General features: G+C 32.0%; 1 protein-coding gene across 1 annotated transcript; it reads right to left on the reverse strand.

The window, feature by feature from the left end:
• Positions 1-8,028: 8,028 nt before the first annotated feature.
• LOC118201194 (uncharacterized) lies at positions 8,029-87,903 on the reverse strand. The gene is made up of 3 exons (XM_035373244.2): positions 85,403-87,903; positions 26,051-26,285; positions 8,029-10,944 (listed from the first exon to the last, which is right to left on the reverse strand). The coding sequence occupies exons 1-3, from the start codon at positions 85,902-85,904 to the stop codon at positions 10,779-10,781; spliced, it is 903 nt and encodes a 300-aa protein (XP_035229135.1). The 5' UTR covers positions 85,905-87,903; the 3' UTR covers positions 8,029-10,778.
• Positions 87,904-144,179: the final 56,276 nt, after the last annotated feature.

Genomic DNA, 144,179 nt, shown 5'->3' on the forward strand with positions numbered 1-144,179 from the left:
ATGGTGTTGCCAAACAACGATGTACAAGATATTTCATTTATTTTTAGTTTCATATAAGAACATTCTTCAGTAGGTATTAATAATTTGAAGAGGCCTTTTTACCCTGACTTCTTCATATATTACAACAAAGGCTACTTTATACCATGAATATCATACATCCTTATGTTAGTGGATTACAAAACTTCTAACGGCATTTTTAGTACGTTTCCATCTGCATCCAGAGTAAAACTTAATGATTATGATCATCATCATCTAGAAGTATATAAACATCTAGTAGGTCTTTCATGGGAGCATGGAACTGCAAAAGTATAGGCTCAGTAAATATGCTGAAATATCTTCTAGTAGTGAACACCGCCGTCCATAATTTTGTTGTATTTTGAGATGTAAGATTTCTGTGTTCACAATGTGTTGCATGGCATCCCAGACGTGGCTGATAACTTATATAATAGATTAAATGGCCATGACGAGTATTAGATCAAATTTCTCTAGCCATCATTTGGAATCTCTGATTATAATTATCTTCACATGATTTCTTTGGAAGAGACCAAATCCATCATAATGAATGTTGGGCGTGAATTTGTGTAGCTCATAAGATATCCAGCAGATTTCACCTGTCAAAAAGCTTTGTAGACTGTATGGAAGTCTCACTGAATGCTAACTAGATAAGCTTAATACCGTTATGAAACCGTCAAATCATATGCAATCCATTTCCACCACGCACAAATCCTTCCATTTGACCAAAATAGTTCGAAACGCGAATGGTCAGAGCAGGGTGCCCATTTCCGGTTATGAAGTGTTCAATTACTGATCTCACCGGTGGATGTCGGCTCCTGTAGGAATGTAATTATAATGGAAGGAACATCCCACAATCATATGACGTTTACTGCGGCTCTTTCACTGAATTCGAATGCTACTTGAAAGGGTATTACATCTCTATTGCATAAACTGATTTTTACTAGTTAATACTGGCCATGTGCATCCAGAGTCATTTTATAGCCACATATAAACCATAAGTTCATATTCTAACATTAATTTTGTAGTCATGGTATACTCTTTAAATGCTTATACGTGAAAATTTACATTTCGCTTCTGCTTTTGGAATACTGCGACTCATCTAATGAGTTTGAGCTATTGGACGATCCCAAATATAGTGTAAATTGTCACATTTTTTTTCGAATGGTGAAAAGAAACTCTAGAAATTTCCACAGAAATATAGACCCTGTGTATATTCATCAATGAACTCAGAAATAGCATGTTTAAGTAGCAATGCCATGGGCTCACATGCACCACTTTTTTCCTTCGACATTTTCAATGCAAATTGCAATCTTCTACATGTGCAAATACTTCTGATTCTAATTTTGTTCAAACGGAGTAATATCCCTTTTGATGTTTTTCTGTTTATGCTATTTTATACTATTCTACATCCAAACAGAAAAGTAGGGAAAAAATACAACTTTTAAATCTAAAGTAGCTTTGAGTAATTTTTAATAATATTTCCCAGTCAATATTTAAATTCAGCAGGTCAGATAATTAAATATTGCGTTTGTTTAAGAAAGGAAGCATAATAATTGCATGGTTTTTCAGTATTTTTAAATTTTTTCATTTATTTTTAATAGCTTCTTTTCTAGACTTTTCTTTCAAGCTATTTTATACTCCCAAGAAGATAAAAATTGGAAATGACCAGTATTGTATTTTTTTCTAAACTGTTATTTTATTTATCCAGCACTAATATTTCACTTTTTAATGACAAGCCCCTCTTTAAGGCTATTTCATAGTAATTTTTTCCTCACTTTTTAATACTTAACAATTCGTAAAAAATAGGTTTTTAACAGTTCGCAAAAAAATAGGAAATGTTCACATTTCTTTTTCTTTTAAATTGATTTCTGGAAAAATAAAATTCATGTCTTTTTTTTTTTTTTTCCTGTAAAATTTTTATTAATAACTGATCATATTATTTTCTTTTCGACTACTTTCTTTTCTCCCCAAATGAAACACTCACAATGCAGCAAGAAGTTATTTTTAATTAACTATTTAATTTATTTTAATTAAATATTCTTTTTCTCTAAGTTTCTAGGAAAATAGGGCTAAAAAAATAAAACTGTAAAATTGGCAAATAATGGGAAAGAATAATTTTAAAGCTTTAAATCTAAACAATAAAGCAGGATTTAATTAAAATTTTCACTAACAAAATTTCTTTTGATAGACAATATTACAACAAATTGCTAATTAAACAAAAAGAGAAAATATTTTTAATTAATTTCAAGTAATGTCTATAGATAAGGTGGGGATGAAGGTGTACGAAGCTTAAAACTAATCATAAGTCAGAAATTTTAGAGAATAAAATAAAGTAGTTGCAATATAATTGATGCCTTATTTTAATAATCAGTTTGAAATGAAAAGAAATGTAAAATAACACTAAAATAAAATTTTAATTTAATTTCGTAAGCATCATATCATTTGCTTATAGATTTTAAATATAGTAAATACGTTTTTATATTTCAGCTTTCTGTTTATCTTTCTTTCTTTCTTTTTTTTTTTTTTTTTTTACTTATTACGTGCTTCGCCCTTAGGCACTACACGGAGAAGGAGGGACTCCCCGTGGAGGTCTTTTTAAGGAAAACTGGCTCGTATGCACGTTACACATGGAGAAAACCACGAAAACGCCTAAGCAGCCAGCCCGTATGCCGGGATTCGAATGCCGGACCGAGGTACCAGTGTTCAGCGGCTTTTACCGCTCGGCCGCTGGTGGGCCTCTGTTCATCCTTTATCTTTCTGTTTTATCTGTTTTATGCTGAAAATCTTTCCTTTTTATTGATTGTGGAAATTTTTATTTGGGGGGGGCAAGGGTGATTCCCGTTTAACCTCTCTTCTTTCTAGCCAAGAATTTTTAATTTTATTGAAATTGTAAAAGATAAAATGTGTGCTAGATATAATAATTTTATAATTGTACAGTATTTACTTAAAAACCTCTGTTGTATTAATTTGTTCAAAAAGAAAGAAAAAAACATGATGGTTTTTTTTTTCTCCCTAATAGCGGGTCCATAGCTGACTTCGGCTTGTCCGCTACTAAGGTTAGAAGTGGTGGTCACTTTATTATGAAAGGTGTTCTACCTTTGCCTCCTATGAAGGAACGGGCATTTATAACCATGCCTTCTGCGGGGGCGACACAATCATGATGTCTTATTTTGAATGTTTCTGGAGTAGAAGCATCAGATTGCAACAGGGGGATCAAATACGTGGTCTTCATTTTACAACATGATCAGTGTTAAACCAGAACTTAAATTTATCCTTAGTATTATAGGAACTCAGCTTTAGTAGTACAACTTCAATTTTTGAGTGAAATCGTAAATCCAAGCAGGCCACACCGAGCCACCACAGCCACATATAAAATCAGGTCCGATGCTTTGCTGTACTGAATCGTAGCATTAGTAGAAAATTATATTATCAATACAGCATTTTATTTCAATTAGTAAAACAGAAGTGTGCCTCGCTTGCCTTGGGAAGAGAAAAGTAAACAGTGAGTAGATGAGGAAGAAAACAACTTCGAAATACTACCTGTGTAGGAATAAAAAATGTTCATGTAGGAATGGGAATTTTTCCGAGTAGTAGCTGTACTCATCTGTTCAAGAAAAGAACGGTGAATATTCATATCGAAGTTTCTTTAAGTTTCCGTACACGAGTCCGTAGAAGGTGAATACATTAACTGCTAAAATCTCAAACTCATCAGAATTCAGAACAATGTTCTAATATTTGAAAACATTTAATAAAGAATTAAGTTACAAGCCCAGTTTAGAGCGTTTTATAAACAATATTAGGCATTCAAACGCCACGTGGCTACAATCTGAAGTCAAAACGTAGAATCCGTTAAAGATACAGTGACAGTTAACGAGGTAGGAGACTGTTCGCGATACATATGTAATGTGAATACGCACTAGTTTCTTTTTAAAAGGTATACCATGAAAACATCTCTGCCCCTAGACAGAGAGTTCCCACATGCTTTGCCTAACTCATTCAAATACTTGACCATTTACTTGTATCATTAAGGCGTTTTCGTGGTTTTGCCCATGTGTAACGTGTATACGAGCCAGTTTGCTTAGAAAGTCCTCCACGAATGCATTCCTCCCCTTAGGCAGAGAGCCTTCGAGGATTTGCCACAATCACACACACACTTGTATCATTAAGAAATGGTTAAACAATTACCAAACATTTTATTTAAGCGAAACCAACAAAAACTTAAAATTAATCACTAGAAAAAGGACTCCTTCCAAGGAGAAGTTGAGAATCACACTCTTGTTAGAAGGACATCATAGTCCTGCTCAGTCACTTTTTATTTTACAAAGATTAAAATATTTTTGCGTTAAAAATTTAGCAGAAAAGGTTTGTAGAGGAATTATATATAAAAATTATTGCCTATTTATAAACTTTGAAATAACATAAAATTAGTACGCCCATAATTGCTTCAGTGCTCTTACCATTTCTAAAAGCATCGAAATAATGCCTCTTGGTATCTGTTATATATTTGTCGTCGCGTCGTGTTAGATATAGCTTAAAAATTGACCTGTTGAACGTCTTGACAAGTGTAAAAGAAAGAATGAAGAGTGAGAAATCTGACAAATAAACTATTTGTAGCATGTCGGGGAAATTTTTAATAAAAAGGAAAAGAAGCTTCTGAAAATGTGCTGAAATTGTGAAATTCTGTTGAATAATTGAAAAATATTTTAATTGTACTTTTATTACAACATGAATAACCCTTTGCCAAATAATACGAATGCATACATTCCTTCTATATATAGTAGATTTTTGGTCTGTAGGAGTCAATTTCAATTATTTCAGGTTTCATATAATTGGTGTAAAATTTCCTCGAGCATTTTTTTGAACAAAAATTTCGAACGTTACCAGTTTTTAGTCCAAAGGGATTTGAATCCCGAAGGACTATTAGTTTCGTTTTGGCATTTTGCGTCGGACTCATAAATGTCGGTTCACTTTTCAAACAGTTGCCACAAAATGTTAGAGTCCTGCATTATATTTGAAGAAATTAAATAATGAAAAATCTGCATAAATGTATGTATATTTCTCGTATTGTGATAAAACAACGGTACATAGAGTCATCGAATTTTGAATAACGTAATCCTCCAACGAATATGAGCATGTGGAAGACCAAATTTGAAATTTGAAATTTGTTTTATGATCGATTTCCTATTTTTTAAAACTTTGACGAATTTTTGATTAACAAACTCAAGGATTTCAAAGCGAGCAATGGCAACGTTGTGCAGAAAAAATATTTTTATCTCCAGCGCGTGGGTCTCTGTATCGGAAATTCTAAAGATATGATCGTTTTAAAACTATTTTGCGATATTGCTGTTGCACTGGATCTTATGGTTTAAGTGCGAGGAACATGATATTTAATAAAGAAAGGTAACACACAAAATGTTAAAAAACGCCCCTTTGGACGTAATTTAAAATCTGAAACATTTCAGATTTTTTTTTTTTTTTTTTTTTTTTTTTTTTTAATTTATTATCAGTTCCGATTAGGAAAGTCTCATTGTTGCTGTTAATGAAAAATTACTGAAAAGCGAACTTGATGTTATGAAATATATTATAGAAAAGTGTTTTAAATGTCATAATTTGCTTCTATATATATATACTTTTTCTGTTTATTATTAACTATATGCAACAGAAATTGATTACGAAACGTTTGTAAAACTGAATTTTAGTATTTGTTGTGAATTACTGAATGAATATAGTCATTTAAAACAGATTCTAATTTAGATTTTAATTTAAATATAATTGCTTAAATTGGAACTGTTGTTAGGTTATAGAAACGAGTGTCGATTGGCTCCTTTAAACACCTGCCACTGTCCCTTAAGCCGAGAGGAGAAAATGGTGTTCATAGAGGGAGGAAGAGGAATAAAAAGAAGAAAATCCGCCTCGCCCCAATCCGCACGAAACAGCCACTTTAGTACGTAATCCACATTAAACACGAAAGGCAAGAAAAGGCGGGCAGGATGAATGGTTCCAAGCAAAAAACTCGACTTTTCTGTCAAAAAAAGATGAAAAACCTCCCTGATATTTGTGGAGAGAAAACATTGTCGTATTTAAATTTTATCGGTCGTTCTATGTGTAAGAATGTCGAGATAGATATTGGTAAATTTTGAAGCTTTTGATGAATCATTCTTTGGCTCCATCACCTAAATAAGAATATTAATCAAGCTAATCAGATGCATCACATATCAGGGAGAAATGACATTTTAAAAATATTTGTAAATTTTATTCCGTTCTGAGACACGATAAATCTTCATATGTTCAGAGAGTGTAATCACTGTTAAAGAACCTGACATACATTTAGGAAATAAAGAAAAAAAAGTTTTAAATTTAGAGAAACAAAAAGAACTGTTAAAGCATTTATTAGAGACTAATATGCTATCACTTACACATACTAAAAATATTCGCAAACTGAAATTTCATTTACGGATTTAGGTATTTATGTAAAAATGTGAGAAATAATCCTTATTTTGGTAAGATAAATTAATTCTAACAATATAATCTATTTACCTAATTTAAGTAAGATGTCGTTTATTTGAAATTCCAGAAATTGTCTTGCTAAGCCCAAACCTGGACAACAAAAATTGTGACAAATTAAGATTTTAGACTCTGAATAAATTAAACACAATAAAACTTTAATACCAACTATCCGGGCTCCGGAAATCCGTAAACGCAATGAATCATATCTCTTAATTTTCTGTCTTGGTGCAAAACTTCAGCAATACCTTTTGAAAACATGTATTCTAACAACATAATCATGTTTTCAAATTTAATAAATGATGCATAATTTTAAACATACTTTTGTACAGAATTTATTTTTTTTTACTGGTTTAAAATAACAGACTTATTAGCAAAGTTGTTTTAGAAAAAATATTTCATAAAAGCATAATTAAACAATAAGTAAATAAAACTACTTTTTTACTTGAATCTTTTCAAAGCTTTCTCTGAATTCTTCCTGCAAAAAAATATTATTCAGTTCTTAAAGTTTTTGATGTTAAGAACTATGATATGTTATAATTTTAAATTTTCACATATATATTTACATATACTATTTTTTGTACGCATCAGAGAAACATTTAATAAATAAAAGAAAGATAATAGATTGTCATTATTTATTCTAAAGTTTATTGCTACTTGGAAAATTTATGTAACTTATTTATTATTAATTTAAAGTAAGATATTTAATGGTTAAATCAAAATATTAGAATCATTTGAAATGAATGTTTAAGTTTGCAAATTTTAATACTTTGCTATTAATATGTCTGAATTACTTATTCTGACTAACAGAAATTTCATGCAGATACCAAGGTTTAGATTTCAGATAGAAAATAAATATAAATTTGCATCATCTTTATTACTGTTTATATATTTTGATAAATGTTTAGCAAATAAAATTTAACATTTAGTTAAAGAAAATTTGTTTTGTTAGAAAACATAAACTTCGTATTTGGGTTGAAAAAAATTTAGCCTGTCTCCAGTTTTGAGTTAGCGCATTCGGTCAACATGTGAATTCGAGACCACTCACCTAAGATATAAAGATTTTAAAGCATTTAAGATTGCAGAGATAGATGGCCCTATTTATTAATAAGGCGTAAAGGGCAAATTTATATCTTCAGAAGCTAGGCAATTGTCAGCTTATGATAGACTGCTACATTATTAAAAAATAACTATAATTTACTCACAAATCGCAAAGGAATAAATGCTGCATAATCACAATATTTGTTATTTTATTTTTATATTGTGATGCAAACAATGCCTCTCATCATTGAAGGTTAGATACAAAATGTACCGTGTGCATGCTTTAAAAAAATATGTCCCTGTAATAAATCTTCAAGTTTAAACCACATTGTCTGAATTGTCTATTTTCTGATTTTTTGTAGGTTTTTAAATGTTTATGAAACACACCATGTATTAAACTTTTTGTCCTTGCAAATACGAAATGCTGATACCAATAATGGACTTGGAATATTATAAATAAAACACTAGTAATATTTTGGATATCATTTATTTATTTATTCTATAGTTACGTATCAGATGCATTTACAAATCATTCATTCATTTCATATAAGTTAGCACTATTTGTTCTTACACAATAAAACAAAAAATGAAACAGTACAGTTTATGCCTTTATTCCCATTATCGCATTGCTTTATCTAAGAATTTACTTTTCAAAGCGTAAATTTAAAATGCATTATTATGCCTACCAGCGGTCGAGCGGTAAAAGCCACTGAACACTGGTAGATCGGTCCGGGGCTCGAATCCCTGCGAACGGCTGGCTGCTTGGGGGTTTCCGTGGTTTTCTTCTTGTATAACGTGGATACGAGCTAGTTTCCCTTAAAACGTTCTCCACGGGACGTCCCTCCCTTTCCGTATAGTGCCGAAGGGAGAAGCACGTAATAAATAAGTAAAAAATACATTATTAGTAATTCTCTAGGAGCAAATAGTACTGCTTGCAAATTATGCTACCGGTACTTAAATGTAAAATTTTTTATTATTAAAAATTACTCATCGAATTATAAGTATTTAAGGATTTTTTTAAATTTTATTTTAAATAAATAAAGTTTAAAATTCACTTTCAGATTAAAATGTGTACTAGGAGATTTATGTGTACTTCAGCTCGGTAAAAGAGTAGAATTTCAATTAAATTCGGAATTAGTTTGAATTAAATTAAAGAATTAAATGAAAGGATATCATGCTTCAGCTGCATGTGCAAGTAACAAAAGACATAGCTTTGTAATATTAGATAAAAAATAAATAAGTATCATAAAATTTATATGAAGTACTTGTAGCAAATAGTTTAAACGTAGGTATAATTATCATGCATGTGGGAAGAAAATGTTGGTTATAAATAAATGTTTTAAATACTTACAATTTAATAGCAGTTTTTGTGCTCTTTATATATATTTTTATAATTTATCTACTTGAGGTTCTATTGCATTTTTCTGTATTATATTATCATATTATGAACTGAAAATTATATTTTGCAATAGGCATCGTATTTTAAATTTGAGTTTAAAGAGTATGCTTATTTGACACAAAAGAAGTTCGAGATACACATGCAGCAGTTCAAATTACATCACACATTTAGCCAAACAATTCAAAATTCAATAAAATTTTAATTTTTCGAGTAAAAATTCCGGATCCAATATATGTTATTCAAAGTAATTGTTTCGTTACTACATTTTGAAATTAAGATTAATTAAACTAATACACTATTAAAATTATATAAAAAATCAGATTTTGCAAAAATATTAGTAATTATGAACTTAAAGGACTTTCAATTGAGGATTTCGAATATGAATTTGGCTTTAAATATCAGTAGTAGTAATCATTATGTGTTTACTTACGACAGTACGTAAAGCAATGAATTTGTGAAAATCTAATGAATCTGGTGTACATTAAAAATTTTTAATAAATAGCATTATTAGCACAAAAACTGTGTAATAAAATTGCAATTTATTTTTTTAAAAGATACTGCAATGCGATAATGTAAAAATAACTGTGCGCTTTAAAGAAATTCAATAAGACTGTAAGGTATAATATACGCGTATCTATTATATTTAGTTAATATATTTCTCAGAATTACTTGCAACTGTTTTCAGGTGCATATGAAATGCAATAAAGATTTCAGAAATTATATATATATACATATATATATCAGAAAAATCATTAGTTTTTCAGAATCGTAATTTTTAATTTCACTTGTGATTAGAGCATTTTTCAGTTCTGTTTCGAAGAAGAAAGGCAAATAACAGTACAAATCTTCTATTTAGATTTGTTAATAGAGATGTTAGTTCTGTTCTTTAGTAACATAATCTTTAAAAAGTAAATAGAAAGAAATCCCCTTCTTTCTGAAATAATTCTTAAAAAAAAAATCTCTATAAAATGAGTGTCTAATTTTACATCAGATCTGAATTATTTATTTACAAAAATCTTTACTGCAAATTAACATTTGTACTTTGAATAATTTTTAAAGATAATAAATTATTACTTCATTTCCTGCAACTCAATATTCACTCTAATAGGGTCTACTAAGGAAAGTGATGATACGATGATTATAATTAAAAGTGACAAATATTAGTTTTGTATTTAGAAATGAAATAAGCATTCATTAGTAGCAATAGCTTCTCAGTACTACGCCCTGTTCCAGTAGAAGACTAGACTGAAATTTCAGTATCTTTTCAAAATAAGTGTAGGATTGTTATTAATTTCTATAATAATTTTTTAAGAAATCAATTCAAATACTTCAACTTATAAAGCAGAAGTCAGAAATAATTCAAACATTTTTGCATACATCATAATTAATTCACAGTGCATTCAATGTCAAGTAATTTAAATTACTCATACTGCAATGATAACTAAATCTAAATACGATTTGAAATCATCAAATTCATAATGTTCCATTTCTATGAGATTTGTATACACTTTTCAGGGGAACAGAAAGAAAGTGACAAAATTATTAAAGTTATATGCACATGTATATACAATTTTCAACAATCTCGTTTTATGTCTTTCCGTTGTAGGAATGCAGGGAAGAGAATGAAGAATACATCTTCCCAAATGTTTAAGTCTATGGAATACCTACGTAGGTATACATAGGATATGTTTCTTTGTCTTTTTAGTTACTGCGACCTAGCGTTTTCCTTAAACTACTCTACGCTAGGATTTTGTTCGCACCATCCACATTTTTAACAATTCTGTAGAGAGCAGGTAATGAAATGTTTTGATTGCCTGACTTAAAACCTCGAAGCCAACATAGACGATTGTGTTGCAGAGCTCGAACTGAGTAGAGGTGATGTTCCAGGCTTGTAGTAGCATGTCCCACAGAACGAGGGACACACACCGGAATTAGAAGTGGGCGGAGCATACAAGGAGCCCAAAGAATTAGCCAACGCCATGCACCTGCGAATAGAAAATTTCAGCATTACATGATAATTCACTTGAATAAAATTTATAATATCCATGTGTAAAGGAGCATATTAATGATTTATAGAAATCTGAAAACAGTAAAACAGAAACTAAAAAAGAAATAAACAAACAAATAAAATTTTATATAATAATAATTTTACCCTAAATTTTGCCTGAAATCTATGCATTTATACAAAAAAAGACCAACAATATACTTACCAGTTAGTAATTTCAAAAACCAAACTACACTGCTGGCCATTAAAATTGCAACACCAGGAAGGAATGATCTGACGAACGTTAAAAATCACATGAAAGGAAGAAGAGATTAGGATATGCGAATGATTAGTATTTCAGCGCATTTAGACGACGCAGGAGGGAGAAACGACGTCTGAAGCACTGCGTAAAAGAAAAGTTGTGTAGTGGATTTCTCATTCGGAAAGCGCTTTGTAAGGTCGCAGTTTTCTCAGAATATCGTGCTATGCCTCGAATAATAAGAAGAAATGCTTACCAGCAAATGTCGGAATTCGATAGAGGTTTGGATCGTCGCCTATCGAGAGTTTGGATTATCGTTCCGTGATATCGTCCGTCGAGCTGGTCGACATCTAACCACTGTCATGCGAATATGGAATCAATGGATTGCTCAGGGTCATACTGAACGGCATGAAGGGCCTCTACGCCCTCCCATGACTTACACTCGAGGGGGCAGACATATTGGGAGGTCAGACAAAACCATACAACCGTATCATGAACCATTAGTCAGGAAATCGGGTATGTGTGCAGCACGCCCAGTATCTGCTCGTACGGTGCGTTGATGTTTACAGCAGCGTTGACTATTAGCACGGCGACCATTACTTCGGCTTCATTTGACAATGTAGCACAGAGAGAGACGGCAACTCTGGTGCGTCCAAAGACAAAGCTTAATACAGGAGTGACACAACGTCGTCTTTTCATACGCGTCGCGGTTCTGCGTGCAGTATTCTGCTTGTCTTATACGTGTCTAGAGGTTCCGAGGAGACTGCATGTCGCCTGCTTGCATTCTATATTGGCATAGGGACCCTGCACCTGGTGTGATCGTTTGGGCAGCATGACACGTACATCTCTTGTTTGGATCGACGGCAATTTGAACGCAGATCGGTATATTTCTGACATCTTACGCCCAGTATAGTTGTGCCCTATCTTCGAGACCTGCTTAAGACCGTCTTCCAACAAGAAAATGCAATACCACATGTTGCACTTCGTGTTCTGACCTTCCTCGATACACAGGATATTCAACTGCTGCCCTGGCCCGCACGATCTCCAGATCTGTCACCCATTGAAAATATCTGTTCATGGGTTGGGGAGAGACTGGCCCGCTAAACCTCTCCAGCAACTATGTTTGATGAAGTGTGGCATAAACTTGATGGGAGTGAGCATGGAATGATCGAGTTGCCTGTTTCTGTCTTCGAAGTCCAGTTCGACTCCATGCCCTACCGGGTAAGGACCGTTTTAGCTGCCAGCGGCGGTATTTGTTTCTATTGATTTCGCACCCCTGTAAACCCCAAAACTGCTTACAAATTTAATCATTTTGTTTTCATGCTATACTGTTTGTGCACAATAAATACATTTTCTGTATTAGCTTTCCTTCATGGTGTTGCAATTTTAATGGACAGCAGTGTAATAGCTAAAATATTAAACCAATTAATTTGGTCAACTTGATTTGCTTGACTTAGGATTGTGGATTTCTTTTCTAAACCAAATGTCATAAAGTAAATTTATAAGCTATTTCTCCCGCCTTCAAGCATGCCTTCGTGGTGTGGTGGTCTGCACCCTGGGCGCGTATTACAGAGGTCCTTGGTTCGATTCCCTGCGAAGGCGTTGCTAATTTTCAATCTCTCTTGCTTCCAAAAAATCCTAATAGCTCTACAGTGGCGCCCGAACTAAAAGAGGTGGTGGATGATGATTTTGCACACCCAGGATTTGGCAGTTGTGTCCCCTAAAAACACCAGTCGCCCTTGAAACGGGGGAGTATATAAGGTATTTCTCCCGCCTTCTCGGCATGATTTCGTGATGTCGTGGTCTGCACGCTGGGCGCGTATTCCAAAGGTCCGCGGTTGGATTCCCGGCGAAGGCGTTGCTAAATTTTCATCTTTCCTGTTTCCAAAAATACCTAGTATCTCTACAAATTAACTTTTTATTACTATAAACTATTTATCGAAACTTTTTGACAAGGACATACTCATAGACCGAGAACAGTATTGATCATGTGTCTAAATGTAGGTAAAAAATTCTTAATCTAAGGTTAAACAGTCAAAGTTAATGAATTTAATAATTAAAAAACACGCATAAATACTCTGAGTTGTCATTTTCGAAATAAACGTGACCGAATATTATGACTTCCAAAGATGAAATTAAATATTTTCATGCTGTTTATACATTTATATATTATATATACTACCAGCTGTCCACCAGCGTCTGAATGATGAAATCGCTCAACAGCGATAGTTCGGCCCGGGTTGAAATCCCAGTAAACAGTTTGGCTGCATGGTAGTTTCGTGGTTTTCGCAAAATGGAAGGTGGAGTTTCCCTCCAGCCACCTACGAGGCAGTTTCCCTTAGAAATTCCTCTCTGAAAGCATCCATCGCTTTAGGTAGATAGGCCTCGCGTGCATAACCGTAACTAAAATATTCTAATTTTTGTCAGCTGGGCAGGCAAGAAGAAAATATGGGGAATGAGGCTATTCATCACCGCCGTTTCGCCGTCGCCGCTTCATCATCATGCATTTCCCTTTTGGACCAGTTTCCCGTCGGGCCAATTCGCCGTCGAGACTTACTTTTCTTTACATGTCTATATTATACCTATTTTTTTACCTCTTAGCATCTTAATTAAAAAACTTTTGTTATATAACACATCTTTTAGAATTACTAAAATATACCAAAGTTCATTAATCATCTGCGATATTTAGTTAAATTCAAACCAGTAACTAAAAGCACTCATAGTTAAGATGAAATATAATATTATGAAAATATTTTATAGTTATAAAATAAAGCATGATATTAAAAATGTCACATAAATATAACGCAACATTCATAATAAAAAGGAAATTATTTTGAGATTTCAAAATAAATTGACCAATTTAACGTAAATATTTGAAGACACTTGTCTTAATATACTTTAAAAATATTCGCATTTTATTTTTGATTTTGTATTAAAACTCGATTTTTTTCAAACTTTTAAAAACAAATCGCATGCAGAAATTTGCTCTACCACGAAAGTTATGGTAAAACATCTTTCTAAACTTTTGTCATTTAAAGAACTAGATGGTTTATTAGCATATACATTCAGCAAATTCCTCGTATAAAACGCTCTGAATAATATATAAAATTGTAAACAATTTTATACAAATATATTGCTAAGCCTAACATAAAAGTTAACTTACTAGCATATATATCTATACACTATTTATTAATTTTAAGAGAGAAATATGCTAACAAGATTCCAAAGTAATGACATTTTCATTTGAGATTTCATAAAAATGTAGATTCTTGCTTGAGTCATTTACCTGAACTAGCCGATTAAAACTTAAAAAAATTTGACCAATTGTGTAAACATTACATCTGCATACTTTTAGAAATGCTAATATTACGGAATATCTCAGATGTTTATTCCATAATTATGAAATGTGATAATTTTGTTATATTTGATACTGACATAATTTTCCAGCTAAATCTGTGTAATTTCTTTATATCCTGTATTTGTAAATAAGTAAGTATGTATATTATAAGCAACCTTTATTACGTATTTTATTTCGTACTGTGAAATAGCCTATGGCGAATTGGCTGCCGGCGAACTGACCTGTCAAGAAAGGACGAAGTCCTAGACTAGAAAATACGATACAGATAATTTAGAAATGATATAAATCAATTAAAGAGTTATGTATCAGAACAGCCGAATCAAGCGTTTATTGTAATTACGACACATTTAAAAGTTCTGTAATGAATAATTAAAAAAATCTTTATTTTTTAACTGAAATATCTGTTACTTATTTTTTTCCAATAAAAATGTTGCTGTTGCATATAATACCTGTACCTTTAGCGAGCAAAATTTTACTGTTACAGTAAGAAAGGGAGATCCTTTTCAAACGTTGTCGTCTACAAAAAAAAAAAAAAAAAAAAAAAAAAAAAAAAAATTTTTTTTAGTCCAAAAGGGATATTAGTCTCGAAATGGCATTCTGCGTTGAATCACTATAAATGGCGTATCATTTTTAAATTGCTGCAACCGATTATTATCACCCTGTATTATATTTAAACAAATTAAATAAAGAACAGCCCGCATGAATGTATGCACGTTTCTCGTGTTGCGAAAAAGCAAGCGGTACCTAGAGCCATGAAATTTTGAATAACGCAGTCCTCCCCTGAACATGGGCAACTAGACGCCCAAATTTTGAATTTCGATTTTTTCTTATTTATCTCTTTCGTATTTTGTAAAACTTCAACGAAATTTTGATTAACAAATTCAAAGATTTCAAAGCGAGCAATGGCAACATTGTATGGGGGAAAAAAAAGGTGAAAAAAAATTGTATGGCAACAATTAACTCTGCATCGAGAATTCTAAACGTATACTGTTATTCTTTTCTTAAAATTTTTGTACTTTTGAATTGTATAAGGCATAAGTGCAACGAAAATGGTGCTTAATAATAAAGCTAAAAAGAAAAAAAAATAGGAGGTTAAGAGTGAATGTAACAGAAGACTGGTAAACTACGAGCTCAACTAGAGAGTAAAAGACCTTAACAAACCCCTTTGGGCGACCATTAAAAATCTGAAACATTTAGGTTTTTTTTTTCTTCCCTGAGGTGGTCACTAGCTATTATAGGCGTTGGTCACAAGCAAGGGCGGAAGCGCGCTAGCCACTTTATTATGAGCCACCGTTTAGTCTTATGAGGTGGCAGACAATTTACATCCATGCCTTCTCTGGTATTCGAACTCCCTTCTATACAACAGTCCGTCCTTCTATACAACTTTCCCGTGAGGGCGCCTACAAAAAATAGTTATTATTAAAATATTCGATGTCTATTCAGGGCTTTGGCCATCTCAAAATTTTTTATGCAGGGTGATTCTAAATTGTTTTTACAAATTAAGAGGGGTGATAGCACTCATTCAGATGAGCAATAATTACCATAGGACATAGGATCGCATTCCACTCTGAGAGGCAGAAAAGATGAATATTAGAATTCCAACCTGACCTTACAACAGTGTTGGGAGAACGAATGAACGAAACCAAAAGTTTCACAATCAGTTTAGTTAAAAAACTCTCAGAGAGTGCACAAAACGGATAAAACCGAAAACTTGGCTTTCGAGTGTTAATTCGAGCTCAGACTTGAATGGCAAACACTCAGATGCACATTTTTGGTTGGCAAGGTGTCAACCTCGCAAACGATTGCAACAAGTCAATTATCTAATCAAGGGCTGAATATTATCAACTAAATCCAACTTCCGCTGTATGCCGAGATTAGCATGAAAAGTTCATTCTGTGTTCCCGCTGTCAGAACTTCGTATCCAATAGTAGGACGCTTCAAGTAGAATGAACGCAGCACAGTAAGTCTAGGGGGTAGCAGTCCCCCCTATCCTAATATCCCCTATCCCCTATCCTGGTAGTATAACCTGTCCCTGTCCTATGTATCCCTATCCTATATATCAAATATCAAGGTCAGTTTTCCCCCTAATACTCGTAATTTAGATAACTAACGTGTTGCAATCGTTTGCGATGTTGAGACTTTGGCATCCAAAGGTGTGCATTTTATTTGCCAGCCAAAGATGTGATTACGCATACTACAATCAATTATACGCTTGACATTAAACACTCGACTGGGGACATTTAAACCTGTATCCATTATATAATATATAAAATACAATTTTTCGACCGAGACCTTATTTACCTATGCAGTTACAATTTCTTATTTCAGCTGTCTCAAAGATTGTTTCTCATTTCAATTGTTTTAAAGAATATATTTAAGGTAGAATACTATCAGTATGAATGTTTCTACTACTTCAAATCAAATCACAAATTGGATGCAGTTTATAAATTGAAGTGTTAATGTAGCCTTAAAGTTATGCAAATATTCATTCTTTGTATAAAACTTTCCTGCATTCTTTGAATAAATCACTATGAGTAATTAAAATTATACTTTAACTCTCAATACAACGAAATCAGTGTTTGAAAACGTAGTTTTACGTTCAAGTTATGTTCCAGGCTAAATAAAGTTCTTTTCTCGATTTAAAAAAAGGATGAAACGTATATGAATTAATCATTTTATTCTTCTCTTACGTACAGGATGCTAATTTTGTGTGCGTAAATGTTCTACAAGAAATACATCATAATGATCTTAATATTTTATATAAGTATATTAATATAAAACTTAGTATATTGTAATTTTAAAGTAGTAATAACTGCCACTGTTGGATGAAATTTTGACATGCTTTTAAAATGCAAGGACATCTGCTGCAGACCGTTATCTCTTACAGTGGTTATTGAAATAGGAAAATTAATTGAGAGACATCTGCTTCCACTAGTACAGCGGGGGTGGAACGATGAAAGCTACTACATCATTATTTTATGACAGGTGTGAAATTCTATTAAAACATGTAGCATTTAAAACCGGCAAGACGCATCACTGCAGTTTCCTACATTTTAATTCTTTTGTGATGTACATTAAATGCAATAAAAAATAATTTTACTTCGTAATTTATTCTGATACTAAATGTGAAGTTTTGTTTATCTTATTAGGATACTATCGTGCTTAAAAATTATATTCTGTACTTTGATTTTAATTTTAATTTACATTATTCCTATGCAAGTTTTAAATTGGATTTTAGGCATTTTCAATACATGTCAAAAAAAGGTTTCATCTTGCTGTTTCTAAACGTTTTAAGTTAGAAGTACAACATTTCCTTGATTTTGCGAAAACTTAGTTTGTTTAATCTCAACTTTTTAATGTTAAATATCTGTAACCTAGTTCAAAGGCCGAGAACCTTTTCACGTTCGAAATCTTTAATAGATTAGACGTAACTTAACATAATTATAATATGCGTATACCACTTGCACCATAAACAAGGCCGAACTAAACGGACTTATATCCATTTCACAATGTACATGAGTTTGTAAAAATTTTACTGTGGAACAGTATTGAAATTTGTTTCTTAAAAACGTCAAACGTTCATGGAAAAACGTTCGTGGAATTAGGCTGTAGAAATCACTTGATTATTTAGGTAACAAAAATAAAAATTGAAAAATCTTAGAACTACTCTTCTTTTCATATGAGGGAGAGAAGAAAGACGACTAAAAGCGAGACATCACCGTACAGGTATGAAGGTGTGTGAGGGGAGACATATTACCAAATGAGTGGATGAAAATAAAAATTAAAAGCAAAGGTAAAAAACTCAAAAACTCAATCCAGGTTATGTTTAAATATCGCAGCTGAAGTTGGGATAAATGAAAGCCTGAAAGATCTATTACAAAGAGCGAAAACAGATTATGTTAAAGTATAATATATATATACATATAGAAAACTGTCTAGCACTGCATTAACTTTGTAACATTTTTTTGCATACTGCAGTTTTATTTATTTATTTTTATTTATTTATTTATTTATTTATTTATTTATTTATTTTTTAATTACTAAGCGAAACCCATTCTTGTTTGGAAATCTTTTCTGTCTGCTATTCGACATTTTCTGCTCATCAGGTCATGCCGTTGGTAAATTATAATCCTTCACCAGTATATAGAGCTATCAGATTTTACATTCCGATTAACTGTTGTTTCAGTTTTTCTTTCAATACTTAGACTGGTTTGATGGAAAAGTGATGTCGGGTTCTTGCAGTAAATAGCAATATTTTGATTTTCAATAAAGGATGCGCTTCGAGATCTGTAAAATTTAGAAATGTAGGCTGTCTCAAAACGCTTATATATACTCTGAATGATAAAAAAAATCAGTATTTTTTATCATATGGTTTATTTCCCAAATTTAAAAGAATCAGCATCAATGAATAACATTATATCCTCATTACTGCAAATAGTCTTTCATGCTAATTCTGTATCCTCTGCATATTTTGACAAACAACACCTTTAAAACTGCAGTCATAATGTGAATAATTTTCACTGAAAACATGGGTTATTCTTGAAACGTAACTTTCCGACTATTAGTACTTCAAATTTCGACAGGAATACGATTTTGAAATTTCTATCTCGAGATCCGCTTTTCTCGCCGATTTTCTTCAATTCTGAAGATATATTTGCTTCAATTTTTCTTATCTCGTCGAACAGATCAAATTATTTTGTGAACACTGAACAATTCCGTCTGCTTCAAACATCTCCAAATAAGTGATGGAAAATTGGCGGAGATATATCGGTTTGAAGCATACCTCACAGTTCTCTGTACATTTTGAGCATATTTCCAAACTTGCAAAATCTTCGATCAGATCAACATTATTTGTTCACATCTCAGTGTAACTTAGTCAGTTATTTCAAGTTGGTTAAATATGAAAAAAGGAAAAGTTAGCAACTAGAAAATTGTTAAAAATTATATAGAACATTTTTAATCCCCTTGTGAGGAATTATTACAATTTCCGTGGTGCTCTGCTGATGTAACTGATTCCAACTCTAGCTAGCAATAAGAAAATGTATGTTTAGAATCACTTTTCTTGGTGATTTATCCCAGGAAAGCTGATTTACACATCCACATCTAGCTAGCAAAAATGGAACATCCGTGGTTTGAATCCTGTCAACGGCAGAACTCATTTCCTTATTTCCGGCACCAGAGGAAATAAACTAATGCTTCTACAACCTTGTAAATGCTGTAAACCCATAATAAAAAGAGCCCTATTCGAAGAATTTCAGTGAACAGCCTTAAGTATATAGAAATTGGAATTCTAAATGTATCGTTTTGTTGTGATACGTTATTTCAAATGAACTTATTAACTGAAAATAAATTGCATTTCGGCACAATTATTGTGATTTATTTCCTGAAAGTGAGAATACGGCTTCACTTATCAGTGATTTATGATATGCACGAAAATGATACAAATATCTACTAGACGTTTAAGATTATTTTCAAAAATTCCAATTCAGGTATTTTAATCTTGCAATTACTAATGTATTTTAAAGACAGACGTCTGAACATTCGTTATGTTTAAAATAGTATTCGCTTTTCACAGTAACATATATATCTCTAAGTGTATATTATTAATATGTACTGATAAGTATATTCTAATGATATCTCTATATACTGAGATTCATAACTGGCAAATACTTACAGAAACTGGAAATAATTATAGAGAAAAATGTAGATTTCTGATACATTTATAACAGCAAAACCCATTTGTACCAATCGGAAAGTTACACATGCATTGCATTCGCTAATTTTCATCTAAAACATTTTCTCCTCTTATTAAGCTTTTATTTCTGTGATTAAATAAATATGCTTGAAATATCTCTAATATCTTTCACATAACATTCGAAGATTTTTAAGAATTTTTTTAGTATCTCCTGATTTTTATTAAGCCAATAATTTAGCGTAAAACCTGACACAGTAAGAACTACTTGTGCGAAAAACCGAGTACTTATATGACTATTACTTGCTCTTCATCTTTCTAATCTGCTTTTCACATTCTTCATCACAGCAATTTGACATCATCCAATCTCTATCGCATGCGGCTGGCTGTCTGGATTTAAAATGAACCGGGAGATCGAAAAAGGACAACGCCCGTCTCACCTGCTCCCACCAATCTCGTATTTAATCACATGGTGATCAACATTAATATTAATCAAGTTATAAACCGGCTACTTTAAGCTGAGGGGAGAAATTAAGCCTTTCCGATAAACTGAGCTTAACGAATTCCCTCTCGCTCTCATATCGTCTCTTGATGTATTAGAAAAACTGGTGGTGAGAACTCTGCGAAAGCTACTAATTTTTTATATGGCTGCACGGAAGAAAATAGAAGCACTTTACAGTAAATGCAAAAGCACAAAATATTCTCCACATTACCTGTAATATATTTGCTAAGTGTTAACAACTTTAAAAATACTACTTCGATTTTAACCTATCAGTTAAGGTTTTACATTCGTCCGCACTTTCACGTTTTCTCCAAAGTGTTACTATTTTAGAAAAAGGAATAGAAATTAAATAAGTGTAAAAAGAAGACGCCCGATATACTAAAAATGTAGTATAGCAGTTACAGTAGCTGTTACTTAATTTTAGTTGAGAACTTTTGATGCTGTTAGTTGATGCAGTGTTCCTGGTTAGCTGTTTGGTAAAATTAATAAATCTAATTTGCCAAACCTTATGATTTTAAGTCGCAATCATTTTCAGTTAATGTTTGTTAATTTGAAATTTTTAGTTAAAATGAGAACAATAATATTCTGTAGTAACATAAAATGAGAATCTTCTATATGATTTTTCTCCCTTTTATGTATTTTATCTGAAAATAAAGCCGTGATTTGCATAGATAGCAAAAAAGGAATATTCTTCGTATTTAAAGATAAATGTGAAATATTTGTACGATCTCTACTGGTTTTCAGGAGCCACACCGTAGAATTCAGAACTTATTATTAATATATATGGAATATAACGACTATAATATCAGATATAACACTAAACAAAAAAAAAGTCGATTGGTGTTGGTTTTATTAAAAAAAAAGTAGAGAAAAGAACCTATTAATTTCCAAACAGACATATTGGAAGTCCCCTTTCTCTGAGGGGTAAAATTAATTTGCTCTTTAAAATGAAAATTTTTTGTTTACCAAAGGAAAAGGATCCCTTCTCTATTTTAACAAAATCGATATATCTTCTATAAAACCAGCGTCAGTCCAAGGTTTAATTTCTTCTTAGTTTTTTAATTGTTCTTTAGTCTACCCATCGTTCATAAATACGAGCAACATTTTGCGATGTAAAAAATAATTCTATTTGGCATTTTTGAGGGATTCCTATTTCGCCGTACAAGGATATATAGTAGGTAAATATAAAATTTTTAGGCTTAATATCACTTGAAAAGAAATAGAAAACATTTTAATAATGTATAGTTCGATACCATTTCTTTGTATTTCGATAAACTTTTCGTATCTTTTAATGAGCCATTCTGTGCCTCTAAAGAAATTAACCTATCCTCAAAATGTTATACAACTGTCCTTTTTACACTATTATCATTTTAAATCTCTTTCTGCGAAGGTCAGATTTCAGTTTAGAGAACAGATAATAATCATTTGGAACTCAGTCTGGACTGTAAGGAAGATAGTCAAGCTCCTTAAAACGGTTGAATTTTATTGACAAGTTGCGGTTTTTCAGTACACAATGTTTGTCATTTCTGTGTACACTTTCAGTACACAATGTTTGTCATTTCTGTGTACACTTTCAGTACACAATGTTTATCATTTCTGTGTACACTTTCAGTATACAGTGTTTTTCATTACACAGTACTTCCTTCTGGACACCAGCAACATTTTCTGCGAACAAGCAACATTCACCACTTTAGTTAGAACACAGCTCTCTGTTTTAAAAGCAGTGTATCAAATTATGAACAAGATATCGAATTCTAAGAGTCAAATGAAAGTAGAAGAAAAAAAACTGCATTGTCTGTAAAGGGGTTTTCATTATCAGATAACATTTTAGCTACGCACTAAGCAGTGTTTATTTTCTACTGATTTAGTATATATATATATATATATATATATATGTTGCCTTGCTTTAGGTAATTAAATTGTCATTAAACCAATTGCAATTAATTATTTTTAAATGCAAGGTCTGTACTGAATTAAACATTAAAAAATTTTCTTTCGAAACATTTGAAAAAGATTCTAAATACAAAACATATCAAATATGAATAGCATTTTACTGAAGCTGAAATTGGTAAAATTAAATAAAGAATAAAATAAAGTGTGTACTCTCTTAAGCGTACATCCAGTTTAAGAGAACTATAAACCTCTTAACAATACAGCGATAGGAGAAGAGAACCTGCCAACGCAGGTGCTAGCAAATACTCTCCAACAACGATTTTTATCCTATTAACAACAGGTAGTTATTTAGAGACATTTTCGCAAAATATTGATCTCATAACAGTAGACGGTTCTATCGTATTTCTGTAACATATCACCTGGACAATTTCCGCTCCTGAGTTGATGACGGAAATTGTGCTAAAAAGCAATCATCTGAGTATTTAGCTTTTTGTATTATACACATAACTCAAGTTTATGAAGTTTTTTCATGCTGAGCGATACATTTCAGCAGGTGCTTCCGTAACTCGTGTATTAAAAAAATTTGCATTTCCGTTGCCACTGGAGATACAGGTTCAATAGAAGTGCAAAGCTCATTTATGAGTTTGCTTATTGTTCATATATCCGAATATCGAAGTTTGTTGATGAAGTTTTCCTCCAGTTTTTAATTGAAATGTTATCTTGAGGTAGCAAGTAAAATATTGAGGTTAAAGGTGCCATGTAATTGAAAGAAAGCATAATAGATTAAATTCTGTTTATTTCATTCTTTTGTATCTTTCTAAATAAACTGTTTGATCAATTTACGTTCATTTGATTGACGTTTCAATAATGTTACGTTTCCGTAAACAATACACAATGGAGTTAAAGCAATATTTTCGATGAAAACCTATTCCCTTATTGGTGAATTTAAATGCATATATTGAATTACAAATATATGGATATAAAATTTCAAGGAAATTGGTCCAAAATGTTTGCGGTAATATTTTAGGTCAGTAAAAAGTAAAAGTTAAATGTAAACTAGTGACAGGAGAGCTAGAAACAAAAGTAAGCAGAAAACATGATACCCAGTCTTAATGAATATATTTGAAGACATATTAAAAATAACTATTGATTTAAAATGTTTCTTACTTTAGAGCAATTCTATCCTCAGAATTTATCTACCTTCCTTAATCCCCCCTCCCCCCCCAAAAAAAAAAAAAGAACTGAAAACTTTCACATTTTATATTTGCCCAAACAGGCGTTTTCCTCATTTCCAGACATGTAGACACATACACGTTTCGAGAGCATTTGGGCTAACGCCACACTAAGTTGAAAATATTTGAAAACAGCATATCTTTATAATTTCCGACAGATAATCTCGCGAGCTGCAGATAAAATATTTTATTTCCTACGGTGTTGCCACTGCTCGCTTTGAAACTGTTGAGTTTTTTAAATAAAAATTCGTTAAAAGTTTACAAAATATAAAATGGGCAGTAAAGCAATTTCGGAATTCCAAATTCGGACTTCTAGGTACCCATGCTCAGGTGGAGGACTACATTATTCAGAATTTGATGACTCTAGGTACCGTTGTTTTTTCGTAATGCGAGAAACATACATACATTCATGTAGATTTTTCATTATTTATTATGAAATAATATAATACCGAGCCGTAACATTTGGTGGCAACAATTTGTAAAAGTGATACAGCCGTTTATTGTGATTCGATGTAAAATGCCATTTTGAGACTAATAGCTATCCTGGCTAACGCCCATTTAGGCTAAAACCTTTTTTTTTAATTGTTATTATTTTTTAGATTTCCAAATGAATTATTTTTTAAAATAACATTTTAGAGCAATATATTTGACATAACATTTTTATGCATAAGAGTTGGTAATTTTATACTTGCACACAGTTATAGTTTGTACTGCTGGTCGTAATTCATTGAAATTCTGATTTTCTAGAGAAAAATATATGAAAGCAGAAAATAACAACTTCGAGAAAACTTAAAGATATAAGAATTCAAATCCTATAATTGCACATTTTTTTTCTTAACATTAATAAAATATACAAAATATATGTATAACTTAAAAGCTTTAGTTATGTATAATTATATATTTTAAAATACTGAGTGCATAATCACCATGACTGAGACAAGGAAAGTAACTAGTCGAAATTTTCGTACGATTTCAAATTTAATAATAACTTTAAAAGTTCTTACATCAAAAGCACAATAATTGGCCATTTTATATTGATGCAGTATTCAAACAATTTATGAAAATTTCTTGAATAATCAGAAAAGTCAGAAAAGTAATGCGCGCAAACAGTAACTAAGGATGAGATTAGTAATCTACAAAACTAAGGATGAGAAACTTGTCAAAATCATGCAGTTTAAATCCTTTCCATCTGAAGGAATGGTCATTCCTTCAGCAGGAGATAAAATTTCTTATACACAAAATTCTGAATTTTAGTGCTGCTACAAAGGAAAATTTGAAATCACTGCATGTATATTAATGTGTTTATAACGTAAAAAGTAACGTTTAGAAATTCACATTTCAAAACCTTGGTATTCATATCTGCGTCTGACAACATTTTTGTATAGCGAAAATTTTACTTTATTCGAATCACTTTTGAAAACGAAATCAGGCGTCTGTTATTAAAAGTTCTAAAATATTTAATATCGTTCTCTTGCCCTAAGATATAATTTCTTTGAAAGACATTTTTGCATTAGTACAGTAAATATCTTAATAGTATTAATTTTATTACTGGCCGTAGGGTTAAATGTCTGAAGAAATTTCAACCTTTTCCACTAAAATGTATTTTTTGGCACTAGGCGTTAAGTATTTCCAATTAATTACCAGATATATATGAAAAATTTTAAAATGTATTATGATTATTTTCGGTTTAAATTACATGATTATAGGATTCAAACTTATGACGAAACATTGCAACATGAAGTTGGCCATATATAAGCAAATATGTAAGGATTCGATTAAACATTATACCTTCACACTAAAATTTCTGAATTTAAATTTTAATGATTTTTAACATTTGCTGGCATTAATCATTTCTTCTAATCAAGGGCTTAAAATACTTGTGCATTTAAAGTATCTTTACTCACAGTTTATGCAATTCTATTCCAATTTTTTTATCCTTTTCCTCATAAGGAAGAGAAAGAAGAAAAACAGACCAGATACAGTGATTTTGATGTAAATTTTGTAGAAGCAAATGCTTCTCAAATGCGAAACATGTAAACTGCATATTAAGTGCGTATTAACTAGCTTCGTCCGAAATAACAGTTTTCAGTGATTTAATGTACGTGTGCGGTGACTGAAATGTATAACCTCACGCATACAAAATAACCACAGATTATGAAATGAAGCCTTACCTAAATTGTTGATCCATTTGAGCTTTCTCTATCCTCTTGTCTTTGGCTCTGCGGTTCTGGAACCAAATTTTGATCTGAGTTTCTGTGAGGTCTAGTGATTCGGCCAGCTCAAACCTTCTGGGCCGGCTGATGTACTCATTTCGGTGGTATTCCATCTCCAGCCGAAGGGTTTGTTCACTGGTAAATGTAGTTCTTTGACGTCTCTGGCGACCGTCCTTACGCCGCCTCCTATGGACTTCACAAAAGAAAATTACTTTAGCAAATAACAAAACAAGAACAGTTAAACTTCATAAGAATTAAAATACAAAGGATTGAAAATCAGAAACCCAATTTAAAATTTCACCAGTGTATATTAACAAGTCTTAGGCTTGAGTTATGTCATAAGATATAGGTAGCTCTTTAACAGCAAAATGTTTTATCTTTTTTATTTTTCTATCTCATTTTTTAAAAAGCTTATTTAAAGTACTTTCTGATTTTCATATTACATATTAAACACATCCAACCCCTGGCAATCATGCTTAATTTATGTCAGCGTTTGTTATCGTTTTCACTTTGCGATAAACAGTGTCAGAAAGATAAAAATATAGAGGGTCATAGAGAGAAAACAAGAGGATGGTGCTCTATTGTTCTCAAATAAGAAAAGTCAAAATCGTGAAGGAGAGGCAACGCATTGACGTAATTAGTGAAATAAATAGAAGAAAAGTTACTAGAACAAGCGATAAAATCCTTTTAAGTCAGAACCATGCGCATGAAAACTTTGTGAAAGCATTATAGAAAAAATGCAGTATTATAACGATTTTTGTAATTGAAATTCCTTAATTTGTTTCGAATCTTGTCTTTTTGATATCTCTATGCACAGATATATTTGCATTAGAGTGTGATCCATCGATAAGGCAGTCTCACTTTTAGTTTATTTGCAGCTATTGCAATTTCTGCATGTAACTATATGTAGCCGTTTTATCTAGGATATTTTAAATTTGTTAACGTAAGAACTTCAATATGTTTCAGTATCCATAAATTAAAGTTTCATTCAAATCAAAGCTGTGAACAAACAGTCCATCTGAGTGAAGTTTTTATTTGGAGATTAAATAGTTATCTGACATGAAAATGTCCAAAATGTACCACATGCTTAGGACTGAGAATTAATTACAAAAGCCAACTGAGCAAATAAATTTCTCACATGCAAAAAGGAATTCATTTATAATTGTAATACAGGAAAGAAAACTTTCTAATTTGATAGACCTCGTTTATACTAATAACTAATAACGACACAAATATTTATTAAGCTTTATTTTATTTTATTAATATTTCTATAACTACATGTCTCTATCTTTTGAATGAATTTGTGTTTTTTAGTAAGCAAAAAATAAATATATATATTTTTATAAAAGTATGAAAATATTTTTGAATTTTCGTTGCTGCCCTTTAAAAAAAAAAAAAAAAAAAAAACTCAAAACTTTGGAGGGCATTTCAGCAAGAAATTTTGCATATGCACTTTTTCGAACAAAGCATTTTTTTCTCTCACCCACCACTTGTTTGTTCTCACAATTAGCTCTTAATGCTAATTTTCCTAATTGCCATTAAATTATGGAGATTGTAATAGCTCTTAATTGCTTCTTCAGAGAGCGTTAGAAACATGATACAAAAAACAGAGTAAAAAGTGCTTTTCGTACCAAAATATCTTAATTTAGAACTTTCCGAACAATTCTGAGAGCAACAATAAAGTTCTGCAAAATTTTTTCGTCTGTTTATTCAGATGTTAACAGGGAAAAAAAGTATAAGTTTCATGCGTCTTAAGTAAAATATTTTTGTATTTAATAAAATTTATTCTTGTTATTCCTTGTTGTACAACTCATTTCAAGTCGGTTATTTCTATTATATATTAAAATTGAGAATTTAAGTAGACTTTGATTGATGTATGAACTAAGGTTATCTAGTATTTTGGATAGTAAAGAGAAACAGATGCCGTCTAAAGATTTTAGATTAAAATCTGCTAGAAGGGATTTTCTTTTTCGGCAAATTAGTTTTGTAGTGGAATTCGTAGTTCAACATTAACTTCTACGCAATTTTATATTGACTTTTGAAAGAACTGCATATTCCATGTATTTGATTCATTAGGATTCTATGAACGATGTATAGCTCTTATCATCCGATTTCTTACATTTTAAATTACAGAAACACAACTAAAAGTTAAAATAAAAAGAATTCACTAATAACTAAGTTAATTTCGAGTAGTGTTAAAAAAATGTTTGATTCTCCAAGCCTTGTTTAGAATGCAGAAACTTACTTACCATAATTACCAGTAACTTAAAAAAACTTACCGAAACCGAAGATAAGCATATATTATTTAGCATGTATTATGTATTGCACATCTTATTCTTACAATGAATAAGCTAAAGAAAGGGAAGTTATTAAGAAAGAAGCAAGAGGAAATATATTAACAATTTAATATATTAACTGCATTTATTCGATATCAAGGTATCATAGTTTCTTCTTTCTGAAGATACTATCTGTAAGTATCGTATCTGCACTGCTTCTCGTGATACAAAAATCTGTAGATATTATACTCATTATTAACGCTGCTTCAAAAACGTTTTTGTAATAGATTTATGTAAGCTTTACGATAGTAAAGTAACCTATAATTTTGTACATTTTATAGTACAATAAAGGTAATAAAAAAAGCTTATTTTAGTAATTGAAAATATTTTAAGCAAAGATATATATAACTAAAAAAAAATTAGATTAGGCTGTTTCTTTTGCATGCTTTTGAAAATGTCGAATGTTGCTTAACATAATGTACTGAATTTAATTAGTTCCGATCCTTTATTTCCTGAAATGAGCTTAGATTATTTTAATGCTGTTAAGGAAAATAATTAATTATGATACATACGACTCTCAAATATTCGGAGATAAAATGAAAGTTAAATCGATCAATTTGTACAATCTTTTCTATGAAATAAAAAAGACATTTTCCCACTGTCTTTAAGCATAATAGACATCTATCAAATACCTGATAACTGAATTTGTATAATACGTGTTTAAAATCCTTTGTTTAGCATTTATCTTTAGTAGATTATATTACTTACAGTTTTGAACATTTTCTTCGGAAAATTTGAACATTTCCTCCTGCGAATATGGGTATCTGGAAGCCCGAATTTGAAATTTGAAATTTGTTTTATTATCGATTTCATATTTTGTAAAACTTTAACGAATTATTGATTAACAAACTCAAGGATTTCAAAGCGAGTAATGGCAACGTTGTACAAAAAAATCATTTTTATCTCCAGCGCGCGAGACTGTGTATCGGAAATTCTAGTAACATAAAGACATACTCATTTTAAAATTATTTTGCGATATTGCTCTTGAACTGAATTTTAGGGTTTAAGTGCGAAGAACATGATATTTAATAAATAAAGGTAACACACAAAATGTTAAAAAAAAACGCCCCTTTGTAAGTAATTTAAAATCTGAAACCTTTAAGATTTTTTATTTTTCATTTTTTATTATTTTTTAATTTTTTTCATATTTTTTACCGTCTTTCTTTTATTTTATTTTTTTTTTCTTTTGGCCTCTTCGATATTGTGATAATGTAAGATCATTTGATTAAGCATTTTAGCTTTTCAAACTTATTATTGAGATTTTTAGTATAAGTGTAATAATTAATAACATTCCCCTGAACAAAATAAAGAAAAGAATCACATATCGTTTTTTAATGTTTTTTGAGAAATGAAATTGAGGTCACTTTATAAATGTTAGTCTGGGTTTCGTTTTAGTGCATTTCTTGACGTATTACGTATTCATTAATTCTATAAACAGAGATTTAATCAGATCCATGCTAGGAAGTGGAATATGTATAAATCTGTCATGAACATTAAGGGTTTGAAATGAAAGTTTTATGGGAAATCCTTGGTGACGTTGATCAATAATTAGACTTTTCAGCATTTTAACTTTAAAGAAAATAGTTTTTACTTTTAAGGTATAAAATACAATATTGCGAATAAACACAGTAAGAAATTAAAACTGGTAAGTCTACCGTACTAAAACTCTTTCAGGTGTTAAACTAAACGCGAAGATCGGATTGAATTTTAAATTTTTTTATGATTTTTTTTCATCAATTAAGTTTTAGTACATTTTGATTTATTTTTAATTGTTTTAAATCTAAGTTTTAACTTTTAAAATTTATATTTAATGTTTCTCATCTGTTACTTCATTAGAGAACTAAAATCTTTGAGGAGGGTAAAGGAAGAAGGAAACTGCAAATCAGAAAACTTCTAATTACAGACTAACGCCATCCGAGAATTTAACCTCATTTCAAAAAAGTTATGAAAAATATTGAACAATATAAAATTGATAAGATGAAAAGAATTTTATATTCTGAGTATAGCATATAAATTTCAATTTAATCCCTAAAGCAATTCTAAGAAAAGGTGTTAGGATAGCATCTCCTAGTTTAAGAATTAGTCCCACTTAAATTGAAGATATAAGATAGAAAGTATTCTGCTTAAGACAAGTTGTTCAAAATGTAAAGCCACAAGGTGCGAGGGTGTGCAGAAAAGTGGTTATTTAATTTTATGGTAAATACTAACTCTTAATAAAATTTATGGAGTAAATTAATAAAGAAAATCCTTAATTATTCGAGACGCAGCTGTGCACTTATACTGGATTATATGAAGTAACAGATGAGACTATATGACACTATATGAAGTAACAGATGAGACTATATGACACTATATGAAGTAACAGATGAGACTATATGACACTATATGAAGTAACAGATGAGACTATATGACACTATATGAAGTAACAGATGAGACTATATGACACTATATGAAGTAACAGATGAGACTATATGACACTATATGAAGTAACAGATGAGACTATATGACACTATATGAAGTAACAGATGAGAAACATCGTTTGCGCAGGAGACGTGCAACAAATATTTCCCTTAAATGGCAATACTTTCTATTTTACCAGGATATGCATTCTAGGAGAAAAAAATAAATAAGAAGCATCTCGAAAAGGAAAATTGTGATTTAAGAGCTATATGGCTGACAATTAAAATGGACTTTCTTTTTTAATTTTTAATCTTATATCATTAGTTCATTTTCAAAGAATGTGTAAGTAGATCACCAGATTAAATTCATTGATTAGACAGAGCTTAATTATGACTTTAATATCTGCAAGAGAGTGTTCATGGCATTTTGCTCATAAACGCTCCTTATTTATCAGTTCTTATTGGTAGCTTCAAGTTGACCACAGGACTTCAATTCTTGTATAATTATTTTCAGATAGCTACTGTAAAATCAAGAATTTTAGAAATCCGTGACGTCTCAATTCAAATTAATAATAGAAATCTGAAAATTGAAATTATTGAAAATAATATTTTGTTATTTTGAGCTATACACATGCATTGCGAATTATCAGCCTCTTTAGGGCTACCTGCCTAAGGAGGAATGTCTTCACTGATGACATTTTATATGAAAATGTCTGGTATTTATATTTGGGGTAAACCGGTTCGAAACCCGTCGAACAGGTTGATTGGTTGGTGGTTTTTCCCCTTGTGTAACGTCATACTAGCAAGTTTCCTTTAGAAAGTCTTCCACGAAGGCATCCCTCCCACTAGCAGATATCCCTCAAGCGCGTTGTCATATTTAAATAAGCCAAAACAAACGTGAGATAAACCAGAAAATTTCAGACATCCAGTGCTTCAGGGTTTGAACTCAAATTAAACTGCAAATGTTTCAGTGTTCTTACTTCTTGGCCGTTGACATGGCCCATATTCCTATACATTAATGTATAGGAATATATATATTAACCGCTTGCCTGATTATCCCGAGTTATCTCGGGTTCGTATATATTGCAGTTAATTATTATCCCGAGAAAACTCGAGCGAAGCAAAATTTGTTAGTACGGTTTCTTTTATCACGGTTTTACTCGGTCTGGAGGAAATGAAAGGAAATATTCAGCTTTGATTGACAGTTTACCAAATTTTGTTGGTTGCGCGGTTCTTTTGGAGGGACTGGTCGCGTGTTTCCCTATTGTATGGTATACGTTGGCTTGTGGATTAGTAATGTATAAAGAAGGATGCATGCGTTGGAAAAGAAATAAAATAATGTCGATGATGCAAGATAGCGAAAGCGATGATTTTTCAGATAGTGATTATGAAGAGGTGGGGAAGGGGAAAAAAAAATCAAATCCAACGAGACAGTGTACTCTGTGCTCCCGTGAAAGAGATTCCAGCGGTAAGCCAGTAAGAAAAGAGACCAGATACCGGTGTAGAACGTCAGGTATCACTCTGTGTTGTCCCTTGTTTCAAAAACAATCATACAAAGATTAATATTTAACTATTTTCGTTTGCCCGAGATAACTCGGGATAGTAAACTAATATTAAAAATAAATGCTTTTACACCTTCAAAAAATTAAAAATTCAACTTAAAACCTACATATTTTGATTTGTTTCGTTTTGTTGTATTTAATAATAAAATAAAAAAATGTGATGATTTTTTGCAATTTTTTTCAAAAAAATTTGTAAGGGAAGCGGTTAACGCATGTTCTCCTATACTTCTAAATCTTATCTTCTAAATTCTTACAAAAGTGCATCATTTTGAGGGACCGTTAATAATAAGAAGAATATTTTACTGTGCATTTTAATAATTTCAGATTACATAAACTATGTAATATTGACATTAGAATGTATATAAATATTTAAATAAATTAAATTAACCCGGATAAATTTTAGGATTGTTTAAAAAATACTAAGACAAAAAATGTTTTACTTCGTTTTGACATTGTTTTCTCTTGCTTATTCCTATTACCACTCAATCAAATCCTCTTCAAACTACTAGAGTGTGAATCCGGAATGAAATTTCTAGAAAGTAAATTTTTTTAATGTGATAGTTTCAATTTATTTATTTATTTATCGCGTATTTATTATTAGTATTATCATTATGACTATTAATTTGATTTATTTATTTATTTAATTTTTGCTTGTTTTTTTAAATATGATTCTTCATATAAGAGTACATTGCATACTTCAGTTTAAAAATCTATAACATTGCGTCTCCGTTTGAAAACGCAATCTCCGCTTAAGGTAGTACAAACAAAAATAACTAGAAAAGTAATAATGTCGAACTAAGTGAGAAGGAAACGAATTATCATCACCCTTCTTAATGTCATTAAATAGGACGTCAACAAGATACGTGTGCTAAGACCGACACGAGGAACTAACTGCTCAGCCAAATTACACTTTCCCTCGCCGTAATGAAATGTTTCGTAGCGGCGAAGAAAATCGCCCCAAGCTATTCGGGGAAAACTTGAAGCCAGCAATAACTATAATCAATGGTGGGAAGTTGGGAGTTCAGTGGGTACATTCAGCCCGTGTTGAAACGTAGGTAAACCAGAAATCCTTATTCCCCGGAGCTCTACAGCTTTGCTCTTAGCCTTACAGCAAGGGTGGCCAAATTTCAACAGCTATACATTCGATTTCAGGGAAATTGAAAACACGCATGCAGATATGCCAAGAGAAGAGAATATTAAAAGCACAAAAGCAGTTTTTTAATGGAAATAAACATTGCAAGTTATTTAAAAATTGTATCTTATTTTATAATTATTGCGATTATTGGGTGCAACTATAAATAAATAATATTTGTTCCTCTAGCGCCATATTCGGAACGCTATGTTGCCGTAATTCAAAAAATTCTTAATTTTTATGCGGTGAACTAAACATTCTTTTTTTCAGGTAGAAAAACAACATTTTCTTCTGGTTTCAAGTTTTTCCTTCTTCTGTGTTTCTGACTATAATTGTCAACTTCTTTTAATAGGAAATTTAAAAAAAAAAAAAAAAAAAAAAAAAAAAATGTATAGCGAGAGTTAGGAACATAGCAATCTTTTATGGTGATGTTGAAAGCTTTTATTTGAAAAACAGAATTAGTGATTTCCTTTAACTTAATCTGAAATAAGTAGGACAAGACATAACGCTCTGCGGAGAAACATCAATAATTCGATGTGGTGAATTTGTTTAAAATAATTGACTACTTAGTATATTTTGTTCAATCAACAGATCCGTTAAATTAAAGATCAATATATGGATACAAAAGTTACTCGTACATCAGTTTATTAGTTGATTCAAAGCAAATTATATCATAACTTTTATTTCTTTCTGTACAGGTCAGCGTTAAACGCATTCACAATTCTATTTAATATAATTTGAGGCGTAAATGATTATCAATGCAGTGGGTTGTTAATATATTTGTAATTCTTACCTATTCTACAAGTAGTATCGCTGTGGTGTAAATCACTGAAATGGGCACAATATTAAATTCTAATACAGTTTTAAAACGGAATGAACCGATCATTAAAAAACAAAGCGTGTCGTAGCACGATTTTTACTTCAAGAAGAAACAAATTAATATATATATATATATATATATATATATATATATATTGCTACTCAAAACAACATACAATCGAATTGAAAGCGCCAAAGGAAACATGAATCGCAAATTGGCCATGGCTAGCTATAAGCTATATTCCAAACTATAGCTATATTCCAGACTATAAAACAATGGCATAAAATTTCAAGAGAATGAATCAAATTCGAAAATATTTATGAATATATATTATGACAAGCAATTTGAACTGAAATGAAATCTGATTGCAATTTATAGAATAGTATTTAATTTTCATTGCTTTGATAAGAACAAAGCAAAATCATCTATATAAATCGATTTAAAACCGATATCAAATTCATTTTAAATCAGTTTTTAAATTCGCCCCTCTTATATTCTGCAGCAATACGTACCTTATTCGTACTTAAATACGTACAAAATTACTTTATGGGATTTGAAATAGTTGTTTCATTAAAATTAAGCCATTATTTAACAGTTTCCTAAACCGGATAGAGTTTTTTGTTAGATTTTTGTTTTTAATTTAACAGAAGCTTTGTTTTATTGCTCATTTACGTATAACGAGTAATGAAATGTATGAAACATGCGCATGAATGCTGAATGCCTGCAAATGATTATTGTGGTAGGAATAGTTCTTCAAATTAGATATACGAAAAAATATATTTCTGCGACAAACAAATCGAATTTAATACGGACATAATTTTTTCTACAGATATATAGTGCACCATAAACAGATCTTAGAAACGCGATAATAGTTCAAAACGCATTGTTCAGATATTTTTGGAATAAAAAAATAATGGAAATTTTAAAGCTTTCAGATTTTATTTTACGCCCATTCAGGTCTTTTTTTTTTTTTTTTTTAAGCCCAAAGGTTGTTAACTCAGGAGGACTATTAATTTAGTTTTGGCATTTTACGGTGATCCACTTTCTGCGTTGATTTACTTTTCAAACTGTTGCCACCAAATATTACAGCTTTGCATTATATTTAAAGAAATTAAATAATGAAAAATCTGCATTAATGTATGTTTCTAGAGTCATCAAATTTTGAATAACGTAATCCGCCATTGGGCGTCTGGAAGCACTGATTTGGAATTTGTTTTATTATCTATTTCATGGTTTTCAGACATTAAAGAATTTTTTATTCATAAACTCAACGATTTCAAAGCGAGGAATGGCATCACTGTACAGGGAAAAAAAAAAAAAAAATTCTTATCTCCAAAGCGCATATTGGAAATTCTAAAGATATGCTCATTTTAAAATTATTTTACGATATTGCTGTTTAATTGAATTTGATGGTTTAAGTGCAAAGAACATGATATTTAGTAAATAAAGATAACACACAAAACGTTAAAAAAAAACGCTCTTTGGGGTATAATGAAAAATCTGAAAGCTTTCAGTTTTTTTTTTTTTTTTTTTTTTTTTTTTTTCACACATACATATTTTGAGAGTATTTTGGCTAACGCTTTTTGAAATATTTAAAAACAGCATATCTTCAGAATTTTCGATAAACAGTTTCGAGCGCTGGCGATACAAATACTTAAATACTTTATTCTGTACAGTGGTGCCACTACTCGCTTTGAAATCGTTGAGTTTCTTAAAGAAAAATGCGTTCAAATTTTACAAAATATGAAATAGACAATAAAACAAATTCCAAATTCGGGCTTCCAGGTGTCCATATTCGGGTGGAGGACTACGTTATTAAAAATTTATTGGCTCTAAGTACCGTTGTTTTTTCACAGTGCTAGAAACATACATACATTCATGCAGATTCTTCATTATTTAATTTCTTTTAATATAATACGGGGCGACAACATTTGGAGGCAACAATTTGAAAAGTGAAATGATATTTATAGTGAAGCGATACAAAATGCCGTTTCGAAACTTACAGCCCGTCTGGTCTAACGCCCCTTTTGGGCTTAAAAAAAATGCTTTCTTTTACTTATTACCTAAATAATCAAAATCATCTGTTTTTAAGACACAATAACACGCCGAATAAATACTAATTCAGAAGACAAACAACAAAAATCAGCGTTATATTTACAAAATTTCCCCAGGACTAGTTTCGATGGTTTTACCGAACCACCATCCTCAGCTGCAAAACCGCAAATGAACAAGATAGGAAAAAATGATTAGATAAGATAAGAAAGCCTGGACAAGAATAAGCAAGTGGCGCCATCTGTTGGTGAAACCAGAATTAAAACATAATTTCTTTAAAGGTCGAAGGCAAATTTGGATTGGAATTAGGATCGTTAACTAGAACAGAAAGATTTTTATGAATGTGAAATGCCTCTAGAAAATCCAGTTCTCCAATGGAAGATGTTTTTTGAATAATTTTGGCAGCAGAAAAATTGAAAGTGTGATTTTCGGACCAACAATGTTGCGCAACAGAAGACTTCTGTGTTTCCTTTTTTTTTAACATATGCCTCATGTTCCTTGACGCGAAATTTTAAGGCTCTCTTAGTTTGGCCAATGTAAATTAAACCACACTGGCAAGGAATCCTATAAATACCCCAGGAATTTATATCCGGAATGGGGTCCTTAAGTATGGAACTCAGAATTTTATTGATGGGAGAATAAACAACCCGAAAGTTAAATTTCTGCAAAATATGTGCAACTTTATAGCTAATTGATGGAAAGAAGGGAATGACAACAGAATTTTTATAATCTCCAAGAGTGTGCCTTTTAGTGTGTTGAGATGAGAATTTTTTAACTGCTTTATTAATAATGTTGGGTGAAAAACCCCTGTCAATAGCTATTGCTTTTAAATAATTTAGTTCTTCATCAAGGGCTAGTTTGGAGGAGCAAACTTGAAGAGCACGGAAAACATAGGAATAAAATGAAGCTAACTTTTGTTTAGTCGGATGACATGATTTAAAGTGTGGTGGAAGGCAAACCGATGAAGGTTTACGGTAAACTGTAGTACTGAAGTTGGATGTGTTACGTGTGACCAGAATGTCGAGAAACGGAAGAGAATTGCAAGTCTCAAGTTCAAAAGTGAACTGAATAGCAGGATCAATAGAATTCATTGTTGAAAGAACTTTATTTAAATCAAGCAAACTGAGGGATTAGCCATGGGAAGCCCCCTCAGTCCCATCCTGGCTGATATCTACATGCTGTAACAGATTTAAATAATATTAAAATCTTGTAGTTTAAATAATTTAAATAGATGAACATTAAGGTATTTGTGAATGGCAATATTTGAAACCAGACTTGAGTGCCTCGTGCGACTCTCGCACGAAGAATGTAATTTATTTTTAAATGATAGAATATGTTTTCTCTTCTTGTTTGTATGTCGCCATTTTTGAGTGTTAAATAAAAGTTATTGCTGTGTTCCATCATTGGAGTTGCTTCATATCGCCAAAGAAGTATTACAATGCATTATTATGAATCAAAATTGTTTGAAACTTTAAACTTCTCGGCATGGTTCCGCTACGTAGACGATACTTTTACCCTGTTTGAAGGTAATAAAGATGATTTGAATAAAGTTCTTTCAACAATGAATTCTATTGATCCTGCTATTCAGTTCACTTTTGAACTTGAGACTTGCAATTCTCTTCCGTTTCTCGACATTCTGGTCACACGTAACATATCCAACTTCAGTACTACAGTTTACCGTAAACCTTCATCGGTTTGCCTTCCACCACACTTTAAATCATGTCATCCGACTAAACAAAAGTTAGCTTCATTTTATTCCTATATTTTCCGTGCTCTTCAAGTTTGCTCCTCCAAACTAGCCCTTGATGAAGAACTAAATTATTAAAAAGCAATAGCTATTGAAGGGGCTTTTCACCCAACATTATTAATCAAGCAGTTAAAAAATTTTCATCTCAACACACTAAAAGGCACACTCTTGTTTTAGGAGATTATAAAAATTCTGCTGTCATTCCCTTCTTTCCATCAATTAGCTATAAAGTTGCACATATTTTGCAGACATTTAACTTCCGGGTTGTTTATTCTCCCATCAATAAAATTCTGAGTTCCATAATTAAGGACCCCATTCCGGATATGAATTCCTGGGGTATTTATAGGATTCTTTGCCAGTGTGGTTTAATTTACATTGGCCAAACTAAGAGAGCCTTAAAATTTCGCTTCAAGGAACATGAGGCATATGTTAGAAAAAAGGAAACACAGAAGTCTTCTGTTGCGCAACATTGTTGGTCCGAAAATCACACTTTCAATTTTTCTGCTGCCAAAATTATTCAAAAGACATCTTCCATTGGAGAACTGGATTTTCTAGAGGCATTTCACATTCATAAAAATCTTTCTGTTCTAGTTAACGATCCTAATTCCAATCCAAATTTGCCTTCGGCCTTTAAAGAAATTATGTTTTAATTCTGGTTTTTACCAACAGATGGCGTCACTTGCTTATTCTTGTCCAGGCTTTCTTATCTTATCTAATCATTTTTTTCCTATCTTGTTCATTTGCGGTTTTGCAGCTGAGGATGGTGGTTCGGTAAAACCATCGAAACTAGTCCTGTGGAAATTTTGTAAATATAACGCTGAATTTTGTTGTTTGTCTTCTGAATTAGTATCATCTGTTTTGTTTGAATACAAATTATTTGAGTTATGATACATAACATTTTTTGCCTTTAACAGTATACTAATCTTTGTTAATTATTTCATATTGATGAAATTCTTACTATATTTTAGAGTTTATATAAACACAGCTTCATCCCACATATTTCAGTTACTGTGTATACTTATAATATTCCAGAGTGATTTGTTGAGATATTTTATGAAAACATATTTCAATTCATTCCTTGATTATCTAGGGAATAATTTTTTTCTATCAGTTTACGTAAATTAAGCCTATTCCTTTTGATATTGCATACGTTCTCCGCCTTACAGCCGTTGACGAACTATAGTTTCTAAGGTCAAATAATTACTATTAAGTCTTAAGAGTCGATGTTAATTAATTACTTAACAAAAGCTAAATTTAAGAACTGCGGCGTTTGCGGCTGTACCTCAAAGATGTTCCGCAACATCTGTTAAGATCTGAAACGTTCTGGAGGTCCGAGAGAGTCTCTTGACCTCCGTTTCTTTAAGTAAAAGGCAATCAATAGAACAGATGTCGTCATTCTTCTCAAAATGGAAATGGAAATTATATCTTCCGAAGTTGGGGTGGGAACGTAGATGGGTATTCGATGCTGATAGTTATTGTTATGAGTCCCAGTTCCCTTGCTTCCGGTAAACTGTAGCGACTTCTGACGATAGAAAATGAGGTTTTAAACGGATCTTCAGGGGAAGAAGCAGGGAAGAAACTTGATTTATTGCAACAATCTATGGAGAGTTTTCTTCTATAAAGTCAGGAAAACGTATTTATTTATAACATTTTATTAATATGTCACAAGATAAGCATCTTAAATGTGTGCTTCGATTTGTTATTTAAATTGACACATCCATGGGAGGAGAGGATCAACAAGTGTTAAAATGCAATAAAAAGCGATACTTCATTGTTGTCAGACTAAATATACATACATACGTGTATATGTGTTTATTTCTCTCTTTCTCTTTATGTCTAAATATACATATGTATAGAGAGAAAGAGCGATTTATACTTATATTAAGATAGGCAGAAGAGAAGATGTAGCATAAATTTTTGGTTTAATTTTCTAATTATTTTTTATTCTGAAGTATTATTAATGTTTATTTCAAAACAAACCGCTTATTAATTTTCTTTGTAATTGCGTCATCTCTCATTTGGAAATATTTTAAGTATTAAGGTTAACCAACGTGTCATTTTTTTATATAAATAATTTTTATACCCTTCCCTTTCTTCCATTAATTATCAGCAGAACGTGAATGAAGTTGAGTTTAAATGGCAAGGAAATATAAAGTGAGAATGCTGTGTCAACTCGTCAGCGAGATGTTTATTTCTTAAATTATGCGTCTGTGTAACAGTCTAAGCTTAGTGAACGACTTATGTATTTGCTCAAGTAAGGTACGGTTTTAATCTAATATCGTAGAAACGTTTAGTCAAATAAAGTACAGAATGGAATTTTTCTCCAATATATTACTTTCAATTATATTCTAAATTCTTTTAAAACACTTCTGTAAGGTATATATTAATTTATATGATACGAAATGCATTTTTTAATTGCATTTACGGAAAGAGAAAATTTGTTTCGTTGATTTATATAATTCTTTTCATTAAAGTGATTTTTATACTATTATATTAAGATAATCTCTTTTCTAAAGAAATAATTTCGTGACACAGAAAAGTAAACTGATTTTTTGCATTTGTTCCCTAACTTGCATTCTAAAAGGTATCGAAAAAATAAACTAGCAGTTTTTGAAACATTTCTGTAAAATCAATAACATATAAGACCTTAATATATTGTGCCTTTTAGTAATTTCAGTTGCATAATTAAACAAATGTTAACATTAAAAATTAAAATAGAATTATCCCAAATTGAAAAAATACGATAGATTCACTGAATTTCCATACCTGAAAATTTATAGAATTAACAGAGAAACTAAATTTAATTTCTGTTTTTGCGATTTCAAAAATCTGGAAGCGCATCTGGCACAGATTCATAAAATTATCGATGAATCTTGAATTTAAAAGAAATAATAAATAAAATTAATTTAAAAATCCAAAAGATTTCAGATTTTAAATTACGCCACAAGGACTTCTTTAACGTTTTGTAAGTTGCCTTTATTTATTAATTATCATGTTCTTCTCATTTACACCACATAACATTCAATTCAACAGTAATATTACAAAATATTTCAAGCACAGGTCGAAATGGGAGTTGAACACAAAGTTTCGAATAACCAGTTCGACGTGCTGATTGTCTTAACATGAGACCGAGTATAAAAGAAATTTTAAAATTGTTGTTGTCTTGTACATATAATTTCATGGAAGAATGGTTGCCAGAGGTTGGACTTTTACTTCCACCCCAATTTTGAAGGACAACACCCCAAGGGTGGTCCAAGGGTCTCCCGCCGCTCTCCCTTACCACAAAACCACACGAGAGGACTTTCGGCTCACCATATATTTAGAGTGTTCTCATACTGCAAAGGCTATATACGTTTACCAACATCCATATCTTCTCTGGGATTCGAACCCTGGCCCTTCGTTATCGCAGTAGGCTCCTCTAACCATTATACCGATTTTAAAACCTTTTGCTGTATTATGTAAAATCACTGTAAAAATCTAGAAAGGAGTTTGCATGTCTTCATTTATAAAAAAAAAAGTATTTTTATACTCATTACTAGACGTGCAGAATTGCTATGATCAAATTAGAAACTCTTATCTCATAGCTTCCTGAATTTAACAAAATAAAGCAGAGGGCTTGACTTGATGTATTCAGTTGTTCATAAAATTATACTTTTATCCGAAATCCATTGCGTGCTCTGAAATTATTTGATAAACGATTTTAAAATGCATGCCAAATTAAAAAATGGGAAGGAACATTTTTAATTTGCAATTAAACTGAACATATAAATGTGATATAAATTAAAAGAAGAATAATTTCTTGAAATTTACACTAAGATACTAACATATACCTAGTAATGAGACCTAAATACCAATTTTAAGTGAGTAATAATTTACATATCTGTATGATATACAATTTAATAAACTTAATGCCTATAAGAAATAGGCTAAGTGTAAAATTAAGCTTCCAAACAAATTTTTTGGCGGTTTTTTTATGTAACAATGATAATTTCAGTTCTTTAGTAGCTTCACATTCCATTTGCAAAAGCATTTACATTTATTAATTTAAAATGTCTTTTACGTCGAATTTTTAAATATGTGTTTGGAAAACTCCCATACCTCTATTCCAAAGACATTACGGCAGGACTAGGACTCAATGGGTATGTTTTCTGAGAAGAAATGTATTAACATTTTAAAAACTTTGGGTTTGAGATTTTTACCCAATAATTGTAATTTATGTTTCAAACAATCCACATAATTATCGAAGTAGAAATAAAAAAGTGATAATTAATTACTATATAAATATCGTAGAAACTGTAAGAATTATTATTCTTGAAAAATAATAATTCGTCTAAACCCCTTGATAAATTATTTCAATGATTATATATTGTTGCAAATTTTTTTAACAGTTATTTTCTTCTTCCTATACCTTCCTATATGTTAACAAAATACAATAGATTTGATAAAATACGGCCGTCGAACTACTGATTATTCCTGTCTCAAAATGCTGTATTTCACCCTACGTATAACGGTTCACGACAATCATTCTTACGAGCCGTTGAAATGCAATTAACTGAAGAGAAAGTCCCACGCTTATTTTTCAATCATACGAGCTATTGTAAGCATTAGACCTTATTTTTATTGCAGTAAATGGGCTCCATTCATACAGTTGTAGAATCAATTTATTTTTTTTCACTCTTGCCACCTCCAGTTTCTAGCCTCAGCAGGAGGGCTACAAATGGCAAAAGAGGCCAAAGAAGCCGTTTGACCCCCACCCCATCGTATTGGGGTGGGGAGGAAGATTGAGGGGTTTATACGGAGAGCACCAGATGGAAAGCGAGGAGCTTCCGTTTGCCCTTTACGCTAAAAGGTAAGCTTTACAGTATTATTAGACCTTGAAACCATAAGTAAGACTTTTCATAAGAGTTCCGCTTGCTCAGGATTTATACTTACAAAACTGAATTTTTGGTAAGATTCTGAAATCAATGTAAAATACATGCTTCTCTGATTCGTTCATTCAAAACCATTATAAATAAATATCGCAGATATTATTTCGGAAATTAAGTATGGAATGAATTCATTTCCTTCGGTAGATTAACATAATATTGTTACGAGTATAGCAAATGACAACTGGGGAAAAACAATAATTTCTTTATTTGTTTACTGTGCATTGAAATAATACGTACGAATAAGGATATAAAGGGAAGAAAAATTAATTTAACATTTCAGGAAATAATTTTTTTTTTCTTCTTTTTTAGAATGCAAGGATAACTACTAAACAGCAGCAATCCAATATAAACTAAATCTGAAATATAGATGAAAATAATAATTACTTATTTAAGTTGTGAATTTGTAATGTGGATATGAAACTTTTTTTTTTTTTTTTTTTTCAAATCATCAGTTACATTTTAGAAATATATTAGATACTTAGATACAATCTTGTTTTGGCACTGATTTCAAATGAATTTTTTACGGGGTTGTGGAAGGGAATAGAAAAAGATTCTGCATCAAGGTACGCAATACACTGCATTAGAAAAATTTTATAGTAACTAAAATAAAGTTGCGAATATTCGTAACAATTCACAGCAGATATATATATAGCCAAAGTCAAAAAATTATGACTTTTTTTTACGGAGAAAAAAATGATAAAATGAAGTTTTGTCCTCCTGGAATTACTTTGTGTTTGAGCTTTCATAAATAAACTCTACAGTCTTAGAGAACAGTTATCCAAAACGGATAGTAGGTTTGGTTATTACTCCTGTGTTGCGATGAGTCCGGAGACAAACGCAAATTATTTTCGAATGTTTTGCATTGTATCTGTAGAATGTAGCATTTTTAATTAGTTTGAATCCAGAACTTAAAAACGCCACATTATTATGCCCATTTACTGCAATAAAAATAAGGTAAATTAAACATAAATTTAGTTCCTAAAATTTAAAGTTGAAAGATAAACTAAAATTTCACGTGATGTCAAATAGCAATACTCCGAAAACTAACTGTCTATCAGGCCGCATGAATGATAAATTAAAAATCTTTTATCTTCATTATCAGCACCGACCAAGTCTCAAGGATAAAAGGTGAGAAATTGTCGTCACTTGACATAACGGTCCAAAATTTTAGAAAGTTTCTAGTAATGAATATAAATATAATATCTAACTTTAAATACCCCCAAAAAAGTTGAAATTTGTCAATTTTGGCAAATGCGTTATTATATATATTACCCATATTCTTCAAATGAAATAAGATGAAAGATTGTACGTCAAGTTACTAGTTCTTTTCTAGGCGAATAACAATATTAAAGAAAAGAATTAATATTAAGGAAGATAGCAATATTAGTCTGTTTATTTATAAATATCTTAGGAATGCAGTTAAACGGAATAGGAAGTGACTACGATCGGGAAATGTAGCTTAATTTTTAAAAAAGCTGAAATGCATGATAAAATAGGGAAAATTAGTGTTAAGCGTATATTTGGAACAAAAGATTGCAAAGCAAAAGCTGTGTTTAGATTAAAAATATAATTACATAGAAATATTTCATAAAATATCAACAGATATAAAAATGGTATGTATGCTAAATTACCATTCATGCAGATTTCAACGGAAGTCATTATTCAAAATAAAATTAGCTTTACACAAAAAATGAAAGCAGTATTGATTTTTCGAAATGTTATAATAAACTAAGACGTGATTTAAGCTTACAAACAAATTTATAAAATAAAATTTAAATATTCTAAAAAAGTATTTTTGAAAAATTAAGATCTCCAAAAGATGAGTCCATAATATTTATTTCTAATGACACTAATAAGTGGCTCTGTCTTCTTTTTAACATATTGTTAGAGCTGTCAAATTAACTAAAGAGTTAATATTTCTAATATTTTAGTGTGAATTACTGTAACTTCGGATTACGTTTTTAAGAGTTCACGCATTGTTTAGTTACCATTATAATTTTCTGATGCATTTGCTTTATGTTCTATGTTCTGAGTTACAAATAAAAACAAATTAGATTGTGCTAAAAGCCGTTTAAATTGTGTTCTAATAAAATACACTTATATAATTAATATTAAATGTTTCACATAGAAAAAATAAATAAATTTAAAAATATTATGAAGCTCGAAACAAACTTTAAAAAATTAAATTATGTCTTCTACACATTTTTTCATTCATGAAATGGTAGATACATATTACTGCAGAACTGATACTATTATTACAGTACATACACAATTCTTATTAACTCATAAATAACTAAAACATTATTTTGACGTAAGAGTATAAAGCGTAAGGTATTTTAACCAGAAATTGTGTTAATATTCAAAATAATAATGTGGCGTTTTTAAGTTCTGGATTCAAACTAATTAAAAATGCTACATTCTACAGATACAATGCAAAACATTCGAAAATAATTTGCGTTTGTCTCCGGACTCATCGCAACACAGGAGTAATAACCAAACCTACTATCCGTTTTGGATAACTGTTCTCTAAGACTGTAGAGTTTATTTATCAAAGCTCAAACACAAAGTAATTCCAGGAGGACAAAACTTCATTTTATCATTTTTTTCTCCGTAAAAAAAAGTCATAATTTTTTTCGATCTATGAATATGAACTCATCATAAGCAATGATACTGATGATTTCCTTCTTATAAGATATGGCCCTATTATAAAACAATTATCATTTTATGAATAATTATTTCGAATAGGTAACAAGGTTATATTCTCATTAAGAAGTTGTAAGGATTATTTTAATTTTATTAACAGTTAAATTCTGACTTCCTTTCCTATCGATTCTTAACTTCAACTTACCACTTCCGGCCAGGACGTAGTTTTAGAATTACGTCTGAATACATAATGAGAGAAGAGAGCGGTTTTTAACAGCGAAGTTCTTCGGTCTAAATGAGAGAGATACCAAGTATTCTGTCTGCACGTGTCCGCCTTTTTTAGGCTACTTTTTCGTAAGCTATTATTACCCTCGGCCGTACTTTAGGCCCTTGATAACTTCGCAGTCTATTAACGTTAAGCGTCCAACTCTGTTAGAATTTTGATAGCTTCGGCTATACCTCTTTAGTATTGATTAGTTTAGTATTATTCTTAATCTCTTAAGATCAAAGCCCAAGCGTCGGCTTTATTGTACACTCCAAGACTGAGTTTTGTTAAACCTTAGTTGGAATAATAAAGGATTAGTTACCCTTCTATCTTGTTGCTTCCTATCACACGAGCTCAAGCGATTTTTCGTTTATCAGTTCTTAAGATTCTTCACTTCCAACAGTAGCTTAGAATTTACAAAGTGAGGAACTCTACAAAGTTAACAAGCTGATGAAGTCTGGAAGCTTTCGAAATATCCTGATACCAGACAAAAATATAAATATGTCTACGAGAAGATAAAACTCAATAAAATCGTAAATTTTTAGCCCAAAAGGACGTAAGTCCTGTATTATTTTTAAAGAAATTGAATAGGGAAGAATCTTCATGAATGTAGGTATGTTATTCGCTTATTTTACTGGGAAAAAACGACGATAACTAGGGCCATCAAATTTTAAATAACGTAGTCCTCCACCCGAACATGTGCACCTGGAAGTCCGAATTTTGTATTTCACATTTTGCAAACCCTTAATGATTTTCTGAGTAACAAACCAATCGATTCGAAAACGACCAGTGGAAATGCTGCTTGAAATAAAATGATTATATCCAGCGCGCGAGAATGTAAATAAAAATTCTAAAGATATGCTGTTTTCAAATATTTTGTAACTTTGCTGATGAGTTGAATTTTATGTGACGTAAGTGCGAAGAACAAGATAGTTAATTAATAAATTTAGCATAAGGAACATTAATAATAAAAAGACAAAAAAAAAATGTTTTGCAAGCCATCTTAGCAAGAAAATTTAGCATTGAACTGAGAAAAAGCTAAAAAAAAAACGAAAAAAAAAAAAAAAAAAGAGGGGATGCCAGCACTTAACGCTGCATCGTAAATTCTAAATGTATACTGGTATGTTGTTTTTAAAATTTTGCAATTTTGCTGTTGAATTGTATGTAGCGTAAGAGGGAAGAAAATGATGCTTAAAATAATAAAACTGAAAGGACAAAAAGAAACGGGTTGGCAGAAGTAAATGCAACAGACTGGTAGACTGCGAGCTCAGTGAGAGCGTAAAAAGTCATTAAAAACCCTTTTGAGCGACCATTAAAATCTAAACCCCTTTTTTTTTTTTTTTCCTTCTTTAAGGGGGATTTCTTCTTACGCTCTTGCGTTTGTATAATAAGATTTTTCTAAAGCTTGTGTTTGCCTGAAAACTTTTAAGTGCATTCACCAGGCATCGAATTACTTCTGCTTCATTGCTATTCAGAATACAAATATGTTTTAGGAAAATAAGTTATTATTGTCATTTTTCATATGTAATGTTTCACATGTAACCTATAATTTGAAGTGCATTCGTTCAGTGAATTTGTTGTTCAAGTTCTCATTCGAACTGCGAATGATCATTTGTTAAATCAAAGGGAAACAATTGATAATTATTGTATTAAACGCACTACCTATAAGAAATATTCCCTTTTGGCATAGCAAAAATTTATTCGAACATTATAAATTGCCCATTGAGAAAAATAAAAATTTAAATTTTTGAACATCAAATCAATAAAATTTGTGGAAAAATTTCCACTTTATTGTTAGTCATTGAAGTTTCGCTTGTGTATAATTAAATAAATAAGCCAGTACCATCTTTACAGCATTATCGGCCCTCGGGCAAAAAAGTGTGCTAAGATCTCTACAACAACCACTTACAGAAATGAAACGTAAATGAAATATAACGTATGAGTCTCCTATATTTGTAGGGCGCCCGTGCACATGCCCAGAGGTTCTTTGTGTTAAGACGGCTCTAAAACAAACAAAACGTCTACTATTCGATCTTGAAGATCGTAGTAGTTTTAGTAAGCATTTAACGTAAACTTTTACGTTTTTAAAGAAAGATTTGGAATGAAGTTTTTAAAATGAAATCTAGCCGATTCCAGCTGATGGAGACACGTTGGAAGAGGAAGATTTTCGTGGAACTGAATTACTCGTCCAATTATCAAAACCCCGATTATAAAATTGAAAAGAAGTAAGAGTCGATGCCTTTCTTTTCTTGAGCTTTTCTAATTAGCGTCAGCCATAAATATGCATTTAATGATAATTTGTTTTCGTCTTAAACATTTGGGAATTTGTCATCGCTCTTTTGTAAACTTTTTAACAGGCCTTTCCAAATCTACATAATGATCTTCTCGAGTATATGCCAAGAGGTGATTTAATTTCATCTTCTTAAAAAAGATAATAATAATTTTACAAAAAAAAAAGAATATTCATTTCAGCATTTAATTAATGTAACAAAAATTCTTATATTACTTATTTCAATGAAGACACTCTAAGGTTCAACAACTTTCTCTAATGATGTGCATTCTTCTTGATTTTAAAATTAAAAAAAAAAAAAAAAAATGGGATCAGAAAGAACCGTGCATTGATATTGAAGAAACATAATCCATGTATATTGTGATCCAAGAAATTATTCTTACCTTCAAATTTATTTGTTATCTTTGCTACCTAAGAGTTTCTTTTGAAGTCCTCTTCTCCCTCTTTTAAATGAATTAACTAAATCTGCATAGAGGTATCTTGAAGACCCAAAGCATTTCCTACTTTTCTATAAGAGCATTATTCTATGAGAAATAAATTCCTAAGAAGAATGCATTTCTGCATTCTTTAAAATAATTCTTTACACTGTAAATGCGTCATCGACTCATCCTATAATTATTTGTAGTTCTGAAGTAAGCTAAGAATTTAATTTTTCCTACAGAAGTTTCAAACTATAGGGAAAGAAATATTTTTTCATTTTTTTGCTGTTAACATTTTGCAAATTTTCTGCAATAAAGTTTGTCAGCTAGAAAATATTTACCTTTGAACTTACTTTCATTATTGTAAAAAAGGAATTTCTTCAAATATGTCTAGTATTTTAAGCTAGATTTATTATTCTCCTCAATCCAGTTTCTTGAAATTAGCGCAGTGTTATCTTACTCTGACAATTTAATGTACACATATATAAAACTGCTTTATTCAAAAGCAGATTCTGTTTAAAATTTTGTATCTTCTGTTCTGAGATTAAACTATTTTATTTAAGCTCTTTGATCGAAATGTCATCATTTAGAGATGTGAGAAAAGTGACATTCAGTTTGTGGAAAATAGAGCTCTCTAAGCTTATGCACAATATTTCGTTAAGGTAACAATAACTGAGAAGCATTCTGTCCTTGACCGATAAAGTAAGAACTCTACAAGAAATATCCCTCCTGAAACTTTTAAAAAATATAAAATGAATAATACAGTCTTGAATTTCAGTCTTGAGAATCAAGAATCGTGTGAATGCCGAGAAAAATATTTTTTTAAAGGTGGAACATATTTTTTTTTTTTTCTAGTTTTGCATTATTTGCATTCTACTGCTGCTATAAAAACGCTTAGCTAGAGTTTTTGATGTATATTACAAAAGACACTTCACTAGCGGTGAATTGAGGTATACAGGGTTAAATAAATATACAAAGTATATAAGTATCCATTTATTTTATTCTGAGTAAACCATATACGATTAGCACTATATCTGAAAATTGAGTAAGCATTTAAGTAAATATGTATAAGATTAAAATACTAACTTTAATTTGCAACTGCTTTTTAATCCTTTTTATTATTTGATTACATCTCCTTTTTGTTCTAATAATGGCATTTGATTTTAATAAACTTTAAACTACATCATTTATAATTAAACCTTTTCACGTGATTCTTATGCTATGCTAATGACGCAGGCATATACGTAATGCTTCATTTTGTCATGTTATTCAAATTTCCAAACTGGAACTTGAACAACAAATCAAAATAAAGTTGAATCAAATTTAAAGCTCTTTTATCCATACATTCAAGGTATTATCTGGAATACGCGCCCAGCATGCAGATCACTACACCATGAAGGCACGCTAAGAAGGCTCGAGAAATACCTTATAACTTTCTCCTGCCAAATTGTTATCGTCGCTTTCCTTCTTTAGCTGTAATTACATGATAAATATGTAAAAATGTTTTAAACAGAAGCATGTCTTACACTAGCTTAGCTCTCTATGTATATTAAGAAGTAACTGCTTATGAAGAATTGAAATTTAAATGTGTTCTACGATTGCCATGAATATATTGATTGAATATGTATGTATATGTGCTCGTGTGTATGTGTATTATGTTTTACATAAGTACAGGACACTATAAGGTACTAAAAACTAAGTATTTGTTACCTAATAAAAAAAAGTACTTAATTTTTGTAGTACGGAATAAATTAACTAAGTGTGAAATTATTTTTCTGAATAAATACAGTGATCCAACTTTATGACTTTTTTTAGTTATTATTTGATAATATTTTTATACATTTGCTTGTAGTTATAGCCTTTTTTAGCAAAAAGTCAGAGGTTATTTTTCTCTAACAACGAAGCTTTACCTCATTATCTGTAGATTAGATATCTAATAAATTTTATTAGACGGTAATAAATCACCATTTATCAATTTCTTTTCTTTCTACCTTCATACTGAACGAAGAATTTCCCTTTTGGCTAAATAATAATCTTAACAGAGTTCCATTAAATCTTAAAAACCCAAATCAGAATTTCTTAGAAGTAATCTGCATAGCGTTTCCAATCTCTTGTGGCAGCAGCACTTACGTGCAATAACATCATATTTAAATCTGAAAGAAATTCATTCCATTATATCCACTCTTCGAAAGTAAACGAGGAAGGGAAAAAACCGTCCTGCGGAAGAATATTAAATTTAAAATAAATACAGTTATGCAAATGAGTAAAGCCAAATTTCTTTCCCAGAAACACGATTATCTATAAGTCTGCGTATATTTCAACCCGAAACTCAATCTGTATTTTTAATCTAATATTAAAATCATGGAGAAAATCTGAGGTATTAAAGCTTCTCAAACGGAAACCTCTGGTAATGGAATAAATTTGAATACAACGTGGTGGTGATAACAGAACAGATTATGGATTATCAAAGGTTCGAATGAATGAAGACGAGATTGTTTCTGAATAAATAAGTTATTAACCGATGAACCATTCGCGATGGTGGTGAACGATGGATGAATCTTTACCTAATTTATATGCATGAAAAATTGCTTTGTATGCGGGTCGTGAGCAGAAATAGATTTTATTTTTGGTTTAGTAATCTTAAAGAAGTCGAAGAAAATTCTTTAATGAACGGAGAGAACACTTACTTCTTGCGGAATAAAGAAATTGCAGAGTTTATTGTAATGGTATAAATACTATATTGATTTGGTGCTAAATGAAAGAAATTTTTAAAAGCGATACGCAGCTTTGATCATTCTGGAAATGAGATTTCCATTGTAATTAAATTAGGATTCCTAAGAAACTCTTATTTAATCCCAGGAATTGAAAAATTATGCATCGCATTTTTCTGTAACGGTGAAAAGCGTTGAAGTTTTATTCTTTTGCTAATGTATTTGCCAATGACATCATTAAATATCACTTTAAAGGAAAAGCAGTAAAACAATATATTAAAAGGAGTTATATTTGTAAGCAAACCTCATTTTATAGTGTACTGTTTTACTGTGTTCGTTTTTTTTTTTTTTTTTTTTTTTTTTTTTTTTTTTTTTTTTTTAACCAAACGTATAGGTTACTGAAAATTTGAAACTTCATGCCTGTCGATTAGCGCTCTTTTGTTAATCTGAGTAACTCACATTCGCATAATTCTCACAATATTTCATGTTGTTCCATTATTGGTTTATTGAAATTAGACAAGTAACAATTAATATGATACTCAACAAGCATTTAATTGTAGAATCATTAGGTTCCTCAAAGCAAGGAACATGAAATTGCGGAATGTCCTGTCCGAGATTCGAACTTCGGTCCTTCTGACTTCTGCTGCTTTTCCAATTACACCGCAAAGGCACGCGGTAGGGAATTTGAAAATACCTTATATTTTCCCTACTTAAAAGGCCACCGGGGAGGCGGGGATCCCAAATCCTGGTGCTGATAGCATATTGTCCACCACATTTTAAATCGGGTCCATTTGTAAAGCCATATAGATACTTTTTTTAAGCCAGAAAATAAGAATAATCAGCGACGCCCTCACTAGAATTCGATCCAAAATCTTCCAATTGCTAGCCAGATATGGTGTCCATTTACACCATGAAGGCTCACTCGGTTATAGGTGGTGCTGGTAAGAAGGGAAAAAATGCTTTACACAATAACAAATATTTAATTTATTTGATCTCCAAAATTGATATTTAACTTCGGCCGTTGTAAAAGTAGTTATCATTGTGCATTCCCCCCCCCAGAGAGAAGTACGTATCTGTAAATTTCATATATTTAATACACAAATTGTTAATTATCGCAATTCGCAACTTCTCACATAACTATGGTAAGGAATTAGAAATATTATTAATATGTATATATTAAATTATAATTAGAAATATTATATATATACTGAATTAGAAATATTATACTATATAAAAATTATAATTATAAATATTATGTAACTACACTACATAAACTAAGTAATAATTACTTCTAAATTGTTAATTGGAAAAAAAAATAATCTTACAGATAAAGATCTGTCGAACACATAGATAAACCGAAAGTGAAATTTACAGCTTCATAAATGAAAAAGAAAATTTTGTGAATAAAATGAAAAAGGACACTGCAGCGAAATCACAAATTATAGGCGATTAGAATAACCCTATTATTTTATCGATTTCGGGATACATAAGGCAAACAGAAATGGAGAAATGATGGAGCATGTATGTGACTCAATAACTGAACTATTTATTTTGTTGCAGTGGACTACAAACGAACCCGTTATATAGCTTATTTTCAATCATGAAGTAGGAATATAATGTAAATAATTCAATTATCCGATATAAATAATATAATGTGAATAATTCAATCCTATGTAGGAACAACTTACTTTCAATCATAAAGTATTAAAACTTGACTGCAGAATCGACTGGAATATGAGTTTTTGATGTAATTAAAGTTAAGATAACCAGCCATGCTGAAAAGTTAGGATTAATTAACAGAAGGTAACTAAGAATTAGTTTTAAATTAATTAGTAATTAGTACACTTACTGTGGAAGCTCCTTCTCATATGAAATTTTATCAAATGAAATCGACGAATTTTATTGCTGTCAATAGGCAATAATTGCATCTATCTTTGACTTGCTCAGTTCCGTCTTATTTTTTGTGAAGATACCTCTAGGGCTACGAATCCGAAAGTCTCCTGTCACCAAACTCTCAATGAGTTAATTTTAACTGCGAATAATAAACTTTAACTGTGTGTTTGAAAAGCACAGTTAAATAATGGAGTAAGTTTAATTAGAGAGAAATATATTTCACATCAGTGACAGAATGGGTCTGGCTATTAGTACGTAAGTAGTTCTATTTGTTTAATCTGTAACAATAAATGAGATGTCATAAGATTTTACTTTTATAATGTGTTAACACATAATTATAGTGAAGTGTCAACATAAAGTTTTAAATAGTGCAGTTTTACAAGAGGAGGCATCTTTTCTTTATGACCTTAGAAACTTTTACAACTTAATGCTTCGTGTTCGAGCCACATTATGTTACGTTACTTAACATTACTGTCAAGATATATCATGAAGGCTGGGCAGTACCTTTTTCAGCATATCAAATCCGTTTCTGAAAACAATGAAAATCTCTCGCGGGTGTTTCTAAAATGTCACACCTGCGAAACGTTGTGTAATTACTTTTATTATTGTTATTATATGCATAACGTATGTTTATAGCTATTAAAGAAAAGTAGGGCACACATTTTAAAACTATTAACCTGGAAAGAGGAGATCACAATTTTCTTTCTAATAGCTTCTGTTTTTAGAGAATAATAAATACCACAACGATACTTTTTTACGCAGCGAGAAGGCAGTGTATAACGGATTTAAGTTATTTTTCCTAATAATTCATCTACTATTGTTTTTTTAAGAGAAAGTACCTCTATAACTTTGGTGAGGGGAGAGAAAAAAGGGTGAGAGAGAACCCATCAACGTATTCCCTCCAGCATGAAAAGAATGTTTTCCTACGACTTCCGGCGCTCGCGCCGTGGCGCGTGCTCTCCGCCCCCGTTGATTGGCCACATCCGAGCCACGACAACATCATTGGCCTCCTCTAGGGAAAACTGGTCCCCGCTATAGGGCGAAAGCTGCCGAGCGGAACAAATTCAATTATTATTCAGCTCTACCATCCCGCTTTTAGTTGACGGTTTTGTTGATGCGCTTCCGGGACTAATTGTCTGGAGTGTGTAAAGGAAATGTACTTGCTGCCTGAAGGTGAGGGAAGTCAGTCGTTTGTACGTATGCTGGTTGGAAGCTCTTATTAGACTGCGTTTAAGTCTATGCAGTACTCTGCCGAAAGAGGTTGAGCGAGCGTTTATAAGGAATTGTTTGATTTCATAAGGGATATTACTGGAGAAGGAATTAATTAAGCGAATATTCGTAAAAAGAAAAATGCCGAGTAACTGTATTACTGTAAGCAAAATCTTAATATCATACCTAAATTTACTCCAAAATTGCTAATAATAATAATAGCAAAGTCCTCCTGTCATACAGCCATACATCTTTGGAAAACATACACTAGCCATATATATGTGTGTGTGTGTGTTACTGCTAAAGTGCGGAATATATATATGTAACTTACGTAATGCCTTAAGGATGCTTTAAAAGTTTAAGAATTGGAAGAAGTTTGTCTTTGAAAGTATGATAAAGTAAATTTGTAATTGGAAGTTTAAAATAATTACCTGTAGGAACTAGAAAAATTACAATATAAATCAAACGAATGCATACAATATTATAGCATATTGTATGCATTCGTTTAATTTATAATTTTATATAGTTCCTACCTATAATTGTTTGAAATTTCCAATATTGAACATCATATAATGTTGTGTGAACAAATACTGAAATTTCTACAGCGAAACTTTGCGGAAAATCATGTTTAATTTTTTTTTTTTTTTTTTCTTTCTTTCTTTCTTATCTGAATAACATAAATGATTAGATTCAGACGAATAATTAAAATAATTGAAATTCATCGTCGCTTAGTTACAATATAATTGTTAAGAAATACAGTTGTATTTATTTGAGATAAACTGAGAGTTCCATATCATATTAATGAAATTAATTTAAGAAAAATTTCTTATTTTTATTGGAAGTTCCATGTTTTGAAAACATAATTATTATAAAATTTTTTTATTTAACATTTCTTAAACAGTAACTGCAATTCATACTTTAGTATTAAGAGATTCTAATTATAAGATTCACATGATTAATATTATTCTATATTATTAAACTTATCTAAAATGTTATAGCAGGGCGATGAAAATTTATATATTTAAATAAAGAAATGGCGGAAAATAATTTGTTTTTGCTTTAAAAATGAATATACATTTGAAAGAAAAGAAAATCGTGGATTTCTGACAGGAGTAAGTTTTTTTCGTTTTTTTAATCAGATAAAAAGTTAAAAGATTGTGATTTGAAACAATGATAATAAGTTAAAGCTCTCTCTGAAACACCGATGTATCATATTTCAGAATTTTGGGGCCTTCGGGTTTTAATGAAAGAGAATAAGAAGAAAATGATAAAGTTAGAGAGAAAACAAAGTAGCAATTATAATTAAAAAGTGTTAATCGGGTGCATATTAATAAATAAAATAAATAATTTTGTGCTTGGTTACTATAAAAGACTTTATCTAAAGGTTGATAAACAAGAAAAAGACAAAGTATACTAGTTAGAATTAGCGCCATCCAAAGTATAACAGTTAACCTTCATATATCACTGCACACTTATTGCATTAATAAAGATTGTCAGAGAAAATGTTAACCGAGATGACAAGAATTCCTGCAAAATATCAATGTTTATTAAAAATTTGCTGAAATTAGAGTCTGCCAAAAATTCCACCTTTTCAACTCATTTTGCTTCAGTAAAGGAAATGAAAATTGTTTTATTAAATTTGCAAGTGTTTTAAGATATTAACATTCAAAATCATAACAAATCGAAAAAATATAATATTCTAAGCATCTTTTCTTATTTTCCCTATATTTGGTATTTGAGAGTCTTTGAAAAGAATTCTTTTTTTTTCTTCCGGTTTTAAAACACATAAAATACTTTTAACTTGCAAGCGGAATGCTCTAAGTTTTGTTCCCTTCCATGTAATTGATAATCAAGGTGGGGGAAAAAAAGGTCTATTATATGAAACTGTTCGTTGCATTATATATTACATCAGAACAAATCACTTAATTTGTGCAGGATTTCATTTAACATCCATGATATTTTTACTTAATTGCTACTATAAATTTTCAGATGAGATAATTTAAGCATAGGATTATATATAATAGTAATTTTTTATGAAATGTTTCATATAAGGACATATTTTAAAAATACATGCAACAATACCTCTTAAATAAAGATAAGCATTAAAAGGCTGCCTAGATCGTTGAAACGATATTTTTTACCCGAGATAGGGTACTAGTGAAAATGCCGTACATTTTTCCTAATATTTAATATGCATTGCATATACATACATACACTATTTCTTTTCAATAACTAGTTAGTGTTATGCAAAAGTAAGTATTACTTTTTTAATTTTTTCTTGCAAGTTCATTTGAAAGAAATGCGTTTTTTTCTTAAACGTAACTCATTATCAATAACCTTAATTTCAACCTAGAGATACTGTGAAACTAATAAAGAATGGGGCAAAGCAGTTTGCTTATTTTGAAATTCAATAAAAGAAAAAGTAATGCGTATATATATTTAATTCTTTGAACAGCATCAAGTACAACATGCAAAATGCAAAGTTTATGTTCACACTGTTTTAAAGATAATTTCAGGCAGATGGCGTCCATTATTGTCAACACACTGCATTAATCGAACTCGGAAGTTTTATTCAACTCTTTTCAGCACATCGACGGGTATGCTGGCTATAGCTTGACGAATGCTGCATTTCAAACAGTTACACGTTCTAAATGTAGGTGACGCTGATGAAGTTGTTTAGGGTTGTGATAACTTCAATAGCGCACGTTTTGATTATTTACCGATTCCGAAAGATGGAAGTGCCTCATCACTGAAGAAAACAAGCGCGTCGTCAGGCATTGCATGGAGCGCTTCACATGAATGTTCTCTAGCAATAAAATCACGTGGACTAAGTTCCTGCACTATAGCGATTTGTAGGGATGAACTTCCAGTTCTTCATGCAGGATTCGTCTCACAGATCGAGCGGACAACGCAACAGCAGCAGCAAGCACTTAGCAAGAGCACTTAGAAGATAGCGAAACAGAAAGCTTTACCATGTCTATGTTGTGTGATGACCTTGCTGTTTGTCGAAGCCCAGGTTCCATCTTCTTCATATCAAAAGTTTCCCTGAAGTTGTTTACCCACGAAACAATTGACTTCGAACCAGGAACGCGACTATATTGCGCATTATTGAATTGGGCACGGAACGAACGTTGGATTGTGATGACTGAGCGACCGATACAAAAGAGCAAATGCAACATTTGCCAACTTCCGAGTCCAAGTAACGCAGTGTGTTGCAATAATGGACACCATCTGCCTGATATTATTTTTGAAACAATGTGAACATAAATTTACACGTTGTACTTGATGGTGTTCAAAGAATTAAATACGTATATAATACGCATTACTATTTCTTTTATTTAATTTCAAAATAAGCAAACTTCTCTGCCCCACCCAGGAGATGGGAGTGAAATTATTATCACACGATTTTTAAAACTGAAGGACAATTCTTGTAGTAGTTGCTATAAATGTGAGATTTAAAAAGTTAACCTTGATATTCTTTTCAACATTTTAATAATTTTCTTTTAATGAAAACTGTGCTTAAGTTATAATACTGCTACACTTACTACAAAAACAATCTTTTGAAAACCTTTTCTGATTTTAAAACCTTGTGACCAATTATAAATGAAATTAAACCTCTTCACCTCAATCAACTAAAGATTTCTTTTAAATATACAGTTATAAGAAGAAAAAAAATTTCTTTCAGCGTAAGGGAGAACAAAAAAAAAAAAAAAAAAAAAAAAGGAAAGGAAATAATGCCGTTCCTTCAAAAAATTCCTAAACAATTCATTATATATATATATATATATATATAAATTTTGCAGTATTTATTTAGGACAACAAATAAGGAGATGATTAAAAATTAACTGCGATTTTTATAATCAACAGATAACACAAATGTCCAAGCAATTTATACAATCTTTCCCTTTTTCATGTTTTCATTGTGAAGCATAGAGTAGTGTTTTCTTCTGCATTTACCTGATTCTTGATCTAAACATTACTAGGTCTTTATAGAGAAGGTTCTGCATCTTTCAGCATGTACCTACTGAGAAAGCAGAATCACCATGTGTTCTAAAATGGAGAAAACAAAACGTTTACCACATTTTCAACTTTTTAATTTTTTTCCAAATATATTATAAAAGGAATTTTTGAAAGTATATACACATTCATATTTTTGCTGATTGCTACACAGAGTAAATCGCAGATTGTCCATGTCTATCACATGCGGTAATTAACTGAAAATTTTCGAGAAAAAACTTTATAAGTTAAACTAAACCACATACGTTTTTCCCATTGGGGAAAATATTAAAATGCCTTCTACAACCAGAATATTCAGTCTTCAGCATAAAACTCTAATTACTAGTGTTGTAGTGACATTAAGTTATTTAAAAGAAAGAGAGATGAAAAATGAGCAATGCCCTTGCAGGGACTCGAGGACATTGCTCATTTTCATCGCTTCTTATTCGAAATAACCTAGTATCGAACAGTGTTTATTTGTTTCCTCTGCTCGATCATATATCAAACACATACGGCATCAGTTTGAACTGGAATTCAATAACTGTAGTTTTTAAAAATAAATTTTCTATTGCAATATAGAGAAGAATTCAGAATTACTCCTATCAAAGAGTTTTCAAGTATGTTTAGAACTGCTGAAATTCTAAAACTTAATTAAAAAGTAAGAGCAATTGAAACAAAGTACAAGTTATAAGAAACACACACACAAAAAAAAGTACAGACACATACGAGTTTCGAGAGCATTTGGGCTAACGCCATTTTTGACTAAAAATATTTAAAAGCAGCATATCTTTGGGATTTTCGTTAGACAGTGTGGTTAGCTGGAAATAAAAACGTTTTATTCCCTACAGTGTTGCCACTGCTCGCTTTGAATTTGTTGAGTTTTTTAATGGAAACTTCGTTAAAAGTTAAAAAAATATGATATAGAGAATGAAACAAATTCCAAATTTGGACTTCTAGGAGTCCGTGATCGGGTGGAGGACCATGTTATTCAAAATTTTATTACTCTAGGTATTGGTGGAACCAATTTCAAAAGTGATACATGGCATTAAAGTGATTCTACGCAAATGCCATTTCGAGACTAATAGCCCTTCTGGACTAACGCCCGTTTGGGCTAATTGACCCAAAAGAAAGATAGAAAACCAAATTGCTCAGTTTAATAGCATACAAAATTCCTTTTAATACTGTGTTTTCGTTCCCTCCCCCCCCCAAATTTGGGTTTTAACTTATTTCATATTAAAGTACATCGATATATCACAGGATTTGTAACAAATTTCGTCCAATAACGGACTTCTTTCTAATAATAAGAGGTATCGTAGAAAATTTATTTTAAGTAAATTCTATAATGTGTCATAGCAGCAAGAAGATAGTTTTCTTTTTCATCGGGTAAAATTTTTTAAGCTTACAAGTTAATTTCACAACAGGAGATATTTGAAGGAAGAAGTAAATTATGTCATTTTCTCGCGTGGAGGCAATCAATTAATGGATTAATGAGAGTGTTTTGTTTCCATTTTAAATAATACTCTAACATTTTCCAAATATCGCGTTTTAATCAGATTTGTGTTCAAAAACCATTTCGTAAATTCCATTCGCTTAAGATTTCGTAATAAATTCCGTGCCAGAATGAGTTTGTTTTTTAATAACTTAAGGTGTTTGAAGAAGTAAATTGAAAAACGCCAAATCAATGTAATTCATTTAAACTTACCGTGGGGGTTGCTGAATATCAGAAAAAAATCTTTAGTAACCCCACGGAATCATTAGAAAATGGCAAAAGTTAATTTTTTTCATCAATCTCATCTTTTTTTTTTTTTTTTTTTTTTTTGCTTACCACATATATTTGATAAAAACGGACATGGTGTAGTGGTGCGTGAGAAAAAAAAATTAAAGAAAGTTAAATGACTCTAAAATAAAGTAAGATAACTGTTTTACTACTTTTTTCCTTACTCCAATGGCTTCTTGAAAACTCATAAGTTTTTTTAAAATTAAGATGGCAGTAAAGGAAAGGAAAATGTTTTAAACTGGGAGAGAATTAGAAGTTATATAAAAAAAAACTTTTTTATATCTGTCTTTTTGCGGGGAATTTCTTGGTTCAGGATGATTCTTCAGTCCTTAATGATATTACAGCCTAAACACTTTCTGCGGGCAGAACTGAAAAGAACTGGAAGAAAGAATCGAGTTGAAAGGGAAGAAGCTATTTAGAGTACTCCCTCCCCAAGTCTTACTTCCCACGCGATATAAGTCTGACTTTTTTATATACATACATACATACAATCCCACCCTAATGAGAAAAAAAAAAAAAAAAAAAGAATTAAAAAAAAAAAAATCGGATCTCGTGAGTAGACGGATTGGACCAACGTGGAAGTCACGGAAGAATTTGGCTTCACTTATGTTAAATTAAAGAATGTGAGGGGTTGAGGGAGAAAGTCAGACTGTTTCAGCCTCTCTTTCTCCCTGACAAAAATTTAATTTTCTCCTCTCTTTAACTCAGATGGAGCTAGGACTTTAAATCACATTGTAGGAACAAATGAAAATTACGCTAGGCCATAGAATGCAATTAAATTTAATGGGCTCCGCACTATTTTCCTTTTGCTCCATTTAATTTTCTCTTCCCCTGTGGAGTCAAGTCATATTCTGCCTTTTAACTTCTCCCCTTCTCGAGTAGAAAAGGTTCGGAGAACCTCCAGTTGGAAGCGTGAGATGCACGGAAAGTGCTCTTTTAAAAGCTCCTAATCGGCTAGCTATTAGCCAACAATTAAAACGTTGTTAATTAGAGGGTAGCAATTAAGCAGCCCCGCTCTATTCATTAGTTAAGTCGGGAAAATAAATGTAGTAATTATAATGTAACAACGCTGTTCAACATCACGCGGGCCTATTAACTTGCTGCTTAGTGTTTTAATTAGCTCTTCTTGGTGGAAGAATCCCTTCGCTCTAGCTTAAAGGGATGGATTTAAATTCTCTATTTGTTGCATTTTTAAAAAGGTTTGGCTGACAGCGCATGGAACCCGGAGGATAGAATTTCATTAGTTGAAGAATAAATTGGAGAGGTAGATCAGATTAGGGGGCTGATATTTGTCATGTCAAGATCGGAAAAATAGTTTTGATTTGTTGGTACATAGCCACAATGCAATTGCTCAACATGATTGCTTCATTTCTGCGGTGCGTGCATACATAAGCCCTTAATCGAGACTTACCTTACCTTGAAAGAAGATTAATTTAAAATCGATGCAAAAGGTACTGCTAACTTAAAATCTAATAACTGGCAAAATTCGGCCTTTGTCTAGTGATGATTTCACGCAAAATTAACCTTTTCGAATGAAATGAAATGAGCTTCTGTATTTGAATCGATGCCGACGGAAGAGGAATTTTACAATTATTAAAAATTATGTTGAAGAGATGGATCAAAAGCTATCTCCACCTTGTCTTATTGATTAGTCATTATGTATATTTGTTGGAAAGTTATTATATATATTATAGATTAATTAATTAGAGCAATCTCTGTAGTGTTATCCGCCCAAGTGCATCTGCTGAAGAGAATACTTTCCTAGAGTTCTTTCTAAGAGAAAATGACTTACATTTAAGATATTTTTAGAGAAATCTGCGGAAATCTCGTATTGCTAGACTCCTCCAGCTACATGAAAAGATCACCCGAGGCAAAATACCAGAAATCCACGGCTTTGGTGGACAACGTGGATTCATATTTTTGATATTTAGCACCTTTAATATGACTCATGTTTGCGCGGAAGTTCTTGAGAACGCAAAAATCAAGCATTTAAATAATAATAAACATATTGTGATCATAATCGCCTGAAAAGCCCTTAAGATGAACACCTCCTCAGTGACTGAGAAAAAGGTACGATAACCTACATCTTGAACTGACGTTTTCAAAGACATATTACACGAGAAGAGGGGCACTTAAATTTAGAGAATGAAATAAAAATATTATATAGGACTAGATTATTTGATCATGACAAAACATACTTGGTTATTTATATAAAGGAAGGCTTCTTCGGGAAGACTGTTTAAACAAACCTATCTTGCATTCATGTTACACGTGGAGGGAAAACCACAAAAATTTTATGCAGCCAGCTCGTTTACCTGAATATGAACTATAGTCAAACTACCACTGTGCAGCTCTCTTATCCATTTGCCAACTGGTGGGTTAAAATAGCCTGTGAAATGGAAGCATATGAAACAGAAGATGAAATAAGACTTCTGAAGTTCTAAGATCATATAATGGGCTATATGAATCTTTAGCTTCCTGAATTTTATAGTTTCTGGGGGAAAAAAGGGAACTGTTAATGGTATCTATCCATGATATGACAGTTTAGAGCAGCTGATTCTCAACCTTTTAACTAACGCGTACCATGTAAACAAAAACTGAAAAACTTTAGTATCACCACTACATTTTACAATCATTATTTTTTAATTTCTCAATCGGAATATTAAAAAAATATATATATTTGGCCATTTGCACAACCTGTCGGCTATTTGTATTAAATATGCACACATAAAAAATTTTAGATTAAAAATTGGTTACCGTTTTAATTATCAAAATTTAAGTTGAAATACTTTAATTCTAAAATTTAGTGGGAAATTTTGGCCTGTTTAAGAGGATCAGTTTCTTTATTGTCTGGTCTTATTTCACTTATTTTTAGCCGTAAATTAAGATCCACTTTTAATTTTGTTCTGTATTTATTTTTCAAATGTAACATGGAAGAAAATCCTTGTTCACATAAACACGTTGCGGAAAAAAAAAAAAAAAAAAAAAAAAAAATTTAACAGCTTTATTTGAAATGCTTTTAAATACTTTTTTTCGGTTCAGCCAAAAGTTAACAAATGTGTTATTTTTAAAATCTTCAGTTAGACTTCGATCACCGGAAATTTCTATCAATTGTTCTTTTTGTTCATGAGATTTTTAAATTTAATAGTTAAAAATACTTTGTTTTTTTTGCGTACCACCTATTTTTCTCTTGCGTACTACAAGTGGTATGCGTACCACCGGTTGAGAATCGCTGGTCTCTGGAATCTCTGGAATAAAATCTCTGGAAGGATAAACAGAAGAAAGCATGCGAAATAATGTAATTACTGGCTGATGAACGAAGAAACTACTGATATTTAATATATTAACTAGTTTCGACAAAAAATATAAATATTTAAAATCGTTTATAATTTGCCGATATTAAAGCATATTATAGTCGTTGAAAGCTCAGTTTTTGAAAACATAATATCATAAACATTTTTTGAAACATTTTTTTAATTGTTTGCTCTTCAGGCATGTTTATTCACAAAATTTATACGAACTGTTAACACACAAAAATGCTAATTCAATTGCTGAAACAATTGGAAATTGATTTTTTTTTATCACAAAAGAAGCTGTCAGACTTTAGGATGCACTGGCACAATTAATTGGAATCACCATTTATTACTGAAAGATGATAGAATGGAAACATAAATGTTCCTAAAATCCGGGAAAGCGATCCAATAATATGTGGGATCCGCATAGATGCAGTTGCAATGAGAAACGCATCAGAAATTACATTAACGAAAGCAAGAACTATGGATTCCTTGGGGATGTTAGAGAACATGAAAAATCAGTCCTTTTAATTTGTTTAAATTGATAGATTTGCAAACGAAGGAAGTTTTTAAGAAATAAAAATGAAATTAAAAAAAAATTACCTTGAAATCTTGTCACACAGTTACTTTCTTAAAATGAATAAACGTATAGATAGACACCCTAAGAAGTAAACTTTTCTATTCATGCGCAACTATATATTTGTATTAAATTGCATTTAGAAGCATTTTTCGTGTTCAAGAGATTCAAAATCAGGAAATTGCTGAAATGTAAATACAAACAAACACTTGCCCTTTAAATAGCAAATAATGTTAAGAATTTTTTTTTTTTTTTTTTTTCTTTTTTAATATATATAGTTTCTAAAGGCATTTCTAAGACGGAGATTTAAAGGCGGTTCTAAGACGATTTTTAACATGAAGCTTGTTTTAAAATACTAGTAAGAAATAGAATTGTAGTATAAAAGCAGAAAAAATTCCGATTTTTAAAGTATCTGACATTTTAAGCTGCTTTTTAAAAGGTTTCATACTATCTGAAAGGAAATTAGTTATATAGGAAATTAGTTATATAGTTCCTGTTAAAATTAAGAAGAGTTTCTGGGTTTATCTAATTGAATAATGCAAAGCATATGAGGGCAATCAGGCAAAGAGAAGGCATGCTTTCGTGGAAAATTTTCTATGCAAATCTCCAGTCTCTGTGGTTCCAGTGATGCAATACTTGGATACCCTCATTAGCTTTGTGCTTCGCTTATAACGTCCTAATTGCTATATCGCATATCATTCATATTAATCGATTATTGTGTTCATATTGAAAGGCTGGGTCTCAGAATTAATTCATATAAAACCAAAAATAACATACAAAGGTACGGCACTTTCTGATTTTGCTAAAAATGCAATCAATACAGAAGCAACAACAATTCAAGCTATTATGGTATGTTCATTATTTTCAAAATACAAAGAAATTATTGGACTGGTACCAGTACTTAATATGACTGCTGAAGATGAATTAGATATATGTAATAGCTAAAATTAATAATAATGCACATTCTATAGTGTGTTGTTTTTTGTATAGCATGCAGAAAAGGTTAATGATTTTAAACAGTGTATGAAATGTATGATCGAAGAAATAGTGCTAAGGAAACATTAGTATTTCTATGAAATACTGTAATCTATTATTATGTGATATTTAATTGTGTAATATTAAAAAACACTAAATATTTTTTATTGATTGCAAATTGCAGTTTTATTACTTTTCATTTGGTATCTATTCTTCCAAACACTGTGTAATTCGCGTTTTTTTTTAATACTGCCGTTATGTATGTTTATTAGATTATCTCAATAAATGAATGTTGGAAATTAGGTTTTATTTTTTTATTAAATTTAAGTACATTCTATTTTCTTCGCATACTTTTTATGTGCTTGTGATAACAAGGAAATTCATAATAAATAGAAATAAAAACTTTCATCTTGTGCTATTTAACGAAGAACTTACTTTAATGTACTTAGCTTACTATCGTATACTATATTATTTAAATTATTTCTGTGCAGTAACAAAAGGAAAGTTATTGATTATAAAAAGTGCATGAAATAATCATTGTAATCTACCACTATTCTAAAATGTAGAAATTAAAAATAAGTAAATTCATTAACATATGATCGAAAGAAATGGTGTTAAGAAACATCAGTATTACTAGTAAATACTGCAATTCATAATTATTGCACTTTTAATTTCTTACTATTTAAAAAACACAAATATTTTTTTTATTAATTGGAAGTTTTAGTTCTGTTAAATTCCTTCTGCTATTTATACTTTCAAACACTACTAATTCATGTTTTTTCTTAAATAGGGCTGTCATGTATGTTGTTTGTTAGGTTATTATTTCATTTTAGATATGAATATGGGAAGTTATTAGATTTAGGTATATTTTTGTATGAAATATTTTTATCACATTTATTAAGTACTTTACACAGTCTTTCATTCGCATATCTTGGAGATATTAGAAGTTAATGGTTATATTTTTTACTGTGAAACGCGAATAAATTTGTACTTGAGTTCAGGTAAAATACTGATTATGTTACCTTAAGAACCTTCCTAATTTATCATGACAGGGGCAATTTTCAATATTTCAATGTTCTCTGAGATTTAACAGAAATAAATGTGATAATGCTGTTAACAAAAACTCTCTTTTTTTTTTTTTTTTTACCCACATATATATCTTTACTTTTATCTATGTCTAATTGAGTTTTTTTTTTTTTTTTTACTTTAAACCTACTATTAATGTTATATATTTATAATAAGCACTTTCATAGTTACTCTCACTTAAGGAAAAAAATTATGAAATCCTAAATAATCGTAACTTAGAATTTAAGTTATTTAAAAAATATAGTTTAAAGTACTGAAAATAATTAAAGCTATCATTAATTATGCATATTTAGTCTAAAGAGAAAACATTGTATTATCTTCCGGTTTTCAGGAAATGACAAAATATTTAAACTTTAGATAAATACAAGGAATACAAAATTTCAAAAAAGAAGAAAAATATATTAATTATTAAGCTTATTTTTCTGCACAAATCAATATATAACACAAGGACATAATAACGACATTTTCACAACTGTTGCAAAAAGGTGGAATTTTACGAACATTTAGGCGTCCTTTAGACGTCGTGAAACGATGCTTTCACAACCAAAATATCACCTGCGAAAGACGCAATAACGACATCTATGCGACAAAAGGCTCATCTGCAAAGACGTAATAAAGACGTCTTTGCAACGGTTGCTAAACAGTGAAGTTTGGCGGACATCTGGGCGTCTTAAAAACGACATATTGCAACATTTTTGCAACACGACTCGCGACCACTTTGCAACGTCGTTACGATGTTGCTGTGCTACTTGGGTGGAAAGGAAACTACTGCATATTTTACCAAATAAAAAAAAATGCCATATTTTGAATAAATTATAAACGAAATCCTGATGTGAATAAATTTAATGAAAATGTGAAATGTAAAGAATATCTGTGCCTGTTTTTGTCCTCTTATCAATACAAATCATGAAATATATAATATATAAATAATATCAAATAAAATGGTCTTTCTTTCATAAGTATAAACATTTAACCTTCCTCTGTTTTCTAGAAAACGTAGGCAATTTTTTAAAAATATATTAATATTCAGTTGAAATTCTGAATTCATGAAACCTTTCTCGGGAGGGGAGCTCATAACTCAGAAATTCTAATTTTGACCTTATTCGAGATTTGAACTTTCATAGCAATTGCAATGGTTAACCGTTGCAATTGCTATGAAAGTTCAAATCAATCGATCATGTTGTCAAATCAATCGATGGATAGCAAAAGCAGTGAAAATGTTTGCAGTAGTAAATCTTCAAGGTGGCTGGTGAAGGATTTTTAACTAATTAGTAGCAATTCAAGAACCAACCACATGGATTTTCAGAAATTAGTTTTTCGTAATATTATTGGTAATATTTCTTAGGACTCTTATTATCTAGAAATGTGAAGTTTTCAAGAACGGCATTTAATCTTAAACTTTTGACTATTCTCCCAATTAATCACAACATGTACTATATTAACAGGAACAACATAGATGTACCACGGTCTTTTATACCTTACAGATTGCAGATTCTCACTTCATACAAACAACACAGTACTATAGGAATCCATCATATTTCTGGCTCTATCTTATTTACTACTTTAGTATATCTACAAGTTGATGCAGCTAAAAATACATAATGTATGAAATGGTATCAAAAGTTTAGCTTGATGACATGAAGTAAGTGCAGAAGAAAAAAATTTCTTAAGCAAATAATTTGAACTAGAATGTATGCTTTTATGACTCTATATAAGTTTTTAAATACATCAGAAAATTGAAAAATTATGTTGTAAAATTGAATTACCTGGTGAAAAATTTGTGATGGTTTCCCTTTTCAAAATAAAATCAAGAGTGACTGTTGCCCTTAAGTAAAATAAAATTTTTATTCTTCAAATGATAATAAAGGAAATAAAGAGACTTGTAGATGATTTGCAACGTATGCAATACTCCCTTATTTTCTATTAAATGTCCCCCTCCCTGCTATAAATGGTAGTATAGAGATGTAAGCTGCCCTAAATAAATGGGCTCCTGAACTTCTTTTGTGTAAATAAAACACTATTTCAGCGGAATTTTTTTTAAAAAAATAAATACGCGATTTTAACGAATGCATGTCTGTCTTTCTCTGGGGATTAAACACTATGACGGAGGTGTTAAAATTTTTAAGGAAAGAAAATCCCCCATCCACAAGTCAAAGGCTTATTCTGCAATGAATTTATGAGAGCGGGAAAAAGCTTTTATTCCCGAAAGTGCTAAAAGCGGTCATCTTGATCGTGCACGTCCAGCGCTAGTGACCCCTCGCTGCAGAGCTCCTGTAACCAAATAAGGCGGATAAAAATTTTCACTTGTGCAGTACAGAGATGCGAGTTCTAAAAAGAAATTCTGTAACTGAGGAATATATTACATGACATTAGAATTGCTTTTGTTGATTGTATACATTTTATAAATATTAATAAAATAATTAATTTTTATTAAGAACATCATTATTTTGTTTGAGAATAATTACGACATAATTGCATGAAAATCGTCGCTTAAAGTAACTGTACATTTATAAGTTATAAGTTACTGAAATGCATCAAAGTGTATTATTGTTAAGAAATATACATTATTCTTTCTTGACTTGATTCACTTTGTTGCATTGATAAGTAAGGCTAAAATTTGGAAGATAAATGAAAGATTTTGCATTGCACAGACTGGCTGCAGCTTCATATTTTGCACACCATTATATCTTTGCAAAATGACTTTCTTGGGGCGTTAATTAAATACCTATTTTTTTCTAACAACAGAAATCATTAGTTAGAAAATATATATGCATTTTACATCTGATGTGTATAATTTCAGCAGAATATATAGATCTATAAGTCCGAACATCGAAATCCTTGTTATTTACTTCAAATAATGATTTTAGTGTGTACCGATTGTTGGATATCGCTACTCTCTTTATTTTTAATAAAAAGGTAAAAGACTGTCTATTCAAAATTGGTAACGACCATACAAATTCTAAAGATGCAAAGGTTGCTTGTGTTTTATTATTATTTTAGTAGTTTTAATTGTCATTTTTTTTGGTAAATTAAATTTTTATAAAATAAATTAGTTTTTCTTGCTACTAGTAGCATTGTGTTCCTCTCAAATTTGTAACTATTTGTTCCTCCCAGGATCCAAACAAAACTGACTCCATTTTGAACAGGCAGAAACAAGCTTAGAAACTTAATCCCATAGAGAACTCATAAAAGCTGCAAAACAAGGATTTTCATTAGCCGTTTCGAATGCTGCTTAAAAACTTGCATTGGCAATATAACTGCAGCAAAATCTACATCCCTTAAAAATTCTACTTAAAAACTAAAGATCAGGAATTAAAAGAAACTGATATTTGTTTAGAAGAATTAGAAGTATGTTATTAAGAGAGATGAAATAAGCCTTTTAAACGTCATTACTCAGTATTCAAATACAATTCGAAAAATTAACTAAAAGTCGACGATTCTTGTGGCGCAAAATTGGAAACTCTTAATATTTCTCTTCCCCAAATTCCTCCACCGAATTCTCTAGTCTGTAAGAAGAGTGAAACAATTTCAAAATTATATTTAATAACCTAATATCTAAAAATTCTCATTTATCAGATTCTCAAAAATATTTTTATTTACATGCTCTTCTCTTAGAGGCAGAGCAAAGTTGATTTAAACGTTCAAACCTCGGACGACACACGTGAGTCATTATTTAAATTAAAACATTAGGAGATCGATACATTAAATATCATACCTTATTACATAGAGAACTGAGTAAACATTCCGTAATCACTTTCACTGAATCGAAAACTGAAAAGTTGGAGACATTTAGTTACTAACATCCCGCTCAGTAGTTAATAAGTATTTTTAAAATGAAACCAACGCCGCTCAGACGGTATAGTAGTTAGGGGAACCTACTGTGGTACCGAAGGGCCCGGGTTCGTGTCCCGGAGAAGGCATGGATGTTTGTATAGTGTCTTTACGGCATGAGGGTACTCTAAATATCTGACAAGCCGAAAGTCCTCTCGTGTAGATTGGTGATAGGCGAAAGGAGTGGGAGACACTCTAACCTCCCTCCTTATCTGGGATGCTCTTCCTCAAAATTGGGGTGGAAATAGAAGTCCAACATCCTTGAGGCTCTGGCAACTATTCTTTCATGAAATTCATGGACAAGGCAACAACAATAAAAGAAAGCAGTTTTGTTGCTATCGTTTGCTATCTTTAAGATTCAAGATTTATTCCAATGTAAACATTTCGTAGTTGCAATACTTGCACAGCCTCTCACTGAAATTTTATAAGTGTTGAATGTGCTAATTTTTCCGGATTTCAGAAGTAAAAGATTTTTGCTCCTTTTTCAAAAATGAATGGTTCCGTTAAAAAAAAAAAAAAAGTAACAATTGAATTATCATATTTAAAATGCATTTATAAACGGAATTTAGAATTTTTGATCATATCAAAAATAACTGATATTAGTCCATTTAAATAAATTAACATTTCGAAAATAAAAATTTCTAACATTGTTTCAGCAGACCTTGAAATTTACAAACCCGAGAAAATTGATTAATTGCTTGAGGCTGAGTTGTTTTGGAGTTTATTAAAAATGGAGCCGTTTATACGGAAGACAACTAACTGTTCTTTCAAGAAACTCTATTTAATTGTGTAACATCGGGTTCAATTAAAAGTCTAGTTTTAAATAATTCGTGTATTGATCATTGTTATTTGTCTGTAAATATGGACACGTTAAAACCAAACACTTAAGTACTTTTGGGAGATACAAATTGTAGAAAGTTTTAATCCATTACCAAGTGAAGAGTTGCGATATATTGAGGAAAACTTTGCTCGAACTCAGCATCGAAAACATGGTGTCTTCCTGTTTGCGCGGTTGTCAAAAACGTTCCTGTTTGCGCGAAATCATCAATCTTCATTACCCCCTTCCAAAAGGGTTCCATAATGGGGGGCCGACTGGGCGTTGGCCTCTTCCGAAATGTAGGAAAGCAAAAATTTTTTAGATTTAAAAAAAGAATTTCTAGAAGAAATAATCGAAAGATATTTACGAAGTCTGAGTCTTTGTATATCTTTGCATAAATGAAGTACTGTATTTAAAAGGGAAGAGATGTTCAAATTCTGCGATGATTTTGGCAATGAACTAAAAGATCGTTTCCTAAAGTAAAAACAGTATTCTTCCTAAATTCTGCATAAAGGTGAATTATAATAAAATCTCAGAATATATATTCGTTGCGAAAAGAAAGGCAGATGAGAAGAAAATATACCTCGAATATCAAGGCAGCTTCTGAGAAAGCTTTGTCCTAGCCAAAAGAAGCTTTTTTTTTCCTAGCTGTAAATTGTCAAAGTCATAATTCAGAAATGTAGCATCTGAATCTCGATTGAATGGCTTTACTTGCATTCATCGGAATATCCAAATACATTAATAGAAACCATTGATAAATTTATTAATTGTCAAAGGTAAATTTGTTAGTTTCAAAGATTTAATTCAGAAATTCCAGAAGCATAGCGCACGATTCAGCAGTGATTGTATATATTTATCATACTAATTTAAAATAATTAATTATGTGTATATACTTGTTAGTAATTATTGACAGTAAATATAAATAGTTAAAGAGTATATTTTAAATCATTTATTTTTAGATACACATCTGTATTTGTATATAATTAAATTGCTAATTATTATCAACTTATTTGATATTATTTCATTTTAAAATGCTCTTTTTCTAAATCTCCTATTCATCTAGCTTCTTTTTTAAGAGAAACTGTACTTTGTGAGTCACTTTCAATTCCAACTGTAAATGCGATTCGCAATTTAATTTATTCGTATAGTGGCAATATTAAAAACTTCGGAAACACTGGTTCAACAGTTGTAACTGAAGAGTAAGTACAATCAGCTTCTTTAAGGCAAATATCAAACGACTTTAGTTTAGTCTGACGATGGATATTTAAAAAGTGGAGAATTCAGTATTCGTCGAATATTGCGATATTGTGATAATCCCTTAAAATTCGTGCTTTCGAAATCTCTAATAATCCCTTAAAATGCATGCTACAATTAGAAAATTTAATAAATTTGATTACAGTGTGACGTTATTAGGTTTAATCAATGCAGCAAACGTGAAAAATATGAAGTGCCCTCCTCGAACCCTAGACCTCTCGAATACACGCCCGAGTATGCTTCCAATTAATCACGAAGGTATGCAGAAAGGAGGCAGAAAATACCTTATAACTAAAATTATCAATTTAATAACAGAGAAAATTCAACTTTCCTTCACACTTTTCCAGGCTTAGGAGTGGCAGTAAAAATGCTGGCGTGTTTAAAAGTTGTGTGATGTTAGTCACTTTCCTTTTTTTTAAGAAAAAATTATTATTAAGCTATTTTTAGAGAAAATTTTCATATGTTTTAATCGAATTTTTGTAGATAAGAAAGAGATAATAAGCACTTTCTTATATTTTGTGATGAGTAAAATTCTTGCATAATACGTTGGATTCTTTCCTCTTTTTTGACCACACTTGTTTTCCTTCTTTTCCCTTCTAAATTTACATAACGACGATCTATAAAATAATCACTTTCTTTAGCTTCGATTTTCAAAAATTTTATCAGTTCTAGAGTTTTAAGATGGATTTTCTAATAACAGAATTTAATTTATGATGCCATCCTCCAATAATATTACTTGTCCTGTGCAATTTTTCATTGCAATTCCACATCTGTATAGTTACGACGTCATTTTCAAGCCACTGCTCAATAAAGTAACCATAAAATGCCTCTAATCTTGCATTAAAAGGTGAACTTTCTTGTATGCACAGCCAACCATCATCGACACATTCCGCGGGTATGTATGCAAGGGACGCGTACATTCTGAGATGGGTTCTAATTTCTTCATTATGCCTATATTCGTTAACAAGTCCCAAGTCTTGATTCTCCACAGACACTGATTTCAGTGGAAATTGCAACCTCTTATATTTAAGGAAGGAAAATATTTATCAGCGAAATTATAACCGCAATTTCAAAATCCATCACAATTTCTTTAGGATCCCAATCAGAAATATGATTTTTAATTAAACGAAATAATCTCTCATAAGTCTGCTTTCGCTTCGCTTATCGGGAAGTAAGCAAAACAACACAGGAACAACATTAATCTCGTTAGAGGTACTTCCAATATCAACATGGATAGTATAAATTTGAGAGAAAAGCTTAGAGCAACTTTTAAAAGTTCCATCCATAAAGAAAGTTTTGCCGCATTTCATTGCTTGCCTTCCCTTCTTACTTGAAAATACCAAAATTCGGCTATCTTTTAAATCATCGAACAACAAGAAACTAAAGTTATCATCCATTGCTAATAATTCATTAGGAATTTCTAAATTTTCCATACATGTAGCTTCTCGATCGTATCGTACTTTTCTTACCTCCATGGGAACTTTGGGAGGGGGACTGTACTCCCCGATTTCGCGCAAACAGGAAGATTTTTTTAAAAACGCGCAAACAGGAATCGCTTAAACAGATCTAAATCCGAAAACATGATGGTCTCTTTGTAGTACAATGCCAGTTGTAAATGACAATTTGTAAAACAGAAAGATGTGAAAAATGGAATACAAATTAATAATAATGAATGTGATAGGTAATCATCCTCAATTTTTTAATATCAGGTTTCAAAATCATTAAAAAACATCATTTTTCAAATTGATGTAGAATTGAAAAAGATTACTACTTTATGCGTTAATTTTCTTCAAACTAAAGAAACTTTTTAATGAGGTATTTGTAAGGGAAAGGTAGTAACATTTACAGCACTCATGTTATAACATTCGTTTTAAAAACCACCTTCCAAGATAAGCACAAATACATTACATATATAAAATTTATTAAGCTTTAAAAATGTCTTTTAGCCTCAGAGGTTGATTGGAAATGAACATTATTCACTTTTACGCATGACAATTTTATATCACTGTCTATTTCATGAAATATTTCATTTTCGTCATTAATTTATGTCAATTAAAAATATCTAAACATACTTTATTTGTATTTTAGATACATACGCTTAATAAGTACTGTAAATATAAAACTATTCGTCGGACTCCAGTAGGTGATTTTTACGATTTACTGTTCGGATACTGGAAAGTATGAAAATCTTTTTAAGTGGCAGAATATTTCTTGTCAGATTTCTTTATTGTTGTATGTAGAAGGATACTTAAATAGCTCGACTTCGAATAGTTCATTATGCCTTGATAAAGGTAATTGTGTAAAAAATAATTGACATTTAATCAATAATAAGTATAAATGTATCTTACGGGTAACTACTTAGTTTATGCTGCGATGATTTTACGCAAATTATCCAGCGCTTAAGATATTTTTATTTAATTAACTAAGTAAATGTCTTTTGCCTTTGCAAGTATAACATTGTACTTCTTAGAAATATACTTTCTAAAAAATAATAAAATGAAATCTGTGTACTTGTCTTCTGCAGCGGCCTTGGTGAAGATATTGAATTGGCGCACTTCTGTATTGGCGAGAAACAAAGTTACCGATCTGTGCATATGCGTTTCTTCTAGCATCGCTTTTAAAATATAACGGGTTTTCCTGCGTAATCGTAATTCACGTTTGTTCAGCTAATGAAAATTTTCGCTTTTAAACTCTATTTATCTTTCGTTGCAAATATTTATCCTTCTTAATATTTTCAGTCTACCGTCAACTGAAAAGGAAGCTATAGTTTGTTATATGAAACAGGTATTTTAGCAAGGGAAAGAATTTGTGAAATGGGCATGAAAATATGCAATTATACGTCAAAAAAGAAACCATTTAACGATGCAATGCCAACAGCTATAAAAAGAAGGAAAGTCTTCGAACTGAGAATTGGTTTAGTGGATCACCAATATCCTTTCTTACAACATTACGGGGATCAATGAAATGACGAAACATAAAGAAAGCAAAGAGCTACGTTTCGCCGTCCTATTTAGTAAAGTCCATATTCCTAAATCCTATTTAGTAGAGTCCATATTCAAGTACCAAGTCGGCTGTGATACTATGTTTGAGGCATAATTAACAGCAATTGCTGAACTGTGATCATCAGAAAGAGTTTGTAAAAAATGAATTTTCCAGGCTGTATGTTATTGTTTAAAAAATTGCTAGCAAAATTCCATACTAAAATAAATTAACTACTTTAAAATTTATGATATCGTTCAATAATAACAAGCATGATAAGTATTTTGCAATGCAAAAACAATTTATTGACAGAGTGTAATTACATTTGTTTCTCGCCAATGCAGAAACGCGCCAAATCAACATTCTCGCCAAGGCCACTGCAGGAGACAAGTACAAAAATTAAGTTACCTTTGCTTGATTCAGAATTAACCATTCATGCACCGCCAGATTTCAGTCAGAATGGCAATAATCTCTAGCTAGTAAAATATGACGTGTAGATAGAGAGGTCTTAGGGCGAACTGGCCCTCTGAGCAAAATAAATTTTACATCCAACAGCAAAATGAAATAACAGTAATAACTAAATTGCATTCTAAAAATGTTAGATATCAGTCTAACACATCAAAATGTTTATAATTAAAATTTCAAAATATTAAAAAAATTTAATTAAAAATATTAGCAAACTTTAAAAATTACAATACCTCATAAGCTGAGTTCAATTTATCGCTTAAAAAAATTGTAAGGTAAACAAACAACCACAGTTAACCTACAGTTTAAGGATTGACTCCTATGGAATTCAAGTTTCGAACATCAAATTGTGTATTTTAAAGGAGTTGTTCAAAAGTGGCAAAATCAAATGTATAAGGAGAAAATTGTTGGGATATTATTTCTTCACGAAATATCGTCATGTGGGAATTTGTGTGCGCATTTAATAAAGAAAAGACTTATTCAAGACTTAACTGCGCATTGATTTTACTTAATCTCTTTCTTGCTCATGAGGGTTGCAACAAATGTTCCTCTCAAGTAGCAATATTTTTAATTTTGTCTGGACGTCAGATTCATTTACGAAAAGCAATAAATATCTCGGAAGAAATTTCATTTAAGTTTTCTTCCCCTGTTCACTTTCTTTCTTTTTCTTCTGTTTGACAAAAGAGAAAAAGGGAGAAGACAAAAGTTTACTTTAAATTATTATCATGTTTTTCATTTGGGTAATATCTTAAAAAATCACAATAATACAAAACCGAAACTCAATGACTGGGTCTAAGAATGAAATCATTAAATGAAGATAAAAATTAATATCCGTATGCATCAATAATTCAGCTGAATATTACGAACAAGAAAAACCATTTTTTTAAAATTTATTGATCAGAATTTTAATTAATTTACTAAAAGTTTAATCTAAAAAAACAGCATTTAAAATCATCATTCCATAAATGGTAGAATTAAGAACATTGCAATATCGTGTAGTAAAATGTTTTATTTGCGTAGAAGTCATTTTTAGACAAATTTAAAATTGGAATGGAAGAACGAAATGAGTAAACGAAAAATAATAATTAATTTTCTAACTTCCCTTCTTAACCGTACAAATTTAGCGATATGGAGAATTTTGTGAAAAACCTTTACCTAATTAATTCTTTCCAATATATATATATATATATATATATATATATATAAGCGATAAGCAACGGAGGACGTGGGCACTGTCCCTTTACCAAAAGGTTAATCGGTATAGCACCACGTCCACCTATAGCCAGAGCCTAAAGAGGAATCACAAGACGCCACGCACCGGGCGCCCAAACCCAGAGCCAAATTCAACCCGAGGGCAGTCCAACAGACCAAATGCCCACGTAAGACAGTCCCAACAACCGCCCAGGCCCCACATTTATTAAATAAAATAACAAAAGCATGCAGGGCCAAAAAGGGCGAGTTTTGACAATAAGCAAAAATTTTACAAAGGTGTAATACACACAAATATAGAATATACATAAGCTAAAGTACAGTCTGATGTTGGGCAGCCCAATAATATACAATGAGTAAAATATAGACAGTAGAATTAGACTTAATGACATATATATATATATAATTCATTATGAGGTATTTTTAAAATTATTTGAAAATATTAGTTCAAATTTTGACCTTGAGATAGGCTATGCTATGGCAGAGGGGCACTACGAAATATTTGCTTTGCCTTGGGCGAAAAATCTGGAAAATTTAATATAATTAATTAATTTTTTATTTATTTTAACTTAATATATATTTTTAAAAGATAAATTTATTTCTACTTTCGTAAAACAGGAATTCGAAAAGAGATGTATGAATAAACACAATAAAAATACAATGAATGGAAAGGTGTGTATTTAATTATGGCAAAGCACACGAGGGCTATCTGCCTAAGGGGAGGGATGCCTTCGTGGAGGACTTTCTAAGGGAAACTGGCTCGTATACACGCTACACATGGGGAAAACCACGAAAACACCCATGCAGCCAGCCCGTTCGCGGGATTCGAGCCTCGGACCGAACTACTAGCGTTCAGCGACTTTACCGCTCTGCCGCTGGTGGGCCCCGAATGAAAAGGAATTTGATCTACATGACGAATATCCTTTTTAAAATTAAAATAGTATTTCCGCAGTTTTATGTTCATTTGTGAAATAAATATGGATTGCGGGTTTACTTTATTCCAAAGTAGTTAAAAGTTATGATTTTTGATTTTTGGAAAAAAAGTTGTTTAACTGATTTTATAATCTAAAATTAGATCTCGTATCATTTTCAGCGAATATAATAATAATAATTATTATTATTTCGGGTTTATCAGGATATTTCTGCTTTCTTAAAATATATTTTTACAAAAATTAAGCTAAAAGGAAAACTTTGTTGTTATGGTTGAAACTAACTGTCATTGCAGTAATGGGAAGACGGTTAGAATTTGCAAAGCTATTACCTCTCTATTTGATTGGTATAAATTTATATCCGATTACCTAGATGATTTTCCACGTACAAGTGGAATATTGTACGGAATTGGACATCTGTAATACTTGCAAATTTCAGAAAACTTTAAAAAGAATTTTAAACTATTTATTTAAGCATATTCTAAAATTACTGAGTACATTTCAATCTTTGTATGCATACGGATAAAATTAATAATATTACGAGCAGAGTCTGTTTTCTTCGATAGTTCATGCATTCTGAAGTTGAGTGAATTTTTGTAACATATGAAAACAATTATATCTCTTCATACTATTTAAAGCAGAAATATTAATTTAAAAATAAACTGTCAAATGAGCTTTATAACTTTACTTTGATTTATCATTTTTATTTTTGCATCTTGCATAACAAAGATATATTATCAAGATTCATTGGAGTTTAAAGAAGCAAATAATATTACAAATATTTCATTTCTAATATTATTAGTTTATGAAGACAAACTTAGTACCTTTTCGCTCTATAACACCTAATTAGTGATTAAGTGAACTTATGACCTTTATTTTCGCCGAAGAATATTAGAAGAGTGAAGAGACTTACATGATAAAACAGAATTTCGTAGAAGCTGCTTTTTTGATTAGTATTATACTGTGGAAAATTGGGCAGCTTAAAGTAAGTTCTCCTTTCAACTGTTAGACTGCAGTCTATTTTGCATGAAAATTTTAAACAAATTAGCGAAATGCATTACAATATTTTTAAAAACAAAATTATAACCCCGTATGTATGGTATTGGAAACATCTTTTGATAATCACAACATAAAAGTAAGTAGTCATAAAAATTATCGAATCGCTATATTAAAATTTTAATCATTTTAATTTCCATCAATTAAATGTATTATGAAATCTAGAAAAATAATTAAATTACTAATAAATGCGTTAATAAATAATAGATTAATTGAATTTGAATAATTAATTAAAGATTTCATGCTTTGCCGAATAGCGACACTGAAAATTTCTTAAAAATATGGAAGATTATGTTTCGCGCAATGGCAATACTCCTAGAAATTTTCCTTCTTCTCCTGCGTTGGTTTCTAAGGCATAATCGTATCAAAGTATTTTATTTTGCCAGGAGAGGATTTTATATATTGAACAAAAATATTTCTCCTTGGAGGTGATCAAAAATTCTTACTTAGTAAATTTACTTAACTAATGAGAATTTTTATTTAGAAATTATAATCATCTTTATTTGTGCAGAATGACGAGTTTGTGGTACTTACTATCCATTTAATCTATGTATGCAAGACATTTTAATTACCAAAGAAATTTGAAATTTTGTACAAAATGAGTACGAATTTCAGTATTATTTAATACATTTATGAATTACACATTTGGCATTTAATATCTTTCTATTTATCCCACATGAAACCAAATGATTATTCTCCAACAAGTCTTTCAAACAATTTTAAATGTATTATATTTTAATAGTTATTAAATCATTTGTTTTAACAGAATAATTGTTAATCTGTTGATTTCGATTAAAACAGAATCCATTCAATTTGTAGAACTGGAAAGCCCTGAGAATTGACTTTTAGAAAAGTCTACTTCAGAAACTCCTCAAAATCTGTTACGTTTTAATTCAGTTGTTAAGTAGATTATATGTTCTAATCTATGAATGTCTCGTGTGTTACAATGGCATGTAAACTGTGCCTTTCTGAAAGTCCTTGATGGTAATGCAAAGGTTGACAAGTATTTTTAATTATAGGCCCAAAAAGTCATTTTAGTGCATCATGCAGACAGGGTCGTGGTAAAGAGCGATGGTGCTTGTGTAAACATCTTTTGCAGCATCCTATTATTTGCCAGGACATTTTGACATTTTGGGGAGATTTTAAAATATTACAACTTAAAATAGCATTTCATTCATTAACTTCATATATTTTACTTTTGATCGAACTGTATTCTTTGGCGGATGCACGTGATTTCTAGCATATTTATTCCTCTCAATTGAGGATAATTACTAGTATAGTCATGCTTATATATGCGCATACTTAGCACTCGTGTTGCTGAGTTTAGTAGTTTGCGTACAGAAGAGAAACGAAAATTTCATTGCACGGGATTTCATAACGGGCCGAATTAAGCAGTTAAACAGGCGGTATTCGGCCTGAGAGCCGGCTTATCGCCCACGCTTGACATAGAGGAAGAGGACCGATGCTCTATATACCGTCCCTCGATATACTTTGGGATAGAATAAGATTACTTTACATAGCTGCAGGCATTTGGCTGCTCCTCTGATTAATGCTGACCATTTGTGCTTTATATTCGGGTGGTATATTTGGGAAAGGTATAAATATTATCATTAGCTTTAATAAATTATAACCTACAAATTTCATATTCAGTATTATCTCGCGTTTTAGGCAGGCATTTTCATTACCAGATCGCCTACATGTACTGTTCTACTACAATAACACCTCTCGGATGCTTACACATAGGCAGTAAACTAAAGTTACTAATTTAACTTCGTTAAAACTTTGCATTTTGAAACATTTTTTTAAGATGTAGGACTATAAATTTCACTTTTGATGTTTTCCCTTTATGATCATAGTTTTTTGTAAAATAGTACCCCTCATTATTGCAGCTGACCAATGTCCCTTTAGTTCAAAATTTTTAATTGCGTGCTTTTTTAGAGAGTCGCTTGGCTATAACGGATAGCGAGAGTTTTTTTTTTTTTTTTTTTCCCTGCTTCTTCGCTTCTTCAGCTGCTTCGGTGGAATAAGGATGTACAATATAACTATCGTTGCAGCCATTGCTTTTAGAATGAAAATGAAATTCATGTTTGAACATGACGAAGTTAAGGCTTGAACCAAGTAGGTAGACAGCATTACGTAATTATGAAATATGAAAAATTTTTGGTGCAAGGCGATGTTTTCAGTCACATTAAACGCTCATATGAAGAAATGGCTTATTCATTAAGAAAACCCTGTCTGCCTTCATGAATATATTTGGTACCGAAAACATAAAAGTGGCGAAAATTAACTGTCAAATTGCGGTTCAAATTTCATTCAATCATAGCTAGAATGCAGATTAAAAAGTTTAGAAATTCTAGATCTTAAATATGCCAATTAGCCTATAAATATATTTTCCTGAAACGTTGTTTGCTTTAATTTATGCTATTAAAATTTAATACAAGCTCAGACTTATTAAATTTACCAGTAAATTAATACAATTAGGAAATGGAGTAGGAGAAATTTTCGATTTCTATTTGGTGTATAAGAACACATAATATGCACAGCATTTGCAAACAAAAAGAAAGTATTCGCAGTGCAAAAAATTCAGTATTCCTTCTTGTGGTGCCCTTGTCATGTAGCGATTAACACACCCATTTAACAATTGGAGGATTCATGGTTTGATTCTCGGTGAATTTACATTTGATCTTCTTTTGTTTTTGATCCCGGAAAGCCTAATAGTCTCATCAAAGGTTAACATCATTTTCATTCTCAGTGCGGCGTTAGTAGAATGTTTGTTTTACTATTTATTTCATTTGTATAGTAAGTTGATAATTGATATTTACGAATGAAATAATTAAATGTTTTATGGATAAAAATTAAATTTACCTATTTAATGCTCAGTGACGAATTTTACTCTGAAAATAAATGTTTCATTTCCAGAGATTACAGATAATACGCGTAAAACTCGAAGTTAACCATTTTGTCAAATGGAAGGGCACGTAGGTATTGCCCAGTTGTCGAAATACACAAAAAGTTACAAATTTTCGGGCTTTGACAAGACAGTTTTAGATCTGGCCGTGAGAAACTGGTCGAAATTACATTTATTGACTGTATTTTATCATTAGCACCCTCATTATTCATCATTAGCACATATTTAAAAATGCCTGCGCAGGTTTTCTTTGCGCCACGGAAAAGAGCCCAAGAGAGAGAGAAAGAAGACAAAACTGAAAGATAAGTAAGTAAAGCATGGAGTTATGAATATTTTCTCGAAGAGAGAAGAACTGCCTTGTTCACTTTTCATAATAACGTATTAAAAAATAAAATACTGATGTCAAAATACGGAAGAAAGTAAGTGCTGAAAAAAAAAAAAAAGAAATAAGTGAAAGAATGATAATCCTTTTTATCGATTATTTTTATGATTTTTGCATGATTTGAAAAACGGTTTTTAATTTTTTTTGTGAAATGTCTTTATTGCAATTTTTGCTTTTTTGCAGCACTGGAAAATCTTCATAAACACTTTTAATTAGGACTATATTAATGATAACTAATCATGGCTCTAATGAATTAATAATAAAATACAACTTTTAAAGGTGGTAACCTTTCATCTGCCGGAAGCGAGTATAAGTAAAAAACAAGTCGTAGTAGGTAAGATTACTTTTACCTGTTTTTAAATCTTTAAAAAACTGCTTAGAATCATATGCTTTATTATTTTATTTTATTTTTTATGTAGAAAAATCGTGATAGAGGCTTCTAATTATAATTAACAATGGCATTAATGATAAATTAATGATAAGGTTAGGTTAGGTTATTTAATTACGGCAAAGCCTCGAGGGCTATCTGCCTACGGGAAGGGATGCCTTCGTGGAGGACTTTCTTAGAGAAACTGGCTCGTATACACGTTACACATGGGGAAAACAACGAAAACACCCATGCAGCCAGCCCGTTTGCGGGATTCGATCTTCGGACCGAACTACCAGTGTTCAGCGACTTTACCGCTCGGCCGCTGGTGGGCCAAATTAATGATAAACTATAGCTTTTAATAGTTATACCACAATAAATGGTAAATACACTTCATTCATCAAGAACATCTGTTTTTTTTTATAAATAATCATTAAAAATGAAATAAAGATAATTTTTTAAGTCTGGACAGTTTCTCTCGGCTAAACATAGAACTGGCCGGCCAGTGTCCGAAAGAATGGTAAACTGTTGCATATTTTGAATTTCGGCCAAGACCATTCTGTAAAAGAACAAGAACTGCTTAAGACCATTCTGCGAAAATGCAAAAGTTCAGGGTTTTCCATAACATATAAATGCAATTCAAAGGCAGAACTATAACTGTTTTAATGTTTTAATACTTGGATCAAAATCGTGCCTTTATAATATATTTTAACACTTTCACTATTACATTTAATTTTTTATCTTTTAATTTCGCATCCTGTGTCATCTTTTACTGGACAACTGCATTTTTCCTACCTTTTTCACTACACTAATTGAATTCATACGTATAGAAATTATCCAAACAAAATAGTAGCTAACAGATCAAATATAGTCTTCGTTCTTTCTGAAAATGAAAAAAAAAAAAAAAAAAAAAAAACGAAATTGCGTACATTCAAGTTAAAAGAAAAGTTTGCTAAACATAAATTTCTTTCATGTTAGTCGAGATTAAAGTTCTTTAACAACAGCAAAGATTGTTTTTAATTATTATTACTATTGTTATTACAATATTATTACTATTGTTATTATCTTTACTATTATTACTTTGGTATTAACAAGAATTACAGTATGTTTAAAAGCACATTTCAAATTATCACACTGAAGAACTTTTAGTAACTCTTATCATGTCTGTAATTAAAGATTCAGTCTGCAGCTTGTTACATTTACCAGTTAATCTCAACATATTTTGAAATCCTTATGTTCATTCAGATTACATAAAAGTGCTTTTTCACTTCATAAACGTTCAGTAATTTTTATATTTCAGAATAGAACTTCTCTTTTTAAATAATTTGTATTAATTTTTTCCTTCCCAGTATGCTCAAACGTAAAAGAGAATCCAACAGTATCAGGGAAAAATATGTAACGTATGATTAAAATTCATCAGTATTAATAATGAATATAGGCTATATATATGCAATATATCTATCATCAACAATTTTTTATTCTAAATTAGATTTTTTGTTTTATTTTCGTTATCACAAAACATTTGTACTAATAAACTAATTAAAAAAAATTGAATTATATTCAAGCCAAAGTGTTACTACAAACAGGAAAAGATTTTGAAACTGCATTAACGAACTACAATTTGCATTTAACAAATCATCTTAGAAAGCTAGCGGTAATGTGCAATTTTTATTTCAGAAATTATATAGTTCATAGGTATAAATTGCAAGTTCGAGTAAATTTGGGGGAAAATTTTTAAATTTGGTAGCATTTTACACAGGACTAACAATTGAAAAATTAAATAATTTCCTTTTCATTTTTTTTTTTTTTTTTTTTTTTTTTTTTTTTTTTTTTTTTTTTCAGATTCATGTAATATTTTTCCTTTCTCTCATCTTTCCGGTCAAAAAGTTAGCAGTAATAAATAGATGTTTTAATATTTGTGTATAACGTATAGTGTATATATCATTAAATTTATGCTACATTGCGTAAATGTAAAATATTCCTAAAATAGTTTGTAAGAAGCAATTTTTCGGCTGAAAAAAATCGAGCACGTTTTCTAATGAAACAACGTATCTGCATTAAGAACTTCATCAGTTCTCTTTTATGCAATTTTTACTTTCTAAGTTAGAAAAAACGTGGCCTTCCTGTTGAATCTTTAAATTAAAAATTCGTCGTAAATTTATGCTGCATGGATAAAATAATCGCAAAACATATTTCCTCATGACTATGCTATATAATCACAAAACCTATTTCATATGTGTAGCTAAGGTGCAGCTTAATGCGTAGCTAATTAAAAAATAATAATCAGAAGATTAAACAGAATTTAAGGAATTACTATCCTTAAGCTAGTTTGTATCTATCACTCTCGGATTTTTGATAATAAAATATTGAGAAGTCATGTTTTTATCAAGCATTTGAAAAGTTTATCCTTATCAAGATTTTCGTAATCATCTCCTCTAAAACAAAAGGGAAAATGCTGTCATAATTTTAATAAACATTAATATGCCAATAATGTACTATTGATTTAGTATATTAACTACCAGTGAAAAATCTTTCTGATTACTTTGTTTAAAAATATGTTGGAAGTACATGAATGTATATATAGAGATGTCATGTTTTAAATGGTTCAGTTGTCATTCCAAAATAAATAATAATAAAAAATCAAATTTCAGATACTCAGTTATTAAAATGAATTCATCTTCCCTTTTAAATTACAATAAATATCATTGTGGGAGTAAATGGTATGAAAAAAATTGTTAAAAATGATGATTTTCCATAGTGATTACACAATTTAATTAAAATACTTTATGAAATGTATCTGTGACAAATACAGAGCATTTTATGATTTTCTTGATTAATTTAGTTAAAGAAATCAAAGTTATATATCTTGTGTACTTCATATACCTATTAGTATATAAGTAAATTATATGATTTCCTAACATTACGAATAAAAATATTTAGATTGATTACAGCAATTTACAGTTAATGTAAGATGAAAATAAAAGACAAAGATTTTAGACTTACAAAAAGCTGGTAAGCCAGTGGGTGCCAATGGAAACTCTCCAAGACCTCTGTAGATCAGAGCTGTATCAGCTCCAGGAAAGAGTCCGCCGGGTGGAAACATAGGACGAAACACCGGAGGAAAATTGTCTGCTGCTGCCGCAGATCCTTCAGTGCTGGAACCTCCAACAACAGATGACCTTCCTGCTAATAGACTAGAACTTTCAGCTTGAGATTTGGCTGCCAAGTCTGCAAACTTGGCGAAGGGCAACATTCTTGAGTTTAGATATTCGGATAGTCCTACCAAAGAAGGTGTGAGTCCAGGGAGATTGGGAATTTGATGACCAGCAGACACAGGTGTAAAAGCTGATAATCGAGGCTTTGCCTCTTCGGACATAAGTCCCATGGATGGTACTTTGTTGGATGGTACAACGGTTGCTGATGGATCGGCAGGATCTCGACTGTCCGGAGAAGCTGGAGAGGGAGAAGATTTGGAACTAGGTTCATCAATTTTAACGCTTGACATGATGGCCAGTTGCAAATTATACAGTTCCCCGTGGTTTTACATTGTTAATATTATCTTGCTGTTAGTCTTTCTTGAAGTAATCAGCTGAAGATCATGTAAATATAAAGTTTTATATGCTTGTTCTTTAATTTCTTCTGAGCTTAATTAAAAATTTATTTGCTTTCACTACTATTTATGAGTTATAATTTAACAGTAGATTGTCATTGCTTTATATTTCTTCTTCAAGATGATTTAAATTTCTGGAAATGTGTGAATAAATTGCGCCAATTTTTATAGAAATCGGTTACTTCATGGATGTATTTTTCCTTTTATAGGAATTTTTTTTACTGCAATTAATCAGTGAATTATCACTCAGTACTTTAAAAAATTTAAAACTGAATTATTTCATGCAGAAAGAATTAAACATGAAATTAAATTAGAAAGGAAAAAAAACCTAATCTGAGCTGTTTTAGAAAAACTTTCCAATTATTTTTACATAAGCAGAATCGATGTCTTTTATCCCTTAAGTACACATCATTTAAGAAGACATATAATTAAGTTTTTTGCTTCAAAAGCATTGCGTCAAAGAAGTTCATTGCGAAATGTTTTCCTTGGCACTCACTAGACTTTGTTCCTCCAAAATGAGCTCATATCGATTATAATGTCATACGTATGTTCATTCACCAATTGATAATCACAGGAATATACGGTATAACAGTTGTTTGTTTCCATACAAAAAATTATTGCTTTTGTTTCAGGAGTAAAAAGGTAGCTGTGTGAGCAATTCCGATCTATCTGCCGGTTGATGCTTCCCCGCTTCTGCGCAGCGGAGAGGATGAAAGCAAGGCGATCAAGATGCGGGTAACCTTTTGAATTGCACGTGGGTCTGAGGTAGAGACCAGCTATTCGCCGGCTTCCGAGCCAATCCCGATGGCGGCTGGGGGGTGCGTCAAAAGCTCGGGAACCTCCTCCATGATTTTTTGTCCACCCCGCTGATCTGCAATAATAGTGGTCTTTATCGGCAAGAGAAATGCTCCCCCCGTTTCTTTCTTTTCCTCTCTTTCATAGTAACAGAAGGTATCGCAGATTGTAAGAAGTATTGAAGGATGAGTTGATTTTTATTTTATTTATTTATTTGCTCTGCGGATAGATCGTACGTTGGGAGAGCAGAAATTGTTTGATTGGCATGCTCCTGTTTCCATTTCGAATAGGTTTATTATAGCTATTGTTAAAAGTGACGTGGACATTTGATGTCTTATTGACTTGTCTTACTTGCTTTTCGGTTATCTTTCTACGCTTTCAGTTGTGATGTCTACTTAACATTTAATTAATAATAGATGCAATCAGAATATGAAAACATTTAAAGAAAGAGCTCGAATAATTAGTGTTTTTTACTAATATTGAGAGCAGTTACTTTTGTGTTCAGGATTATTATTTTTTAAGAAACTTATATGCAAGTACTTTTGTTTTACAATAATATAAGAAAATGCGATTTGGTTTTCAATGATTTGTAATTTGAAATACATATCCCTTTTGCATAGTTTGTGAAATAATTTAATGCAAACCATGATTTTTTTTTTTTTTTTTTTTTTTTTTTTTTTTTACAATGATGTAAAGCAAACGCAATTTAGATTTCGTAAATAACGTGCAATTTTAAACAAATAGTTTGGAATGCAAATGCATGCCAGTTTTACAAAATATTTTCCTGCAAGTCTTTGAAATAGTCCTTCCATATTAATTTCAAATTATGCATACGCAAATAAATCCTGTCTTAAAATTATCGCATTATTTATTAAAATCTTTTAATGATTATTTAATTAAATAATATATTCCTTTACTTAATCTTTTAATATCTTTCATTTATAATTTTTTACCATTTAAGCTACACAATGGAAAAAAAGCTTATGACAGTGCTCTATTGCGAAAGGAAATAGAATTTTATCATTAATATATTTAGAATTTGTGATTAATTTTATTCGCTTTTCCGAAATGCAGTTTCGAGTCAACATAAATAGATATACATATTGTAAATTATGTGATTAAATGCATATCATATATATGTCGCTCAACTGGTATAGTGGTTAGTGTCGCTGACTGCCGTGTCGAAGGGCCCAGGTACGAATCCCGGAGAAGGCATGGATGTTCGTAAATGTATAGTGTTCGTGCGGCATGAGGGCGCTCTAAATATATAGCGAGTCGAAAGTCCTCTCATGTGGTCCGAGTGGTCGAGACCCTCGTACCCGCTCCCTCGGTATGCTAAAATCAAAATTTGGGGCTCCGTCAAAATTGGGGGCGGAACTGAGCTAAATCCCACTGTCACCTGTATGGTGCTCAAGGCTGTTGCCAACGAGAGGCGTAATCTTGCTCTCCTTGCCACAAGGAATTTCGCAGGCTTGGGCTGACTATACGTCAGACGAGTGAAAATCAGCAATAACATATTATATACATGTAATGATAGCACAGATGCTTAGAAATGTTGACTGCGAAGATACTTGATACTTAGAGCATCCATCCATTTTGAAGAAGAAACAGTCGAGCCGAATCAAATTCCACATTTATTTAAATTCACATTTTATGGCCACAATTGATTTGGCACTCCAATCGTGCCCACTTCCGGAACATTCACAATTTTTATATTATACCGGTTGAAGCTATCATAGCAGCACATACATATGGATAAAAAGGAACACTTATTTCTTATCAGAAATCAAATGGCAAATATCAGACAGTTTCGTTACAAAATTATAATATTTGTTTAATTCCTTATGATTTGAATTCTAGTTTTAACTTTCAAGAATTAAATTCTTTTTCTACAACATATATTTAATTATTGTATTATACTTATGTCGGAAATACAGTTTTTTCCTTAATATGCTTTTGCATAATAGTTTATCTTCACTGAGATGTGACGGTAGAACGCAACGTATTGAGAGCTATACTACTTTTAACGGAAGTTAATATTTTGCTTAAATATACTCATTATAAGTCTCACAAATATATTTTGGCATGTATTTATTTTTTTAATTATTGCTCATGTATACATTTTTTATAATGACAGAGTAGCTTTTCATTTAAAGAAAATTATGGGCTTCAAGTAAGTGTTCTTAAGAGATGTCCTCAAATCAGGGATTATCAAAAACAGTTATCATTTACTTTCGTTATAAGTACTTACTTGAATTAAGTAAGTATTCAAGTACTTACTTAATTCAATTACTTGTCCTCTCATTATTCTCATTATTTGTCCTCCTACTTAAGAATACTTATTTGAATTAAGTAAGTATTCTTAAGTAAGGACACTTACTTAATTCAAGTAAGTGTTTTTAAGAGATGTCCTCAAGTCAGGGATTATCAAAAAGAGTTATCGTTTACTTTTATATAGAATTAAAAGTTTTGTTTTAATCCTTTTTTATTAAAGTAAAAAACATGTTAATAATTCAAAAATTTATTAAAACTTTTTAATTTAAAAATTTATTAAAGCTATTTATAATGATTCATATACTATAAATTAATGTGAATTAATAACCTGCATTTTACGTTGGTTAAAAATAATCAGTGATAATTTTTTCTGTTGGCATTTTGTATTTACAGTGCGATTTCAAAAGTGAACTTCTAAGTGAAGAATTCATTATTATTATGATGAATACAAAATTCCATTAAATATTTTGCATATTACATGCTTAACTATAGCTAAGTAATGTTTGATCTAAATTAATGCACTGTTTGTAATTTTTCTCATCTAATTTTTCGTTTTCCCACTCAACATTTTTTTCCAAAATACTATTTGGGCAAAGTGTTACTTATGGTTGAAGCTAATTTTAGAATCGTTATCAACTTCAAAAGTAAATTTTACACAAATTTTAATAAACCAGATGAAAGACAATTTATATTTTTTTTTCTGCTTAGTTTATTTCCATGTAATATTAATCCACTAAAATGCGTCCAATATAATGAGAGATTTTGCTAAATCTGTTGTGAATGCCGAAGGTTCTGTTTTTTGAAATTAATAATTTGGAACTTATTTCCTATAAGATACTTTAAATCAGTGTTTCCCAACCGTTTTTGAGCCCACCAGCGGCCGAGCGGTAAAGACGCTGAACACTGTAGTTCGGTCTGAAGTTCGAATCCCGAGAACGGGCTGGCGGTTTTCCCTATGTGTAACGTGTATACGAGCCAGTTTCCCTTAGAAAGTCCTCCACGAAAGGCATCCCTCCCTTTCGGCAGATCGCCCTCGTGTGCTTTGCCATAACTGAATATTCCATTCCCAACCTTTTTTGTGCTATGCCCCACCTAATCCTCTCTAAAATGTTTAAGCTCCCCCTAGCATATACATAATTTTTAATATTTAATATTTTTAATATTTAAAAATTGAAATTTTCACGAAAGAAACTTGAATGATAGCTTTTAGGAAGAAATGACTACGAAATTTTGTGAGCAAGCATAGTAAGTGAACTTTCAAAACATGGAAAACTGAAATTCGAGAAAAACCCATTTTAGTGAAAGTTTTTTTTTACTTTAAGTATTAGTAATTTTTATTATTCAAATTTAGCGAGTTCTTTGCGCTTGATACTTGCGCAAAGAAATTTTATGTCAGATTCCAATTTAGATAACCTGAGTCTCAAGTCTCTTGGTTTCAGCAGCAAAATCATTTATGGCACTAAATCCGCATTCAGCAAAATATGAAGATGGAAACGGTAACAAAAGTTCTCTTGCAAATTTTGTTGCATTTGGATATCTGATTCTGGTTTCCTTACAAAGCTACGTCATCGCTCCTTTTATATTAAATAAAGTTTTAATTGACTCACCATTTTGCATTTCTACGAGTTCTCCTTTTTACCGCATATTTGAAATATCAGCCAAATCCACTAGCATTGGCAGCATCATCCAAGTTGGAAAATCAATTTGTTTTAAGTTACAAAATCTTTTAAATCAGCCGATAAAATTTTCAGATGATCGATAATAACAAGTATAGCGTTATCAATAACAAGTATAGCAGTAGTCACGTCACATGTTTGGAGCCAATGAGACTTTTCAAAATTTTTGTGGTAAATAGTATATGCCTGACATAATTCAACAAAGATAATGAAACCAAATATCTTCCTTTTGCATCATAAGTTTTATTTGATCTTTGAAGTTATTTATTTAATATATTTAATTTTTCAAAGATATCGGCTAAATAACTCAAAATTGCCCTGTTATCATCCGTTAACGGATTTTGCATTTCAGGTTTGTCGCTTAAAAAATAACTAAGAGTATCAAATAGTTTCATAAATCTTTCCAAGCAGTTCCCTTTCGACAGCTTTCTTACTTCAGTGAGAAGAACAAGTCTCATATAGTCTTCATTTTGTTCTTCATAAAATAACTTGAAAAGACGTTCACATTTGGCCCTAGCTTTAATAGCATTGATACACTTTATAACTGAATTTAGTACTTCATTTAGAACAGGCGAATTGTTTTTAGCTACCAGGTTTCCTCTATGAATAACACAATGCACAAGAAGCATTTCTGGATTCTAATCTTTTATCAATTTTAGGCAACCCTTTTTCTTATTCCGTGCTTTATTTTATTTTTCAACCATCATATTAGGAGCACCATCTGCAGTACAGGATATATTATATTTTTATATCTAAGTAATTTTTTAGCTTACTATAAATATCTTTGGAGGTAGTGGTTCTTTCTAATGATTTACAGAACATTTCTTCGGCAAAATCCTCTATATGAATATATCTTACACAAGTCTAGTACGGCCTCACTGTCTCTCAAAATTGGTTCATCCATTTGCACCGAAAATTTTCTTGTTTTCAGCTTTTCAACAAGTGGTATTTCAATATCCTCACTCATTTAATCTTTCTTCTGCAAACAGTATTATTATTTAGTGGCATAGTTTTAACGTCTTTGTCATCTTTTTCTAGAACAGTTTTAAATGCTGATATTGATGGTTTGATTAAATTCTCCCGTATAGTACGGCATTTCCCAGATTAAGCGATGATTAATGCAATTTGATAAATAGCCTCAAGAGCACGATTAACAATTGCATTATGAGCAGTAAATAGACACTTTAATATTACTCTTTTTTCAAAAATTTTCCTTAAAGTGTGAAAATAATTCAAATCTGAATTAATATCAGCATTATGTTTCGCCTTCAAATGTGCCTCAAGACGACATAGTTTCATTGATTTGTTGATCAGGCATTATTGGCATAAAAGGACAAAGGTTGACCGTTTATGGACCGGGTATGAAACCAAATTTTAAATATGCCTCCGAATACCGACGAACGTTTTTTCTTGCTTGCACCCCTCATTTCACTAAGGTCAGAAAGAAATAAATATAAGATCAATATAAACAAAGCTGAAAGCAACTACTGTTGCCATTCAAGGAAAGAATAATATACCGGTTGCCATTCCTACAGTAAAAAATAAAATAAATTCGTTGGCTGAAATGTGCGAGAAACGTCTGGAAAGCATAATGTGTCAGTTATTTAAATGCCTCTAAAAGCATTTAAATGTCCATGTCGACAGCGAGAATTCTTTATAAAATATTTAAAATGCACCGCAATTTAAAAACTTTTTTACGTATACATCACTTACATTTTTCTTTATTTTGGGGAATAAAACATGAAATTTCAAAAAATTTTGACTTCATGAAACATATTTAGAACGTCCTTTGTCCCGTTTGAACGTTCTTTGTCCCCTTAAACTCTGGACGAGTCCATTTTCGTATTGCCCCCCTTAACAGTCGCATTGCCCTCTTGTGGGGCGTGAGCCTCACGTTGGGAAACACGGGTGTAGTGGTTAGGGGAGCCTACTGCGGTACCGGAGGGCTCGGGTTTGAATCCCGGAGAAGGCATGGCTGTTTGTAAACATGCACTGTTAGTAAATGCATAGTGTCTTTGCGGCATGGGGGCACCCTAAATATGCGGCGAGTCAAAAGTCCAGTTCATTCGAGAGATTGAGGGTAAGGAAAGAGGGGTGTGAGACCTTCGGACCTCTTTTCCCGGCGTGCTCTTCATCAAAATTGGTGGCGGAACTGAGCGAAGTCGTACTGTCACCTGTATGATGCTCAAGGCTCTTGCCAACGACAGGCGCAATCTTGCTCTTCTTACCACGATGAATTTCGTTGGCTTGTTGTGATGTTACTGTCAGACAAGTGAAATCAGTCACAACATAAAACGCACAGAATTACAGGTAGTGCCAAAAATGGCGAACGATGCTTGCAAGATAACAATTATTGTGGGAATGTTAGATCGATTTTTTCCTATATAATTTTATACAAGCACAGTTTTTAACTATATGCGCATTCTATTTCATATATTTTTACAATGGCATATTTTGTTTGTTCATATCATAAAATAGCCGTATTTTGATATACTTTGTAGTTCTAATCCGGATCAATCCAATACAATTTTATACAGTAGAATCTTCTTTTGCACACACTGATGGCAGAGTCATTAAGACTGCTGAATATCTGCTGGATGACATAGGTTCAAATCTGGGTGTGGCAACGCGGTTGGTTTTCCCCATATGCAACATGAATATGAGCGTGTTTCTCTTTTAGGATGTCCTCTACGAAGTCATACCTTCTCTCGAACGAATAGTCCTTGTACTTTGCCATTTTCAAATAACCTAAACTCTTTCTGCACTATGTACCTACATTTTTACACAATTCTACTCTAATCGAGCAAGTATAAAGAAAACAAGAGAAAACATCGATAAGTGCTTCATTAGTTATTCTCGAGCCTCATCAGAACACATAAATACTGATGGTTATTATACCATAATACCTCAGCCTTCCAGATTTAAGTTTTATGTTTCAGACATTCATTAGACTTCGTGTGTTTTGTGCTGTTGTACGCAATGCAACTTTTTCAATTTCAGCATTATGTTCAAGATTAGATAAGCTTTTATTTATTATAATAAATAATTTCTATTCATATAAATAGAATACGTATTGAATAATTTTCCTTAACAGTAACCTAGTGCACTCTTTGTGTCATGGTAAATGTAAACTGAATTAAGCTGTACTCTTTAACAGTTTAAATTGGATATTTTAATTTAGGTGTATTGAAAGCATTTTTTTTTTTTTTATTTGCAGGGAGTTTTTCAAGATGTAATTCAATCGTAAATAGAGAAATGTCTTTATCGAGAAATTTTATGGATTTGATTTTTAACTGATTATAGTATCAATGTTATTTATAGACTGCAGTTATACGAGATGGATATTCTGAAAGAAATAATATCTATCTCGCTTATTTCTATATAACAGTGCTTATTAACAGTGTTCAGGATGAAGATTCTATGACGATCATGTGTGGCATCACATTGTAACGATCAGACAAAAGATGCATATATTATTAATTCAAAGAATAATATTTCTGATTATTAACATATTGCATAAAACAAAGGACAAATAATGTGCTAGCAATAAACAAAGGGAATATTAAAATCTGAACTTAAATCTTGCACTTAAATCTTAATCTATACGATTGTGAAAACATTTGAAATTCTCAAAAAGTAGCATTTCCAATTGAAGCAAAATAATACAGCCAAGAAGGACAGAAAAATGTACAACTAACTTTTCTTTCGTTTGTTAAAAAATTTGTTTTTTAAAGTATTACATTCATGTCGAAGTAAAAAAAAAAAAAAAAAGTTGCTTATTTACAATATGTTACCAATTTACAATGCATAATAATTTCTTAGTTTAATCATTTTTCTGTATTCATCTCCCCCTTTCCATTCTACAGAAAAATGATAAATCGGAATTTCCAATTAAATCGTTTCCCTCATTCATTTTTTTTTTTTTTTTTTTTTTTTTTTTTTTTTTCCTCTCCATCACACAGGAAAACGATAGACCGAGCTTCTATTACGTGAAAAAAATAGAAAGAAAACCTATAAATGGGCCTTTGGGCCTATTTTTTACTTGCTTCATGTTCCTACAGGTCTATTTTTTTTTATTTGAATCTCGACTTCTTAAAATTTTAAACTTCAGTATTATGTTGGAACGTTTCCCGTTTTCAGTTTGTAAATCAAATTCTTTGCCAGGTGATTGCGATCTCTTCTCTCTAAGAGAATTCTTTTAATATTACCCCAATAGGAAGGTATAATTTACCACTCTCTGACGACGACTTCATCTGGAGCAGCAGGGTTATATGCCTAGCATTTTACCCAGTGAAAGCGTCCACCTGTTTGGATGGGTATGACGGATGATGACGTCACCAGGAGTACGCCACAAATAAAAGCACCTGGATTCGGCCACCGTCCTGTTCGATGACGGATAACCTTAGCATTTGTGCTCTGAATCTTTCCTTTTTTTTTTTTTTCCTCTTTTTTATGTCCAGTTCTTTTACAGAAAGAGCGACTGTTTTGGGGAGATTAGATCTTGATTGTGTTTGTTTAAGTTTTGATCTTGTAATATTTCTTCAGCTTCATTTTCCCCACCCTCCTGTTATCCGTAACTTACAATGGTAAGTTATGGATCACAAGAACATACTCCGCCCCGATGAACAGTTGGTTTATTATAGCATGAAAATCAAAACCTACAATTTTGGATTTAAACGAGTTTTCCAAAAAGGGTCCACCAATAAAACCATGTAGAATAACAAACGCTTGTACAACAAAATGAAATTCAAATAACAACACTAAATCTAGTGCAAGAAATTATGAGTAAAATATACTTACAAACCTTCAGAGTGCAAAACAAAATAATAAAAACTAATGAAACAGCTAAATTACAGTACTCAGTTCCTCTTCCTCCGATCCAGAAATTCTTAGTAGTTCGCGAATCCTAATGGGATTGCCAAGGGAAATGTTAGAGTCTTGAAAATTTAATTCAGATACATGAATATAGCAATTTTAACATTTCAGTTATTTCAAAATCAAAAAAAAAAAAAAAAAAGCCACAAAAGCACAGTACATAACATCCTGCCCCACAGACGTGCCAAGAATAAGATCGGCGCCACTGCGTCTATATCCTATAGTCTGTTACTTTAAAATAGAAATTTCCAGGTTATTTTCCGCCGTGTGATTCGACTCGTAACCACGGGAACAACAGCTGCCGAAAAAAAGTCGAGTTGTTTATTTCCTTCCACCTACTCCTTTTCCCTTTAGCGTGTTTCGCTTCATGTAAATCTCACGAATGAAGACTGACTTGAATTACAATCTCAAATGACGTGGAGAAAAATCCTGATGACGATACAAGTTACGATCGCACATGGAGATAAGAAAGGAAGGAGTGGCCAAACCGGCACTAGAAGTGAAACACTGCTTCGAAGCTTCGGTCACCAGATGGGGTGGTTTTTGTTTACATTCAGAAGCTCGCTTGACAGTGCTCTGATAGTATTTCGACACACGACAGTTCCATACAAATCGAAAAACGGGACACTTTCGCATGAAAGAAACATTCCTAGTGTGATGGATAATAGCAATTTGTATAAATTAATGACATTTACGTAAAAATCGCATCTTGGTTATTTTTCAATAACTAACAACAGCGATTTGGATTATGAATTTGTTTTATAAAATTCTAAGCAGTTGACCTACAAAAATATAGATTTTAGCAAAAATGTTATGCTTAAAGAATAAAAAATACCTTACGGTACCTTTAAAATTGTATACGTCTTTCGATACCCTTGATAGAGTATTCGCTATTTTTATTTTATGTTCCAAATGCCAAAATGTTTTAAATAAATATTTTTTTTTCGCATCCACATATTATTGTAACATGCACTTTTTAAAATTTTCTAGATGAGAGGTTTTACTGTTGCTCATTCTAAACTCATCTTTTTATTTTTATATATCTGAAAAATAATCACTTTCAGCTTACACGTTTTACTTAGTTATTATTATTTATTATATTATCAGAGAATTATTAAACTGTGTAAAATCGATAAAAGAGGTATTGAGTGCCAAAATATATTTACTAGAAGATTTAAATTTGATGATGAATGTATCCTAAAACGCGTTTTAAGTCAAAATATTGAAACTTGATGGCTAAATTAAATATAAAATTATGCATGTTAAAATATTTGTAATTAGGCACATACTGCAAGTTAAGTTTTTATTAAATAGAGCAAGGCATGCAAGGGCTATCTGCCTAAAGAGAGAGATGCCATCGTGGAGGAATTTGGAAGAAACACTTACCTTTGAGTGGGTATTAGAAATAATGCATATAATTTTCATTGAAATTATATTTATACATATTTCTTAAGTAAAACTTTCGGGTATATGTTAATTTAGTGTTATTTACTTTTCTCGAAAAATATAGTGAATGTACAGAAATTAAAGATTTGCACATGCTGGAAATGAAAAATATGAAATATGTACGGGTATTTATGCATGTACTTGCAAAAAGCATGTATCTGCCTTTAACAAAATACATAAATATTTATTAAATTATTTATAAATGTGTTTGAAATGAAGGATTTATTCATTAATAACAAGTTATTGTGAAGAAATCTAATTATTAAATGTATCTAAATTTATAATGATTATAAATGTTATCTAAATATATAGCATTGAATTGTAAACATAAATTGAAATCCCGTTGACAAATATGTTATAAAACTATTTAAGCAAGAATTGTTCGTACTGGAAAGCAATCTGTTAAAAGGTATTGTAAAGCAAATTCTATGAGATGAGTACTTGAGTAAGTAATAAAGAAGAGTTTTGGAATGCGTATTGTTGAAATTATGGGTAAAAAGATCTGATAAGTATAATTAAAAGAATTATTCCCCTTACATTTTATAATAACTTAGTTAAAAGTTTTAAATAATATTTAAAAAATAATCCTTATTTTATTCTCTTTCAGAAATATTCAGAGAAAGTTAGGTACTATTTAAAGTATTTTGCTATTAAAGTAAAAGGTGCTGTAATTTGAAGTGGACCGAATAGAGCATTAATTATAAATTGACTTATATTTTTCGATTTAAAAGATGCCTCAGAAGCTATAAAAATCATCTCATATTTGAGAAAGTATTTTAGGAAGAAGCTCCATAAATAGAAAAGAAATAATGCATAATTTTAATATTAATAATACAATAAACTTTGATCTTAATTTTTGTAATCCTTAAACGAATAAAATCGAATTACCTTAATTTTTTTTTCCAATGTTATTAACGAAAACTTGTGAAAGTATTTCATTCAAATTAAACCATTATGAGCAAACTGTTCTGTGAAAAGTAGAGCATTTAATTCCTTTCAGAATGAAATGTTGTTTAAAAATGTATTCTTTTCATATACTTAGAACTCTGAAGTACTGTAGAAAAAGAAAATATATACATTTATATGCATATTTTACGACATAATTACAAAATATTTACATCCGATCGTGTCAAAACCCATTGAACTTAATGGTAAATGACCCAATGTTTTGGTCACCACGTAGGGATCGCCGGTGCTTCAGAGCAGGGTACGGGAGAAACCTGTTTAGGGCCACTCCATCTTACTTCCTACCTCCATGCGATCGCAAATGGAGGGGGCGGGCGGAGGAACTGACAACGGCCATGAAGTGCTTATTGTAAAGTAACAGACTATAGTGTAGTGATAAAACTATAGTTTACTGTAACAGCGTAGTGATAAACTTTGCTAGTATAGTCATTTTTGTTTTCTGTTTTATAGCAAAAGTTGATAAAACTATAGTTTACTACAACAGAGTAGTGATAAAATTTGGTAGTATAGCCAGTTGTTTCTCTTTTATAGCCAAAAGAATGTGTGTTCATTGCAAGAACAATACAATATTGTGCTTCTCTGTTTTATTCTAAACGACTAGTCTTTATTTGAATAATTATTGTGAAAGATGTTATTTTATTTATATTTTAGGTTAAAAACATTATTTGCTCATGGTTGAACTTGAGTAAAAAAGGCATGAGGCAAGCGGCAGAGGAAGAAAGTCTCTTCAAGCAGGATCTAGAAATTAGAATGAGGCATCTACACTGGTGTGCAAAAATTAAGGACGAGACGGTTTTTTCAATATAACTTTGTACAAAAGCTTTCCAAATCAACACATTTTATACCGTAAGATCCCCAATACGTAAGGACATGAGTAATGTAAGCAACACTTACTAAAAGAGAAATCAGAGGGATAAAAAGAAGCTTTATTGAAAAAGTAGCATGGACCGCAATGCGACTGAAGGCCGAAACATCCCTGTGATGGGTGTCCAGCAAGAAACATCCGGTCTTTAATAGGGGATATGATCTCCCCTGACTGCTAGGCAGGTTTCACAGTGTCTGCCCATGCTGAGAATGAGGGTGTCAATGAGTTGTTGAGGCATTGCTGCCCATTCGTCTTGCAGCGCCAATCGAAGCTCCGGAATCGTTACTGGTGGTAAGGTACGAGCTGCCAAGCGTCTGCCTAGAAAATCCCATACATGCTCGATGGGATTGAGATCCGGAGATCGTGCCGGCCAATCCATACGTTCAATATCCTCACTCTCTAAGAGCTGTTCGGCAGCTACTGTGCGATGACATGGTGCAATGTAGTCCATGAAAAGGAACTGCGGACCCATAGCGCCTCTAAAAAGACGCACATATGGAAGAAGAATCTCGTTACAATAACGGGTCCCGTTGACTGAACCTGCGTCGAAGATGTGCGTGGCAGGCGTTAGAGATAGAGACGTTAGATGTGGGCAGGCGTTAGAGGTACACACCGTACAGGGTGTCGTGCAAACAGACCACCACCGTGCAGTCTTCTGGCCACGGTAAAACGCGATATCGGTCGTCCAGTCGCCTGTGTCGTGTGTATAGCAATTTCTCCCGCTGTCTGCCGCCTGTTTCTTCTGGCCTGTAAGGCAATATACCGGTCATCTGCGGGTGTGGTTCCTCGTGGAAGACCACTACTAAACCCCCGGATAGCTGTTCCTGTAGTTTGAAATTGTCCCCAAAGTCGTGAAACGATGCTGTGAGCAATTCCGAACTCTGCAGCCACACTTGTCACACTGCTGCCTTCGTCCAACTTCCCAATGATTCGACCTCGGGTAAAAGCATCCAGATGTCGTCTAACAGATTGATTATTCACCATTTCTCGCTGAGGCAGCAACTCGTTGTGATTTTAACTGCTATACGGTGTGCAATCTCTTTGCCAGAAATACTGATCTTACACCGACAACATGCTTTATACTATTTAGACACTCCCCCATTACGTCTACCTGAATATCTACGCATGTGCTACCGTACATCACTTTACTTAATCTCCTGATTGGTCTTTCTGTCCGCTCTGCCTCTTCGTTCAGCTGATATGCTAATTTTTCGACTTCGTCCTTAATTTTTGCACACCAGTGTAAGTTGCGAAACAAAGTGTGATGAAACATTTCTCCAACTTGGCTTTGCTTTCAACAACTGTGATAGTAACCACCAACGGATTCAAAATAACATTTTGGTTATGTAGAGCATGAAACATCAAATTTAGAAACGCATCTATAATCCTAGAATTCTACGACCATCAGTAACCAAAAGAATATTTCAAATTATTGTTAAAAATTTCAGAAATGACATTTTCGCCAATGGAATTTCTGAAATTATCAACGACCAGTTCCAGCAATTTATTAATAGATTTAAAGAATGCCAAATATTCACAATTCAGTTGGACGAAGCTACTGATATTAAAAAGAATTGCTTAGGTATTAGTATATGTCAGATACATTTAGAAAGAAAACATCGGTAAAGAATTGTTATTTTATAGTTCTTTGGTAAAACATACAAGAGGGAAAGTCATCTACAGTAAAGTGGATGAGATTTTTAAAATATAAGGCTGAGAATGGAAATATCGCTTTGGAGTATGCCCATATGATGCAAAAGCAATGATGAGTAAAAATATTGGTTTTAAATCATTTATTTGTGATGCTGGTAATGATCAGAAAAATTTATCCAACCAAGATCCATGGACATGCCCTTGCAGCAAGATAATTAGCAACGGAATTTAAACGATGTACTTCAAGATTCGAACAAAATTATAAACTTATTAAGCTGTAATTAAAATTATAAAGCTGTGATTTAACAGCCATTTATTTTTAAATATTAGATAGGATAGGACTCCGAATACAAAAATTTATTATTACACGCAGAATTAATATGAATGTCAAGAAAATGAAGTTAAAAAAAGATTATTGTTATTAAAAGACGAAATTATTAATCGAACAAAAAATGTGATCTTACTGTTCTTTTTCAAAATGACTGTTAAAGCTGTGGCTTTTCTAGATATACAGGGTGTTTATAAAAGTGTAGGGACATTAAGTATTTTTGAAGCAGGAGTACATGAAAAATGAGCAACTCCCTCGTCGGGACTCCAAACTAAACCCCTCGAATACGCGAATACTCGAGTGTGCTAACGTTACACCACGAACGCATACAGGAAGCAGGGAGAAAATACCTTAGGGTGGCTGGGGATTAGGAAACCAAATTGCCAAATCCTGGTGGTGAAGAATCATAACCCACTTTTTAGTTCGGGCGTCCATGTAAGAGAAATTAGGTTATTTTGAAGCAGGAGTACATGAAAAATGAGCAATTCCCTCGCCGGACCTCTCGAATATGCTTCGAGTGTGCTAAAGTTACATCACGAAGACATGCAGAAAGGAGGGAGACAATACCTTATAAAAGAATGGTGCGGTTTAAAAATTTTTTTTAAAAATCTGAAAGGTTTCAGATTTTAAATTACGTTCAAAGGGGCGTTATTCTAACGTTTTGTGTGTTACCTTTATTTATTAAACATCATGTTCTTTGCACTTAAACCATAAAATTCAGTTCATTAGCAATGTTGCAAAATAATTTTAAAATGAGCATATCTTTAGAATTTCCGATACACAGTTCCGCGAGCTGGAGATAAAATGGTTTCCTCCCGTAGAAATGTTGCCATTATTCACTTTTAAATGATTGAGTTTATTCTTCAAAAACTGATTTAAGTTTTACAAAATATGAAATCGATAATAAAACTAATTCCAAATTTCAAATTTGGCCTTCCACATGTCCATATTCGAAGGAGGATTACGTCATTCAAAATTCGATGGCTCTATGTACCGTTGTTTCATCACAATGCGATAAATATACATACATTTATGCAGATTTTTTATTATTTAATTTCTTCAAATATAATGCAGAACTCTAACATTTGGTGGCAACAGTTTGGAAAGTGATTTGCCGTTTATAGTGATTCAACGCAAAATCACAAAACGATAAGAATAGTTCTGTAACATATGCACACCTCCGACGCACAAGTGCTTAATGAGAACTTCCTGTTTTGTTCAGAGACTAATTCAGTTAGAACTTTGAGAAAAGGTGTTGCGGAAATCTCCTGGTGCGGTTTCCGGACATAAGGGACTTAGTAATTATCCCATTCCAGGTATTTCCGATAAGACTTTTAACAGAGTGAAAGAGAGGGCTTTTTGTGTGAGCTTTTTATGTAGTGAAAGACTTGGAAGAAGAGGCAACGAGCGTCGCGGCTGCATCCAGCGGCCATTGTTTGTATTATGGCTGTAATGGTTGATTATGTTTTTTATTAGTAATCAAGAAATTCTTATTAAGTTTTTAAAATAAATATTTAAAAGACAACTTTTCTTTCCTTTCATCCAACACGGCTGTTCAGACGTTACAGTCCTTTAGGGACAAAGCCTTTTGGACTAATAATAATTCGATATATTACAAGTGCAAAACCTGCACCGTAAGCATTGTGAATTGTCCAAAAGTTTCTCCTGTTGCTGTTTGCTTGTCATGCTTACTGCGCAGCTGCAGCGCCAATTTCCAGAATGGCGCCGCAACAGGAAAGTGCCTTCTGTGTGCTCTTTTGAGGTGTCCAGATCTGTGGTTTCAGAGCAGCGTTGAGTTACGTGCATGTTTTAGTTTTCTGATAAAGAAAGATGCATGCTCTAAGATCATTTTGTGATCGGCATCTTTCCCGGTAGAGACTAGAACAGAAAGTATATTTACTAAGCAAAAGATTAATTTTCACATTGACTAAATTCATCCCGAGACGATTTTGTTGAAAAATCTCACACTGCAATTATTCTATCAAATTCACACTTTGGCAGTTTTTAATATGGTTGCGAGCTTTCAATCTTAGCAGCTAAGACATCTAATTCATCAGGTGAAGTGGCCCCTATGAACCTTCCTGGGCACCATTTTCATAATTCAATAATGGCTCGATGAAGGCTTTGTAGGTGCAGTATTAGTTGCAGATGAGATATTTCTTTCATTTAAATTTACATCTTCTTATGAAAAAGAGAGAATATAAAAATAAATTCAGAGGGTCAACCGGTTCTTTGTCCGTTAAACTGGTTCGGTCTGCATTTATTACTTTTGCTTTAACATGTATGAAGCAATTGGATCAATAGAGTCTTTACTACTGCCAGAAATATGAAATTCGATAGTTTCTCCATCCCTTAATATTCACTAGTGGGTGATATTCCACAAAGTGACCTTTTCTATAGCCGTCGCCGTCTGCGTAGGAGAAATAGTGAATAAATCCAGTTCAGATCTGACACAGATGTGAAAGCCTCAATGAATATCCTAAGTCTTTTTTTTTTTTTTTTTTTTGTTTTTGTTTTTGAAAAAGGAATGTTCTGTGTTCTGTGTTTTCATCCTCTTTGATCGGTGAGAAATGGTGCGCTTTTCCCTACGTTTCTGCTTTTTATTGACTCGTCCAGAGACAATCATTCTCTTCATTAAGTAGCCGCTCTATCCGTTAATATTTTTGGCTTCTTTCAGTCGATGTTTGGCAGCCACTTTCACATCTTACCCTTGTGATACATCATTTAGTAAATTCAACTTACCACGCCATACTTATTTTCCAGTTGGCTCCTGATTACATGAGAGGTACGGTAGCGTGAAAGAATAATCTGAACAAACCTTTTAGACCATACCCTGTCCGATAAAGATTACCTTGATAACATTTTAATTTTTGTCCTGTTTGTTGAACATAATAATCCGAAAATGATTTTAGACAGCATAAGATATATACGTATGACAAGTACTTTTGACGTAAACGAAGTTTCATTGATGACTTTTCTTGTTCAGATGGAGTAAATGCTTTCATAAGCGTTTTTATATCGATTTCCAAAGTGTCTATTATTTTACGATTCACGGGTAAATAATTAAGTCTGCCATACAGCACATTGACCACTTCTCCATCGCTACCAGTTGCTCTTACACTTCGAATAAGAAGAGCTAATCTTCCACAATTCGAGGTTTTACAATACCTATATATGTCATAAATGTACGATAGTGGGCACAGGATTTGGCTGCAACATTTTCCGAACTATTATCCCTAGATGCAGTTTCTAGAGGCTCAAAATCTAACATTTGAGACAAACCATCAGGTAAAATCCATTTAGTGTTATTTTTCATTCGTTTTGTTACTGGGTAATAATCAAATATTATTTTGTTTTGATGTTCTTTAATATGAATAGCTTTTAAAATACTAGATACTGCTTCATAACATCTTGCGAGTGGCCAACGACTTGACATTTCATCAACTTTCTCTGAGACAAATCCAATCAAGTTACTTCTGCCTTTACGTTATACCATGTGTGTGGATACAGCAATTCAATGAAACCAAATAACTTATAAGGTATTTCTCCCACTTTCCTAGCCTACCTTCGTGGTGTAGTGGTTCTGCACGCTGGGCTGGTATTCCAGAGGTCCGTTGTTCGATTCCCGGCGAAGACGTTTGCTAATTTTTCATCTCTCGGCTTCCAAAAAATACCTAATGTCTCTACATTGGCGCCCGAAATAAAAGGGTGTTGGATTCTCCTCAGCCAGGATTTGGCGATTGGGTCCCCTAAAAACCCCAGACGCCCTTAAAAGGGGAATATATAAGGTATTTCTCCCACTTTCCCAGCGTGCCTTCGTGATGTAGTGGTTCTGCAAGCTGGGCCGGTATTCCAGAGGTCCGTGGTTCGATTCCCGGCGAAGGCGTTTGCTAATTTTTCATCTCTTCGGCTTCCAAAAAATACCTAATGTCTCTACAAACTACCCCTTGAAAGTGTTACGTAGAGACTCATTTTATTCGCAAATAGTATTTTCTCGCACTTAATAGTAAATTAGAATAATCTGAACAAACCTTTTAGACCATACCCTGTCCGATAAAGATTACCTTGATAACATTTTAATTTTTGTCCTGTTTGTTGAACATAATAATCCGAAAATGATTTTAGACAGCATAAGATATATACGTATGACAAGTACTTTTGACGTAAACGAAGTTTCATTGATGACTTTTCTTGTTCAGATGGAGTAAATGCTTTCATAAGCGTTTTTATATCGATTTCCAAAGTGTCTATTATTTTACGATTCACGGGTAAATAATTAAGTCTGCCATACAGCACATTGACCACTTCTCCATCGCTACCAGTTGCTCTTACACTTCGAATAAGAAGAGCTAATCTTCCACAATTCGAGGTTTTACAATACCTATATATGTCATAAATGTACGATAGTGGGCACAGGATTTGGCTGCAACATTTTCCGAACTATTATCCCTAGATGCAGTTTCTAGAGGCTCAAAATCTAACATTTGAGCCAAACCATCAGGTAAAATCCATTTAGTGTTATTTTTCATTCGTTTTGTTACTGGGTAATAATCAAATATTATTTTGTTTTGATGTTCTTTAATATGAATAGCTTTTAAAATACTAGATACTGCTTCATAACATCTTGCGAGTGGCCAACGACTTGACATTTCATCAACTTTCTCTGAGACAAATCCAATCAAGTTACTTCTGCCTTTACGTTATACCATGTGTGTGGATACAGCAATTCAATGAAACCAAATAACTTATAAGGTATTTCTCCCACTTTCCTAGCCTACCTTCGTGGTGTAGTGGTTCTGCACGCTGGGCTGGTATTCCAGAGGTCCGTTGTTCGATTCCTGGAATTCACTGATTAAATTTATCAAGACAGCCACCTTAATTTAAAAAGTATTCTGTCTATTTTTACGCTCATGTTTCTCTAAAATATTTTCGATATTATTCTTTTAATTTCACTTTCTGCAGTCTCGTGCATACAACGTTCCTTCTACTGAGTCTCTAAGTAAATCTTTAATTATGTACACTGCTAGATTTCTTTTGCCACACTCTGTCACTACAAATAATTCCTCGGTACATTCCGTTTCATATTCTGTTTAGAAAGCAAGCTTTAATTTGCAAACTTCCACCATATCACGCTCATTGAACACACATTTAGAAACGATACGGGGATTACCTCCATACAAATTAACCATAGCGTCACTCTCATTTTCTGAATTTACTTCTATAGGAGATCCGGTTATACTTAAATAGTATAATTAAAGCTTTCTACTGATTTTTCCAAGATATCTATATAATTGTACGTATTTCGAGTCGGCAAGTATTTCCTCATTTTTGTCTTCAAAGCGAGATTAAATCTTTCCACCACAAATGTTTTTGTGGTATTAAATGTACTGAAAAGTTTAACTTGATTTATTAGACCAAAGGGACAATTTTCCCAGAAGGGCCATTAATTTCATTTTGGCATTTTGCTTCGAAAACCTTAAATGTCTGTTATACTTTTCAGATTGTTGCCACCAAATATTATCGCCCTGTGTTATATTTAAAGAAATTAAATAATGAAGAATCTACATAAATGTACTCATGTTTCTCGCATTGTGATAAAACAACGGTACCTAGCGCCATCAAATTTGAATAACGTAATCCTCCACCGAATATGGGCATCTGGAAGCCCTAATTTGGAATTTTGAACTTGTATTATTATTGATTCATATTTTGTAACACTTTAACGAATTATTGATTAACAAACTCAAGGATTTCAATGCGAGCAATGGCAACACTGTACGAAAAAAAAAAAAAAAAAAAAAAAAAACATTTTTATCTCCAGCGCGCGAGACTGTGTAATGGAAATTCTAAAGATATTCTAATTTAAAAATTATTTTGCGATGTTGCTATTGAACTAAATTTTATGGTTTAAGTCCGAAGAACATGATATTTAATAAATAAAGGGAACACGCAAAACGTTAAAATAACGCCTTTTGGGCTTAATGTAAGATCTGAAAGCTTTCAGATTAAAATTTTTTTTTTCCTAAAATCTTTTTAAACACTTTATTTTTAAATTTGGTTCTCTGAGAAGTTTGAATTAATTTTAGTTTACGTTCGCTCATTACTTTTTTAACGTTTTCACAATATCTTTTCTCATTTGTCTAAGCGGAATAGCCCGCGTATACTTTGACAATATGTCAATACAGGTTGATGCATATCATTAACCGTCAATATAATCGCGTTAATGTGAAATGTCTACTAAATCAGCTTGCCATTGTTGATGTATAAAACTTTTATTCGTTGGAAATTTATGACAATGGATTGTGAAGTATGTACGCATCTGTTCCCTTCAGTTACGTTTGAATTTCTTTTCGAGAAATTTAACCTCTTGTATCACGATCTAAAACAACTACACCACTCAAACTTACAATATGAGATGAATTCCGATACATTAAATTCATTTGAATAATACACTGAAGTATTTTTCATTTCCACGACATAATGAATGATATATTCCCACATTCGTTAAGAAGTAGAATAAAATCAATAAGAAATTTATAAATTATTTAAAACTATAAATGGAAGATAAAATTATATAAAATATTTTGTATAAACACATCTCAAAGGTAACATCTCCTATCGCTCGCATAATTGCAACTGATTAGCCGATTCTGATTTCTTTCTCTAATATAGCCTTTTAACCTAAATTCTTATTTCGTCCTCCTTCGAATTTTGATTAAATTTTGAAAAATTTATTATTGATTGGAAGATTTTTGTGATATCAAAATTATTCTAAGAAAATAAGCCTCATTTCAAGAATTTTATTGCGTATTTCAATGATTAAGTTTTATTGACATCTTCTTAATAAATATAAGTACAGTTGCGTAGATTGCATTTTTGAATATGATTAATTAAATGCAGATTTCGAAATTAACTTTAATTAAGAGCTTTTAATATTAAGCAGTTACCCCCTTAATTTTAAGAATCGGATTAGCGAAAATCTACTATTTATTTTACCTCTAGTTATTACATACTAACATCACTATTGCATCACTTAATTTAAATTTTTTATTAGCTGTCTACTATAACAATAGTAAAAAGACGTTTAATACTATTGGGGACGCATTAAGTAAATTTCAGTTAGGGTGCGTGCAGAAATCATTGAAAAAATGCATGATCAAATACGAAGCTACTTTTTTCGTATAATAATCGAAATATCATTTCCTCACACGTGTTTAAAGAACTCCTCTTTCCATGAAATTATTCAGGGATGTTGCGGGGGGATGAGCAGTAAAAACGCGAAGAGGCGTCATCTCTGAGAGCGAAGTGACGTTAGGGAGACGATTTTGGGGGAGACAATAGCATCCCAGCATGTGATTCATGGACACCTGGATTCACAGGTTACGGTTAGCTGGTTGGTTATTAGATCTTTTATGTGCAACTCGCGATTGAGCATTTATCTTCCGCAGGAACACCACTGAGGATGTTGTAATAGGTTCCAGTACAAATTACATTTATTCGTTTAATGTTTTGGTTCAAAGGTTTCAGAAATGTATTCAGCTATCCCATTTTTTAACCTATTAATTTATTATTCCTATCAAAGAGCGCTGAACTTCCCCACGGAGGTAGGATGCATGAAATTTAGAGTATGGAAACGTGAGAAAATACTGCTTTTGCTGAATCTACCTGTTCACATTGTTTAAAGCTGTTGTTTAACTTCGAATCGTTAGTCATTTTTTTAAAAGAAAATCACTATTTTGCTTTGTAATTAACCGTAATCCTTCAAAAAGGAAGAAAAGTTAAATTCATTAATTAACATATTCAGAAATACACGGATTAAAAAAACATTAAAGTATTGCGAATATATTCTAGATTTTATTAAAAACTATATAGAAAATAATCTCAAAATAACGTCAGTTTCATAAATGAAGTCATGAACAGCTTCAATAATTAATTGAAGTTTAATTTTCAAATTTGGGTTCAGTTTCAGATAAAAAAAAAGAGACCACATCACTTCAACAGACGCCACCTTTCTTTTATAGAGAAACGTTGCTCTGTACCGGAAAGAGAAAGATGCATTTCCATCTTTGAATGTAGTATCAAATGAATATCAGAATGTCTTCGTCTCAGAATATCTCCTTCGGCACACAGAATGTCTCCTATCTCTTTTCGGCACCTTTGTGTCCTGAAGTGTGTTAAGTTTTTGGATTTGAAATATTGCATATGACAGATAAAGAAATATATACACATATATATAAATAACTTCATTAAAAAATCTTAAATAAATTCATGTTTTCTATTTGATGTTTACACCAAAATCGCCGCTGCTTACAAAACAATGTTATAAAATACTAAATGATATTATAATAACGTTATCGGTTTGCCTTAAAATATCCTTCGGGAAGGCAGACTTAAAATTTAGGAACTTGAGTGCTTTGCTGTATTTCAAGAATCCAATCCATGTTGGGCGCATTGCATGAAGGAATAATCAGTGAATTAGTGCAGACAATAAGAGAGATGGCATGTAAGTAGCACACCAGCTCGAAGGTGGTGAAGTCCTTTGCTTAAATTGGAGTCGTCAAAAAAGTGTTATCAAAACTAGGCCAAAAATAACTGAAATAAAAAATAAAACAGTTAAAGAAAGCTCTAATAAAAAGGCTTATATAATGTGAATGCTGTTGAGAAAAGAATATGTCAAAAGAAAAATAGATATATGTATGAAAAAAATTTGTCTCAAACGAAATTATATTTAATAAGTATTACGTAAAAATTCTCTTGAGATCTGAGAGAATAAAGGAATGAGGATCGTATAAAGGACCCTACGGGTGGAACATTGTTTGTACATCTTTCAAAGAGCCATTCAAAAACGACGTACAAATGAAAAAGAAATATGATGAAATTTTAATTTGCGATGTAAAAACATGTACATATTAACTGCAAAATTTTGATACTAGTGGCCAATTTCTGTTATTACACTATTTTATCACTGTACCACTGAGTTTTTTTTTTTTTAAATAATAACTATGTTCGAAGAAATTTAAAATTAATGTTTTAAACAAATACTTAATTTATATTAATATTTTATATATTTATATATATAAACCTGAAACATATATACGGAGCTTCACTGTATCACATTCTTAGCGAAAATACAAAAGATAAGTTATTATAGCTTCTAAACTTCAGGAAAAAATTTTAAATAAAATTTTAAACGCACAATTAAGACCATGACTTTTAACAGTATGGCAGGAAATAAAATTAACTTTTTGAAATAAACGCTTTTTTTTTATTCTAATCATTTTCATTTTTTAAACCCTTCCATTTAAGGAACATCTCCTTATAGCTGGCTGATAAGTATTCTTTCAACATGAATGGGGTTGTTTAGATTACTAAAACGCAGACGAGAGCTATGTGCCTGTGCGGAAAAATACCTTCCAGGAGGACTTTTAAGGGCAACTGTTTCACATTCAAGTAATACATCCAGAATTCCACGAAAACACGCATGCAGGCCATCGAGATTTAAATCCGAGTCTAACTGCTAATTATCAGCGATTTTAATTCTTTCACAACGAATTTACTTATATGTCACAGTCATAAATCTAAATGGATAAATAAAAGCATTCATAGTGAAAGAATACAAGCGAGGATTCAATTTTAGAAGATTCTGCGCTTATATACCGGGTGTCCCGTAAATGTCGCGACAAAGTTCTGGAGGAGGTAGCATACATCATAAGGATTAAGAGTTGCATAGGAACCCATGCCCGGAAACGTCAGAGGTAAATGGTAGCAGAGATAGAAGATGGAAAAGAAAACAAGAGAGTGATTAATTTGACACATTTATTGGACATTAATGCAAATGGCGTACGAAAGCTTGAATGTTATGACAGATGCTCGAAGTTTGCACCATCAGACGCCAAACACACCAGGAGTTTCTTAGATTTTAGCTGTTGCGCAGGCGAGTCTTGCAAGGGGATCCATTTCAGACATAACAGGATCTTGATATATGACACTTTTGATGGCTCCCCACCAAAAGATATCAAGGCTCGATAAATCAGATTAGCGTGGAGGCCGGAGAACCGGTCCACCACGCCCAATCCATCGATGCGGGGAGATCTATTCAAATGGCTACGAACATCCAGTCCAATATGAGCAGCGCGCCATCATGAAGGAAACACATGTTGCGCCTCACATTTGGTGGAACTTCGTCAAAAAAGCCGGAAAGAACCTGCGCCAGAAGGATCAGCTAACTAGCGGCATTCAACCTGGTTGGTAAACGGTACGGCCCGACTAGTCGCCGACCAAACATGCCCACACATTAACTTGCGTTGTTGTGCCGCACACCGTGGGGACTTTCTTGAGCTTCCAAATGCTGATTGTGGTGATTGAATGCGCCATCCCTATTGAATGCGGCTTCATCCGTGAACAACACGCTGCTGGGAAATTAACATGAGACGCACTTTCTTCCAGAAACTACTGTGCCAAACGCACATGTTCAGGATGATCATCGGGGAGCAATAACTCCACCCTTTGGAGACGAAAGGCTTGGAAGGACTCGGTGTTCAAGACACGCTGGATACTGGTACGAGGCATTCTTAACTGAGAAGCAGTGGCACGTATGCTGGTCCTTGGATTACTCTCTAACTCACTATCTTCTCTAACGACCGAGCGAGTCGATAGTGGCCTGCCCTCATTTGTCCTGCCACTTCTTAATGACCCGTAGTCGCACAAATTTTGATTCAGACGAGCAAACAAACTGTGGTGCGGTTGATGTCTGTCGGGGATGCGTTTTCGACAAATGCGTACAGCGGCTTGACCATTACCCTCAGCTATTCCATACTTAAGCGCATGTTTTCAAGCTATCCATTCGTATAGCGTTCCATGCTCTTTGTATGATGCCTACCGAAGCAATCCTTACTTTCCACTAGCATTCTCCTGTACAACATCCCCTGGCGGCGTACAATGACATTTCTGAACACGGGTTCCTATGCAATTCTTAATCCTTATGATGTGCCCTATATCCCTCTGAAGTTTGCTGCAACCTTTTACAACATACAACATATTTTTATTTTACCATGTATAATCTTCACTATGAATTTATTTATAGAATGATTAGATGTTATTTAATGTTTGGTTCATAAATCTAACTATGAAACCATGTAACCTAATTAATATTCACCAGTATTACGAAAGAATTTTATAAGGAGCTGATTCATATTTGAATTTTTTATGTGGCCTCTGTATAAAAAATTAAAAGCAATCATAAGTGTTTAAAATATTCGTTTACATTAAATATAAACTATAATACCTTACTTTTTACTGATGCAAATTGCCTTACAAATCAATTACTTTACAAATCACTCGAGTAACAATTAAGTAGAACGAGAAAATTTGGAAAAGTTAAAAAAATTTTTGTTCCCATGTAGGAAGTGAGAGGGAAATTAACTGAAGTCTTATTTAATTATCATTGATTTTACTATGAAAGTGTAATAAAACTTGTGAGATTTTGTACCGCTAGTGATTTTTAATATCCTTTCAAAGGAGTAAGATGGTGACAATTTGCTTACTTTTTAAACACCTTAAGGAAAATTTTTCCAAAGTGTTTATCTTTTCGGTAGGTGGATTTGGTGTCTTAGCAAAATAATAATAAAAAAAGGGTATTAACACTTGAAGGAAACATTTATTGCAAAACTCGTTTGCAAGCACTCCAGTAAAATAAATACACAGATACATCTTGAATAATTCTTTGAAATTTATTAAATAACAGCGTAATGCTCCATGCCACTACAAGTTACGATGAAAAAAATATTATACAGAGTTCCCTACCCCCCTTACTTGAAAATGCTATTTTTAACAGCTCGTTTTAAACGTAAGAACTTTGAGATTTATGCTTTTAATTTTTATGTTACTAATTATAAAATTAGCAGCCTTATCATAATTGCTTGACTAAAGTTTTTTTCAGAAGTTAAATTGAAATCCGCTCCAAAATCAGACTGCAATTATTTTTTTCCTCCTGTTTTTTAAAATTTAATTTTACCTAATTTTATATTTTAAAACTTTCGAAATATTTTTTCACTTCCCGAAATCTTAGCGATGAACTCCTCGAGAAGACTGTAATTCGAACATTTTAGGTTTTATTATTTATTTTTTTTTCTTTGTTGGTTAACCATGTCTTTTAAATCTGTTGCTAGTTGACCTATACATCTCTATATGCAAATATTTTCTTCAACGATGACAGTATATACAGATCCGAGCCTCCCACCCACCCCTTACCTAGCCCCTATGCAATCTTTATAACCCTAACGGAATAAGTACAAAATAAGGATGGGGGCATGGGTAAGCATCCAGATGCTAAACAAAATCATCTGATTTGCTCCATTATTGCGACGGTCAATACAAAAGTGATAAATGGGGTCGAAAACGCCGAGGGGGGAACAGGAAAATGATGCTATTGGTCGGTTCTTCTTCAGCGATGGATAGCGTGACGGAAAAAGGTCGCCATTAACCGCGTTTCGACGTCGATTATTGCTTCCGGCCCAGTCACGCGCTGTGACAGGCCCTGCCTCTTACAATCTCGCCGGCAGCCAATCGGGATGCTGCAGCCGATGATGCTCCCGGAGATCCGAAGGAGAAAGAGAAAGGAGAGGAAAAAGTTAGCGTTTAAGGCCATGTTTCTTTTTTTCTCCTTCTGTTCGTTTTTGGAGCAAATATGTCGCAGTGATTTTTTTATGAAGGTAAATGTTTGGCGCCATTTATTCATCGCCAAGACGAGGAGTAGTGTTGCGAAGCTAATGAAGAATTGGAAGTTTGTTTACATAAAGCTAAATAAAAGTTATTGCGTAAAAACTAATTACCTGTTAGGACACGTTTTATTTAGAATGTAAATAATTAAAAACAGAACTCAAAAGAAAGTGATGTGTTGCATTTTCTAATTTTTCGTTTTAGCTAACATAATTTATTATTTTATTTGACATTTTGGAATACAAATTTTTATTTTTTTTAAACGACATTTTTAAAAATAACTCTTTTTCTTCATACGAGAGCTACAAAAGCCACATCAATATTCCTCTTAAGTTAAAGCATAAAAAATGTAATAATTTTAAAGGGAATGTCGGAATTAATTTTATAATTAAATCAGAAATATTAACTTTAAAACCGCGAGCGCGCGCGCTGCGACCTGTGGACCCGCCCGATTAAAGAAACGTTTCTAAAACGTCCTTATTTTTCCAAAGCGGTTGTGGTTCAGTGTAGTCATCTCCAAGGCCATCGTATTTATGCTTCCGAAGTTTTTCGTCGGAAATTTCATTCGAAGTTTTGTTTTGACAGGATCGGGTCTTTCAGATCCAGCGCGCCTATTCGCATTCTGTAACGTAGTTCATTTGTGGTAGCACAGATAGCTGCAAATATGTCACGTAATTTATCCTATATGGAAGAAACGTTACGTTTGCAAAAATTATTAGATGTATGAACTGTTGAAGACTCCATTGAAGAAACTTATCATGAAAGTTATAATGAATTCTGTAAGTTCTCATGATACTGATTCAGAAATCGAGATGCATTCTGAAAACGAAAATGAGAATGACATTTATTGCTTTATTAGGAAAAAAAGTTTAAAAGAAAAGCCTGAAGCTGATTTTAGAACTCCTACTCATAATATTATTACTAAATTGCCATCGGTAAGGCAAAATATGTGCAGGCTCCAAATGAATCGTGGGAACTTTTACTAAGTAAACAAATGCAGCTGAAAGTCGTCAGGCATAGAAATATTTATATTACATCTATTTCTGACAGCTTTCAAAGACAGAGAGATGCTCGTCACACAACTGTAATTGAAATTCACACTTTTATAGGTCTTTTATATTTTTGTGACGCAAGTTATCTCCTGCAAATTTGCGGCCTCTATGGGTAATAGACGGAACACCGGTTTGTAAATTTTCTACAAAACTATGTCCTAAAAACGTTTTCTTATTAAGATGTTTGTGGTTTGGTGACATAGGGACTTCCGTCGTCAAGAAAGAATCAGATAAACTTGCACCTACGAGAGTTTTTTTGAACAGTTTGTGAATAACAGCAGAAATATTACACTGCCGGTAAGCTCATAACAATTGATGAAAAACTTGAAACTTTCCGAGGAAGATGTTCTTTCAGGCAGTATATTCCTAATAAAACTGAAGAATAATTTATGAATAGGCTGAATAATAATGTAATGAATTCCTAATAAATTCTTTATTAATATAATATGTTTTTCTATTCCTATAAAATTATTATTTCATAAAAAATATTATAGAAATTAAAATTAAAATTTTAATATTCATAATTTGCATATTTTTAAAGTTTGATCATAATATTTTGGTATAAATGTAACGCTTTTACGGGAAGAGTAACAGTTTTTTCTTCAAAAAACCTGAGCCGGGTCTTTTGGACCCAGGGCGCGCGCTTGTGTAACCCAAAAGAGCGCGCGCTCTCCCGGGTTAATGATGCGTAATTTTTCTGCTAAAATGTTCTTTAAATTCAGGAATTCTTTATATTCTTTTAGGAACTACATTAAAAATGCAATATTTAAGATAATAAGATAACATTACGTTTCCCACATTAAATTTAAAAATATAAACTTAATGGTGTATTCTCTGATTTTTTTTTTTTTTTTTTTTTCCCCACAAATAAAATTGAGCACCAGCTCAATTGACCATGAATCATTAGAACTATACACCACAGAAGCTTTATATTCACCTAATTTTATTCCACTGATATTAAAAAATTTTGTGTCATTATTATTCATTAAAATTTTGTGTCATTTTGTGTAATTATTATTACCCCCATAGCACAAAACATCCTCAGGATGCCCTATAAGTCTCAATATCCCGGGACATACTTAGGATGTCCTGAGGATGTTGATTCTCAAATGTCCTGAGGAGATCGTAATTTAACATCCTGTGGATGTCTTATTTAAGTCGCTATGTCCCGAGATATGAGAGGATGTCCTGAAGATGCTGATTCTCAGCTGTCCTGAGGACTTCACCAATTTCACATCCTGAGGACATTTATTCTGCATTGCCCGGAGGACTTCTCTTGTCAAACATTCTGAGGATATTTGTTCTCAAATTTACCAGTTTTAATTTTTTGACATTGCACATCTGATACTTGCACATTATTTAATTTTCATATGTATTGTACTAAGTTGTTTCTAAATGCTGTACGTTTAAAATATTGATATGATTGCTGATTTATTCTTGTTATTTTGTTATTAATTTTAACTGCTATTTTTTCTGACGTTTTTAAAAATTTATTTAGTTATGGAAAAGATTTTTTTCAATGGATTAGCATTTTCTGGAATATTTGCTAAATTCTAAATAACATATTTTTTTTATAAAAAATGTATAAATTACATGTATAATTACTTACAGATTACAAACCCTACTATAAATATAGGTAAAATTATATATATATATATATATATTTTAATTACAGAAACGAATTTTTTTTTAAATTTGGCTATAGAGACATTAGGTATTTTTTTGGAAGCAGGAAAGAGGAAAAATTAGCAACTGCCTTCGGCGGGAATCGAACGAAGGACCTCTAGACCTAATAATAATATATTATTATTAGGGATGAAATTAGATATTTTCTTCGTATACAAATAAATTAAGTAGTAGAGATCAAAGTTACTGTCTCTTTGAAGTTTCAAATTTTTCGTCTGCGTAATGAGTTGAAATTAAAATTTGTCTTATGTCTCGAGTAATTTTTGCCACGTTTCAGCGTTATAGTAACAATAACTGATTTAAGCAATTTACCTAATAAATAGTAGAGCAGAAATTTTGATGCATTGTTATTTGCAACCTTTTTTGTCCCCCACACCCCTTTCACCATTACTAGCTCATTCCCCCTCATTTAAACTTGAAAAATACATATACATTTGCTTTTTAGTTAAACACCAAAAAGTATAGAAAATATTGATAAATAACAAAACTTGAATAAAAGTAACTTATTTACATCCATAAACTAAATACTAAACTGATAAATAAAAGTTTGACTGCATTCCTTCTCTGAAACTACGAAATTCTGTCCCCAGGAAAGGATACCTACCTGGAGAATCCTAGTCTATAGCTCTATAAGGTGAATTGAAGGAATTAAAATAAGTCTTGAAAAGAAAGAAAGCAAGGTAAGAATGTATAATTGCAACGTTTTACGGGTTTATGTGTGTGTGTATTGGTGTGTATTGAGAATACTTCAAAGCCCACTAGGGCTATCTGTCGCCGTCAAATAAATATGTTAATATCACATAACTGATGAATTATTTCTGTCTGCAGATAATATTTTACTAAAACAAACTTAATTAGTTCTTTATTTAATGTTTTTATAAATTCTTACTTTTCATTTTTTGGTTCATGTTTTTCTTAGATATTCCTGTAAATGAACACATTCATAATAGAGCAAATAAATACTTTGCCTTTTATTAAAAAATATTTATTTACAAAACTGGAAGGTTTCCTTTCTCACATATCATTTATCCTAGATCATTACTTGCAAGAAATGCACATTAAAATGAAAGCGAAGTCCTATCATTTACCAACAAAAGTTATTAATGTGCATAATCCCCCTTTTTAAATGGATGTTGTTTGTACTGTTGAACTATAATTTTAGTTATCTGGCCTTATGAATAAGGAAAAAACTTCAGCAGAGTGTAGAAGTTTCACTGCCTTCAAAGTTCTACTTAAAACTTATAATGCTAAATCATCGTTTACCCGTGTCATCAGTGATCTCTTTTTTGCATCATTTGATTTTTATATTAGTAGGGCCAATTTGCCTTTGTGTACAATAAAGACAATGCTCTTGTGGATTTCAATATCTATCATATATGCAGATTTTTTTATGAAAACTGTCCTGATCTATCAAGATATTGTATGCAAAACTCACTTAAACTTAACTTTACAATTTTTGAAGTTTTTTATAGTGGTTTGGAAACGAGGATTTGTAAAGGCTTCTGCAGAGTTGCCAACTCTCCCGATTTCTGATCATACTCCCACCATCCTCTTTTCAATATATTTTTCCCAACTTTCTCTTAATTTTTAAAATTTCTCACAATTTTTATGTAGTTTGGCTTAATACTTCGCTATTTGCATCCCAAAAATGTCATTTCTGGAATCTAAAAGCTCTTGTTTTTCTTTTTTTTTTCTCCCTCTAGTTGCATATAAATAAAAAGAAAACCTCTGACTATTGTCTTCATCAAACCATCAACGTTAAAGCGGATGTTTGCATAATCATAGTCGATTTTATACACATCATTATCATGCATTTCTATTCATTTTCTTCAAAAATACCTTAGTGCTGAATGAGATAATTATCGTTTTGGGATTACCTAATTTTAACCTCGTCTCTATACATTTATATGCAAACTTTATAACATTTTATACTGAATAGAGAATGCTATATGGGTTTTTAACTGAAAATTTTAGCTCGTCTTGCTTTTGAGAAAGAAATTCTAGTTTTTTCAATTCTCCTTTTGAATATTTTGATCGTAGCACATCGTCGCTTTCCTCTTAGTAGATCCTTCTTCTACAGTTCTAGAACGCTTCTACAGTTCAGAACCTAAAAAGATGAGAGCACACTAGAAAACTTTATTTTTTAAAATAAATATGGAAGTACCAATATTTTGTTGCATGCACATTAGCCTTTTCTATTGTTTCCAAGCTTCGTGACACACATTCGATAAAGATTTTTATTGTATCTGAATATATTTTGTTCCATTTTTTTTGCAGAACACGTTTTAGTTGATGTTTCTTTGCTATTTTATGTTTCTGCGTAGACGTTTAGAACCCTAGCCTCAAATTTTAAATCACATTAATGTCTGAGGATTGGAAAGGGGTATGTACAGTGTAATTGCTGTTTATTGTGATAAAGCTGTCACATGTTTACATTATGCTCCATATGTTGGTCTCTGTCTTGCTAAAATAGGAAATTTTCACTCAAGCCTAATTTCATAACTCTTTCTTTTGTGCTCTTTTTAAGTAGATCTAAATATTTTATATGGTTCATAATACCATCAATGAAAATGAGCTTTCAATTCCTTTTGCAACCATTACAACCCCAAATTATAATAGATCCATTTTCCTATTTTTTTTTTTTTTTTTTTTTTTTTACCGTTGGGTTGATTTTCTGCAAACAATGCGCCGACGATCACGTCCAAGTACAGTAAATTTACTTTAACTGCTGAAAATTAGCTTTCTCTAAAAATTTCACATTTTTAATTCATCTGATTTAGCAAATTCTAAACTCTTTCCTTAATTTTGGCTACTCTATTGTTATAACGATATTTTTATTCGTGGTAGTTCATACGGTTTGAGTACAAATACCCTTACCAGGGTTTTCAGGATTTTTTGGAGCAAGTTTAGTGGACTTACTCTGAGTTCCAACTTGATTTTATCAGTATCTTACTTTTTGCCACTGCGCTCAAAATTTATTTTCATCTTCTTCTACTTTCATTTTCGACCAATCTCTTTCTTTTATACTTTCTAATTATATTTTGGATGTATGTGTGACTTCGCCCTATAATTCTGATAATTTTGGGATGAGGTTTACTATTCATCTATAACCTTAAAAGAAATTTTCTCTCAGTTTTATATTCAAGGTTTCAGATTATCTTCTAAAACCACAGATTAAAGTATACTATACAGGCAGAGTTGAGGAATAAGTAGCGGCTATTTACAGTGATGTATGAATTTATACAGCCATCTTTAGATCTGCAGGCATTTTTTTAAGAGTACTTAACACAGCTTTTCAGAGATGTATTTTCAAGGTAAGTGCCCGCCATTGGATAAAATAAATAAATAAATAAATAAATACTTTCATCTTAAAGTTCGTGCAATAAAGTTCTTGAGTTTCATAAATAAAAAACATTTTAATGTAATTTACTTTTGTGTATATAGACAATTTTATTCACACATGCATAATCATAAAATTTTACATATTTTATGTCATTTGTTTGAAATTTGCCAAATTAAATGTAAATTGTTGCAGAAAACATTATTCTCAATATAAATGACAATCAGTGATTTGTATATCTCAATATACTGAATATATCCGACAGCTATTTCTAATAACAGTAAGTTTTTCATACGTAAGAGTGCATATATATATATATATATAATAGTAAGAAATATTGTAGTGAGCTTGCTAAAAGTTACCAGGAGCTGTGACTCCCTGAAATAGTTCAACGCAGTATTTTTAAAATATTAACATAGAAGTAATTTTTAAAAATTATTAACATGGAAAAGTGAAAAAACAGCCTACACGCGAAATAAAACTGTTAAAATCAATGTTGGAAAACATGTGAATGCACAAAGAAACTAATCTGATCGTTGTGATATGTGAAAAGTTAATACATAATACATATAAAAACAGATCGACGGAACAAGTTAAAACAAAATTAAAATATAATAATTAAAACATAAATTGCAAAAATTATAATTAAACATAAATTGCAAAAATTACAAAAATTATAAAAATTACATTGTAGCTAAACTTAATCAAAATTAATATAAGAATTCTTCTGTAGAATAAATCCGAAAAATAAATATGCAAATTGGTAATACAAATAAAAATAAAATTAATCTCTTTTGTCAGAAACCCTAATTCAGGAATTCAGGACTTATCAGGGGAAAATTAATTAAAGTTTGATGAAAGTCGATTAATCTGTTTCGAATACATGTTTCGTTCTTCTGAATCATTTGAGATCAAAAAACGATAAATGATTCAATTAAATTTTTGAATTAAAACACTAAAATTCAATTAATACCGAAATCTAATCTCAGATGTATTCAGAATTTTCCCTACACGTTTTCGAACATTTAGAAAAAGAGAAAATGAAAAAAGTACTACATTATGCAAAAATAAGCATTCTAAAAAACAAATTTGGCTAAGATACATTAAATGCAAATCCGACTTTCAAAAGCAATTGCAAATTAATAGTAAAATTCACTTTTAAATCAAATTGTCATTTAAACAAACTCAAAAATGGGTAGTCCCCAATTATGTGATCCTTAAACTTTTAATACAAAGAAAATGAGAAACTTTCAAAAGAGAATTCCGAAAATAATATAAAATTCTAATCCGAGCCTTAAACAGCTAACATTGAAAACCTATTAGATATAAAAAAAATATTGAACAAAAGTAAACTTACTGAATTTTTAGAAAAGACCATCTTTTTCCAAACTGTGGACTGTGCAAAAGAAAGCTGAATTCAAGGCTACTCTTGGAAATGTAGAAAAGTTGAACTTCTTGAAAAAAAAAGGAATTTTTATTCTTTTTTCGGCATACTATGTTTCCCTTCGTTATACATCTCTCTCTCTCTCTCTCTCTCTCTATATATATATATATATACAACAATTTCTAATATATACAACAACAATATACACAACAATTTCCCAAAAGTCTCGAGAAATATAGGATAGAAATAAATAAAATTAAGTGTTGATATAGCTTATTGCATGACAATTATGTGTACAAAACCACAATGAAAATACCATTTATTAGCATGAGTTATGGCCAAGAGTTAAATGTTGTCCAAACTTGAAATTGAAAGATGGCAGTGAAAATGTGGCTAGTGTGGTGAGTAGTCACCTCTGACCCACAGCATACAGCCATGCTACTAACAAGAGAGTTCAGGAGTGCCTGTGAAAGTCGCATCCACTCCTCCTGAATAGTTCTGGGTGGGAGTTGAAGTATTGCAATAGTCTCCCAAGAGCATGCCAAGAGTGCTCAACAGGATTAAGATCAGGAGATTTGAGTCGCTAATACATTCGTTGAATATCCTCGCTTTCAGTGTTAGTCATCAAATAGGTGGTCCGGTGTGGTCGCGCATTGTCGTCCATAAAAATGAACTCAAGGCCAACAGCTCCCATGAAAAGTCTCACATAGGGCTGCAGGATCTCCTGCCTGTACCTCTGGGCACTCACGGAGCCAGTGTCAAACATATGGAGCAGTGTGCGGGTATCCTGCATGATCTCTAACCAGGCCATCACTCCTCCACCACCATAAAGGTCTTTTCCCATGACGTTGTTAGGATGGTATCGGATCCCATGTTCCCTCCGTGTCAATAATCCCTGAGAATCAGGTTGTAGACAGAGTATGGACTCATTCATAAAGAAAACGTTAGCCCAATGAAGCTGCGTCCAGTGTTGGTCTTGTATGCACCATAGTAAAGAGTCTCTTCTGTGGAAGGGAGTGAGTAGGATGCAAATAGCTTGCTTTCTGGCATACAATCGTGTCTCATGAAGCCTCTTAGAGACTGTCTTCCTTGATACTTATGTTCCTGTGGCAGTAGCGAGGTCACAATACAGTTGCGTGGCTGTAGACGTCCCCCGGCGCTTGGCTGAACGTACCGGTCAACATTGGTCGTCGGGGTCCTCGGACGATCTTGTCCTGGTCTTTTGGGCAATGTTGCACTGATTTTAAACTGATTCCACAAATTAGAGACAGCACTCGGTGTTACATCCAGTTATCTTGCAAACTGAGCTTGGGATTGACCTGCCTCAAGGTCTACTCACGATTCTTTATCTCACACCTTTGTCTAACCGAAGATGTATACTCATTTCACCTAAAAAAACCGCAAAAACAGTTAGATATTCAAGAAAAAGATAATAAAAATCACTACTGTGTCGCAGAGCGGAATAAGCGGAGGATCTGGATGCGGAATTTTATGCCTCCTGCGTAGCGACATCCACAGGAACACATAAACTCATCTCAGTGACACCAGCTCCGCAGTGATATTATATGGCATGCAACTGTCTAGATTTTATCTGGTATTTTAGGAGGAATATGAGAAAATATTTCCGATTTTTGAGAATTTGATTTATTATTTTTTATACCTTGTAGGGTTTATATTTATTTTAAATAACATTTATTTGAAGTTTAAGCTATCTTTCCTGTCAAGCCTTTACTTTCCCCTAGAATTGCCAATGCCAGAGTATGTAAATTGTAGTAGAACGCGCAGTCTATTCAAATTTTAGCAGAAGTAAGTTGAGTTTAAATAGAAGGGAAACGAGATTGTATGTGTGCTTCTTGAATCTCGAGCGTGAAGGTTGCTAGGTAGAAATTTAAGAACCACGCATTTCGGCCTGTGTGCCTATTTCGGCAGTTCGTAGAATCTTCAACTGCTTAATCAGTAAGCTTGCTGAATCTCAGCTGTATTTTAGAACGCGGTTAAGTTAGTTACGATTTTAGAGCCTCGTAGGTAGTGATCTCGTTATTTATTCATCGTGTCATTTATTTTTAGTTTCACATTTCTGTTTTATTAAACCGTCGAGTTGGCGTAGTTTGTGAGCGTCAAGTGAACACAGCTGTTATTTCTAAAGTGGAATAAAAAGAAATTTAACCCCTTCTTACGAGTTTGTGTAATTTTACAGTTCATAGCAGTCACTACCACTGTTGCTGACAAGTTGGGGCCTCGCAACACTATAACCTATACATGACTTTGGTTTCTAGCAAATGTTTTGAATTTAAAACAATTATAATAACATAGATTTTTAATAACCAGGTTTTGTAAACCTTGAGAGTCTGATTAATAATATTTGTCGCCGTCTGTATAAACATCTTAAAACCATTCATGCATATTTACTAAGGGTATTTGAATTTTAAACAAGAATATAATGCTAATTAAGAAAATTAAGAAAATTTTTCTTTACTATTATATGCTGCATTTTTTTTTTTTTTTTTTTTTTTTTTTTTTTTTTTTTTTCATTTTACTCATATCTGTTGCCCGCCTTCTAATGCTGATTGGTACATTTTTGTATTATTTTGGGTTAATCTATCGAAATTTTAATTTCGAAAATTCTTTTGCCAACGTTCGAAATTAGTTATTGCAATTGGTTATTATTCAAATTTTACATTTCAAAATAAAATTACAATTAAGAGTGCAGATATATTTATGAAATTAAATAAGTGAATTTATCAATAAATGATTATGTCCAAATTAGATGCAAGTATTTTAGTGGGAACATTCTAAAAAATATGAAGTATTGTACCCCTCCGTCACCGAATAAGTATCGAAATCCAAGACTCCTAGACTTTCCCCAAACCCTAGACGATGAGGAAAAGAGGCTATATAAAAACATTAATAATCTTTGACTGGCTGAATACGTCGAATAAACAATAATTAATCATTATATTAATATTATCCGGACCATTTCCCTCCTGAATGGCAGGAAGGAAAATCACTAAGTGAATGTTTAGGTTTCAGTCCAGCGAGAAACTCTTTTGCTGTATTTACAAACCTGTACTAGAATTTAATACAGAGGGCTTTCGTAAATGGTATCATGCCTTTTTCATATTGCACCAAAAGCTAAAACTCACCATCTTCTATACATCCTATCCCCCAATACACTGAAGACATCATCCTATTATTCCTTTCTAAATCTTACTTAAGATCTCGGGTAAACAAATTTTGTAAAATCTCTGTATCTTCATGTCCTATATTATATATTACTTGCAATGTAGAATAAGTATTACTAAAACCTGGGACGAGAGTATATTTTTCGATATCTTAGGTACCTAGTGATTTTCCTCTTAGTTTAGTTCAAGGCACATTGTGCGAAATTTTATGAAGTTCGAATAAAACAGAAGAATTTACGTGACACCATGTAAAGGTTTTAGTAAGAACGTATTCTTATTTGTTTTTGATTATGTCTTCATTCCAAAACGAGCTTTCGGAAAATTTAGTAAGAACTGATTGATAGCGGGAACGCAACAACGACGACGGGAACATAAGTTGAGTAATGCGGTTTTAAAATTGAAATGGTGTAGAAACATTAATAGTTATTTTTTATAAAGTAAACAATTAGAAAATCCTTAGCATATATGACTTCCGCAGATAGCGGAAACGCAACAACGGCGAAGTGAACCTAAGATGAGTAACGTGAATGCAATTTTCTAACACAGACGCCCTGAGTATGAATCCCGTGAGGTAGTTTTTCGAAGTCTTATATAGACAGTGACCTTTCTGTTGTATTGAAGGTCAAGTGTTCAAAATTTCTTTTAAATCGAAATAAAAATGCAAATTTGTACGAATTACACATACCCAAACAAGCAAACGGACACTTCTTTATGCATCCATGCATACACATATATATATACTCGTATATGCACAAACGTAAGAAATTCAGAATGAGTTTTGCACAAAGACACGAAAGAAGTGAAATTCAATACCAATCAATTTCAAAACATCTTATAAATATGCAAAATAAAAATTAAAGAATGAGAAACTAAAACCTAAAAATTACAAAAAGCTGAAAAAATGTACCAAAACCAGAAAAAATAAAAGAAGAGAAATTCAATCAAATGAATTACCTAAATTTGGGTACAGAAACGAAGTCATTTTTAAGTGGAAGGAGGATTGTAATTCAGTCTGATGTATCTTCCTCTTGATAATGTTATATCAGATTTGATTAAATTCCTTTTCTTTTACTCTTTCTGGTTTTGGTACATTTTTTTCAGGTTCTAATAACTTTTGGGTTTTAGTTTCACATTTCTTTAATTCTTATTTTGTATATTTATAGGATATTTTGAAATTTATTGGTATTAAATTTCACTTTTTTGGGGACTTTGTGAAAAATTGGTTCTAAATTTCTTACTTTTTGTCTACACAGATCAATTTTCAGTAGCGTATTGCGCGGAAATATTTATAATAATTATATTTTCAAATTTTAAAAAAGTGTGATACTATATATATATGAACGATTTTAATGAATCCGGTTAGTCTATACTATTAAAATCTGTGTGCCTCTGTCTGTTTGTGTGTTTGTAACATCATCTCCTCGGGAACGGCTGGGTGTAGAGCTTAGCGGAAGGTACCGTTGGATTCAGAATGCCCGTGGCTCGCCGGATTGACCATCGGCATCTTCGTGCGACTTTAATTAGCCGAGATATTAATTAAAAACTGCTTTTTCCCCTACGTTTCCCTACGTTTGGCACTTTCTTTCACGGGTTTCCCCTATTTTAGGGATTTGGCCGAGTGCCAAATTCGTTTTTCTCGAATATCTGCGGAACGGCTCCGAGTTGCGATTCGAAACGCATATCCCCGTATTCGAAAAAAATCAACGAATCCATCGATACCGGTCCCATCTTCGTACGACAATAATCGGCGGAGTTATTAATTAAAAACTGCGAAAACGTTATTTCATTTTTCGGAGTGGCAACCGTCTCGGAATTAGCTGAGATAAAATTGCTTTTTCGAAAGCGCCGGGGGGATGACAATTGCTTCCGCTCGAGATTTGTGCTGGCGAAAGGTCACGTGTCAATTTCTTTTTTCTTAAATATCTATGGAACGGCGCTGAGTTGGAATTCGAGGCAGGTGTCTGCGGATTCCAAAAAATTCTACGAATCCAATGATACCATTCTCATCTTCGTAGGACGTTCATCAGCTGAGATATTAATTAAAAACTGTGAAAACGCTAATTTTCGGGCTCATTTTTCCGATTGCAACAGTTTCTTGAATCGCCGCAGATACAAATCAAGGTTATATTCTAAAGTTGAATAAAGCACGCGATTGCATGTTACCTAACTGTATTTTAAAAATATTTCGTTAATGTAGGCAATTTAAATAAACAGCTGCTTTTCACAATTTTTTTTTAATTTCAGGTTAGGATGATTGTCACGTTAATTCTTTTATTGATATTGAATAAAAGTTATTATATTACATTAAATTTAAATGATGACGTTCTTGAAGTTGTACAACTTTAATCAGCTGGGATATTAATTAAAAAATCTGAAAAAGCTATTTTTTAAAAATATGTTGTTATTTTTTTAATAATAAATTTGATTTTTTGGAATAATATATTTTTTTATGTTATTAGATACGTGCACTTAATTTAGATATTATCTTTTAATGCAAATGATATGTTAAATAAGTTCGCACCAATAAAAATTAAATTCACACTTTTTTTTTTTTTTTTTTTTTTTTTTAGATTAAAGATTTTTCTTTGCTCCTTTGAGATGGTATACGGTAACTTTCGAATCCCGGTGAGCAGGCAGGCTACACTCATGTTTTTTGTGATTTTACGCATATCTGTTGTGTATGCAGTGTCTTCTGGATGCATAAATGAATAAAGCTGAACTCTGGTAGTTCGGTCCTAATTTCGAATCCCGGCGAACGGGCTGGGTCCATGGGTTGGCACATGCGTGATTTTACGCATGTGCCTCGTGTACGCAGCATCTTCTGGATGCATAAGTGAATAAAGCGGCCGAAATTCGCTCAAAACCTCTGATTACTGGTAGTTCGGTCCAACTTTCGAATCCAAGCGACCGTGTTGGCTCAATGTGTGTTTTCGGGATTTTTCGCATGTGTAACGTGTATGCGGTATCTTCTGCATGCATACTTGAATAAAGCGGGAGCAGCCCGCGCAAAACTACAGAACACTGGTAGTTCGGTCCAACTTTCGAATTCCGGGGTACTGTACATAAAATTTGGTCGCATACGTGAATACAGCGCGCGGATAACCGGGTAAAACCGCTGAACACTGGTAGTTCGGTCAAACATTCGAATCTCTGCGAGCGGGCTGGCTGCATGGGTGTTTTCCTGATTTTCCACATGTGTATAGTGTATAAAGTGATTTCTGGATGCATATGTAATAAAAGTGGGCGCAGCCTGCTCAAAACCTCTTAACGCTGGTAGTTCGATCCAACTTTCGGTGTCGGCGAACGAGCTGGCTCCCCGGGTGTTTTCTTGCTTTAACTCATGTGTATCGTTTATGCAGTATCCTCTCCATGCTTATGTGTATAAAGCGGGCGCAGCCCGGTCCACAAAATCGCTGAACACTGGTATTTCGGTCCTACTTTCGAATTCCGGGGTACTGTATATAAAATTTGGATGCATACGTGAATACAGCGCGCGGATACCGGGTAAAACCGCTGAACACTGGTAGTTCGGTCCTACTTTCGAATTCCGGGGTACTGTATATAAAATTTGGATGCATACGTGAATACAGCGCGCGGATACCGGGTAAAACCGCTGAACACTGGTAGTTCGCTCAAACTTTCGAATCTCGGCGAGCGGGCTGGCTGCATGGGTGTTTTCGTGATTGTTCGCATGTGTATCGTTTATAAAGTATCTCATGGATGCATACGTGAATAAAACGGGCACAGAATACTGGTAATGCGGTAATTTCGAATCCCGACGAACTGGCTGGCTCCATGGGTGTTTTCGTGATTTTACGCATGTGTATATTGTATGGAGTATCTTCTGGGTGTATATGTGAATAAAGCGGGCAGAGCCCGCGCAAAGCCACATAACACTGGTAATTCGGTCCAACTTTCGAATACCGGCGAACAGGCAGGCTCCATGTTTGTTTTCGTGATTTTACGCATGTGTATCGTTTATGCACCATCTTCAGCATGCATACGTGAATAAAGCGGGCACAGCACGCGCAAAATCGCTGAAAAATTGTATTTCGGTCCAAATTTCGAATCGGCAGCGGGCTGGCTGGAGGGGTGTTTTCGTGATTTTACGCATGTGTACGGTGTACGCAGTATCTTTTGCATGCACACGTGAACACTGTTTTGGGCGGGCTCTCGCCCAAAAGCGCTGAACACTGGTATTTCGGTCCAAATTTCGAATACCCGCGAAAGGGCTGGAAGCATAGGTGTTTTCGTGATTTTCCGCATATGTATAGTGTATGCGGTAACTTCTGGATGCATAGGTGAAAAAAGCGGGGGAAGCCCGCGGAATGCCGCTAAAAAATGGTAGTTCGGTTCAACTTTTCAATACCGGCCAAATTTAACATAGGATATCTTTTAAAAACGAACAATGATAAGCGGGCTTCAGCCCGCTCAGCTGGCGGGCTTGCCCGCTAGTAATTAATAATAATTGAAATGATTCATGGTTTATTACTTTTAAATCCTCTAAGAAAATTAAATATCATACTCATTTTTGAACGATAAAACGCTGCCACGTGAAAGACCAAAATATTTTAATTCCGGCTGTGATAATATATTTCTTTTAAGTCGCTGAATTTGTTTATTAAATTCGGAAGACGAATATTGTGAATGGCAACATACATCTTTTATATTAGTTTCCTCATTAAATTTGAACCGTAACTATCTTACGCTTTGCAGAATGATAAAGCAAAGCTTTACCGATAAGAGATGATACATATCCTTACGGAGTTATGTTATAGATGCCAAGTTATCCTTTAACTACTGTGACTTAAATTGTCGCATAACTACTGTGAGCGGTCTCTCAGACCGCTTTTGCTGAAAACAAAAGACGATATTGTTTTATTTTTCTTATTTGAATAAGTGTTATTTAATTTCATATATTTAACTTTTTCATTAAGCTATAAAGCAATTTTTATACTTAGATCAGTTCATTAAAATAAAATATATACTATGATAATAATTCCTTCGCTTACGTATCTGGATGGAAGATGTAGATTTTAAAATTCAACTTTTTCATTTTACATTAAAATTTGCGATAAGAATGCTTTAATAAGAATATAGAAAATAAATTTTTATTTTAAAAATTATAATTCGAGCTGCATTTTATACATGCTTTTCTACTACATTGTAGACACACTGGTTCTTTGCATGCTATACATTTGTAAGCTGTTTACCTTTTTTTTTGCTCGGTGGACAAATATAGCACGTTCTTTTTTTTTATATAATTTATCGTCTTCGATCGCAATGTTTCCTTCATCATCATTTATTCCGAAAACTCTTCTTATTGTAAGTTTGAGTTCTTTAGATAAAAACCATGAAGTTATCCTCCGTTTTACATGAGACTACACAAACTGAATTGCTAATGAAATCTTTTCGTTTCATTTTCCAAGCCAATGGGATAAGATTTAAATAATACGAATGCATTTAATGCACAGATATCCAAGTTTCTGAAGAATATTGCCATAGGCCAACGTCGGGTTCTACGAGCAGTTGTATAGATTGAACGAAGAATAATATTGTGACTACGAGTTCGAACACCCTTGTTGGGCTCTTGAATAGACCATTTGAACTCATTTTTTCCAATAAAAAATCTCTTGTAGAAGGAGATCATGGATTTTCATTTTCATCGGCAGATATTTCTGAATTTGTGTCGTGGTCGCTTTCAATAATTGCATCGTAGGAACTTTCATCAGAGAACTCTAAATTAGACCAATTTCGAACTATTTATTAAATTTGGTCTTGGGTAAGATATAGAACGTTTCCTGCACGCATTTGAAGCAATTTCAAGGATATTTATTAAAAAGTAAAATATGTAACAACAACGAAAAGTGAACTTTATCGGGCCGAAATTTGAATCGTATCTGCTGTTATCGGTCCCACAGACCGCTGAGGGGGGAAAATTTAAAAAAAATAAAACAAGAAATAGAGCTAGTCAAATGCAACTTGGTATGTGACCTTGGACAACTGTTTTAGGAAGGTACTAAGAATGGCAATACCCATTAATTATTCTAAGAGGTGGAAGCATTTAATGGAAAATGTCGCGCGGTCTGAGAAACCGCTCACAGCAGTTAAAGGTTATTCACATATGGTTTGGAAAAGGGTAAAACTAAAGGTATGTAATCATTAAACTTGGAATGAAGTTTTATATATACAATAAAATTTGATAAAAATGCTACTAATTAGCAGTTGCGGAAATGACGATAAAAATGCATCACTAGTTAGCTATTTCAAAGGTGTTAAATATGCTATACTGTTAAAACGCGGAAAAACCACAAACCGATACAAAACATCACATTTTTTCAAAAAAAAAAAAAAAAAAAAAATCTTATACTTTTGTAAATTTTCTGTGAAATTTTTATTATAAAATATGTGCTACGAATGTTATGTGGATGAAATCCACATCACGAATAGTTTATATATATATATGAAATCTGTGTTGCTAATCTAAGGTTGCTTCTAACCTAATTTCGGACAAATGTTATCTAATGTGCATATTTTTTCCAATGAAATAGTTATCTTTTGAAACAAATTACCTCTTTTATACTATCATAACTTACATTTTGATTCATTTCATTAACGGAACAAAATCAGTAAAGGTATTGCTCCCACCTAACGAAGAAAACACACACCTTTGTAAATTGCTACTCTAATTAAAACTTTGGCCATATTAATTAAAACCAGCCACACTGCATATTTTGCTTAAGCTATCACTAGAAGGATTAATATAGGCCCGATGGCGCAGTGGCTAGAGCATCGCACAGCATCACCCCAGGTCCGAGGTTCGATTCCCGGGCTCGGCAACGTCGACTCAGCCTCTCATCCCTTGATTTCCATCACTTGGGTCGATAAAATGAGTACCATATTGGCTTGGGGACTAAACACTGGGGGTCCTGCGACAAGCTGACCACTTGTTCAGGACGTATGCTTACGCACCCCGGGGCGCATGGCCAAGAAAGCAGATTTGGGGGACTGCAGGCCTTGGCCCATTAGGGCTGTTACGTCACTGAGTTTAGAAGGATTAATAAGCATTTCGTTTATTTATTTCTTTTGACAGATAAATTTTGTAGAATGATTTAGGAATTTCGATTTCTCTTGGAATCGCCTGATAAAACCTGATCTAGTATAAAATTAGAATATTTCGGTCGCATTTTAGTACGGTATTTACGATAAGAAATTGAATATTATTTAATTAGTTAATTAATTTTTATTTCTTTACCTGTCGTTTGAAACTGTTGATTTCTGCAAATATATATACATATTCAACTGTAGAAATGTACATATTATGTACTTTATATACTTTCGTATACATATATATCTACATAGATTCAGTATATTTTTTAATAATTCATTATTACTTCCTCGAAAGCTGAACTAGTTGAAATTAATAAGCAATTAACAGTAACTTTACTAATAACTCTGCTAACTATTTTTCTGAAATCGGCCAGTGTTAGCTTATGCTGTTTTAAATGTGTTTCTTTATTTCCTTATGATCGCTCTCTTTAAGATCAGCGCATCATCGCAACCCATAATTCGTGCGAAGAGAAGTTTTTTTTTTCTTCTTATACAACTCGGGTTTCTTTCTCAAATTCAAATTTAACGAAGCTCGGCTTTCTTCTCAGATTTATTTTTGAGTCTAGAGAGCTTGAAACTTTGAGAAGGGGAACAAGGAGAGTAAAGGTAGTTAGGGAGGAGAAGGGTCCTCAAAATTGTCACGTTATACTGCACCGCCATCAGATGTGCAAAATACTCGGAACCATTTGCATTTATTTACCCAGAGAAAAACGTTCGGTGTTTTGTTCACGTGATGTCGTCATACTACTTTGAATAATGTTTTGTCTCTCTCTGCTTTTTTCCCGAGGTGCTTTGTGTAATGACTTTCTAGGGGGTCATTCTTAAGCTCACAGCAAGTCACAGAACGAGAGCTAAAGTGGTATAAGAAATGACAAGGAAAGTGCCTAAACATTGAAAAATTTAAGCAGTCGGGTTCATTCCTTTTAATTATATATTTATTGAAAAATTTAAATAGCCATGTTCATTTCTTTCAATTATATATTTATTAAAAAGTTTAAGCAGTCAGGTTCCTTCCTTTCAATTATACATTTATTGAAAAAAATTAAAGCAGTCAGGTTCATTAATTTTAATTATATGTTTATAAAACTTTATGCTTAATAAATCAGTTATTGCGTAGTTGTCGGTAAGTATCTAAGTAATCGCAATATTTAATATATTTTTCATTAAAAGACGTAAATATTTGAAAAGATATGTTTATCAAAGTAAAAACGTTCAAGAACACACACACAAAAACATGTATGGTGCAGTATAACGTGACAATTTTGAGGCAGATATTCAACTGGCAGACCTTTGATACTTGTCCTAGAATTTATCAAAGACTGTTTATTTGCCTTGATGCTTAATCTACTATGAATTAATGAAGAATTTCGTATAACGTGAAGGGGTAAAACAGAAATAAGAGTGAATTCGCTTCTAAGAAGTGCTCAGTTTAGCAGCTGTATGCACTGAAACAAGTTAATTACTTTTGCAGTTTATAGTTTACTGCTTCTAATAAAAACATGTAGACATATCCTGTGTTAAAAATGTTGTCTGCTTTAGAGCAATAAAATTATTATGAAATAAAAAAAAACTCAGTGATTTATGTGCCTAATATGTTTTATGAACTATTGCTTTATGTGGTGATAGTGTACTAGTACAGATACTTTAAATGTGTGAGGATGCTTACATTTCATTTCTTCATAAGATATATTCTAAACGTTGGTAGACCGTATTTAATGAAATGCTCGGAATGAGACACGAAAAGTTTCATTTTTTAGAATGTATACGTAATATTTCAGTTCCATTACAATCTAAAATACGAATTTATGTATTTCAATTATCGTTTATGGTAGATTAATCCTTTTAGACAATGAATCTCGGAATTTCTTCGAAACCTTCACTCATAGGAAAAAACATGTTTTATCTGCAGATTATTATATGTTTATGTATTATTTTATAGTTTTGACAATACAAGATAAACTGAAATAAAAATTTCGTGATCTACATGTACTTCAACAATGAATAATATTTGATGCTTATGTCACAGAACTACGATCATACCAGTAGGAGATATTTTGAAATGCTGAATTCCTGTTTTCTCAGACTATACCTAACAAATAACAAAGTGAAGCTTAAAGAAAATCGAGAAAAATGAAATCTACATTCGAGAGAGAAAAGTATGAATATCACTTTCTTTTGACGTATACTGAAACTATAATAATAGTATTTGCATAGGAACACATTACTTTTGGTAGCAAACAAACTCCTTCGCTTCTGTCTTCCATGCTTCATTTATTTGTAAGGCATGAACAGAGACAAAAAATCGCTTGATTTGCTAGTTGTATTTTAATATGGTAAAGGATTTAAAGTGAACGTTGTTAAATAAGACAAGTAGAATTTTTCAAGGGAATTGACTGCTGATTTTAAATTTGAACGAAATGATACTGTCTTGCAGAAAAAGCTTCACAAACCATTAAAAAAAAATAAGCATGTTAGGCATCGTGGAAAGAGGACACTGCAGAAAAAGTGTTTAGGAACTCAAAAAAAGAGGACACCGCAAAAGTTTCCCATTGCCGGTATCATTACGAGATGGTGAAGCTAACAAAGACCGACAGAGAAAGAAGGAGGAATAAAGTAGGCAAGTATACCTATGTGGCGGTGGGCGGGGGGGAACTAAATCTTTCAAGCGCTTAGAGTCTCTAAAAGTCTTAATCTGGTCCTCCTCACAGAATCAAAGCATGAAAATGGACCTTTCTTCTCTAGGCTATTACCTATGGTGAAAAAACTTTAAACTATACAAAATAAATAGAAAAGAGAGTTTGCTGTTGAAAAATATACTTGCTACCAAAGAGAAATTTATATGATTTCAATGAGACCATCCATGTAATAGCAGATATTTAATATTTAGAAAAATAAAGGCGTTCTTCATCCCTGACTGGGCCTGGTACTGATACAGATGGGGATATTAAAAATTAGAAACTATCAATAATTAAAGCAATTTTGAGCAGTCCATTCATCAGATCCTTTATAAGTAATTAGAGCCTTATTTCATAAAAATTCATGATTTCTAGCCATTAAGAGGCAACAGAAAAAGAAAAATAGGCTTTTGCTGAAAAATGTCAAATCTTATAACGAAAAAGCCAATCAAGGTGTTTAAAATTTAGTTTCATGATGAAAACTATTATATTCTTGATAAGTTCATCACAATATAAAACACTGAATATTTGGTGATTAAAAATTCTCGAAAAATATAGGAAGTTCATTTGAGGAAGCGATAAGGTACTTCTTGAAGAAATATTTCCAGCCGTCAAAGCTATTGCGCTCAACAATATTGTCTCCTCTCAAGATAAGTGAAATCCTGAAGAAATTGATGGCATGCGCTAGCTTTTGAATGAATAGCTTTTGTGAAGATTAGTTTCGATCATCGTTATTTAAGATGATTTCAGCGATCGCTAGTAATCGTCTTAAATATTTACTGGAGGAAAAATTACCTTATCCCCGAAATCCTATTCATAAATCTCTACGATATTTCCCTTTAGGATATGCATATACCATTCTAATCACGTTTGAAGGAAATTAGTCTCAAATCAGACCGTTTAGTCCGTAATCTCTCTCACAAAAAATGCAAGTTCGAAACATGATTTTGAAAAGGGATCAGTCACACACATACTAAACACAATGTTTAAGAGAAAGAATTTCCTAGTGTCTTCTCATTCGCAGTATGCCTTTTCAATTTTTTTATTTCATAAAGTATTCTTTAGACGCCCCCTACAGCATCCTGTATTAACGGCACCATTAACGGGAATTTTGAAGTTTTAGATTGGAGAACAAAAAGTTGTTCGTTTATGTATTGGTCTTATTCATGCTTCTTTGACCACACCGTAGTTCATAACCCGATATTTTATAATTTGTACTCAGTTTCGTTTATGGAACTTACCCTAACCATCTATAAAATCTAATTCTGACACTGAAAAGTAATCTCTAAAGTTTACTTACTACAAACTGGATAGCCATGTTCAAATGCCAGTTTGCTTATTTAACTTTTATGTCATTTATATTATTAGCTTTATTTTAACTACATTCTGGGATTTCTTAATTATTTATAAATTACCTGTAATAGCAAATATTTAAAACACTTTCTATTTTTGTATTTTACCGTATTTAGAAGGTCGTCTACAAACGGTTAGTTCTGTTAAAATAACAGAAATCTTAAACGATTTCCTTTTCTTTGCAGAAATTATTTCAGTCTATCTGTATCTTAACAAACTCGTATCTACAGCTAGAAAATAAATAAATAACAAAAGAAAATTTTAAAATATGGAAAATACCAAAACACACTTAATATAATGATATATAGAATAAGGTGTTTATACTTATTTATTTACTTTTTGCTTTATTAAGAATTTTTCTTTTTCCACAGATAAAAAGATCATTTTCACGACCGAAGGTGGTTTTTTTTTTTTTTTTTTTTTTTTTCCTATATGCAGCGTCTTCTTTAACTTTTAGCCCAAAGGGAGGCCAGAAGGGCTATTAATTTCGTTTTGGCAGTTTGAGTCAAAAACTGATTTTCATGATGATTTTACATTTCAAATTGTTGCCACCAACCATTATCTTCCTTAATTCTATTTTAAAAAGTTAAATAATGAAGAATATGCATAAATGTATGTATGTTTTACGCATTGTGATAAAACAACGGTACCTAGAGCCATCGAATTTTCAATAACGCAATCCTCCACCGAATATGGGTATCTAGAAGCCCTAATTTTTAATTTGTTTTATAATCGGTTTCATATTTTGTAACACTTTAGCGAATTTTGGATTAACAAACTGAACGATTTCAAAGCAAGCAATAGCAACATTCTACTGAAAAAAAAAATATTTCCAGCGCATGAGACTATGTACCGGAAATTCTAAAGATACGCTTATTTTAAAATTATTTTGCGATATTGCTATTCAATTGAATTTTATGGTTTAAGTACGAAGAACGTGATATTTAATAAATAAAGGTAACACATAAAACGTTAAAAAAACGCCCCTTTAGGCGTAATATAAAATCTGAAAGCTTTCAGTTTTTGTTTTTTCTTTTTTTTTTGGGGGGGGGGGTTAATTTGAATTTGAATTCAAGAGGAAAAAGTCTTTTATAAGTAACATTTAATTAAAAGCTTCATGGTGATTGTTAAATATTAACCTTTTAAACAGTCAATATAAATACTGTCAATCTAAATATTGACAATCTTAAACAGTAACAAGTTTTCAACGGAGATCCAAAATCTTAGTTGATACTAAATAATAATAACGATCGCATTGTAAATTTCTCAAATAAACAAGTTAAATAATAGGTAAAAATAAATATATATTAGAATCTTTTACAATGCTGTCAGATTTTAATGGAAGGAAATGTCCATCAAAACTGTAATAATTTTTAAATATTTAATTATAATGAAGGAGATAACATTTTGCGACATATTAGTAACATGAACAAATTTAAATAAAATGCAAAACAGACACAAAGTTTTAAAGATATTGCAGTTAGCAATAAATTGTATGTTTATTTGCGCCAGGTTTCTGTTCAGTTTCTCCACTTGCTTGCTCTTTACAGTCGAATACCTTTTTTCGTCATTATTATTTTGCAAATCCTAAAAAGTTTATAAATCGTGTCATTTATTAAAAACCATAATGAAGTGAATTAATTTTTAACTAATATAAAAAAGGCTTGTATCTTATCAAAACACACTTAATTCATGCCCAAAATTTATCCGTTAGGGCGTAAAATATGAAGTAATCCCTTACTTTTGTTTTCCTTTATTTACCTTTTACTTAATATTAAAAAAATTGCAAATAAAATCGAATCAATCTTGAACTTTTCAAGCGAATGGGTGATCGAGCAGCTAAGACCGTGAAGCAATGAAATTTAATCTTAGAAAACTTAAAGGCAACCCTTTAATTTATATCCAGGACGTTTTTAGCCCATAAAGAGTAATTTTCATTGGAGCAGTTCTTCTAAGTTCACTACAATTAATTCGAAAGATACAGAGGCCTCAATGTATTGCTTGAAAATGTCTGTAGATTCATTAGATTTATTTCGGAAGCAGGAGAGTTGAGAAATATGCAATACCTTCGCCGGGAATCGAACCGTGGACCTCAGGAATACGCGCCCAGCGTGCACATCACTACACCACGAGGGCATGCCAAGAAGGCGGGAAAAATACCTTATATGTCTACAGAGTGCTATGGAGTTCAATGATAAGTGTTTATCATCTAAATTATTTTAAATTTGAAAGAGTATAAAATACGACTGGCACACTGACAGTGTGAAGAAAATAGAGTTTTCAACTAAGTTATGCTACGTTGAATTTCTTACAAAAGTACACAAGCTATGTTAACTTTGGGAAGATTTATTTATTCTGGGCTTTCTACAGAAAATGTTTTCAGATTCACACTATACATGGGGATATCTGCATATGTCCTCAGCAGAAAACACATTCAATAACCAAAACATGGATTCTGGCCGAATTTATAACAAGTTATCAAAACAATTCATCAACAGGGAATACACGTATAGAAGAAATGGTTCAGGTCCAATTTCTTTCCAAGCAGAATAAGTCCAACCAAAATATATTTCGTAACAGGAAAATTATTTTATTGAGCTTAGTAACAGAACTAAAAGAATTTTTTTTTTTTTCCTATGCAAATTTTAGCACCTTTAGGTCATTTTCTATTCCGTCAAATAAAATATAAGAACCATTTTTAAAGCATTTTAGAAGTTTAGAAAAGTAAGGAGAGCATTAAAGAATATCTGTATAGTTGATATCTAGAAGCTGAAAGTATGTTGAATTTGAAAGTATCATCATGAAGGTATCTTGAACTTTTACGTACGTTACAAGAAACATTATGATATTAAGAAGACTACGCTGTATATCTCTTACATGTTCAAGAGAGAAATCAAGATCTCGGATTTCATTCCCTGGGTGCTCAGGATCAAAATTGCTCGACAACAGCATACCATCACTAGTGATGCTCAAGGTCCTACCGGCGCAGATGCTCTTTATGATGATTATCATAAGACTTGCTGTTATTTAACGATTTGAGATAAAAGAATACTAGCACAGAGGAAATGCAAGCTTGAGGCTAAGCAGTGTTAAAGTTGTGTTTTTCAAACCTAAATTCTTTTCTAAATTCAGTCTTAAAACATTTTGAATACATTGCGTACGTCCCAGTTTAAAATCCGATATTGCTAAATCCATTTCACCGAAGGAAGGTTAAAAAAGAATTATCTAATTTCTTAAAAAAATAATTTTGCAAACCGTCTGGCAGACGAAAGAAATGGCACTGGACTTAGACCACTTCTGCTCCAAGAAGATGTCACCTTGCAAAAGAATTTCTCCTCTTTTCGGTGCGAAACAGTGATGACTTTTCGATAAAAAAAAGGGGGCAACCAGAATAAGAATAGGAAGAAGCTTTAATGCGTCAAACATCTTGCCGCTCTCTCACAGCATTTGCAGGCAGCCCCAAACTCGGTTTTTAAAACACTTCAATTATCTTTCCAGCTAATGCTCGCTTTGCGGGCGAGTTTTCAAATGTCACTTTTGTTACGTCATTAGGAGCAAAGCGAATAAATGCTCAGATCAGAATAAACGTTCGGAGCTTGTTTTTTATTGGGTCTTTAGTAAAATGTGATTTGATACGATCTTTAGTGTACTTAAATGATGACAATTATATGCGAAGGAAAGCCGTTCGATGGAATGGAATTGGAGGAATTTTAGCTTTTTTTTTTTTACTTTTGTTCTTTTTCATTCCGACTAGTATTTAAAGGAAAGCTTTATGGTAGACATTATCCAATAAGAAAGGGGCGTGTGATTGCCATGCGATTATGTTGCAGTTGTAATGATCACGGACATGGAAATTTAAGCCTTTTGGGATTCGACGAGAAAACGTTGCTCCACCGAATTATTTTCCAGCCGCAGAAAGACCTGCAAGAATTAGTGTTCTTCGTGACTGCTTAGTTTAAAAAAATTGTATTCAAAAGTTTCATCGTGAATAATATGATCCATTTTTGGAAGAGAAAGTTAAATTATTCAGACTTAATTTTTGATGCAGCTATGAAAGCACTGTAAATTTTTTTATAAAAAGAACTCATTTGCTAATTTATTATTTTGTAACCATCATTCATATAATCAATACTATAATAGGTTAAAAGTATATGATATTAAATTAAATAAAATGGAATACCATAATATAATGGAACTATAAGGCACAATACAAAATAGACTACACACTATAATAGAAGAGAATACCATTAACAATAGTCTAAAAATCAGGATGCTTTCTTTGGAAGCACAATCTGAGAGAAACTGACTTTTACTCTACATCGTGAACTGAGAATATTATGAAAATGTTTCACAGCCTCTTTAACCATCAGACTGGGTAAACCTTAGTCTCGAGACTTTAACTATCCATTCATCAATGGGCTGATATTTATCCAGCTATAATTTCGGTATTTAGGCAGAAATATCAGCTACAATTCATTGGTATATTCGTGCGTAACAACTGTTGAAAAAAAATGAAAAGAACTGTTAAGAAAAGTTGTAAAAGTAGATAAAATTAGCTCAGTGAATTTCAGAAATTTCTTTAAACATGTCTGACATGAGTTTTTTTTTTTTTTTTAATTTATTTATTCTTTTTTCCATTCAGTATTTGGTTAGCAAATATATAGATTAAGTTTGTTATCAATTACCATATTCTGTGAAATTTATCTGTTATAAAGAATCTGAATCTGTATATCAAACTGAGAATTAAAACTTGTTTAAACTTCGTTGATGTAGTTTCGTAAATAGGTTGTTATATGAATTCTGATAGCTTGGTAAGAAATTAAAAATGGTCACTTTACATGTTCTTGTGCAACGGTTATACTAAACTGTTTATTTCTAAATCCCATGTTCGGTTCTGAGAAAGGAAGTTTCTTTTCAAGGATTCCTCTCTTCAAAACTTCAATTGCCCTCCATATCTTGCTTTCGGACTAAAATAATGAATAAAAGTCTGAGTTTTTTTTTAATCACCAGATTTTGATCGGTCAGTTGTGATACTCATACTTCCCCCCCCCCCAGTCATCTTTGGATGTTGAAGAGAAGTACAGTAAATACCGCTTAATATAATGACGCTTGACCACGGCTATTTTGATAACATCGTTTAATGATAACATTAAACTGTGAGAAAAAATATTCGTCAAAGTTGCAATGAAATTTAACGAATTTAATATAAATTAGGAACACATAAATGGGCACTTTCACAGCACCTCAATTACAAAAATGCAAAATTTGGCTTATGAACTTTTCATAGCATTTCTGGAAATTAATAGTACACCTAATCTTAATATTTGGAAACCATCCCTTATTGGAAGAGAACCTGCCAATGTAAAATTTGAAATTAGGCCAAAGAAAAAGCATCTTAGTTCTTAAACCTTAATATTTTTAGTAAAGGAAAATTCTGCAAACAATTTTTGCTCCTGAAGAAGAAAGACCTGTGTCTGATTCCCTTCAAAATCGATAGAATTATTGAAAATCTTCGTCGAACTAAGGTGATTGTTTTTCTCGCCACCCCCCCTAGTTTCAAACAGTTGACTAAAATTGAAATTATTGGAAACTTCATTACTTAAGTAGCTATATTTCTTTGTAATGTGGCAAATTTCATAATCACTTTGGTGATTTTAAAATTCAGTTTAAAATTTTATTCTGTACTATTTGTATCATATTACTCGAAGAGGAGACTTAGTAGTTTAGTGTTAGAACTGTAACAAAATTCAGCTGATAACATTTACCGCGATCATATTAAGCGGCGTATATGCTGTACATAATATTGGAGACATTTTTCCACTTTGTGATCTGATGGTGGAGCAGCTGTTAGCAGGTTAAGCCTTACGAAAACATGGATATTTGGATAGTCTTAACAGAAAGCCCCGAATTTTTTTCAGAAATTCAATGCTCCGTATAGACGAGAACGCAACAGTTTTCAATTATTTCTACCCTCCAAACATTGATGGGTTTCACAAGTACATTTCAGAAAAGAATTTTATATATTTTGAGGAGCAAACTGCTGTTCTGGGTCTTTAAAGAAATTATCTCTGTTGTTCCTGGTATTAGAGGTATAAGCATTTTTGTGGTATTTTTGAAAAATGACGCTTATCTTCCAACTATTCTACTACCCATCCAACTATTCTACTGATACCCTCCATAACTTTAAATATTATTTGTAATATAAAAATTGCAACTACATTTGTATCAGAAAATACTGATTCACTCTTGATTTTTGCTTAATGGCAGTGATTTATAAAAATAAAAAGAGCTTTTTTTGTATCAAATGCATTTAATATAAACTGCAATGTAATTACTTTTTTTATAATATTTTGAAGCAGGAGGTCCTTGTATAGCTTAAAACTAAGACGATTAAAACATTAAGATGGTTTTAAAGAATAGATTAAGATTACTTTTTACAAAGGAAAACATTAATTAGCTTTTAATTAATCTTAGGTTTAATTTTTGAAATGCTAATTTTACTGAACTCATTTATTAAGTAAAATAAATTATAAGCTGAAAAAAAAATAAACGTTTACAAGTGCATAGAAGAAGTATTCTCTAAATATCTGCAAATTCAAGCTTCTTAAAAATTTCATCTTCATTAGATTATCTGAAAACTCTAGATCAGAACAAACACCATCTAAATTAATGTAGAAACTTCTGTTTTTTGCGTAGGTTAAAAATTAACTTAAGAATGAATGTTAAATAAAGTAATTATATACATACTCAAAACTGGCTCTTACTATTTTATAGATTCACTGTAGGGATGTTACGATATTAAAATCCTCACTTGTTTCACATCAAATGTCTAATTTAGTGTTAGAACTTTTTCTTCCCAATGGCAGGTTGGGGCCCGCCAGCGGCCGAGCGGTAAAGACGCTGAATACTGGTAGTTCCGTCCGATGTTCGAATCCCGCGAAAGGGCTGGCTGCATGGGCGTTTTTGTGGTTTTCACCATGCGCAACGTGTATACGAGCCAGTTTTCCTTAGAAAGTCCTCCACGAAGGCATCTCTCCCTTCGGGCAGGTAGCCCTCGCGTGCTTTGCCATAATTGGATAATCCGATTCAATCCAATCCAATGGCAGATTGTGAACAGTTTCAGCGTAACACAGTCCATTAATCTATACAAGGCCAGATGTGGTGGTTTCTTTATTATCGAGGCACCTAATTATTAGTTTAATAAAACCTTAACTATCAGTGATCTGCACTTGATAGGAAAATTGTAGGCTATATTGTTCCATGCTAATTTTTGGAATAGCTGTAATTGTCTAAAGGATTTTTCTAGTATATTTACTGAAAATAATTCAAGAGGGGCTGCATATTTCAATCCTGCGTACTTCAAGAATCAACTATACTTATTCTCAAAACATTTCGAAGTCAATTTTATGGTAAGTCACAATATTAAGTCGTAACAACTTGCTGTTTAATAAATGCAGCATAAAATCAATTATTTATAAAATCAATAGAGACATTGTTAAATGTGTTCAGCCATATGTTATGCATTTATTTTAAGCGCATTTTATAGTCTAACATATGCTTGATCATTTTTATTAAGAAATTTCATTTTTAAATGAATTTTTTTAAGCTGTCATCTCACTATACCTTGAACATTTCGAATGTACTTCTATGTTAAAAAGAATTCCCCTAAAAATGCTCTTAGGATAACAAAGTTTGAAATGTAACAAATTATGTTAATCAGCTTTCCAGAAACATCTGTCAGACCAGTGCTCTTGATATTTCTGGAAATACCGAGAGAATGCTTTATTTGGTAACTGTCATAAATTTGTTGTTGCCTTGTTGTTAAATAGCTTGAACTATCTGAAAATATCAGTTACATTCGACGAGCTTCATACCAGAGGATAAAGGAATTGAATATCTTATAAATAATAATTGAATATCTTATAAATAATCTTATAAATATCTTATAAATGTAGTTGCAATAAGTCATGGCATGAGAGGGATCTGTTTCTGATGAAAGAAATTCAAGCTTCTTTGCTCCAACAACGTTTGCCTCAAATGCTGCACCGCGGTCTTAAGATGCTTAACCATTAAACAGACTTCAAGACATTACAGCTTAGTACTGAAATAAAAATTAACCTTATAAGAAATTTCAAATTTATTCCTTCGCACTTAAAACTGTTTTCTCAAAGTGGGTGACTCAAGTATCTAGATTTGAACATTTCTCCATTGTTATGTAAATTTAATGTTTTCTAATTTTACATGTATTTGTAAGACAAAAAATATGTGAATCAAAGCTCTAACTTAAATTTGCAGTAGCCTCTTAACTTTTCATTTTAATTTGGATATTTCTTTTTACATTTAAAAAATAGTAATCGCTTATAATAAACCTCTCTAAAGTGCTGCATTTCTAGATTAATCCATGTCTCATGCTTTTTAAATAACGCTGGTCAGGGCTTTGATAGCTGAAATTCGACATACCAAATAAAAATTTTAGAAAGGTATTAATAAGCTAATCGGAATGATATAGAAACTGAAACTAATTAATCATGAATTAAGATTTTGTCTTCAACACACCTGCCTCCATGCCAAGACGGAACGCTGCTTATTTCTCTCTTCTTTCGGCAACTGTAACAAAAATGCAAATATTACATTCTGAAACGGGCACAATCGAATTTCTGTAGCATTCTTTAATATCTACGTCATCAATGACATTCCTAATTATGAATTATTATCGAATGATTACGTTTCGTCTCCTTCGTATGTCTGAATGAAATTCTTTACAGAATTCAATAAATTCCAAAAAAATGCAAA

The sequence above is a fragment of the Stegodyphus dumicola genome, chromosome 6, assembly GCF_044657685.1.
Source record: "Stegodyphus dumicola isolate Sdum_Otavi_A_Nest chromosome 6, ASM4465768v1".
NCBI lineage: Eukaryota > Metazoa > Arthropoda > Arachnida > Araneae > Eresidae > Stegodyphus > Stegodyphus dumicola.

Bases quoted from the DNA above. Each gene is read 5' to 3' on its own strand.
- LOC118201194 (XM_035373244.2), bottom strand. From the start codon at position 85,904: ATGTCAAGCGTTAAAATTGATGAACCTAGTTCCAAATCTTCTCCCTCT. The intron at 26,286-85,402 runs GTAAGTCTAAAA...TCTTTTGTGAAG, and splicing joins CACTGGCTTACCAGCTTTTT to TCCATAGGAGGCGGCGTAAG. The intron at 10,945-26,050 runs GTAAGGCTTCAT...TTCTATTCGCAG, and splicing joins CAAATGGATCAACAATTTAG to GTGCATGGCGTTGGCTAATT.